The sequence below is a fragment of the Cnephaeus nilssonii genome (genome assembly GCF_951640355.1).
Source record: "Cnephaeus nilssonii genome assembly, chromosome: 12".
In the NCBI taxonomy this organism is placed as follows: Eukaryota; Metazoa; Chordata; class Mammalia; order Chiroptera; family Vespertilionidae; genus Cnephaeus; species Cnephaeus nilssonii.
In genome coordinates this window covers 50,948,642-51,088,178 of record NC_137083.1, presented here as the reverse complement: position 1 = coordinate 51,088,178, position 139,537 = coordinate 50,948,642, and the positions used below count along the sequence as shown (strand labels likewise).

At 47.9% G+C, this 139,537-nt stretch overlaps 7 protein-coding genes across 13 annotated transcripts; 5 read left to right on the top strand and 2 right to left on the bottom strand.

Moving 5' to 3' along the window:
• The first annotated feature begins 8,612 nt into the window (after window positions 1-8,612).
• GSTK1 (glutathione S-transferase kappa 1) lies at window positions 8,613-13,588 on the top strand. The gene is made up of 8 exons (XM_079786615.1): window positions 8,613-8,772; window positions 9,296-9,377; window positions 9,526-9,654; window positions 9,971-10,071; window positions 10,242-10,277; window positions 12,063-12,179; window positions 12,963-13,056; window positions 13,323-13,588. Exons 1-8 carry the CDS (start codon window positions 8,701-8,703, stop codon window positions 13,370-13,372), a joined length of 681 nt encoding a protein of 226 aa, XP_079642741.1. The 5' UTR covers window positions 8,613-8,700; the 3' UTR covers window positions 13,373-13,588.
• A 6,838-nt stretch (window positions 13,589-20,426) lies between these two features.
• TMEM139 (transmembrane protein 139) lies at window positions 20,427-23,755 on the top strand. Of its 2 annotated transcripts, XM_079786617.1 has the most exons (3): window positions 20,427-20,836; window positions 21,368-21,617; window positions 22,099-23,755. In XM_079786617.1, exons 2-3 carry the CDS (start codon window positions 21,385-21,387, stop codon window positions 22,511-22,513), a joined length of 648 nt encoding a protein of 215 aa, XP_079642743.1. In that variant the 5' UTR covers window positions 20,427-20,836; window positions 21,368-21,384; the 3' UTR covers window positions 22,514-23,755. The 2 variants fall into 2 exon arrangements, with proteins under 2 accessions (XP_079642743.1, XP_079642742.1); XM_079786616.1 differs by having other exon boundaries at window positions 20,731-21,617.
• Window positions 23,756-24,061: 306 nt separating this feature from the next.
• On the top strand, window positions 24,062-40,842 carry CASP2 (caspase 2). Of its 2 annotated transcripts, none has more exons than XM_079786602.1 (11): window positions 24,062-24,220; window positions 27,341-27,491; window positions 27,790-27,978; window positions 28,106-28,187; window positions 28,746-28,840; window positions 29,110-29,286; window positions 34,222-34,350; window positions 34,485-34,575; window positions 37,948-38,097; window positions 38,275-38,384; window positions 38,534-40,842. In XM_079786602.1, the coding sequence occupies exons 1-11, from the start codon at window positions 24,147-24,149 to the stop codon at window positions 38,663-38,665; spliced, it is 1,380 nt and encodes a 459-aa protein (XP_079642728.1). In that variant the 5' UTR covers window positions 24,062-24,146; the 3' UTR covers window positions 38,666-40,842. The 2 variants fall into 2 exon arrangements, with proteins under 2 accessions (XP_079642728.1, XP_079642729.1); XM_079786603.1 differs by having other exon boundaries at window positions 27,790-27,957; window positions 38,534-40,839.
• A 4,711-nt stretch (window positions 40,843-45,553) lies between these two features.
• On the top strand, window positions 45,554-72,742 carry CLCN1 (chloride voltage-gated channel 1). Its single transcript, XM_079786599.1, has 23 exons — window positions 45,554-45,748; window positions 47,286-47,406; window positions 47,811-47,942; window positions 48,538-48,666; window positions 49,071-49,204; window positions 50,365-50,442; window positions 51,488-51,566; window positions 56,645-56,770; window positions 57,076-57,160; window positions 57,378-57,479; window positions 57,793-57,877; window positions 58,144-58,293; window positions 62,888-62,957; window positions 63,132-63,242; window positions 64,696-64,909; window positions 65,149-65,282; window positions 67,195-67,439; window positions 67,744-67,855; window positions 68,133-68,212; window positions 68,429-68,467; window positions 71,128-71,232; window positions 71,322-71,408; window positions 72,031-72,742. Exons 1-23 carry the CDS (start codon window positions 45,569-45,571, stop codon window positions 72,400-72,402), a joined length of 2,970 nt encoding a protein of 989 aa, XP_079642725.1. The 5' UTR covers window positions 45,554-45,568; the 3' UTR covers window positions 72,403-72,742.
• A 760-nt stretch (window positions 72,743-73,502) lies between these two features.
• Window positions 73,503-82,697, bottom strand: FAM131B (family with sequence similarity 131 member B). 3 transcript variants are annotated; one of them, XM_079786604.1, is made up of 8 exons: window positions 82,483-82,697; window positions 79,956-80,065; window positions 79,575-79,610; window positions 79,197-79,290; window positions 78,722-78,919; window positions 77,083-77,226; window positions 76,414-76,869; window positions 73,503-76,320 (listed from the first exon to the last, which is right to left on the bottom strand). In XM_079786604.1, exons 1-8 carry the CDS (start codon window positions 82,508-82,510, stop codon window positions 76,166-76,168), a joined length of 1,221 nt encoding a protein of 406 aa, XP_079642730.1. In that variant the 5' UTR covers window positions 82,511-82,697; the 3' UTR covers window positions 73,503-76,165. The 3 variants fall into 3 exon arrangements, with proteins under 3 accessions (XP_079642730.1, XP_079642731.1, XP_079642732.1); XM_079786605.1 differs by having other exon boundaries at window positions 73,503-76,317; window positions 76,441-76,869; XM_079786606.1 differs by having other exon boundaries at window positions 76,177-76,869.
• Window positions 82,698-96,577: 13,880 nt separating this feature from the next.
• ZYX (zyxin) lies at window positions 96,578-105,024 on the top strand. The gene is made up of 10 exons (XM_079786600.1): window positions 96,578-96,877; window positions 97,008-97,227; window positions 97,659-97,858; window positions 97,998-98,090; window positions 98,188-98,724; window positions 102,199-102,319; window positions 102,450-102,619; window positions 102,752-102,930; window positions 103,782-103,902; window positions 104,437-105,024. Exons 2-10 carry the CDS (start codon window positions 97,020-97,022, stop codon window positions 104,539-104,541), a joined length of 1,734 nt encoding a protein of 577 aa, XP_079642726.1. The 5' UTR covers window positions 96,578-96,877; window positions 97,008-97,019; the 3' UTR covers window positions 104,542-105,024.
• On the bottom strand, window positions 104,927-119,977 carry EPHA1 (EPH receptor A1). 3 transcript variants are annotated; one of them, XM_079786597.1, is made up of 20 exons: window positions 119,847-119,977; window positions 118,850-118,914; window positions 114,439-114,720; window positions 113,134-113,524; window positions 112,754-112,909; window positions 112,129-112,473; window positions 111,869-111,996; window positions 111,268-111,418; window positions 110,695-110,791; window positions 110,417-110,475; window positions 109,688-109,732; window positions 109,467-109,604; window positions 108,448-108,633; window positions 108,213-108,274; window positions 107,885-108,091; window positions 107,561-107,710; window positions 107,090-107,283; window positions 105,513-105,668; window positions 105,322-105,431; window positions 104,927-105,046 (listed from the first exon to the last, which is right to left on the bottom strand). In XM_079786597.1, the coding sequence occupies exons 1-19, from the start codon at window positions 119,935-119,937 to the stop codon at window positions 105,353-105,355; spliced, it is 2,982 nt and encodes a 993-aa protein (XP_079642723.1). In that variant the 5' UTR covers window positions 119,938-119,977; the 3' UTR covers window positions 104,927-105,046; window positions 105,322-105,352. The 3 variants fall into 3 exon arrangements, with proteins under 3 accessions (XP_079642723.1, XP_079642722.1, XP_079642724.1); XM_079786596.1 differs by lacking the exon at window positions 104,927-105,046 and having other exon boundaries at window positions 105,066-105,431; XM_079786598.1 differs by lacking the exons at window positions 104,927-105,046; window positions 109,688-109,732 and having other exon boundaries at window positions 105,068-105,431.
• Window positions 119,978-139,537: the final 19,560 nt, after the last annotated feature.

Sequence of the window (139,537 nt, the reverse complement as noted above, 5' to 3'; positions counted from 1 at the left end):
GGCTGACATGTCAGCAGTGCTAAGGTTGAGAAATCCTGCATAGTGGGTGAAAGTATGAATTAATGCATAAATGAATCAGTTTGGACCTGAATTTAAGGATTTTTCTGTCTTTTCAAATTCTTAAAAATAAAAACTCAAAATATTTCTTTTTCCTTTCCACAATTTGAAATTTGTTTCTCTAATGATATTATTTTCAAAGAACTCCCCAGGTTGGGAGAACTACAAGAATTATTAAAGCGGGGGCACCGTGAGGTCTGCACAGATCCCCCTCCAGACATAACTACCAGCTCCTGGGGTGCTGCCCCCAGACAGCCCCGCCTGCAGCTGAAAAGTCACCTCAGCCAAGGCAGCTCATCCTATGACTGGCACATGAAGGGGTGTAAAGGCCCAGCCAACTCACCCAACTTATTATCCATAATAAAGCTCCTCCTCTCTAACCCCCAGGACTTGGGTCTCCTAACTGCGACACCAGGAAACAATGGCTCTGACTTCTAACATTCATTATGGGACATGAGGATTTTTATTCTATTAAAAATCTAATCTAATAGTGACAAAAGATGGCTGCAAAGTAACCTCTAGTGATAGAAAAGAGATCACTGGTTGTTAATGGATGGAGGGCTGGGAGGGAGGGATTGTCAAGGAACACTAGGAAAGTTTGGGGGACGATGGATATGTTCATGGTCTGGATGGTGGTGATGGTTTCACAGGTGTATATATATATATGTCAAAACTTACTGAAGTGTACACTTTAAATATGTGCAGTGTGGCTCCATAGTTGAGCGTCGACCTATGAACCAGAAGGTCAGAGTTCGATTCTCAGTCAGAGCACATACCTGGGGTGCGGGTTCGATCCCCAGTGTACAGGAGGCAGCCGGTCAGTGATTCTCTCTGATCATTGATGTTTCTATCTTTCCCTCTCTAAAATCAATAAAAAATTTTTTAAAAAAATTAAAAAGAGAAATGGAACAAAATAAATTATCAAAGCCTGAAAGGGAGTCTGAGAAATTAAGAAAACATGTATATAGTCCCTAATACAGCTATTTTCCTTTTTTTGGCCCACATGTCCAATATGTTTTGTACATACAAGGGTATAGTGACAGAATATATCAGCTGCTCCCAGCTGCGATGATGTCACATTGACATGTCCTGATGAACTGTAAGATGGTCCAACTAAATTTATTAATTACATTTAGAGTGCCCTGGTTTGTCAAGGCTTACCTCCACTAATAAAGCATAGCTTACCCAATAATAATGTCAACTGCACACTCTCACATTTTAGTCTGGTTTCTTAAATGTGAAAGCTAGCACACAGAATTTCACATAACCCTTGGTAAATCCCTAGGAAAATGTTGGGCCTTTAGAACCAGTGATGTAAATACTCAGTTGCATCTTGGCAAATATTATATCTTAAAACTGCATCACATGTGTTCCTACATGGCCTTCATCACTGACATTTTCCTTAAATCTAAGTAAAATATGCAAATGGAAATGAATCATATAAGTCTCCTTGCAACCCCCTCCCTGTTCTGCCAGAACAAGTTCCTAAAGGCAACTTCCTTCCTGTCTTAGTTTTTTTTCGTATCACCCTCCCTCTATCCTTCCTTCCTGCCTGTCTTTCTTTCTAGGTAGATAATATATTCACATGAGTCAAAAAATCAAAAAGTGTTAAACATTATATACAATAAAACTCTTTTTCCTGGCTCACCCCCAGTCACCTAACTTCTCTCCTCCAAAGCAACCAATTTCTATCAGCTTTTTGTTACTCTGTTCAGCATATCAGCAAGCATATATGTCATGTGTATACCCACACACTGAGAGAGTATTCCAATCCCTAAAAGAGATAGCAAAAAAAATATGCACTCCTTTACACTTGATTTTTCGCTTAATATATAGGATATCATTCAATATACAAAGAGCTTCCAAATTCTTTTTAAAGTTGAAAATACTATAAATATTGGTGCATTGAATTAGTACCACGTTAATGAACATTTGGGTAGTTTCTAATTTTGCCATTATAAACAGCGCTGTTACAAATAACCTCATAGCACACCATACTGAATGTAGGCAAACGTGGTTAGAGTATAAATCCTTAAAAATGGAATTGCTAGGTCAAAGGGTGGGTGCATTTGTAAACCAGAAAGATATTGTTAAACTGCCCTCCTTAGAGGTTGTACCGACTTATACTCACACCCATTGTCATATATAAGACAATGACTTTACAACACTCTGAGTCATCAAACTTTTTGACCTCTGACAACTTAACAGATGAAAATATATTATAGGGTAATTTTAACTTGAAATATCAATAAACATGTTCAAGTAACTTTTTTATGTTTAAGAACATCTCTATGTCCATTTCTGAGAATGTCCTGTTCATTTCATTTACCCATTTGCCCACTCGGCTTCTGTTCTTTTACTTTGTTGATTTTTTTGTTGTTGTTGTATTTAGCTCTTTCTACCCTAGGATAATTAGCTTTTTGACTTAAATGAACCTAAATATTTTTCCCAGTTTCTTTTTACTTATTGGATTTGGCCAAACAGATTTGTTTTTTAATTTCATATAATTAAATATATAAATCTTTTCTTTTTAGGTTTCTGCATTTAGCATTATAGTTAGCAAAAGTGCCTCTACTCCAAGATTATTTTTTTTATTTATTAATTTTAGAAAGAGAGAGAGAATTTATGCATTCATTGATTGATTTTTGTATGTGCCCTGACCGGGTATCAAACCCCCAATTTAGAGCGTGTTGGGAAGACGCTCTAAATCAACTGAGTTACCTGACCAGGTCACAAGATTTTTTTTTTTTAGTTTTCCCATAGTTTCCCAGGTACTTTATTGGTTTCTCTCTTTAACATTTAAATATTTGATCCAAAAATAAATAAATAAATAAATATTTGATCCATACAAATATGTTCCTGGTGTAAGGTGTGAGTTATGGGTCCTACTACATTTTGTCTAAACCTCCCACTTGTTCCAGTACCTTTTGCTGAATAATCAATCCATCTTTTACTGATTTGAAAAGGCAACTTATTTAAAGCATTTCTGGTTTCAGATATCTCATTCTCAATTACATGACTAAAGCTCCAGTGATGTTTCAACTGTAGACAACATCATTGACTTGTCCACGAAAGATGAAATTTGGTTTACATACCCTCTTCTCCCTCCTCCAAAGTTTATAATTATATCACCTTTAATTCCTCTAGCGTTACTTTTCCTATCTTAAATATTGACTTACATACTCTTTCTTGTTCCAACAACTCTAACCAGTATTAGACACTCCCCTCAGCAATCCTACCTAATAAAATGGTAATATGTAAATTACCATCACTCCGCTACACCCACGATTGGGCCAGAGGGAGGCGCAGGAGGCGGGACTCGGGGTGGCAGGGGTAGCTGATTGGGCAGGCAGGACGCTGAGCTCGCGTCTGCGCCATGGCTGTGCTGCAGCACAGAAGGGGCCTCTGGGGCAGCGAGCTCACGTCCCGCCGTGGACCATCCAAAGCGGGGGAGCTGGGTGCCTGTCTGCTCCGGCACCAGGCCTTTCAGAAGCTCCGGCTGGGCAGACAGGCACCCACCTCCACCGCGATCGAAAGCGAAAGCGTGTAGGGGACCCTACACGTGCATGATTCAATCATGCACTGGGCCTCTAGTCCTATATAATAAAAGCCTAATATGCTAATATGGTCTGACCATTTGACCATTCGACCAGTTGCTATGAAGCGCACTGACCACCAGGGGGAAGATGCTCCAACTGGTAGGTTAGCTTGCTGCTGGGGTCTGGCTGATAGGGGACTGAGCGAGATGGGCTAGTCATGCCCTGGAGCCCTCCCAAGGTCCCTCCCTGCCCCAATCATGCACCAGTGGGGTCCCTTGGCCTAGCCTGTGCCCTCTCACAATCCAGGACCCCTTGGAGGATGTTGGAGAGCCAATTTCAGCCTGATCCCCGCAGGTTAGGCTGAGTGACCCCATTGGTGCACAAATCCGTGCACCGGGCCTCTAGTATGAAGATAATTGTGCACTTATTCTCTACTAGGGGCCCAATGCACAAAATTCATGCACTGGCAGGTGCGGGGGGTCCCTCAGCCCAGCCTGCCCTCTCTCACATACTGGGAGCCCTCAGGGGATGTCCTACTGACGGCTTAGGCCCACTCCCCTTTGTGGGAGGTGGCCGGGCTGATCAGGGGAAGCACCAGCCCCATCACCCTGCTGCTGCAGCCACTGCCAGTCACCACAGCCACCAAGGTGTTTTCATCAACACAGACTCCAGTCCCTTCACCATGAAAAAATGACAACTTTCTTTAGGCATTTTTAAGATGTGTCTTTCATAGGATAGGACATTTCTTCCTTTCTTTCTTTCTTTCTTTTATCCTCACCTGAGGATATGTTTCCATTGATTTTTAGAGAATGTGGAAGAGAAAGGGAAAGACAGAGAGAAACATCAAACTGAGAGGAACATTTTGATTGGTTGCCTCCAGCATGAGCCCTAACCTGGGCCCCAGCCAGGGAGGAGCGTGCAACCTAGGTACATGCCCTTGATCAGAATTGAACCCGGACCCTGTGGTCAGCAGGCCTAGGCATTATCCACTGAGCCAAACCGGCTAGGGCAGGATATGACATTTCTTAGCCTTCCAGCAGCGGACCTTCATTTTTTTCTCCAGGAGTGTGGTGGAAAAACCCTAGATCACCTTTTTGGATTCTTATACCCAAGTTACTAAGAATATTACCAGTGGCATACAGGGAACTTAGCCAATGAACTGTCAGAAAAGGTGTTTCCTCTGTAGTTCACACCAATCACCGATCGCCTCTGATCGCCAGCTCCGCCCCCTGCCAAGGCCTAAAGCCTCGGGAACTGGACAGGGGCCCTCCAGCTCCCTCTGATCTCCTGCTCCGCCCCTGCCCAGGAGCCCCCTAGCTCAGGCCCTTCCAGGTTGCTCAGGACCCACAGGGGGCCTACCTCAGAGTGACCTGGGTGCCAAGAATGTTCCCGGGACCCAGGCTGCTGGGCACTTATGTATGCAAATAACCTCCATTTTTGTTGGGTTAATTTGCATACTCACTCTGATTGGCTGTGGGCGTAGTGGAGGTACAGTCAATTTACATGTTTGTCTATTATTAGGTATGATGGTTTTCCCACTCCATATTATCCACAACAAGGCCCAACCCAATAACAATCCTATATAATAAAGAGGTAATATGCAAATAGACCATCACTCCAACACACAAGATGGCCGCCCCCATGTGGTCAAAGATGGATGCCCCCATGTGGACACAAGATGGCCTGCAGGGGAGGACAGTTGGGGGCGACCAGGCCTGCAGGGGAGGGCAGTTGGGGGGAACCAGCCCTGCAGGGGAAGGCAGTTGAAGGGAACCAGGCATGCAGGGGAGGGCAGTTGGGGACAACCAAGCCTGCAGAGGAGGGCAGTTAGGAGTGACCAGGACAGCAGGGGAGGGCAGTTAGGGGCAACCAGGCCTGCAGGGGAGGGCAGTTGGGAGGGACAAGGCCTGCAGGGGAGGGCAGTTGCGGGGGACCAGGCCTGCAGTGGAGGGCAGTTAGGGGCAATCGGGATGGCAAGGGAGCAGTTAGGTGTCGATCAGGCTGGCAGGGGAGTGGTTAGGGGGTGATCAAGCTGGCAGGCAGAAGCAGTTAGGGGCAATCAGGCAGGTGAGAGGTTGGGAGCCTGCAGTCCTGGATTGTGAGAGGGATGTCCGACTGCCCATTTAGGCCTAATCCCACAGGTCCCAGATTGAAGAGGATGCAGGCTGGGCTGAGGGACATCCCCCCACACACACCCCCGTGCATGAATTTCGTGAACCAGGCCTCTAGTCCTATATAATAAAAGCCTAGCCCTAACCAGTTTGGCTCACTAGATAGAGCGTCAGCCTGCGGACTGAAAGGTCCCAGGTTCAATTCCGGGCACATCCCCAGTAGTGGGTGTGCAGGAGGCAGCTGATCGATGTTTCTTTCTCATTGATGTTTCTAACTTTCTATCCCTCTCCCTTCCTTTCTGTAAAAAATCAATAAAATATATTAAATAAATAAATAAATAAAAGCCTAGATGATGTCATGCCCTTGTGTGACATCATCACAAGTTGGCCACCATAAGATGGACAGCAGGGGAGGACAGTTGTGGGCAATCAGGCCAGCAGGGGAGGGCAGTTGGCGGGGGCGAGATTAGGCCAGCAGGGGAGGGTAGTTGGGGGCAATTGGGCCAGCAGGGGAGGACAATTGGGGGCGATCAGGCTGGCAGGGAGGGCAGTTGGGGGCAATCAGGCTGGCAGGGGAGGGCAGATGGGTGCAATTGGACCAGCAGGGGAGCAGTTAGGCCTCAATCAGGCTGGCAGGGGAATGGTTAGGGGGTGATCAGGCTGGCGGGCAGGCGAGCAGTTAGGAGCCAGCAGTCCCGGATTGTGAGAGGGATGTCCAACTGCTAGGTTAGGCCCAATTTCACAGGGATCAGGCCTAAACCGGCAGTCGGACATCCCCCAAGTGGTCCCAGATTGGAGAGGGTGCAGGCCAGGCTGAGGGACACCCCCCCTCCGTGCACAAATTTCATGCACCAGGCCTCTAGTAATGATAATAATAATAATAATAATAATAATAATAATAATAATGTATAGAAGCAGGAGATAGACACTTGCAAATTAATAGCTTTTACCATTCTATGATTCTTAAGTATCATCCATGAGTCCATACTGATATAAACGATAGAGTGAATAAATAAATAAATGAGACAATTTTCTTTCAAAAAATTCCAATTAATGAATGTAGAAAAAATGAGGGAAATAGAAAAGTACCATCAGAAGAACACCACAGTTGTAATTGCTGCAGGCAAGATTCACTGGTGAATGATAAAATTGGTTGGTGAAAGTTTAAAGAGGAACAGGACATTTGCACAGCCTCAAAGTATCTCCCCTACAATATGTCTTAACTACTGTGGTGATTTTAATACGTGTCCACAATTCTTTACTGTTCTTCTCAAGGAGGTGGGTTTAATCTTCCCAACCCTTCCTCCAACCCCAAGAGTGGGCTACATTTAGTGACTCTCTTCCAAAGAATGGAGTATGGAAAGGTGAAAGTAGCAATTTTTATAGTAGAGAATCTTGATAGTTGGTCCACCTTAACCTAGTGATTGGGTTAACATCACCAGTAATAAGTGATGTTGATATCAGGAACCCCTAATACAATTTGAGGAGAAGGGCACTTTATCTGTGTGGTATACAGTACTTCCCCAAAAATCCATAACCCCAGCCTAGTGTTAAGAAAACATCAAACTTAAATTGAGGCACATTGACCAATACTTTTCAAAAGTGTCAAGGTCATGAAACATATGAAACAGTTGAGAAACTTCCAGATGGGAGGAGACTGAAAAGACATGACAACTAAACTCTGTGTGGTATCCTGGGCTGAATCCTGAAACAGAATAAGGCATTAGTGGAAAAACTGGTGAAATCAGAACAAAGTCCGTAATCTAGTTAATAGTAATGTTAGCCAATGTTAACTTCTTAGATTAACCATTATACCATGGTAACATAAGATGCTCAATTGAGAGAAACTGGATGAGGGGCAGGTAGAAACTCTTTGTACTATCTTTACAACTCTTCTGTAAGTCTAAAATTATTTCCATATATAAAGGTTTAAAAAATAAGTCATGATCTATTTTTAAAATAAAATCTTATTATCACCAGGCTAAATTAACTCTTGGATACCTTTAAATTAATATTTTAGAGAAAAACAAAGTATAATTTTTCAGCTTCAGGAATCAACAAGCAATTAATTTGCAAGTGCACAGTGATAGCATCATTTCTCATTCCACTTTATATGTTCTACTCTATGTAAATGTTTATAATGTGTCTTTGCGTTCTGATGGCCTAGGTTTTTCCTTATAAATACAAATGAGAAGTGGAATATTTATTGTTATGTATTTTCCAATTCATAAAAGCAGTAATGTTAAAAGTAATTTTAAATTAAATGAAACTTTAAAAAAGTCTGAGTCTTTGCGGTAAGTGTAATCCCATTATAAAACAATATGATATTCATAAATACAAATAAGACAGACCATTCCGCATTATCACTCCAATTATTGCGGCAGGGAGGCCTCCTCCTCTCCTTCTCTCACTCACAAAATATGTATTGATGGTCAAATACGTTCTAGGCATTGTGCTAAGCTCTGAGAAATACAGATAATCATATATCGATATCCATCTATCTATATGTTTAGCCACTTCTTACTCTGCTCCAGTCCCGGGAAGTCCCTGCAACTGCCAATCTGAGTCCTTTTGAGTCTATAAGAGGTAGGGGTTATCATATAAGAATGAATCCTCATTTGTAAGATGGCTGAGGAAACTGAGGTTCAGAGAGGGTGAGCAGCTTGCTCTGGGAGCACAGCTAAGTGGGAGGTGCAGCATGCATCTCAAACCACCGCCTTTTGCCCCAGACTCCACCCCAAGGCAGGGCGAGTCGCGCAGGTCACCAGGCTTGCGAGCTCCTCTGGGGACACCGCACCAGCCCCCGCTCCCGGCGGCGCAGCCCCGCCCGCCCCGCCCCCTGACTCCGCCCGGGCGGCTCTCCTCCGGGAGGCTGCGCGGTGCGGGCGGGAGGCGGTCCTCCGGCCAGGCCGGGAACGGGGCGGTGTCACCCCACTCCAGAAAAAGGAAACGTGCGCCACCTCTTCTGGAGCGGCGCTCGCTTCTCTTGTGCGATGGGGCCCCTGCCGCGGACCCTGGAGCTATTCTACGATGTGCTGTCCCCCTACTCCTGGCTGGGCTTCGAGGTGACGCCGGGGCTGGGGCGCCGAGGGCAGAGGGAAGGGCGAGCGCAGGAAGCAGGGCCCGTGGTCTCCTGCAATTCCTGGCGCTGCCTAAAGAGTTCAGGACAAGCAGATAGAGAACCAGGGCTGAAGGTCACTTCGTGTTCGTAAAACAGATACAGTCGCTGGCTCCAGGTCGAGTCCTTATGTCCTAAGACAGTGGTTTCCCACAGCGGTTTGGAAAGGGGGCAACTCAGAAAAGTCAAGGAGAAAGCCTTGTCACCCCACCTCTTAGCCCTCTGGTGTCAATTTGGCGGGCTGGGAGGATGGAAACCGTCCGTAGGAGCTAAGGTTCTGGGATAGATTCCTAGGAGTGAGAGAGTTCTGCCATTTCAAACCAAACAATTTAAGGTGTCCACCTAATCCCTACTTTTCGCTTAGAGCCTTTGGCTAACCAGTTGCCATACAACACCCTTGCCTTTCCCTCTGCCATGCGCATGCCTTCCATCTTGCACACGGGCTCGGACCTTCACCTCTGCTCCTGCAGATCCTGTGCCGATATAAGAACATCTGGAACGTCCACCTGCATTTGCGCCCGACCTTCATTGCAGGGATCATGAAAACAAGTGGTATAAAGGAAGCAGCACTTGGGGCTGGGATTTGAGGGAGGACTGATTTCCAAGGCCCAGGAGGGGGTGCTGCCCAAAACCCTGGAGGGGTCCCCCAAGTCTGGGATTCTTAGATCTCTCACCAGCGGGTCCAAATTTCCACTTTTAGGGAACAAACCACCGGCTCTGCTTCCTTCCAAGGCCAAATACCTGACAAATGACATAAAGCTCCTCGGACAGCACTTCCAGGTTCCCATCCAGATGCCCAAGGACTTCTTCTCTGTGATCCTTGAAAAAGGTAAAGAGTGGGATACAGGTGGGGACAGCAAGTAGAAGGCAGCAAAGCTGGAGATTGTAGGCCCAAGAAGGAAGGGCTGGGCGACTAACTTCAATGAAACAAACACTGGAAAAACTCAGGCTCAGAGTTGAACAAAAAGAATGTTAAGGGGACATAAGAGGAAAAAGAGCAGGAAAATCAGTTATGAGAAACCTGGGTGGGAGGCCGAGGGCGATTAAGCTCTGGGGATGTCAGAAGCAGGAAAGCAGGCCCACCATGGGGGCGGGGGGTGGAATAAGCTAGGGGAGCTCTACCTCTGAGTGCCTCTGCCCCACAGGAAGTTTGTCAGCCATGCGCTTCCTCACTGCTGTGAACTTGGAGCACCCTGAGATGCTGGAGAAAGTGTCCAGGGAACTGTGGATGCGGGTCTGGTCACGGGTGAGGGCAGGGCTCTAGGAACCCACATGGGAGACCCTGGAGGACTTGGTGACCCTCCCCTAGGCCCATTTCCAGACACCTGCTCCTGCCCTGCCCTATTGTTCACTGTCCTACTGTCCATCCCACCCCTCACCCGGCCACCCCTTCCTGCTGAGTGTTCTCCTTCCCAGGATGAAGACATCACGGAGCCCCAGAGTATCCTGGCAGTGAGTGTCCTGGCCCTGCACCCCTCCATAGGGGATCTGAGAACAGTTGGGGGTGGAGAGGACATAGTTTTCTTACGACATGGAAGAGGTCGTTGTTATTTAGGATGAAAGGACATCTGTGTTTGAGAGGCCAGATTACTGAAAGTTTGGTGAAACTAAGAGAACTCTCAAAAGTATATCTCAAGGTTGAAAGAGGAAGTGAAAATTCTACATTTGAATTTTGATGGAAGAAGTCAGTGGGAGAGAGAGGATAACTGTTAGCTCCCCGCCCGCCCCCCTCCCCCCATAGGAAGGGATGAAGTATTTGGCAATTCTTGACTCCAGAACACTCCCAACAGAAATCTCACCAACACATCCAGAGTAGAAATCGGGATACTTTAAAAACAGGCTTTAAAAAGACAAAAAGATAAGAGATCAACCAAAGAACTTGTAGGCATATAAGCATAACCAATGGACACAGACAATAGAGGGGGTGAAGGCCGGGGCTGGGGGGTGGGGACAGGCTGGGAGAAGGCAATAGAGGCAAAAGGGGACATATGTACTTTCAACAATAAAGAATTAATAAAATTCTTAAAACGACAAAAAGAGGTAACTGAGTCAAGCCAGAATTATAAAAAAGCCTGAGGAAGAACAAATGGGAATAGCTCAAAACATTGAAATGTGTGCCACACAGTACGTTTTTCTTTGGGATTAAATCAGGAAATTCAAAACAGAATTTTCCGTTTAGCTTACAAAAGATAGTTAAGGCATATTCAAATTTAGTATCTAAAATGGCAAATTACAAAAGTTAAACACACACAAAACTGGCCAACATATCCTCCAGTGTTTTTATTCCTGCAAACTGTATGCATAGGCTTGCCTTTTCACTTAATATTTACAGTGTAATGCTTAGCTCCTACATAGCATTCCATTCAGCGGACTTGTTTTTGTTTACTGAACCATTCCCCTAACATTGGGCATTTGGTCTGGGATCTAGTTTTCTCATACAGTGAGTCAAAGACAGTGTCACATCAGAATGCACTGCACGATTTCCTGTTCCACTCCGGGGGACGATGAGGTCAGGTTTCAGTGGTCCTCGAATTTGGCTGTATATTAAAATTACCTGGAACACCTGGGCAACACCATCCAGGAATTCCAATGTAATTGCTCAAGGGGATGGTCTGTGAATTGGGATTTTTAAAAGCTCCCCCAGGAGATTCTAATGTGCAGCCAAACCACTGATCCCAAACTATAATAAACCCCAAAGTGAAGCCTTTATCATCCTCTGAAAGTCAAGCAGGTGGCTACCGTCACGTGCGCTGCTCAGAAGTCCTCAGGAAATTCCATGGAAATTAGAGCACAGTCTTTAATTTAACAAAACAACAACAAAAACCATGAGCTATTCTGAAAAGTAGGAAGGCAAGAGCCCCAGATTCTAGTGTTGGTTCTGCTACTAACAAGCTCTTTAAAGTTGCCCTGGCCCCTGACCTGCTACCACCTGGACTTGTCTTATTGGTTACTGAAGAGGTCAGGAGCTGCCTCTAAGACACCCTCTGGTGTTCAGTTGATACAATTATAACTGCCATCTGCTTTTTCCACCAAACTCAGATTTTTTATTTATTTATTTATTTTTTTTTTGATGGAAGAAAATAGCCCCTCTTGGCAAGAATAGACCTCCACTCGTGGGTGGGTAAAGGCCTTGCCAGGAAAACTTGGGGGCAGAAAGTAGAAAGACCTGAGTTTTCTCCTGAGATCCCCACTCCCACTGATGCAGACACAGTTGTGCTCCCTGTCACATCCTCTCAGGCTGCAGAGAAGGCAGGCATGTCGACAGAAGGAGCCCGGGCACTTCTGGAAAAGATCTCAACGCCACAGGTGAAGAACCAGCTCAAGGAGACCACCGAGGCCGCCTGCAAATACGGGGTGAGCCACTCTTGATGTGTGCCCCTAACCCCAATGCTGAACAGAGCCTGCAAGTCTCTGCTGGGTCCCTACGCTTCTGTTCAAAGCTGCTCCCTACATGAGTCCTCAGTAGCTCTCACAGATGACGCTCCTCTCCCTTCCTGTCCCTGAGCCCAAGGAAAGGGAGAGATAGATGGTGATAGAAGATACAGCATCTGAGAGTTAGGAAACTCCTTAGAGCCGTAGAGCCTCTTATCATAGAGCAAGCATGTCAAACTCGCAGTCAGCGGGCCGCATGCGGCCCACTGCAAATATTTTTGTGGCCCAGCCAATATAATGGTGTGAGCAGTTATTTACAATTATGACAGGAAATAAATCTCTTGTCAGATCCAGAATTACTGACATTCACCTTGGGTCAGTTTTGAAAGTAATCACTGTGAACAAGATTTCCCCCAAAGTAGGAAAGATAACAGAAAAGAAATGTCAAGTGTCAGGAAGAAAACATTAATTTTATCATTGCTCTTGTTCATATATATATATATATATATATATATATATATATATATATATATATATATATACACACACCATACTTTTTGAAATAAACCCACATTTCTATGAAAATTGAAGCTTTTGTTTTTTGTGGCCCACACAAGCTTAAACCTTGTTTATTTGGCCCATGTTAGCCTTTGAGTTTGACATGCTTGTCATACATAGAGGCTTTTTGCTTCTATGTCCTCAGACAAGTTCTGGCTCGTAGCCTAACAACCACCCTCCTCCATGCACTGTTACTGCTTTCTCTAGGCCTTTGGGCTGCCTGTCACTGTGGCCCACGTGGATGGCCAAACCCACATGCTGTTTGGCTCTGATAGGATGGAGTTGCTGGCCCACCTGCTGGGTAAGTGACAAGTTCACACTGAGCTGCCCTTGACCCTTGCCCCCCGCCATTATGTCAGTTGAGCAGAAGGACAGATTCAAAGCAAAAAATGTTCCAGGTATGTCCAACAATGAAGCCTTCTGTAGACACAGTTGCTTAAGGTTGAATGGGGAGGGGCCACCTTCACCCTCATAGGAGAGAAGGAAGCCTCTGTGCCTTGAAGCCAAGCACAGCTCTTCCTGGGGCTGTGGAGTCAGCCTCTGACATGCGTGAGTTTCTCCACCCAGGAGAGAAGTGGATGGGCCCTGTGCCTCCAGCCGTGAGTGCCAGACTATAAGGATGCCCAGAGGAAGCAGAACCATTGGTATAAGAAGCAGACCATCTGCTCACCCCTCCTGCACCGAGGGGCACTAGGACCCTGGTTTCCCCATGGGGTGGAGGCTGTGGTGCCTTATTTGCTTCACTCTCAGGGCTGCTCTGTGCCTCACAGGTGCCGTTTGAGAGCCCCATACTCTACCTTCCCACAGAATAAACCTAATGCCATTGGATATACTATCTCCGAGTGTTTGTGTGTCCTTGCTGCTGCCATCACATCCTGTCTACTCAGGTGTTTGAGAAGAGCAGCTCTTCCTGCATCCCCAGCTCCCTGCCCCCTCGGGCCGGTTGTGTGGAAGGGGCAGAAAACAGTCCCTCTTTTTCTGCTGCAGAAACTCCCTAGGTCTCTCTGTCAGGGACAGCAAACTAAGCCACATGGATTTTGCAACTATCCAGGTTGGCACTTACTGCCTTGTGACCAGCCACAGTGTCAGATGTGGCTAGAACCTGAGGCCCAGTGGGAGAAGACTAGAGGGACCAGAGCTTGGCTGAGCTTGTGCCCAGATATTTAAACCAGGTCCAGCTACACTGACCAGCAGAACCAGGGCAAGGCAGTGCAGGCAGACAGGCTGGAGCTGCCTTGGCCTGAGAGAGTTGCTCATCCCCTCATAGCTCCTTCCTCTCACCCACAGTACAGATCCTGAGAAAACTCCAGGACTCTCTCCCTGCCTACTGCAAGCCCTGCTGCTCCCACACAAACCTATAGCTTTGCCACTCCCCCAGTTATTTATCCAAAGTCCCTGCTCTACCTGTGCCCACTGTGCAACAATCAGAATACCTTGTGTTCCAACAGTATTTGAACTTCTTTGAGAATACCCTTTATTCGGCAGTTGAAACCACATTTGGAGGCCTGGTGGGAACCAAGTGTGCTATGATGGCTCAGCTCAAGGGGTTTTAGGAGCAAAAGCCATCTTCCAATCTCCCCTCCCTCTGGCTATTTCTCATCTCACATCTATTTTCTCCATTTTCCCCCCATCACGTTTTGGCTTCCTCCCCTCTCCCCCTTTTCCATTATTCCAGCATATTCCAGGATTTCAGGATATCCTTCCCAGGCTTATTTGTGAGGTGATGCCCAAAGTACATGACTAAATAAGCACTCTCTCCTTCAAAGCTGATTTCATGAGATGCTTATCTCAGCATTATTTGTGATACCAAATAACTTAGATAATGAATAGTAGGAGGATGCTTGAATAAATTATGGTATATCTAAGATGTAATGTCTCATAGCCATCAAAAACTGTATGTCTGAAGAATTATGAAGAACATTGCAAATCTTAGGCTATGATTTTGATTGGGAAAAAAAGATTGTATAGTATATCTCAATTATGTCTTGATATATTAAAATATATTACACTATAGGTCAGGTGCATAAAATTCGTGCACTCCGGGGGGGGGGGTCCCTCAGCCAGGCCTGCACCCTCTCATAGTCCAGGACCCCTCACATTCCTGGTCCCCACTCTTCTCAGCACAATGTCTCACCTCTGACCCCAGCAGCACTTTGTACCTTGTTTGCAGCATTTGTCACTTTGTACCTTGTCTTATAGTTAGTATATACATGTCTTTCCTCTTCTGGACAGTAAGCCCCTTGAGAGTGAGACTCCTATGGGATCTATTGTATACACCTCACAGTGTCACACCCAGCAAATGAACAATAAAAAATGTGTTGGTCATCGGGTAAGTTCAGCCTGAACAACATTTAGCAACTGCTGCCTCTGCAAAGCAGTCACCACACTCAAGGCCGGGATTTTGCACTCACTAGTTCAGAGGCCCCAGGCAGACTACAAACCATGACAAAGGGTTTCGTTTGTATAAAATTGATTCATCACAAATCTACCAAGTCAAAAATTTCAGATAACGCGTTTCAGCCTTCACCTGCAGATCATGAAAAATATGGTGGGGATCTGCAGCACCCCCATAAACTGCACATTGTTACTAGAATAAAAAGTTCAAGAAGATGTCCACATTGGGAGAAAGATGTAATAAAGATGCTTGGATTAGAAAATGTGCATACCCCTCAAGTTCACAAGAGAACCCCTTCAGCGAATAGAAAATTGAAAGTGGTTAAACATTTGAGAAGAATAAAGCCCTTGCCCTAGCTGGTTTGGCTCAGTGGATAGAGTGTCAGCCCATCGACTGAAGGGTCCCAGGTTCAATTCCAACCAAGGGCAGGTACCTCATACCTTGGTTACAGGCTTGATCCCTGGCCCTGGTTGGCAACCAATCAATGTTTCTCTCTGTCTCTCCCTCTCCCTTCCACTCTCTCTAAAAATCAATGGAAAAATATCCTTGAGTGAGGATTAACAACATAAAAGAATGAAGCCCCTGAGGTGGCCACAAGACAAGGACTTCCAATAGAGGAGGACATGCTCACCTATGCAGTGACATCTAAGCCCTGTCAACTAGGAGACAAATAAGTCCTAATGCCAGAGCCATTTCAGATTTAAAAGTTCTAATCATATGTTTAAAATGATATGATATATAACAAGTGTTCTCATTAACATAATTTTAAATGCATATATATACAGTATATATATAATCCAAGTTTACAAGATGGTAGAACTGAGATCTGAAACCCCTTTGGCCATCTCTAAAAAATATGTGACTAATCACAATCACAATACCTCCTTGTTTTCTCATATATAGGGACATATTCATGTGGGAACCTGTTACCACTACCTGTAGACATCTCTAATACACACATGCATTTTTGTCAATTGGTAATAACAAATGCTCAATTTCTCAAATTCCGTAGTCACTTATTGTGGCTTAGTGCTAAATATCTGAGTGAGAGGGACAGCCTGAACCCCAATGTTCACTTAGTTCATTCCCAGAGACCTTTATATAATACTAGAGGCCCGGTGCACGAAATTCTGCAAGGGGCTCAGCCCTCGAAGCCCCTCGAAGCCTCGCCTTCATCTGGAAGGTTATCTGGACAGTCGTTCTGCTGTTTGGTCTAATTAGCATATTAGCTCTTTATTATATAGGATGACAACTAGTTGGTGAGAGTAACGACATACTTGAAGCTTTATGGGTGATGACATACTTGAAGATTTATGATTCTTTGGAAGCGTTTCCAACCCAGACATATCAATGTTCTGACCTGCTTCATATTAAATCATTTATCCACCTTCCCTACACATTTGAGGAGCTGTAAGGCAACTAACAGAGAAAAACACTCTCAACCGAGTTAAGAGGTAAAGATTCTACGTTTGATTCTAATGAAACAAGTCATGTACTTTCTCTGAGCTGTAACATGAAAATGAGCATCAGACTGCCCCCACGTGGTTGTTATTAAGGAGCAAATGAAAATCATGGATGTGGGCCAAATTGTTTGTTCACACACATATATATTACCACCAACACCCTTTTAGAAGAAGTCACCCGCACATTGGGCTTCTAGAGCCATTCAGTTAAAAGTGTTACCTTTCACAATCAGTCTTAATGAGCTCATAAATGATAAGCATCCTGATACAGAGCCAGTGATTTTAATTTCCCAATCTTGCCTTACAGTCAATATCTTATGTCATTTTCTGACATTCTGTTTTGCTGCCTTTGCAAAAGACAATAGCATCTAACCACTTCTCCAGGGAAGATCAGAATAAAGATCTTAGAATATCACAGGTGTTTTGTTAAATTATCATTTTGAGGACAGCCAAAAAGAATGTTTAGAGTGGGCATACTAAGTGGTTAAGAGCCAGGTTTCTGGTCTGGGACTGAGGGTTCAAGTCTTGACCCCACCCTTGATTAGCTATACATTTTCCTCAAGTGTCTGACTTCACCCATAAAATGGACATAATAACAGTACCTCTTATTACATTATACATATTTTAAATTACTTAATTTGCATAAGAATTTAGCACAGTGAGCAGTACACAAAATAATGCACACATGCTGGCCACAAGTATAAAGCAGACCCATATTCAGAAACACAAAATCACAGAAATATAGTCTTAGAGAAGCATTCAGTGGTAGACTCACTGGAAGTCTGTCAATGATCTCCGATTCTCCCTTTTCCCCTGTACCTGCACTTCCCTTTTAAAAAAAAAAAATATTTTTATATTGATTTCAGAGCGGAAGGGAGATGTTGGGGAGCACAAGAGACTTGGTTGGAAAGTTGTAAGGAGGATATTCCGAGAAAAGGAAAGTGTGTGGAAGGCCGCCTTCCCTGTTTATTGGAATTCCAACTTAGGGGAGACAGGGGGGTGTCGAAGGTGGCACTTCTAATTATTCCTTGACCTTTCCAAACAAGTCTATGCATGTGCAGACCCTCGGGTGTTTACTGGAATCCCTATGCTTAATCCCTGGATGTCCTTGCCTAGAGGACAATGTAAACACATGTGTCCTCCCAATATTACTTACCTGCTGATTGTATCTAAAAGATAAACTTTATCTCAACCTGCTGTACAATAAAAGGCTAACGAGGCAGGCAATCGTGGCTGCCTGGCTCCTTCAGCTGGGCCATCCCTTAGCCTTCTCCACCATAGTGAAACTGTGTCGGAGTAATCTGTTCATCCATCATTCAGGGGCTGCTGGTCAGCCCCAGCAGGGAGATATATATCTATATCTATCGATCTATCTATCTATCGATCTATCTATCTATCTATCTATCTATCGATAGATCAATAGATATAGATATATAAACATCAATGATGAGAGAGAATTATTGATTGGCTGCCTCCTGCATGCCCCCTACTGGGGATCAAGCCCACAACCCTGGCATAGACCCTGACTGGGAATCGAAACGTGACCTCCTGGTTCATAGGTCGATGCTCAACCATTGAACCATGCCGGCTGGGCCCCTCACTTCCCTTTGCTATTATCCCCACAAATAAGGTGGGCACAGTGGCCAGCTGAGACGGGTCAACCAACTTCTTAGGAAGGTGGTTTGTAGAAGGTAGGCAAGTAGAAAATGGATGGGCAATTTAATTGATACATTGCTAAGGATGCGTAATTGATAAAGAAAAGAATAAGAACTTTGGGAAGCAATTTGGCCATGAGTATTCTGGGCAATAAACACTTTGACATTGCTTATCTCAGTAATGACACTTCTTAGAATTCAACTGGAGGAAACAATAAAAAAGGAGGGAAATTACATGTTACCAGATGTTGTGGATGAAAAGGGAAAGTAACCTCACAGGGGGGTCTAATCATAAATTCCTAATTGGGAAGGTCACAGTGGGTAGTTGCGCCCTAGGCCTTTCACTTCTCTAGTGAAAGCTTTTTAAGCCTGCCCTGGGTGCATCTAGGTTAAACACAACTTTGAAATACCAGAAGTAATGCCCCTTGAAGACATAATCACCCTCAACAGAGCACATAAACTTATCCTGTAATGCCATCCCTGCCCACCTTGCTCTCTCCCACCTTCCTTATGTTCTCTCCTTAATTTCCAATGCATAAAAGAAACTACAACCTTGTCATCCTTCAGAGCATTTTAGATCTTGCTTCCCAGCAATTTTCAGTTTTGGCTCAAATAAACTGATAAAAATTCTCTACAGGTTTAGACATTCTTACATCTACACTTATTATAAATAAACTGATAAAAATTCTCTACAGGTTTAGACATTCTTACATCTACACTTATTATAAATAAACTGATAAAAATTCTCTACAGGTTTAGACATTCTTACATCTACACTTATTGTTGGCCAATTTCCTTCTATTAGTATATTAACTGCAGACTGACATACTTCTGATCCCAGCCACACTTTTCCCGTATGAAAGCTGAACAGTAAGGAAAATGGTGGAAGCAAAATAACAATCAGCTCTCCTCCCACTCTGCATTCCCAGTGTCGACAGAGACACACTTGATTTACACAACAGCCTTCCTGTTATGTCTCTTCCCTCTCCTCTCCGTCGGTCTGGGATAGAGACTCATCATCATGGGCATTCCACCACTATACACACAGGCATACCACTCCAGGCCCCCCTGCATCCCCCCCCCACACACACCCGACACACACACATAGGCTAACACATGGTCTACTGCAACAGCCAGGCTATGCCCCATGACTGTCCTTGGGATTAGACTTGTGCCCGTTACCTGCTACTCCCCTCCGTTTGTCCAGTGGTAACTCTCTGAAGGCATGGCACCCAGCCTTGTCTATCCTTCTCTGAGTCTCCAGGACAAGGCGTGCTTCCAGCCACTCTGCACCTCCCAGCGTCTGCCTCACCCAGATTTACTGCCTGACCACAACTGAAAGAGTGGGTCCTGGGCCTCCATCGTGGTTAGTAAGCACCTGCTATATGTCAGGACCTGAGTTAGTTGCTGGCATTTAGAGATGATTGAAAACTAATCACTCTCCAAAAGAAGCTCGCAGTGGAAAAGTGTGTAAACAGAAAACTACTATATAAACAGGTAAAGGCTGAGACAGGAGTAGGATGGAGAGCTGTGGTCACACAGAGGAGACAGCCTCCACAGCAGGCATCACCTTGGAGGTGGCTTTTGAAGAATCAAGAGTTAACCATGCCAAGAAGCATTCACACAAACTCGTCTTACAGGTCTGCAGAAAACAAGCAGTTCATAGAAAAGGTACTGTGGCAGTGAAAGCAGGACACACCATTCCAGGCCCACAGCAGTACTTACAGTCTGCAGGGCACGGTATGATCTACAGAGATTAAAACAAACTGTGATCTCTGTTCCCAGGCACAACATATAGTCCCTAAACATAAGGCAAACTGCTCTGAATACACTGCGCATTGAGACGGGATAAGAACAGGTGAATTTAACTCTGGTCCTAAGTACAAAGTTCACTGGGGTGGGGAGGAGAAGCACTCTCATTAAGGCACTGAAGGGGGTGGATGGAGTGAGAAAAAAATCAAGGCGGGGCCCCAAGCGGTCAGCCTGATGGAGAAAGGGGGGAAAATGAAGCCTGGGCTGGAACTCTGAGACTGGGGCAGAAAAGAGGGTGGGGCCAGCGGGCTCCACCTCCTCCCCGCCTCCCACTTCCCCCACAACCTACTTTCTTTGGAGTCTGTTCCGGACTGGTGAGGTAGGAACTCCTAAGGCCGGTGACAGGTGACGGGAGGGTCATGGGATTGAGGCAGGGGTGTAAGGAGGGGGCCTGGCCCCTTTGTAGAGTCTGTGAGTCCTTGCTGTGCAGAGTTCAGGGAACTCCTGACATGGTTGCCTGCGAGTTGCTGCTGTGCTGCAAAGGAAAGAAGTGTCCTCTTCCCACCAACCTCCCAGCCCTGTTAACTGCAGGCAGGAAACTAGAAATGTGAGCTTACTGAGTTAGAGCCAGGAGAGGGTGGAGGACCCGGGTGGATGTGAAGTGTAGAGAGGTCGAGGTTATCTGGCTTCTGCCCATGGCCCTAGGCCTTTGTAAGATTCTCTCAGCTGTGGCCCTGTGGCTATGTTGTGTCATTTTCTACCTCCAACCGAGCATGGACTGACTGGAGGAAATGTGAAGGTGGGGTCAGACACGAGGTAAGTGGCGCCCCCTACTCCCTACTCACCCCAACAGGGTCTTACTGAGGGCCCTGACTGGGCAGCTGGGGAATGGAGGTCCAGTGCAAACAGTAATAGAAAAAGGGCAGGGCCTGCCCCATCACCTGGATTCCAGAGATGCCAGTAAACCCCAAGGCCCCAGGGCCCACCCAGGACTGGATCCTGATGTGGAATGATAGAACTGGGAGAATCCAGGGAAGAAGGAAAAAGGAAGGGAGCCAGGGCCATGACACAGTAAACTGGCTTGATGGCTGAGAATCGGAACTCTTGGGCAGGTGTCCTGGCTTATTCCACACATCCTGATACCCTGGGACCCTGATCCAGTGTGAACCTACAGAGAATTACAGAACTGGAGAGGATACTGATGATCATTTATTTTGGCCATTTATTTGATTTGAGATTGAAGAGCCTGAAACCCCCAAAAGGTGTCTGATATGGTTACTTTGGAATCTGTCCCAGCCATGATGCCAGTTGCTGGTTGAGACACAACAGCTGTGTATCTTTTTGCAGGAGCCTGGGGAGGGGCCATGTTGCCGAGCCAGTGGTGGGGGAGACTGGAGAAGCCACTTCTCTACCTGTGCTGTGCCTCCTTCTTCCTGGGGCTGGCTTTGCTGGGCATACGGCCGGACATCGTCCCTGTTGCTTATTTCTTTCTGGCCTTGGGTAGCTTCTTCATGTTTGCCTGCCTGCTGGCCTGTTTTCTGGAATGGGCGTTCCAATCAGTGCAGCCGGACAGCCCAGGGGCCTCGGGCAATGCTCGGTGAGTCGAGGGGTGGGCAGGATTGAAGGAATATACCGTGCCAATGATTTTCAACTTTTTCCATCTCGTGGCACACAAACTAATTACTAAAATTCTGCAGCACACCAAAAAAAAACATGTTTTTTTTTGCCGACCTGACAAATATAATAGGTATAATCTTGATTCATTCACACCATACAGCTATTGTGATGGCTACTGTCATTCTTTTAGGCAGCCTAAGGGGAAGGTCAGTGCCCTTGACTAAGCAGTCAGGTATTGCCTGTTATAAATTCTTGGAGCACACCGGTTGAAAAATCGCTGCACTGTGCCCATTCTCCCTGTGTCTCTCTAGTCTCTCAGACATACGGGCTCTGCTTTCCACCTCTATCACTGGTATCAGTGAGAGGAGGGGTCAGAGGCTATGGAGGGGTCTTTTGTTGGCAGAAGATAGAAAAGGGCTCCTTTCAGTAAGCCACCAATGACCTTATTTCTCCTTCGTCAGGGACAATGAAGCCTTTGAGGTACCACCCTATGAAGAGGCCGTGGTGTTGGAATCACAGCGCCGCCCCCAAGAGTTGGATCAACCACCTCCCTACAGCAGTGTGGTAATCTCCCCAGGACTTGTGGAGGGACAGCCTGGCCATCCAGAGGGGCCCAGGAGAGCCAGAGTGGAAAGGCGAGTGGGCTCAGAGGGGTCTATGACCCCAGGAAGTGCTGGAAGAGCTCCTATCAGCCTTCGGCTTCGGGGACCACGAGTTGTGTCCACTGCTCCTGATCTGCAGAGCTTGGGCATGCTCCCCAAATTGGAGTCGCTCCCCAGATTGGAGCCTCTTACTCCACCGCCTGACTATGATGTCAGCTTCAGTCACCCTGATGATGACAACGTTTTTTATGAAGACAACTGGACACCCCCCTAACAGACTTTCCCAGGATATATCATATCTCTGCACCAGACCCACTCATTCATTTGACCACTTTTCCCAGTGCCTGCTGGGAACTGGATATCACCAATGGGGATTTTAACCCAGAGGGGAGTTAGGCTACGGTAAGCCCTTCTCAGTTGAGATGCAGGTGGTACAATTTGAATTTTCAGGCGACATTCAGAAACCTAACCCATAATCGTTATTTTCAGAGTTAGATTGAGGGTGAGATGAGACAGTGATCCAGAGAATCTGGAGAAGAAAGAAAAGAAGCAACATCTGAGTGACAGTTACGTTGCCTCTGCTCTGGGTGCTTTGCCTCTATTAGATCACGTAGACTTCCCAGCCTCGTAAGGTAAAATCACCCTCATTTGAAAAATGAGGATTCCAAGGGTCAGAGAAGTTTGATTATTTGCACAAGAGCACAGTGCTAGTAAACAGCATAAAAATAGCTTGAACTCTGATCTTCTGATCTGAAAGCCTATGATGTTCTCAAAACAAGGTAGCCAGGCCATCCGCACATCTCTCAGTCTGTCTCAGACAACTGCTGGTGAGGGATGGTAGACAGAGTGGGGGACCAGTTGTGTCTGCAGACAGGGTGGGCTGAGAGTGATCAGGAATGTGCCCAGTCTCCTGGAGGCACAAGACCAGTCAAAGCTGTGATAACCCCTGCTCCACGTGGGAAGCAGTTCTGGCCCAAGGGCTAGAGAGCAGTGCCCAGTGAGGGGGTCCCCATCCTATTGGGAAGCAGTGGAGTAACACTGCCCTATGGTTAGGGTCTTCCCATTCTGAGAATGGGTGGAGAGGTGGATCAGCAAGGATAAAGCGTGAGCTTCTTGGCAGAGGTGGCAGAGTATCTAAGGATAGATACTCTTGCGTTGTCCAATGGGAAGGCTGGAATCAATTGCACTGACTCTCATCGCTTCAGCCTCACCCCTGCACTCTCACTGCTAGGGTTTTACATCAGCCCCGGCCCTGCTTCCTCACATCCCAACTAAACACTAGATTGTCTGGAACAGGCATGTCAAACTCGCGGCCCACGCGGGCCGCATGCCTGGTTTATTTGGCCCGTGTTTGACTCTGGAATCCTGCGCTGGGAGTTGCTCAACCACCGATGACCTACCCTCCTCTTCAGTGCGCTCCCACACAGGCCTCCAGTCATTGAGCCGGTACCCGTCTGGCGCCTCCTAGTGTTCCCCGCTTCCTTACCTCTCCCCACCATTTCAATAAAGCACAAAGTCCGGCCACACCCGTCTCTGTAAAGTTCTTGCAATAGGCCAGGCAGGCGGAGTGGGCGGTGCGGGGGAAGGAGCCATGATTTCCGCGGGAACCCACGACCAATCGCATTCCCACGTACGGCGGGGCGGCTCCCCGCTCTATGCCCACCCCTTCCTTTTCCGCCGAGAGCGCGCTCTCACTCCATTGGACAGCGCGTCCACCGGAGGCTCTGCGCCTGCGCGCGCAACGAGTGACAGGCGGGGCGGGGCGGCCTCGCCGAGGGGTGGGGCCAAGAGAGGTAGGGCGCAGGCGCGTTGTGGGCCGCCTGTCGGGAGAGGCATGCAAAGGACTCGGAGGCTTTCAGTTTGTTTGGATCGTGGGCGGTGCGTGCACAGCCCGGGAAAAGCGAGAAATGGCGACGCCGATCGCGGGCTCCCGGCCCGCCCTCCCCCTAAACGGGCTAATGACCGCTGACAGGGGACGCAGGTGAGTGAGGGAAGATCCCACGGGTCCTTAGTGGGGCCCAGAGAAGGGGATCGCGCGGCTCAAGCGCGTGGCCCTGGCGCCTCTCCCCACCTTGGACCCCCTAAGGAGCCTTGTCCGAGCTTCCTGCCAGGAGTGGGAAGCCGGGCTGCGCCCCCCAGGAGCGCGCGGGCCTCCTCTCGGCCACGTCCCTCCCTGCCCAGCCTGGATTCGTCCAACCCAGGGGGTGGGGAGGGGGGCTTTGAACAAGGGAGCTCTTTCCATCCCTGCCAAATCTCGGCTTCTCTTAAAGACTCTCCATCTTTAAATCGTTCCGAGTCTTTCGCCTGCATCGCTTCTGAGGAACTCTATCCCCTTAACCGATGAGACCCGCAGACCTCCTGATACTGCCTCATGTGCATTTGGTTTGGATTGACTATATCATGACCCGTATTGCGTTGGGTATAATGACCAGATTTTCGAAGCAGTCAGCACAGGCTTTGAAAGGGTGAGAGCACTTTGAAAGGACAAGGAGGTTCCCGAGGCTCCCCGTGTGTCTCCATCTCTGTCTGCCCCAGTTACAGCATTTAATGGCAGACATCACACAGGATAACGTGTAAGTGCCTCCTGGTCCAGACCCAGGAGATTAATTGAAGACTTCGGAACTGAAACTTGATGGAGGACACTGGATCAAGACTGAGGAACTCTCTTTGTGTCCTTTTGTCCATCCCTTCCTCCCCTTCCAGATGTGTCCTAAAGTTCTAAGATGGTGGTTACCTTTGGAAAGTCCACCTTTGAGATTCACGGCATGATATGGAATACAGAAAGGAGCAGGTGTGTGGAAAACAGAGGATGCTTTCTCAGTGGTTAGAGCGTCGGCCCTCAGACCAAAGGGTGTGTTGTTTCTGGTCAAGGGCACTCACCTGGGTTGCTAGCTGGATCCCGGCCCCCATCCGGGCACGTGTGGGAAGCTACCAATGATGTGTGTCTCTCACCTCTATGTTTCTCTCTCTCTTTCTCTTTCTCTCTATCCCTCCTTTCCACTCTCTCTAAAAATCAGTGGGAAAATATCCTCGAGTGAGGGTTAAAAAAAAAAGAAAGAAAGAAAAGAAAGCAGATGATGCTTCAGATTAAACCCAAGGAAGTTTTTTATTGAAAATCCTAGTATGGAACTTGAAAGGGTTAAGGACTGGGAGTCGATTATTGAATTATGAGTATGGATGAGACAGACTAGGGACAGCTTCTTTCAGAGGTTCTTAATATCATCATTTAAGGGTAGGCCAAAGGTCCTCTGGAGGAATATGGTGGGCATAGAGAGGACCTGGAGAGAATGGTGTCATGGGATCCAAGGGAGGAAAATTTTATTTTGTTTGTTTTAGTTTGTTATTATTATTGTTGTTGTTGTTATTATTATTTTAGAGAGAGGAAAAGAAAGAGAGAGAATCATTGACATGAGAAGGAAACATCAATAGAGAAAAACATCGATGTGAGAGGGAAACATCAATAGGCTGCCTCCTGCATGTCTCCCACCGAGGATGAGCCCAAAATCTAGGCATGTGCCCTGACAGGGAATTGAACCAGCAACCTTTCAATGTGCAATGCCTGGGACAACGCCCAACCTACTGAGCCACACTGGCCAGGGCTGCTTTAGTTTTATGTTCATCAAAAGTTAACAGCAACAGGCACATATTAAAACGAGTATGGCAAAGTCTTTTACAAATGGCTTTACTTTGAGGTTGGCCTCATTACACTTATTTTTACCTGAGTTTTATCATTGTTATTGCTTTGGTATGTTCGAAAGTGATTATTAAATAGTTTTGATTTCTGTAGATTGTGTTGTAGCAGGTTTTTACTGAAAGTTTGCGGTAATAGGAGTCTTTCAAGAAACAAGAAGTTTAAGTGGAATTTAAAACATCACTACTGTTCTAAACCCAAATTGTAACGTAGGTTGGCTGCTTCCAACCCTGGGAATGTGTTCCTGACCACTTCCTCTGCCTTCGGATCCCACATGCTATCTTCTTGGATCTCTCTCAGTTCTTCCAAGACCATGCTTTTTTCTTCTGTAACTACAAATCTCTCACCTAGACTTAAGCCAAGTACATTCTACAAATGCATGGTATTTCCCTGATTCTAAGAAGCACATTGTAGCATCTTTGAGATCAAATGGATCTTTAAATAGGGTTTTAAGTTATAAACTGAAGCTATTACCATATCCCTTTCTCACTGCCATCAGGCTCTTACTACTATCATATATTTGGAAACTGACTAAGCAGGCTGGCGAGCTCTAGATTTACATAAACTAGGCACATAGATAATATACAGTTAAATGGGATTCTTTTAGTTCATAAACAGAAACTGATCTCTTTCCAAACCAGTAGCAAAACTAAGGAATCCTTGAAATAAAGATATCCCTAGTAAACTAAATTACGAAAATAATTTAGCCTTTATGTGCTGTAACTCTTTAAGTGATTTCAAATTATGGTGATTGTGTCCATCATTGGTATTTATCTACTATGACTTCCTGTCATACTTTCTACTTACCCAGTTTTTACAGGATTCTGATAATTTCTAGTCACATTTTGTCACAGGAACTTAAAGTTTGAAAAGCCATAGTTATAATTTGTATAATTAGACTAAATAGTGTGTGTTTGTGTGTTGTCTCATTTACTTTCCATTAGAGCTGGCCGCTGGTTTGAGTTTTTGCCATTGTATCAAATTATTTTATTCTTCACCCAGAATCATTTAAAACTTACATCACTTTCAGCAGCCTAGATAAATAATGTGAAGTGTTTTTTGAAATAATTCTTTTAATTGAAATTGGTCTGTCTGAGGAATATTCCTTCCCATGAATACATGTGTGCTTGTGTGTATTTTTGATAAGATAGCTTTTTCCCTTCCCTAAAGAGACCATTTATCTCAGACAATGCTCTCAGTTGAACATACTCCATAAAGAATTACATCATTTCCTTATGCTTAACATGTTATCGCTCAGTACTTCTTTGATTTTAATGAGATTCGGTAAAATTAACCTTGGTTATTGTAAATTCTGTTCTTTTTGTTCTTCCTGCCCACACCTCTTCCACTCCACTCTTCTGGGCCACATCTTCTGTACTGACAGCCTTTCTCTCTGCCTTTTATCTGTAGGGTATTGGGAGTGTGTGGCATGCATCCGGACCATCAGGAAGCTCTGAAAAAGAACCGAGTGCTGCTGGCCAAACAGCTGTTGCTGAGTGAACTGTTAGAACATCTCCTGGAACAAGACATCATCACCTTCGAAATGAGGGAGCACATTCAGGTATCTGGAGGCGAAAGAGAAAAGCCAAGTAAATTGGTTGTAGAAGTAGGAACAGAGCATGATAAGTGTAAAAAGGGTGCGGTGCCCTATTAAGGAATTGAAAATGCCCTTCTACCCTAAAGCATTGAACAGAAAAGGTATATAATTCAGGAATAATGGGAAGGGCTTCAACCATGTTGTTTTTCCTGTGAAAGGAATTCTTGAAATGGATGATGACATTTTTAGGAAGCTCATCTGGAGAAATGGAATTATAGCTAGATATGTAAATATGATTTCATGTTTTATTCTTGTATTATAGGCCAAAGTGGGCAGTTTCAGCCAGAATGTGGAACTCCTCAACTTGCTTCCCAAGAGAGGTCCCCATGCTTTTGATGCCTTCTGTGTGGCCCTGAGGGAAACCAAGCAGGGTCACCTGGAGGACCTGTTACTCTCAACCCTCTCTGGTCTTCAGCATGTACTCTCACCGGTATGGAGCCCTAGACACGTGGTGTGTTGAGAAGGGTTAGTTTGGTGGGTAAGGAATTTATGACACAGGGTGGGGAGACTAGATCTTTGTTTTATTGGGACTAGACCATCTCCCTGAGACCTTGCACGGGGCTCCTGATTTCTTACAGTTGAGCCGTGACCACGACTTGAGTCTGTCTTTCCCGATGTGTGAGTCCTGTCCTCCTCACAAGCAGCTCCGCCTGTCTGCAGGTGAGAATTGATGGGGTAAAATGGGTCCCACAAATTGACTTCCCTTTTCTTAACTGGTATCTGACTTTGCCCTGGAGTGATAACTTTTCATTCATATTGGGAACAGTTTCCTCAGTGAATTTGTTCAGGACTAGCAGGGCAGTTTAGATGGGTATTGGTTATCCTATTTCCCTTCCATCACAGATGATGTTTTTATGGTAATTGGCCCTTGGAGCAACTTGTATAGGTAGGAAATTCCTGCATATAGTTGGCCTGTCTCCTCTATGAAGCTGAGTTATTGTAGAATGAGGAAAGACATCATCAGCCACTAGCCTGCTGATTGAGATGCTTTGTGATTAAACAAGGCTTTTATATATCCAGTTCAGTTATTCGGAGACTTGAGTACCTAATTATATTTAGGCTAAGTAAACAGGTCTCTGACCTCATGGATCTTACAAATTTAGGGGAATGGGCAAGACAATTACCCATTAAATCCCCAGTTCAGAGGGTGCCTGAAGTTATGAAGTGCTAGGATTGATGCATAGATTGTGTGCTAGCTTTTGGCTTTCTGTGCCACAGATACTGTGGAACACTCCCTAGACAACAGAGATGGCCCACCCTGCCTTCAGGTGAAGCCTTGTACTCCCGAATTCTATCGAACACACCACCAGCTGGTGAGTCCGGCAAAATGGCACGAGGAAAGAGTTGGGAAATGAGATGTCCTTTCTGGGCATGTGAACTTAGTTTGTGTACACATTCTGTCCCTGTTTATTAGTCAGAAAGTCTTTGCTGGTGGAAGTCTTCTATGGGCATATTTCTGTCTTGACCTGGTGGGGTTCAGAAGAGTATGATGTCTGTGTTTTCCTGAAATGTGTCACCTAGTTGGGGAGGCGCAGTTTCTGTCTTCAGGAAGCTCTGGGTCTAATTGGCGTCCCCTCCCCAGGCCTATAGGTTGCAGTCTCGGCCGCGTGGCCTGGCACTGGTCCTGAGCAACGTGCACTTCACTGGAGAGAAGGACCTGGACTTCCGCTCCGGAGGGGATGTGGACCACAGCAATCTAGTCACCCTCTTCAAGCTCTTGGGCTATAATGTCCATGTTCTACTTGACCAGACTGCACAGGTACCCGATGCAGCATTTGGAGCCAGAAACCACTGCTGCTTATCTGCTTGCTGGGCTGTGTCTTACTAGTTACTTTACTCCTTACCTTTTTGCTCACTCTTTTCTGCCTCTCACCTTGCAATCTAGTTTTTATTTTTTAAAAAAGAACTAGGGTCAGCCAGCTACTTCAGTGTTGATTTCTCAGAAGGCTGTGCTCTCCCTGCTGAGTAATAAAAGTCCACGGTTGGGTTCTCATTTTTTCATGCTCAGCAAATTAACCTTTTGCACTCGGATGTCGAGTGTGACTTGACACGGTTAGCATAGGTAGCAGGAATCGAGAAAAAAGCAAGCGAGTGCAAAGGGTTAATTCCCCATCACTCAGGGAGTGAGGAGACACTGAGAGTCACCCAACCAGCTTAGAAGGATATTTCTAAGCCAAGGCTACACAGGACATTTATTTCTTGGTTAATCATAACAGGAGTCTAGTTATTATTGTAAAGATTACTTTGACAGATAAAATTGTTGCAAATGAGAGTTCGCTGGCATTGCCCTTGTAAATATTGTTTTGTGGCAGTTTAATGAATTCACATATAGGAAAATTCCTTGTTTTTAAGAGTTGGGTGGCCACAAGGCAGATCTTAGGGTAAATTACTTCTGGACTAGATGCCTGCAGATCATAAGCATCATTATGAGTTATTCCTCATTAACCTCAGTTAACCAGCTACACTTCCAACTTTATTACCTTTGGCTATTTCTGTTTTGAAATTGTAATAGCCAATTGGTGAATTAATATTCTTCAGAATAGTAGTACTTTCCTGCACTTGCCTTTTGGAATGTCAGTGGTAAAATTAAAGTTTCTGGGAGATTCACTTTGATCTTTTGAGGTACGGGTCTCTGTTTTGTCTTCAACATGGTCTGCGGTCTCTGTTTCTCTCTCTCAGCTGTCTTGCTTCTGTGAGGAAAATGATGTATTTGCTATACTTTGGTAAGGCCAGTTTCACCAGTAGGTTCTCAGGTGTTCTCCTTTGCATGCTGTTCTTGCCAGCTTTCCAGTAACAGCTCTTGCAGAGAAGTAAGGCCACCCTTGCTCCAAGCCATGGCTGAGCAGCTGCTTCAGTCATCTAGTATTCAAGTAGGTCATCTGCTTTCCTGAGAGGTCTGTTGGGAATCAGCCATGATTCCTACAGAGGGAATCCTGTTAGAAAGTCTTAACAAGAGGAATGCTTTCTATGCTTCCTTACAGGTTCTGCTCTGGGAATTTATGCTGTCCTGGTTTTCCATATTGTGTGTAGTCAGTGGGAATCTTACATGCATGATAGTGAAAGATACAATCGTGAGTCACCAAGTCAGCTGTATACTGTTGTTTTCAGAGACAGTCATCAGAACAATGTGTGGATCTATGAGCCCATTTCATAAACACCATTCCTGTTTATGTTAAACCTGATGCAGACTCAATCAAAGACCTACTGGATTCTCATTATCTGGTTACATTGTTCTGTAACTGCAATTGTGGTAACATCAAATTTTGAGTACCTTATAATGGGCAGACTGTTAGTACCAGAGATTTAAAAATGCGGACCTTGAGTTCTAGGGACCTCAGTTAGATGAGAAAGTCTTGACAGCAGCAAAAAAGGAAGCACGTCTTATATATTCCCAAGGACCAAGCAAAATTTGAGACAGTTTCTTCTACAATAGTTAAGAGGAAGAAACAATTGCCTGGGTAGATATCATCTGAAGGATAAGTGGAGACTTGAACTGGCCTTGAAGGACAGAAGTTACTAAGGTGAGAGAAGTGGTGAAGGGATTCTAGGCAGGGAGAATAGCGTATGGACAGGAAATGTATGTGTGATGTTAGGGACCTAGTAGGTGAACCAAATGCCTAGGGCAAAAGAGTGCCAGAAATAAGATTGAAGATAAAGGGACCAGAATGCCCGGGGCCTTGGATGTCTTCACAAAGGAATTAGACATCCTTGTTTTGACATTAGAACATCATTAGTAATTCTTTAGCAGAAAGTAATGCATTATTCACGTGATGATTCAGAAAGATTAATATGACACCATTGTAAAGAATGGAGTAGAGGCTAATGGCAGGAAACCCACTTTGGAGTTAAAATCATAATGTCTAGTGCAGCAGTCACCAACCTTTCGGACCACACGGACCACCAGTTGGTGATCGCTGGTCTAGTGGACCAAAAGGGAAAGAATATATGTGAAAACAGTATAATGGCATGGTTGTACTTTCATTGCTTGGTGACTGAATGACTGCATATAAAGGGAGATGGAAAAATTAAGTGAGGAATTGAGGGCCTCAGAGGAAGTCAGGACCAAAGATGTAAATTTGGGAATTACTTGTGTAGGAAAAATAATAAGAATATGAGATCTTTGAAAAAGAGTAACAAGAGCAAAAGGCTTAGGGCTGAACCCTGGGAGATAGCCCTCCATGTAGCCTAATCCTCAGCTCTAGAGATTCAGAGACGCGAGGAGGACATTGCAGAACCGGTTTCTGGCAGTGGCCAAATGCTCAGATGCAGTACGATCAGGTCGGCACAGTGGGGGTGAGAATTTGGTGCACTGCACATCTGCACTGAATACTTTCTTCCTGGAAGGACCTCGCAAGAAACTCAACTCTTGTTATATAATTATTTGGCGAGCAAAGAAACAGAATCCAAAAAATTAAGATCCCCTCTTTTTGCCTTCTATTACAACTTTTTTACTTTCCGTTTAAAAATTGGAAATAGTAAGTAGTCTTAGGGAATCCTCTTTTCTTGACAGTGTGAGAGCACTCACTGGTCTTTCACTGCTTGTGTTGGTTTTCATTTCTTCTCTTTGGCATCAAAGTCTATTCTCATTGCATCTCCCTCATGAGGCTGCTAGTTCTAGAATTACAAATTCATCATATATAAAGAAATAACCTGTTTTAAGTGGCAAATTTTCTTTTGCTATATGGTATTGGTTGGGTCGCAGACTGCTTTGTGAGTGTAGGGACAAGCAGTGGGTCATTCCAGGAAAATGAAGCTATCCACAAAATTTTTGCATATAATTTCAGATGGTTTGCAGGTTATTCTCTTCTCCTGTATCCCCCACCCTCAGCCAAAAATAAAGGCAAGACTGCTCTTTAGAGAAGTACTGTAATTTTATCTGAAATAAAGCTGCAGATCCCATTTTAAGCTATGCTACCTTGGAAAAATTTCCCCAAATGACTAATCTCCATTTATTTAAAGATTTAGTCGTATCAATTCAGTTACAAAGTATGTGTTCTTACTTTGGACTTTCTTGTCGTCTATTTACTGACCTAATAATTTCGCTGAAGTTCAAAATGTTCGTCTTTTTATTCCCTTCCACAAAGAAACTTAACTTCAACTACTACTTGCTAAATTGTTATGGTCATCTCCAGAGGAGCCTTTATACTTACGTATTCTCTTGGGGTTATACTTAAAACAAGTCAATTTTGTCTATCTTTTATTACCTTAAGATTTCCAATATTACGGTCAGCTTCTACTTGCCCAGAAAATATACATACTTTTTCAACAGAGCCAATTTCTCCATTTCCAGTTATGTTGCAGACTTACAAGTCTTATATAATGAAGTCTCAATTATGTGCAACAGAAGTACAGTTGGCCCTTGAACAACACAGGTTTAAACTGCACAGGTCCACTTACATGCAGACTATATATCCCCAGGTTTCTCATTCGCAGATTCAACCAACCTCAGATGGAAAATAGTATTTTCAGCCCGCTGTTGGAAATCTAAAGATGGGGAGGGCTGACTGTATGCCTTGTTCAATTAGTATCAGGTTTTATATTATGGTATACTTTCGATTGATGGGCCAAATGCCTAAAGTAGAGAGGTACTTGTGTATGGCAACATAGTGCTAGATAAACAAAATTCTTTTAAAACATTTTATTTTAACATTGATTTCAGAGAGGAAGGGAGAGGGAGGGAGAGATAGAAACATTAATGATGAGAAAGAATCATTGATCAGCTGCCTCCTGCACACCCCCTACTGGGGATCAAGCCCACAGCCTGGGCATGTGCCCTGACCAGGAATAGAACCATGACCTCTGGTTCATAGGTCAACATTCAACCACTGAGCCACAGCGGCCAGGCAATAAAGCAAGATTCTTAAATTGGAATACAAGGTTGATTAGTAATAGGGGTTTTTTGGGGGGGTGGGAAGGAGATAATATTGTTACCCTTAATTAGACATACACATAATAATAATGGCAGGTCTTTGCAGGATGTGCCAGACATAGCTATAAGCCCTTTTTTTCCTTACAGAATGGGCTTAGAGTCTTGAGGGACTTAATAACTTGTACCAATTTTGAACCCAGGGGTCAAACTTCGGTCTGTCTGTCTGATCCCGTGGCCTATGCATTTAGTCATGGCCCTGACAGAATTTTCCAGACAGCATGCTCCTTCCTGAACAAGATGTTTTATACAGACATCATCACTGTCTCTGGGCACTTCAGATCTCAGACAGAAAACAGCATAGAAGGTCTGCTGTTCTCTAGATCATGGTCCTGTTAAGCCCTTTGTCGAGGAGCAGTTTATTTCCTTGTGGCCCCATAGGTGATACTCATTCACCGCTCAGCAGGTGGTCCCCTGTGACACTAATGTACAACAGTATTTGCTCAAAAGAAATCTGGTTGGTAATAGGGGGGTGGATAAAGTTAACTAGCTCTTGATTAGCTTCATTAGTGATGTGCTTTAATCCAGGAGTTCTTAGCATATCTCAGTCTGTGAATTTTGTGCCATTATATTCAGAATTCTGTGTCTGAAGTCATGCATTTTCTAGTGAATCCATGCTTTTTCTAGCCTCTCAACGCGTCTCTGACTTTACTTATCATTGACCACAGAAATCACTTTTCCTTCTAATAATTTAAGGTTTCAGACACCACAGAAAAGCTTATATTGGTGCTGACTATAGTGAACAACACTAAAAGGTGTTTCTTTTAGGAAATGCAAGAGAAACTCCAGAATTTTGCCCAGTTGTCTGCTCACCGAGTCACTGACTCCTGCATTGTGGCCCTCCTCTCTCACGGCGTGGAGGGCGGCGTCTATGGTGTGGACGGCAAGGTGCTTCAGGTGTGTACAGTCTTGTGGATGGTGCTGGATCACGGCTGTCACCTTCGGCCTGTGCTGGCTGCTGCCGTGTGTATAAGACTCAGAAGGTCCTACTGTCCACTTACCCTCCCTTCTCCCTTATTCCTTTCCACCAGCTACAAGAGGTGTTTCGGCTCTTTGACAATGCCAACTGCCCGAGCTTACAGAACAAGCCGAAAATGTTCTTCATCCAGGCCTGCCGTGGAGGTGAGTGCCCTGCAGGACGAGCACCGGGGTGGCGGCTCCTGGGCAGCCTCCCCCCAGCTCTCACTTTCCTGTTTGCTCCTCTCAGGTGCTATTGGATCCCTTGGGCACCTCCTTCTGTTCACTGCTGCCACCGCCTCTCTTGCTCTGTAAGTGTCCCCGATGCATGGGGTGTGCTGGGACCTGGGCAGCCCATGGCTCTCAGGTCGGTCAGCTCTCTGCATCGCCGTGCCTGTTCTCAAGACTCTTTTCTGAGGACTCGGACTTTTTTCTGTGCTTACCAGTAACCTGATGTGCTTTTTTTGTTACTTCTTCCGGTTAAAGATTTCCTGTCCCTCTCACTTTATCCCTTCCTCTTTTTCTTCCTCTATCTCTTGTCCCCTTTTCCACTTTCTCCTTTTTCTCGACTCTTCACCTACCCTGCCATCCTTGCCTCCCTGCTTCATCATCCCTGTGCCATGCAGGACAGCAGGTACCAGTTCAGCCCTGGCTTCCTTCTCCTGAGCTGCTTCCCTCCCTCTTCTTTCTTGAATGCAGTTCTACCCCAGGACTCGGACTAGGCTCAGCAGACATGCGGGCTTACTTACTGGGAGGAAACCAGTGATAACAAAAAACTAACTGCAATCAAATTCTGCCTCTACCACTGATGTCCCTCTGTCTTCGTTTCCTTGATATAAAATGTGGAGAATCATCAGGCCTATTTCATAGAGCTTTTGTGAAGATTAAATGAAATAGTGCATAGGAAGGGCCTGCTTAGCCCAGTGCCTGGCTCCTAGTAAATCCACCAAAACTGCCAGCTGTGGCTGTTATAACATGGTCAGTGTTTTCGAAGGGCTTATAGGTTGGTTTAAAGGTCACTTCGTCTAAATATTCAAATAATTATTTTTATCTGTTGTATGTTCAACACATGTAAATGACTAATAATGTTTTTATTCTCCTAATATCACCAAAGAATATCATTTATTAAGGTCCTACAACATGACTAGGACTACACTAGGTAGTGTCACAAAAGCAAAGGAAAATGTGGTCTCTCCAAAGTGCCTACAAATTACTTGGAAAATACAGCAGTATACCTGAAGTAGTTTTGAGTAGTTAAAGGCCTGAAGTAAGTAAGGGTGAAATTAGTGAGATACCAAACATATGAAGACGCAAGTTGTAAGGAGTAGGTCATTTTAGGTCAGCTTAGTTTGAAGAGATTTGGGGGATATGATGAGGCTTAATTTGGACCCAGAATGATAAGATTTACATAGATATGGAGTAGCAGATAGAGTCTTTCAGGAGAAAGGGTAGGGGGGTGGTGTTGATAATAATATGACAAGCACAGCACAGCAAGATTAAAATCATGACCCCCTCCCGTCTCCCCCGAAAGAAATGATGTGCTGAGTCAGATGTATGCCCGGATGTAATTTAAAAACCGAGCGTCTGTAAGTATATAGTGAGATGTGGCCACAGGAGGTAGAGCCAGCTGGTTATAAACCTTTAGTCACGACTGAGATTTGGGGCTTCAGCAGATAATAGTATGAAGCTTTGGGAGCTTAAATAAGAAATTATGTGATGATTTTTTCCCAGGACGATCACCATGGCAGGAAGCTGCACTAAGAAAAGAGTATGTGAGGCAGGAACTTAGGTTTTTATTCACTTGCTGTTTTCCTAGGCCCAGAGCATTGCCTGATAGATGTATGGTAGCACTTAATAAATAGTGAATGAATGGATAGAGACTTTAGCGATAATGTGGAAAACAAATATGGGGATATTGGAAAGAAAGAACTAGTAACGTTTATTAACAGATCTGAGGCCTGAAGGTAGGAAAGGAGTTTCCTTTCTCTTGAGGGACACATTCAGCTTGGCCTAGTTCCTTCAGGAGGTGTCAACAGCAAAATAAAATGAAAGACATTCATGATCATTTTCTCCTATATTCAGAGATATACACACACTGTAGATCTGGATAGGGAGAAATGGCTCTGAATCTGAATCTTCTCTAAAATTAAGTACTTAAAACTTGAGCTCACCTGTCTTCTGTATTTAGTTAATATGGTCAATGTCTATAACAAATATCACCCTCACCTGGCCAGTGTGGCTCAGTGGTTGAGCATATGAACCTAGAGGTCAGGGTTCGATTCCTGGGTAGGGCACATGCCTTGGTTGCAGGCTCAATCTCCAGTAGGGGGTGTGCAGGAGACAGCTGATCAGTGATTCTCTCTCATCATTGATGTTTCTGTCTCTCTCCCCATCCCTTCCTCTGAAATCAATAAAAATATAAGTTTTTTTAAAAAAAAATACCACCTTCTCCGTATTCTATGAGGGCAGAGACTTTTTCTTCACTGTCTCTCTAGAGCTTAAAACAAAAACAGTGACTGGCACATGGCAGTTGCACAATAAATCTTTATTGGATCAATGAATCTTGGTTGTTCCCCCCCCCCCCCCCCCCCCCATTTCTTCAAGCTTCTCTTTCCTTCTAGGCTCTCTTGAATGTTGCGTGGAGCAGGCAATGTTGTGAAAAAGCATACTTTTATCTTTTGTGTGATGAGTTGTGTGTCTTCTCTGTCTCTCTTTCCTACCGACACACCCCCTCACATTCCCCAAATGAAACAACATCAAATAAGACTGTGTCTGGGAATAGGTAAGGCCTCAGTCAAGAGGTGGGGCATTGCTCAGGGTAGGTTGAGAAACTACTGCGAAAACTTTTGAATATACAGTAGGTCCTCGGGTTATGTCGGAGATCCGTTCCTACGGTGCGAGGTAACACGATTTTCGCCGTTAGTTGGAACCCACCTGCATAAGCACGTACATCACTCACATGGAGCACATACACAGCAGTAATGAAGTGAAACAATAAAAAAAATTTAAAAGAAAGATAACATTTCCTTACCTTTACTTGTGGTAAATAAATAACAAAAACATAAAGCACATATGTACATACGTCAAAATGACGGAACTTTTTTTTTTAATATAAATGGGAGATGGTGACATAACCACAAAAGGACGTACGTCAAGTTATCAATATTCTATTGTGTTTTGCAATAAAAAGCACCATGACTCGGGTGCATTGTTCAGTGAGCAAGTGAATCATGGACAGAGGCGGTTTTTAGTTCTGTTTACCAGGGTATGTGACTCAGCACTTTCCCCGTCTTGCACAGAATAGACAGCTCAGACCATGTGTTTGGGTACCCCCCGGGGTAATGGATGCATGCAGGGAGAGGAACGGGAGCAATTTTTTTTTTTTTTTGCATTTAATTCATCAGCCCTAGGTTGGAGGCAGCAGCTGGAAATGGCTCTTCCCGGTCAAGGTTGTAGGGAACTTGGGCTTGTCTATGACGGGCCCAAGAAAGATGAGAGGAAATAACATCCTTGTCCACTCTGTCTGCCTTCCTACAGATGAAACGGATCGTGGGGTCGACCAGCAGGATGGAAAGGGTCACGCCCTGTCCCCTGAGTGTGAGGAGGGTGATCCTGGTAGACAGGAATTGCTGAAGATGCGGCTGCCCACTCGCTCAGACATGATATGTGGCTATGCCTGCCTCAGAGGTATTGTGAATTCTAGAACAGTCCAAACGATTACACTCTCCTATAGACTTGCACTTTTTCATGTACAGCTCTGATGGGGGCGGGTACAACGTGCCACGGACAGCTAGTTTGGGATGTCCAGCTGTGCAAGGGTGTCCCATGACCATCACACTGTGGTGACTTTTGTCCTGGTTGTAGGGACTGCCGCCATGCGTAACACCAAACGGGGTTCCTGGTACATCGAGGCCCTCACTCAAATCTTCTCAGAGAGGGCTTGTGACATGCACGTGGCCGACATGCTTGTCAAAGTAAGTCGCTCAGTCTGGCTCTGAACCTTTTGCTCTCCAGGGTGTTGTGCCTTCCTCCTCCCTTGCCCAGTCACCGCCGCAGTCTCTCCACCCTTCCTGTGAAAACACCAGATTCTCAGACTTTGGACCCTTGGTTTTTGCCTTTCCAGGTGAACGGACTTATCAAGGAGCGCGAAGGCTATGCCCCCGGCACAGAGTTCCACCGGTGCAAGGAGATGTCGGAGTACTGTAGCACCCTGTGCCGGCACCTCTATCTGTTCCCCGGACACCCTCCCACGTGACGCCACCGCCCGGCACCAGGGCCACAGATGGTGTGCTGGAGCTTCTGCAGGATCGCGGTTTCTGTCCTTCCCTCTCAGGGACTGGGAGTTGCAGGCTGGTTTCACAGCCTGCCGTCCTTGACATTGAGTCCCGCCCACAGGCTGGTCCCCCCTGTGTGAGGCTCTCTCCCTGGGCTGGCCCTGGCTGGACTGGTTGCCAGCAACGTTTGGCTGCCGTAGAGGAGCCTGGTGAAAGGTGTGTGAGCACGGGGGCTTTATGGAGAGAGGCATGCAGGTCCCCTCCACGTGTGTGCTCACTCCTGCCCCGCGCTTTTGTAGGTAGCATTGTGGTCATTGCTTTTGTTATGTTGGTTAAGATGTCTCGGAGGTCACCTCCCGTCTTTCATATCCCAGCCCCTTTTGTCCCAGAGTGAGAGTCCATTTAATGTAGGCATTTCCCATGTGGCTTTGGAAGGACAAACAGGACTAGAGACACACGCTGCTGCTGTGCGTGTGGAACAGCCTGTGCGTTCCTCCCGTGCAGCAAGGCCACTGCAGGAAGGACAGTGCCACCTGTGGCTCCTCTGGACTCAAGGAACCCGAGCTTTCAGCAGAGGCTAGGGGTCGGATGCCTTGTATCTGGAACTCACTTTATGCAGGGACGTCCCCAAGGTCTTTTCTCTGAACTTTCACTGGAATGAGCCTGGCAGTGCCAGCAGGGGCAGGTGAGGGTGGGATGCTTCCTCATCCTCTAATCTGTCACCTTACCTTCTCCCTTTCTAGTTGTTCTCTCCCTGCTTCCTGCTTCTCCCCTCGTTCATGATATCCTGGTTACTGCTGCCTCCAAATCCGTCTAAAATACTACTTAATTGGCTGCTCAAGGATGTGATGTAGTTCCTTGTTCCTGCTTTCTGTTTCAGTGTTAAATCCCCTTGGATAGTATATGGCCTATTTCCTTGTCCCCTATGTCTCTCTGTTTCAGGGAGGCCTTTGCTAGATGGCTATCCATGTTTGTTTACCCTAGGAGCCGTCCTTATCAGTGCTTACAGGAGACTTTCCTGTTCCTGAAGGCCTCTCTGACTTCCATTCTTAGTACACAATCTAATATCAATATAACAGATTTGGTTTTTAAATATAAATCTTGATCATGTCACTCACCTGCTTGGAACCCTTTGGTTTCTTATTACATCTCAAAATCCAAACTCCTTACCTTGGCCTACAGGCCCCACCTTCCCCTTGAACCTTATTAAGTACTGCTTTTTCTCTAAGCAGCAACCCAGTGGCTTCCTCAGTTTCAAACATTCTGAGCTCTTTCCTGTCATGAACCGTCGCAGACACTCTCTGGGGGTCTACTGAGTGCCATTCCTCATCACTTGATTGGGTGGTTTATTCTTCAAGTGTCAGCTTAAATTCCACTTTCTTGTGGAGGCCTTCTCAGGCCATTCTGTCTCTAAATGATCTTCTATGTGTATTCCTGTGCCTGTTTAATTCCTTCATTGCACTTTTCATAACCTATGATAATATTTACTTGCTTCCCTTGTTCATTCTGTCTCCTCTACTAGAAACTCCATGAGGGCAAAAACTTTTTTGTTCATCAATATGTACCCAGTGCCTGGCACATGCTAGGGCTTCAGTAAATGTTAAAAGAAGCAACCCTAGCTAGAATCCTACTTTTTGACAATATACACAGTTTGGTGTTTTTTCGTGTGTTTTGTTTTATTCACTGGTATTATCCCCTGAAGATATGTCACATTGAGACAACTTCCTCTACATCTCCCATGGGGCCTGGCACAGTGCTCGGCCTGTATCATAGTTCAGGTGCTCAATAAATGCTCATTCTGTGAGCCAGGTGGTTCGGAGACTTGTAGCCAAGTCCTCCCTACCCCTGGATCAGTATTGTATGGAAATATTTGGGTGATAAACCTTTCACTTCCCACTGCCAGATGTTGCATTGCCATCAGGTGCCAAATAAATGCTTATATTTATTACTGATATGTGTCTTATGTCTCTGTGTCTGCAGACAACCTTACAATTCCCGCATATTTTTCTTAGCCCCTTATAGCATCCCTCACCACCTCACAAGGCATACCCCTTCTTATTTTGCTGCCAATTTTTTAAAATTTTTTAAGTTTTTCAATATATTTTTTAAATTGATTTCAGAGAGAAAGGGAGAAGAAAGAGAGGTAGAAACATTAATGAGAATCATTGCTCGGCTGCCCTCTGCACGCCCCCTACTGGGAATCAAGCCTGCAACCCAGGCATATGCCCTGACCAGGAATCAAACTGACCTGGTTCTTAGGTCAGTGCTCAACCACTGAGCCAAACTGGCCGGGCCCTGCCAATTTTTTTTTTTTTTTTTTTTTAGATGTCCAGGTTCACACCTGAGATAAGCCCATCTTAGTTGTCATGACCACCAGCAGCTGCCCATAATATGGCCAGCACTGGCATTTCACACAGAAGAGATGGAAGAGTCATTAGCAAGCAGTGTTGCTTCTGAATTATTTCAAGTGTGGGGTGAAGGCTGGAGAAACAGACTGGGCTGGAACTGGAGGATGAGGCGTGTAGAATTCCATAGCTCATGGTTCAATTTGGATTTCGGGTTTCCTAGGGTGAGCATAGGTTGTAAGAATTCCGGAGCAGCCAGGGTCAGATCTAAGCAGTGGGCTGTGTGTAATTGGATTCTCAGGGTGCAATGTGTATGAAGCAGACCTGGAGAGGCAAATGTGCCAGTGCAGGCGGGCTCTGGAGGCTCAGCAGGAGGGGACATTCTGCAGGAGCATGTGGTGGGAAGCAGCTGGGGCTGAATGTAGAGGAAGAGCAGAAAGGGACTGAGTGGAGTGGAAGCATATCAGGTGGAGGGAGGGGAAGTGGCTGAGAAGACCACTGGGGCAAAGGGCATGGGGAGTGGACTGAAGCTGGTTGGCTGTACTGTAAGACACAACAGTGGGATATCCTCAAGGGAGGGAAGGATACAAAGTCTAGGAGAGGTTAAGAAAGTACTGGAAGAGTGGGGCTAACATTAGTCCCTGTTCTCTGGATAGGAAGGCTTTTAGGAGGAGTGACACATTGGGATTACAGAGGAGCATCTGTCTCAGCCCGATTCCAGGTCCTCCCCAGCCCCGCCCTTGAATAAGGGTATCAGGTTGAAGTTCAGTCTATTCCCTTCCCCATGCTAACCTCTGCCAGGGGATTCTCTTCTAAAATTATCTCCGAGCTGGGGCTGCCCTCCAGCCTGTTTCCTCCAATGGGAAGAGAACAGGAAGAAATGAAACATGGGGGAAGGCCTCTCATCTGGGGAAGTCATTAATAATCACTACAACTGACAGTATGTCGCAGGCACTGCTTGGAGCCTTCCCATTCTCCACAGTCCCATGAGGTAGTCACTTCCCATTTTACAGAAGAGGAAGTGAGGCTCAGAGACTTCAAATATACAAAAAAGCAAGTAACGGAACCTGAAGGGCATGGGCTTGGAACCAAGTAGATTTGAAGGCTGGCTCAGTCTTTTAAGATGCTAGAGACCTTGGCTAAGGTACCTAATCTCACAGAACATCAGTCTCCCATATCTAAAAATGAGAAAAATTATTTCTACCTTCGAAGGTCTCTATGAGGATTAAATGTGATGATGTAGGGAAAATCACATGGTGTTAACGCATTAACTCTCACAAAATAAAGCTTCAGTTTAATGAGAGTTCACATTCAGTGCTTACCAGGGAGCAAACACTATGGTAACTTTTTTTAAAAAATCCTCACCCATGGATATGTTTTTATTGATTTTAGAGAGAGAGAGAAACATTGATATGAGAGAGAAACATCGATTGGTTGCCTCCCATATGCACCCTGACCAGGGATCAAACCTGGAACATAGGTATGTGCCCTGACCAGGAATTGAACCCCCAACCTTTTGGTGCATGGGACAAGGCTCCAACCAACTGAGCCACCACAGCAGGGCTACAATGGTAACTTTGCATGCATTCTTTTATCTCCGTAACCCTCTAAGTCACTGCCTTTCTGAGGACACTGAAGCTAGCATGTGAAATAAGGTCACCTTGTGTGTGCACCTTTAACTAACAATATTGCATCTGTGACTGTTTTCCTAGCATGAGATTTTCTCCCTCCTCACTTTAAGGGGCTCTAGATTTTTTCCCACCTGAGACTAATGACGACGTTATTATTCCATCTCAGCCCTAGTTAGGTAGAGAATAGGGGGAAAGTGTATCGTACTTGAAAAACCAGAAGAGGGAGGAAGAGACCTGTCTGTCCAGTGCTATCGGGAGGGCCTCGTGGAGCGCAAGGGAAGGAACCAAGGATTTTTAAAGGGTCTGGGAGGCAAGGTCAAATGAGTACAGGAGAAATTACTGCTATTTGGTCACTTCTGACAATCTTCCTTCAAATAGCAATTCCATAAACCTATACTAGGTTTTAATCTTTTAGTATCATGGACCTTAAGAAAATCTATTTAAAACCTCAGAAGAATATATATCTTACACAGTATACATATCTTTTTTAAATAAAATTTTTAAATGTTTTTATTTATTTTAGAGGGAGAAGAAAGGAGAGGGAGAGAGATAGGAACACTGATGAGAGAAAAACATCAACACACCCCTGTACGCCCCATTGGGGATGGAGTCTCAAACTGGGCATGTGCCCTGACCGGCAATCAAACCAGCGACCTCCTAGTGCCGTGGCCGGCAAACTGTGGCTCACGAGCCACATGCGGCTCTTTGGCCCCTTGAGTGTGGCTCTTCCACAAAATACCACGGCCTGGGCAAGTCTATTTTCAAGAAGTGGCATTAGAAGTTTAAGTTTAAAAAATTTGGCTCCCAAAAGAAATTTCAATCGTTGTACTGTTGATATTTGGCTCTGTTGACTAATGAGTTTGCCAACCACTGTCCTAGTACATGGGCTGATGCTCAACCACTGAGGCAATACCGGCCGGGCCAGTATGCATATACTAGAGAATACATGCATGCCTATGAATTTGTTTCCAAATTAAGAGCTTTTCACAGAACTCCCCAGAAGTCCATCTTTAGCCGTCCAAATAAGAACCTAAGCACTGTACCCATGAGGAGGTGGGGTGGGGGATGGGCACAGTCTACATTTTATTCTCTTGCAGATGATAACCCATGAGACCTGAACGATTTATAACCTCAAACTCCAGGGATTCCGCTCACATTCTGCTCTAGCAGCTGTAGGTTTCCTTGGCCCTCCTCATTTCAGAATCTGGGTTCCAGAATTGCAGCAGGTGCTTCTTTTGGCTTGGTCAAGTGTGAGGGCTTCCCCAGTCCCACCAATCTCTGCCTCCAAATCTCAGAATCCATAACCATACCCTGACTTTCTCCAGAACAGCGAAGAAATAGGAATTGTCTTAGATATTTGTTTGTTGGGATTATCAAGATCCTACAGAACTGGCTACCTTCAGGAGAGCCATACTCCACAATGTTTTTTTACTTGGGCACTGTATTTTCTTTAAGACAGTATTCCTTTCATCTCACACCAACCCCTTAGAACGCCTTCCTTATCTTCTGCCTGCAGAGATTCAGTCCCTCAAATGGGCACATGTTTATCTTTGTGGGTGGGTAAGATTATTCGCCTTTGAGCTCGGAAAATTTGTTAGAAAAGGTACGTTTGATGGTATCCATCATCCCACATGGCTTGGACAGATCCATTTAGCCTAGATCCAAATTTACTTGTAGACCAGATGTTTAGTGTCCCTCCCTATCATGCCTGAACTTGGACTGTCCTGGGACAGGCCTCACTTGGTGATGGATCTTAAACTACACAGTGGCTCATGTTTACAACTTTTCTTCTATAGTAAGGAGTTCACAGGAGAAAGAATGTCCTAGGAAAATTGGCAAAAAAAAAAAAAAAGTGATGCCAGATAGAATAGTTTGTCCTTGGCCAAAAATGATTTATTGACCTGAAAAGGGGAAGAATAGTAGAGTACTTCCCCATCATCATTTATGTTCGTGGGTTCTCATGAGAAATACTCCCTTCTCTCCTCTGCATCCCCCTGCCCCTGGCCCACTTCCCCCTGTTATCTAACCCACTGGATAGACAGGTGGGCACCCCTCAGTCCACACGGAAGCTGAGTGCCTCCCCATAAATCCATGATGCTTGTGCACTGACACTTCTCAGTCTGGGAAGTGGTAGAAATGCCAGAAGCCAAGGCTATCAATCTGCTTCCCACAGCGCCCCACACCCAGTGGGTGACAGATAAGGTGGGGTCAAGGGATGGCACCAAAGCATTATTAGCAGCCCCTGGCAGACAGAAAGGCAAACCTGGAGGAGAAAACTGAACACTGATGGGTTGGGAGAGGTGGTCTGACAGACGAGGACTAAACCTTGGGAAGATACAGAACAGGGAACAACTCAGCAGGGAAAGATGGGAGAGCAGCATCAGTTACTCCCCCAGGTGAGTTACTCTCCAGTGTTTCCAGACCTTGAAATCACTCCGTCCGTGTCCAGCACCACAGCCTGGTGTTCCACATGCTGGAGAAGAGAGGTGCGACCCTGGATGGTGTAGTTTTAACACGCTCTGGACGCACACAGGTTGGAGAGCACGCTGAGCAGTTTTCCATCCTGGTCTGGGCGATATTTATAGAGGACCAGTGGCTGGGGGCTGGCAGCCTCCTAGTGACTAAGGAGGGGGACAGTGCTGCTGCCCTGCTGAGGGAATTCCCTGCGGGGCTGTCCCTCAGGTTCTCACCCCAGCCCCTCCCCCGCACTGCTCTCACACCTGCTTCGACCCCAAGCAGATCAGATGTGGCAGTGGGGGGGTCATGTGATGGAGAGATGGCTATAAATAGCTGGGGGTGGGCATGCTGCCCCAGACGCCTTGGGGACAGGCAAGAGGACAGGCTTAAGGAGCTGTACTGGGGGTTGGACGGGGGCAAGCAGGCCAAGGCCTGGCGGGGGGGAGGGAGCATGAAGCCATCTGAGTCCCAGCGGCGTGGGCGCGAACAAAGCTGGTGGGGTAGTGCCCCCCAGTACCAGTACATGCCCTTCGAACACTGCACCAGCTACGGACTGCCCTCGGAGAATGGGGGCCTCCAGCACAGGCCCCGAAGGGATGCAGGCTTCCGTCCCAACGCCCACCCCACACAGGTAAAAGGGAGGGGCGGTGGGTTGGAGGAGCTGGTGGTGTGATGGACTGAGGGAAATTAGGGACTGGGTGAAAAGGAGGAGCAGTGTTACTTTTTTTTAACTTAAAGAGTACATGGCAGTGTATTCAAAATATGACGATCCTGCCGAGGGCTCGACCTAGCTCAGTAGACACAAGTCCTTCTATGTGACCTTTCCCAGCAATCTCATGAATCCTATGGGGACGGCAAAGCCACACATGCATGAGGAGAGCATGCTTACATAAGCTACACGAGTGACTGGCCGAGGAGTCCACGCCACTGCGTATGTGAGCTCCCTCATACCCTCACCCACATGCAGTATCCTCCCCTGCCCCCCCCCAAACACACACACACACACACACACACACACACACACACAGCGGCATTCTTGCTAACCAAGCCTAGATGCCACCCCCGCCTTTCAGATTGGATGCCTCCCTTCCCTCCCCAGCCCTCTCTGCTATGGTACTTAGCCATGAACCAGCCAGCACTGACCTGGCTCCTTCAGTGTTCCCCAGTTCTGGTATAGAGCACCCCTCTTCCTCATCTCCACCAGCCTGGGACCCAAGGGAGTGAGACAGCCTGTGGGAGGGCGTGTACTGAGCGCCATTGGTAGGTAGTATCTTCTTGCTGTGTCCTGCATGGGGCGTGGACATAAACACTACCTCCCTCATCACTAACCTCATTCCAGAAGACGGAACAGCCATGAGCAGGGGAAGCAGTGTGTGCCTGCCCACTACTCCAGCTCCGACTCCACTGCTCATATTGTGAAATCAGATCTCTTCCACTCAGGCTCTCCCAGAACCAGCAACATGGCCTGGCCTGACCCTGGCCCCAGAGGAGGGAGTTAGTGCAGTGGGGCCGGCCAGGCTACCTGGGGATGAGAGTGGAGGGCTACCAGATCTGAGGGGTGCTCCTCTGTCTTCTTCACGTTTTGGGGGAGCATCTAATTACCCTGCTCTGACAAGAAGTGAACTGACTTGCCTTCTCAGGACTCGTTCCTGTTGGTGCACACAGTCCAGGGAGTGAGGGATGGGCTTTCTCTAAGCTTGGCCAGGCATCTCAGAGGCCTCCAGTATGGCTAGACACACCAAGGCACAGTGCACCAAGAGTCACCTGCTGGTCTGTCCTCATCCATGTCAGGATTCCAGGAGAGAAGTTAGGGTAGGGGGGGTCTGGGGACATTAGAGAGACAAGCTAAGATACAGTAACCAGAGTGACACAGAAAACTTTTAATGGACACAGATGCACAGTTCTAACTCTACTTAGAGTAGAAATTGGCCTCCTTGATGAAGGTTGCCATGGACCAAGATGAGTACAGATGGAAAGAGGGACAAGTATGAATGGAGAGTGGGGAGCTGAGGGCTGGAGGGCCACAAAATGGCACTACCTGAGGCCCTCAACACCCAGGATTTTAAAAGGTTGTCTGTCTGTGTATTTCTGTGGGTCTATGTGCTTCCCTCTGTCTATTCCTTTAGACTTTTCTGCATGACAGACATTCCCATTCTCCCTCTGTCCAGATTTATGGCCATCAAAAGGAGCAATTCTCAGACAAGGAGCAGGGCATGGGGATGCCCAGGAAGATGGGCTCCAGTGCCACCGTGGACAGCACAGATGAGGACCACTATTCTAAATGTCAAGGTGATGGGGACTGCAGAATAAAGTGATCTGGGATAGAGGAGGGGCAGGGCTTAGGAGAATAACTTGGACTTCCTATTTCATATATCCCACCCTCCCACTCCCCGCATACACCCCCCAGCCCTCCTCCCAGTATTAAGGAGAGGCAGCTCTTGCCACTTCCTTCTCACTTACCTTGTTCTCCACTTTCCCTCCTGCTCAGCCCCAAGAAATGAGTTTTAGAAAGAAATTCAAGAATCCAGTAGGGAACTGAACTTTAGTGCCTTTGGAAGGGGCAGGGCAGCACCTGGCAGAAAAGTGAAGAGAAATTCGGCGAATGAGACGTGAGACGAGACATCCCCTCCAGCCCTCAGTCATAGGTCTGAGCAGTGACTGGTTACCGCTCTTCTTTACCCTTTCTCTTATAGATTGTATCTACCGCCTGGGACGTGTGGTGAGAAGGAAGTTAGGGGAAGACTGGATCTTTCTGGTGCTTCTGGGACTGCTTATGGCTCTGGTTAGCTGGAGCATGGATTATGTTAGTGCCAAAACCCTCCAGGGTAGGTTTCACCTGGTCCTGTCCCCTCGGCCTCTCCCCATACCTGACTGTGTCTAGAGTTTCTACGGAGGATAAGCTGGGTGTGTTTTGGGAGGGGGACATAGCACAGAGGAGATCAGGCCCAGGACAAGACCAGACCAGACCCAGATCCATTCCTCCTGTCCCTGCCCCCTGCCACCAGCCAAGCTGTGGATGTCCCTCTAATAGTCTCCCCAGTTTTCCCAGGACTTTCCCTGGTTTGAGCACCAAACATTCTAGGACCCAGGAGCACCCCTGTTCCTGGCAAGCCGGGCTGGCTGGTCAACCCAGTGCCTCTAACATCGTGGCCGCAGTCCAGCTCCAGCGTGGTTTGCAGCAAGGGCTCCACCTCCTACTAGTGGTGGGAACTGCAAGGGACAGGGCACTCCAGCAACTCAGGTCTCCCACTCACACGTCCAATTAGAATAGTACCATCTCGCGAGATTCAGCGGGATAGTCCCGGTGAGATGATGCTCCTAGCACGCTGACCTGTGCAGCAGAGGGTGTGCTGGAGCGGAGGGGCGGGGGGAGCGGTGACCTCCCGTCCACAGGGGACTGAGCCCAGCGTGTCTCCGCAGTCTACAAGTGGACCTACTCCCAGGTGAAGCCCAGCCTGCCTCTGCAGTTCCTGGTGTGGGTGTCCTTCCCACTTATCCTCATCCTCTTCAGCGCCCACTTCTGCCACCTCATCTCTCCCCAGGCTGTTGGTGAGAACTTCCCCGTGGACCTTCTCACGTCGGGTCATCAGTATAATTGCATTGTCCTGCTGACCCTTCCACCCCTCTCCCTCCTTCACCCGGCACTATTGACAGCCCTTGCCCCTGCTTTGTCACTGTCCTCCCCAGCACAGCCCTCTCCCTTCCCCACCCCCCATCTCCATGTCCACTATCTGAGAGTGGGCATCCCTGTCTTGTTCCTGTTCTTAGGGGAAATGTTTTTAGTTTTTGTCCATTGAGTATGATGTTTGCTGTGGGTTTATCATATATAGCTTTTATTATGTTGAAGTATGAGCCTTCTATTCCCACCTTGTTCCATGTCCACTATCTGGATGTTCATCTCGCTTTGAACCTCCAGCTTGAACCTGCACACAATCATTTTGCAACCCTTTTAGGCTCTGGGATCCCTGAGATGAAAACAATACTTCGTGGGGTTATCCTGAAGGAATATCTCACCCTCAAGGCCTTCGTGGCCAAGGTTGTGGCCCTGACTGCAGGACTGGGCAGTGGCATTCCTGTGGGGAAGGAGGTAGGTGGCAGGCCCTGAGGAGTGAGCTGGGCAGATGGTGGCTCTGGGAACAGACATGGGCATGGGCATGGGCATGGGGACAAGAGTCAGAGCCAAGGGAACAAGGGGAACGGGGGGGAGGTGGAGGGAATTATGGGAAGGTCCTCCTCCTGGGGCAGAATAACAGAAGTGTCAGAGCTGGGAGGGCCTCAGAGCAGTCTCCCCAACCTGGGCTCTGTTGACATTTGGAGCTGGGTAATACTGGTTCTGGGGATCGTCCTGGGCATGATAGGATGTTTAACAGCATCCATGGCCTCTACCCCCTCAGTGCCAATAGCACCCCCAGTTGTGACAACCAGAATGTCTCCAGACATTGTCAAGTGTCTCCTTGTGGGGGGTCTTCCCCAGTTGCAGACCACTGCCTTAGAGCCACTCCAGACCAATGCCCTTGTTTTAATATGTGAAAACGGAGACCTAGAGAGAGGCTGTGCTTTCTTCAAGGTTATGCTCATGGCATGCTTGTCCTGCTACAGTCCATAACCTACACCACAGCCAGAGTCATCTTTTCAAAGTGGAATCAGGATTGTCTGACCTCTGCTCAAGAACTTCTAGTGCCTTTCCATTCTTAAAATAAAACCCAAAGCTCTCACTGGGCCTCGAAAGCCCGTGGTGACCCGGCTCCTTGCTGTCCCTCTTCGGTCCTCCCAGGCTGCTCCTCACGTGCTGTTTTGGGGTAACAATGCCGTCTTCCTGTCCTTCAACCTTGTAAGCTTGTTCCCCTCTCAGGGCTCCTGCGCTTGCTGTGCCCTCGGCCTGGAACACGCTTCCTCCTGGCGCCCACGTGACGCACAGCCTCATTTCAATAAGGCACTACTCATTGGTGACCATCCCTGAGCACCTTCTCCGGACACCCCCGATCCCACCTCATCGGTCCTGTCTATCTCTGTCCCCTTGCCCTCCCTCAATTTCTTCCTGGACCTTAGAAGTTTCTGAAATGATAAAATGCGGTGTGTCACCTCCCTTCCTCTCTGGGATGAAGCTCCATGAGGGCAGAACTCCTGTGTTACGTCTGTTTCCAGCATATAGCACGGGCCTGGAGCAATAAATGTTAGTGCATGGAATGCCACAAAGCCTCCCTCCTGGACCCCTGCTCCTGACCTCTCCCCTCGTCTCTCTCCCAGGGCCCTTTTGTCCACATTGCCAGCATCTGTGCCGCTGTCCTCAGCAAGTTTATGTCTGTGTTCTCTGGGGTGTATGAGGTAAGGTGGAGCAAGTCCGGTGAAGTGGGGCTGTGTGTGTTCAGGGTGTCAGGAGGGCTGCCTTCGCTCCGGGCTGGGCTGGATGCTAAAACGGGGCATGGCGCTAATCCATGCTCCCCTGTTCTCCACACACACATACACCGCCTGTCCTCGCCACCTGACACCTCTGTTCAGCCTGTGTCTGTCCAGTAATGTCCCCTCCTTCTTGCTCTGCACCCCTGCATTGGAGCCTGCACACGGCTCGTTCCTCTGTTAACCTGCCAGTCCACACCTCTGCCCCGTGTCAGTTCCCCTCCCTGATTCCCTCCTGTGCTACCCTGTCCCTTCCTCATTCCTGGTGCCCCACCCCATCTCTCTTACACTGCCGCCTTACCTCAGCCCTCTGCCCTCCTTGTCCCGCGCGCTTCTCTGTTGCAGACCGTGCCTGGGCAGCTTGACCTCGTGGTGTCGGCCTGCGCAGTGGGCGTGGGATGCTGCTTTGCAGCCCCTGTCGGAGGCAAGTCCCACTTCCTCCCCACCCGTTTCCTGAGCATGACTTGGAAGGGGGGTCTGGGTGGCTGCCACAGCTTTGGGGTGGAAGGGGGTGCTCACTGAAGGGACTGGTGGGTGGGCCTTCAGCCCCTGGTCTTCAGACACCCACACGTTTCTACCAAAGAACTGCATGTTCTTTTGAGGCTGACAGCTATTTCATGCAGGCTTGATTGGTAGTGCAGTTTGTCTGAAGTCCTTTCCTCTCTCTCTTGCTACTGACACTCCTCTCCCTGATTGTCCCCACCTCCTGCCTCACTCTGGTGACCATTTATTGGCTTGCCTGCCCACCATATATTTACCTAACTTTTATTTCATTTTCTATGTTTGGCCTTGCACTATGAGGTCACTTCCTGTCTTGGCTTGGGAATTGCGGGGGCAATGGGACCACTATGATTCCCTGTGACTTAAGCCTTTCCTTTTGCCTTATTCCCCACCCTTGCTTGTTCTCCATTCCTCTCTCTGCCCCTCTTCCTCACCCCTCCCTTTTCTCTCTTGGTCTGTCTCTCCCTAGTAGCAGCCATACTATTATACTGATATGCTGACGGTGGGCTGTGCTGTGGGAGTCGGCTGTTGCTTTGGGACCCCACTTGGAGGCAAGTGATTTACCCCTCCTACACCAGTCCACTTGTCTGACCTTGTCCCCCAAGCAGTTGTCAGCATCCCCAAGTATGAGTATTACCAGTTAAAACCAGGGTATGACAAAAACAGCTAACTTTCAGTGAGCATTCACTCGTACTGCGTGCAGGCAACATTCTAAGCCCTTTAGATGTATTCCTGCCAAAAGCTGCACGAGACTGAGATTAGAGAGGAGAGAACATGTTACTTTCCTTGTCCTGGATGACTAACAAGCAGGCATGGTCAGAGAAAGCAGTTGTATGTGTTTATTTACTCTTCAATGTTCGTTGTAACCAGACCCACAGAACAGGGATTATTTCGACCAGTCATTGGATTCATCGAATGACAGAAAGGACACCAAGTTGACAATTGGAAAAACAAAATTATAGGAATAGCATCTGCTTCCTAAATGCACCAGCTGTTAGAGGTATCTTTTCAATTATGAGAATGTGATCAGTCCTTTTGTGGAGGAGGTAGCTAAAGTGGCTTGGCCTGAGGATGATATATGGATAAGCGCTCAGAGTTAATGAAAATGTATCATGTTCCCTTGTCCTGACACTGTGCCAGTGTGCGCTGCGTAAGGAGGTGAGGTCAACAAATGCTTCAGCTGGCATCCCACTTGCCCTTCTGTTGTCAGCCCTTGACCTTAGAGTCACTGGCCCCTATCCATGAAGGGTAGTGTGCTGGAATTTCTACGCATGCTAAATTTCACACTTAATGTTTATACCCACTTTCACTTTTATTTACTCTTTCACCTCACAAATCCAAAAGATCTAAGGAACCTTTTTAGACAGGTAAACCCATTTTTTAAATTAGATTCTTGTAAAGTGAAAAGAACCTGAATTTTCTGCATAAAATTGGAATTTCTGAGATGACGGAGGAAGGTGTGTCTTGGCCTTGTGTAGAGTATGGGAAAGACCATAGGAAAGTTACAGATAAAACATGGCCCTGAAGCCCGCAAAAACAAACAAAATGTGGCTCTTGACACAAGAAAATGTTAAGCATTGAAAAGTGAAGATGCCTTTTTTATTTTATTTTTTTTTAGTTAAATTGATTGAGATGACATTGGTCAACATGAATATATAGGTTTCAGGTGTGGGTTTGTATGTTATAAGATCTGTATATTGCACTGTCTGCCCACCATCCAAAGTCAAATCTTCTTCTGTCACCATATATTGAGAGCTCCTTCACCCCTTACCCCCTTCCCTCTGGCAACTACCCCAATGCTGTTTGTGTTAATGAGTTTCAGTTTAATATCCCACCTAGGAGTGAAATCATGTGGTTCTTAGCCTTTTCTGACTGACTTATTTCACTTAGCATAATGTTCTCAAGATCTATATATGTCGTTGCAAATGGCAATATTTCATCCTTTCTTATGGCTGAGTAGTATTCCATTGTGTATATGTACCACATCACCTTTACCCAGTCCTCTGTTGTGGGACACTTTGGTTGTTTCCATGTCTTGGCCACTGTGAATAATGCTGCAATGAACATAGGGGTGCATCTATCTTTATGAATACATCATTTTGAGGTTTTGGATATATACATAGGAGAGGAATTGCTGGGTCGTATGGTAGCTCTATTCTCAATTTTTTGAGGAATCGCCAGACTGCTTTTCATAATGGTTGTACCAGTCTACATTCCCACCAGCAGTGGATGAGGGTTCCCTTTTTTCCACAATCTCTCCAACACTTGTTATTTCTTGTTTTGTTGATAATGGCCACTCTAACAGGTATGAGGTGGTATCTCATTGTAGTTTTGATTTGCATTTTCCTAATTGCCAGTGAGGTTGAACATCTTTTCATATATCTATTGGCTGTTCATATGTCTTCTTGGAAGAGGTGTATTTTCAGGTTCTCTGCCCACCACTTTTTGATTGGGTTGTTTCTTTGTTTGAGTTGGGTTGTTATGAGTTCTTTATATATTTTGGAAATTAAACCTTTGCAAATATCATCTCCCATCTGGTTGGCTGCCGTTTTGTTTTGTTGTCAGTTTCTTTTGCTGTGTAGAGCTTTTTAGTTTGATATAGTCCCATGCATTTATTTTTGACTTTACTTGCCTTTGGGGTCAAGTTCATAAAATATTCTCTATGACCAAGGTCTATAAGTTTGGTACCTATACTTTCTTCTATGTAACTTATTGTTTCGGGTCTTATATTTAGGTCTTTGATCCACTTTGAATTTTTTTTTTTTTGTACATGGGGACAAACTGTAACCCAGTTTCATTTGTTTGCATGTGGCTTTCCAGTTTTCCCAGCACCATGAAGATGTCATTTATAGAATGTTTGTACTAAGTGGCAAATATTACATGGACTTGCAGGTAACATTACTTGACTGGTTTCATTTTATGAACATAGACTAACTCTGAAAGAAAAAGTTACTATTAAGATCACTTATTCACTATCTAGTCAACTGTTAATTCCTTGCAGACTTACACTGATGAAAGAAATAGTCTTCAGCATTCTACCAAAATGACAAACATCTCTTTGCTTCCATTATGCATGCTCTGTGCTGCCCCCTGGGCACTATGTTAGACCCTGTGCTCTCAAGGAGCTCACCTTGAAAGGGTAGACAGGCAGGCAAGGAGACCATCACTCACAGAGGTGTCTCCATGGTAGCCTGGGCAAGTGCAATGGGAACCTTCTGCTAAGCTGCCTGGGTGGGAGTAGGGAGGTGGGGGCTTGTCAATAGAGCTTTATAAGAGATGGTGTTTGATCTGACACTTAGGGAAGACAGCCAGAACAGGATATTCTGGGCAGAAGAAACAACATTCAAACTCTGGGGGCTATAATGATAGCCGAAGAGTATTGCTAGAAGATACAGGGGAGGAATAACAGGAAATGAATCTGGGCAGGTAAATGGGGGCCAACTCATGAAGGTCCTTGTAGGCCTTGCACAAGAAAGTAGATTTTATTTATTCTCTAGGCTAGAATTTGTATATTCACTGTCTGCCCACCACCCAAAGTCAAATCTTCTTCTGTCACCAATGTGTTTTTACAGAACACAGTATTCATGGTGTTAATAGATGGAATGTGCAAAAGGGATTCTGCGGTCAAATAAGTTGGAAAATCTTGTGTTTTTTCAACTGGAAAGGTTACCAGAATGTTTGATATGCTGACTGCAAAATGTGGCTCAAGTTCAGCATTTCCCACAGAATCCTTTTTAAAAAAATTTATTTTTAAAACTTTTTTCTTTTTCTTTTTTAAAATATTTTTTATTGATGTCAGAAAGGAAGAGAGAGATAGAAACATCAATGATGAGAGAGAACCATTGATCAGCTGCCTCCTGCATGCCCCCATTGGGGATCAAGCCCACAACCCAGGCATGCATGTGCCCTGACCAGGAATCAAACTTTAACCTCCTGGTTCATAGGTCGACACTCAACCACTGAGCCACACCGGCCGGGCAGTACATTCTTGTTGAATAAAATAACATATGACTTCATTGTTACTAACCCCCACTCCCACCTGGCAACCCCACAGAATCCGTTTTGCAAGGACCTTCTCAAGGGCCTCATAGCATCTCATGGACCTGACTTTGGGAAATGCTGTCACAGTGAAGGGGAGCCCTTGAAGAACTTTGAATAAGGAAGTGCTATGGCCAGCTTTGCAGGGTGATCCCATCCCGTTGGCAGGTGTGTGTAGGATAGAACTGGCTTGTGGATTAACAGATTTAATCCAAGATGAACAAGAAGACTACTGTCATTGTCATGATGCCAGATGACAAGAGACTGAACTAGGCAGAGGCAGAAGAGACAGAGATGAGGATGATATATATGGGCGATAGAAAGTAAAATTGATGCAACCTAGTGATTGATTTTATGTGAGGATATGAAGGATAAGAAAGAAGGAGGAATCTAGGCTAACTCTCAAGTTCATAGTAAGGAAATTTGGGTGGCTAGTGGTAGTAACCAAGCTAGGGAATATAGGAAGTAAACAGGTGTGGGGAGTTGATAATTTTCACTTTGCATATGTGGAATTTAAAGTTCCTGTGGCATATCCAAGTGATGTCAAATAGGCAGCTGGGTTGGTAAGTCTGAAGTTCACGAACTGGGCTAAAACAATAGTTTTGTTAATCAGTAGCCTATAAGTACTGGTTGAATCTATGGGCATGAATGAACTTAAGAGACAAAGTGTATCTGTGAGTAACAAGAATAGGAGACCAAGACCAAGCAAGGCCTTGGATTGTACAGAAGCAAGGGAGGCAGAGGAGAAACAAGAAGAGCATCCAGGATGGGAGAAGAGAGCGATGTTACAGAACTTAAGAGATCAGAGCACTTCCAGAGGCTGTTTATGTTTTTACTGCCTTGTTTCCTAGCACATTTTCTGTTTGGCTCAGGCTAATATTAAAATTAGTTCTCATTCCTGAGTATAAAGTGACAGACGGTTAGGGGAAGTGTCCCAGAACTTCATCGTGGGAAAGAAAATCTAGCCTAGGATTTCAAGAAATGGTTGTAAAATATTCATAAGTTGTATAGTTTATACGCAGGCAAATCAAAGCTGACTGTGGTTCTGTTACTGGTAAAGGAGAGAGACTTTCTCCACCTGATTCTCTACTGTGTTGAATCCTCCTTTTAGGGAAAGAAGGCAGCTGCCTTGCCTGGTGTGATTTGAGGAGCAGGGGCAGAAGGGGGGTTGGCAAAGCTCTGTCTGCCCCAGATTCCCCATTCCCTCACTCAGTTTTCTGAAATTCCACCCATCCTATTCTCTTCTGTTCTCTTTCTTCCTTCCTTCTCTCTCATGACTTTTCTGCAGAAAAAATTTTAGTGACTCTTAAATCCTTATGGATATCTGGCTTTGTGAATCTCACCCAACCCTACTTTCTAAGGGATGGAGAGAGCATGACCACCTAATCCTCATATGTTGTCCTCTCTATATCTTGTTGAACCACATCCCTGGCCTACACAATGATGCTACCATGACTAGGTATATGGTTTAGAGCATGGACTCCAAGAGAAAAGGATTAAGCACAGACTCCCAACAGGTCCACAGGGTGGGAGTGAGGGAGAGAGTCTTTCACACTTGCCTGCACCTGACCCTACATTCGTGCCCCTACAGGAGTATTGTTCAGCATCGAGGTCACTTCTACCTACTTTGCTGTGCACAACTACTGGCGAGGGTTCTTTGCAGCCACGTTCAGTGCCTTTGTTTTCCGTGTGCTGGCCGTGTGGAACAAGGATGCTGGTATGGGGCCCTGGGGTGGAGGCACCTGAATAGGGAGGTTTGTAATGGGGTGTGGAGGGAAGCTCAGTGAGGCAGTGCAGAAAAGAAATGAATGGCTTTGTTTGGGAAGTGGGACCAAGACCCAAGGATATAGGACAAGGAATAGGGAAATACTGGTTGTGCATAGAAAAAAGAAATTAAATAGAAGAGTAGATGTTGGGCTTGGAGGAAGAAGGACTTGATCCTTAAACCTGATGACTTCTGGTTCCCTCTCAGTGGGTTTTTGTGACACTCCCACCATAATGCTTGGCCTTTCCATCCTTTAGATACCATCACTGCTCTCTTCAGAACCAATTTCCGAATGGATTTCCCCTTTGACCTGCAGGAACTGCCAGCTTTTGCCGTCATTGGGTCAGTGGGGTCACCTCCTCAGGGAGTGGTGAGATGGGGGTGGGTGTATCTTAGGATTAGAAGGGACCCAAGCTGGGAAGAAGGTGGGGCACACATGGGAGAAGCATAAATTGTTGGGGAGAGGTGGGTAGAAAGGGAAGGCAGATGCCTGGTATTTGTTCCCCATGGGTAGGTCTGAGGGATGGGGGCTTCATTTCTGTATAATTTACACCCTCAGGATTTGCTGTGGGTTCCTGGGAGCTGTATTTGTGTATCTGCATCGCCAAGTCATGCTCGGTGTCCGAAAGTACAAGGCCCTCAGCCAGCTTCTTGCTAAGCAGTGAGTCACTGCCCTTACTCAGTCCTTCCCACTTACTTTCTGGTTTCTCCATGAGTTCCTCTTTTTAAATCTATGTGGAAGGTGTTAAATGCCTTTCAGTGGCTTGTGATAAAATACAGAAGCCCTGATACTATATATAGGATGTGAGTGGTGTGGTTTCCCCTTTAAAGATGGTATTTTGGTGGAAAGATACTCTGTTTAAAGAACTGAGACTACAGGAGACCACAGGAAACTTCAGCTTCCCAGAATTCAGTGTGGCATCCACTATGGATTGAATAAATTCAGGGGACCATTCATTCTGTTTATTTTTCAGCCGCCTGCTGTATCCTGGAATTGTCACCTTTGTCATCGCCTCGTGCACCTTTCCACCAGGAATGGGTCAATTCATGGCTGGAGAGGTCAGCTGCAAGGGAGTCTGAGGGTGGAGTCAGGTCACTGAGCTTATGATAGGGACTAAGCCAGGACTGGGCCACGTGGAAAAAGGGAAACAACACAGATGTTCCTCAGGCTTCTGAGCATATGGACTTTTGGCCAAGCATAAAATCTATCCATGAGAGAAGAGCAGAAGGGACCTTTGAAAAGTACGACTGGAAGTCAGTTCCCTAAAAAGAGGAAGGCCCGAACATCCCTGGAGAACTACCCCCTTTTGCTTCTCCTCTTACAGTTGATGCCTCGTGAAGCAATCAGTACCCTGTTTGACAACAATACGTGGGTAAAACACGTGGGTGACCCTGAAAGCCTGGGCCGGTCAGCTGTGTGGATCCACCCACAGGTCAACGTTGTCATCATTGTTTTCCTCTTCTTTATCATGAAGGTACCTCTCCCTACACTCCTGACTCCCTAAGCTTCGTTGGTTTTCAGCCTAGGAATCCAGGGTTTGCATAGGGTAAGAAAGGGTGAAGCTGCATCTGGTGTTCATCCAACTTAAAAAGAATTAGCTTGGAAACCATAGCACAAATGGCCCATTTTTGTAGGTGAACCTAGAACAATGATCTAGGTCCATGGTCGGCAAACGGCGGCTCACGAGCCACATGCGGCTCTTTGGCCCCTTGAGTGTGGCTCTTTCACAAAATACCTCGGCCTAGGTGAGTCTATTTTGAAGAAGTGGTGTTAGAAGAAGTTTAAGTTTAAAAAATTTGGCTCTCAAAAGAAATTTCAACGGTTGTACTGTTGATATTTGGCTCTGTTGACTAATGAGTTTGCCGATCACAGATTCTAGGTTAATTGTTCCATTCATGTCAACTTAGTGATGTTGCCAAAATTATTATAACCTTTCCAAAGGTTCCACTCACTAAATTATTAAGACATCACAGCAGCCAAATAAACAAGGCAAGATAGATTTCAGCAAAATAGATAATTGTGTAAAAAGCTCATGTAAATTAACCAAGGCCCCCCACATATTAGATAATTAGGCACTTCATTCTCCATGTATCCGATTATCTATTTCTAGCTGATTTACATATCCATTTCCCCCCAGTCTAGTGGGTAATCTGTTTTCTAGACTTGCAAAAGAGATAAAATATTTCAATCAATTTTATTAGTGACTATAAACAATTTTTATAAATTTTATTATTCTCGGTTAGGTAGTGAGGCTGTGAGGGTTTTGCCATTCTCAAACCACTTTCTTCTAACTCCAGTTAGGAAACAAAAGCTGATCTCTTTTTACATCAATTCTTTTTCACATCTGCCTGTCAAGGATGATGTATTTATAGACTTCTCAATTATTATCTTATACAGAGATATTTTAATTTCCACCCCTGGTTGTGACATCTGTTACCATTGCCAATTGCATATGCTTTCTTTTTTGATGATTGCCTTATTACTAATAGTATGTCTTGCCTGAATAATCCAGACAAGATATATATATATATATATATATTAGGGCTCCGTATATTAGGGCTCTCATTTAAAAGTCTGTCCACACTGAACTTTCATGTTTTTGAATATTCTGCTATTAACTTATTTATGATACTTTTATGAATCTGCATTTCATCAGAATATGAGTCACTAAATAATTTTTATATTGTAATAGCTATAGTGGGTTCACTTAATCATTTATTCAATAAACGTTATATACCTTCTATGTGCCAAGTACTTGATTGGTGATCTTTGGCAAATCTTATACTTATGATTGAAAAAAATTTTTTTTAGTTTTTTCTTTGTTTGTTGCTCCTCATTTGATGTACTTGTCAATGATTTAGAGATACCAGGCACTTTGACACACCAGGTTCCAACTTTGTAACTTACATTCTCAGGATTTGCTGTGGGTTTCTAGAAGCTGTGATTGTGTATGTTTTTCCCTATTTCACTCCACTTGGGTTAATTGGGTCTATAGCTTCCACATTTTCCATACCTGCTTTATTAAATTTTTGTCTCTTCCTTCAAAATATTTTATATTTTCATCATAAAGCAGCTCACAGTGTCTTGTTAAGGATTTTTTTCTTGGGGGAAGGGCTTTCTTTATAGACTTCATCTTCTCTATAAATCTCAACTTCCTGTAATTGTTGTTGAGTATACAAACCCATCTGCTATAACCAAGTCCAAGTTTTGATGGCATTTCAGAATTTATCATTCAATGATGATAATTGTGTTTTTCTGGTATTCCTATAGACTGGACTATATGGTAAAGTTGGGGACATGTGTACTTTTAAAGTGTCAAGCTTTTGAAATATTTTAGAGAAACAAAATAATGTATATTTTTCAGCATTTCCCCACAGCTCACCTCACCTCTCAGGATTCCCAAGTATATTTCTGGAAACCTACCACTTCACCGATTAAAATTTATTCTGAGAAATTTCCTGGATGATATACAAAAACTCAACTGTATGTCACTACTATTAATTTTTCACTGAATTACATCCTTGAAAATGTTTATATCATTAGTATATCAGGAAAAGGAATTCACACACTTTCTGGGCTATATTTCAAACCCAACAGTTTGCATTAGACCTATTATTTTCTATCTATTTATAAACATAAAATCATCATAGCTATAAATCCATATTACTTAGCTATCACTGTATTTTTCACTGTCCTGTCATTGGACACATAAACATACCTTTATTTTTTTTCAGCGTGTGGGCAATTGGCTACATAGCAGAATCAAAATATAACAGTGACTAGAACTGTTTTCCCACCGTCTGATTTAAAATTCATGTGGTCTTCTGGCTGCCTAAGTACAGGCTGATAAAAGTCTCCGTTCAGATCTTTTATAATGTTGAGGAAGGGAACCTCCATCTTCCTCAATCTTAAGACATGGAAAATATCATTATGTTGTAAGTCAGGAGGTTTCACAATGAGTGTGAAATATAATTACAACTTCTCATTTCCCTTTCAATAAGTCTAACATGATTATGGAGTGTCACGGAGTTCTCAGCACAGCCTGAGGCTCCGCAGAATTCTTTTTTGACTGATCTTCAGATTGATCCTTCTTGTGAAGGGCCTAAATAAAGTAGAATCTGTGATCTTGGCTCTCTAGTTTCCCATCTCCCTAGAATTTAAAATCTTGGGAGTTAATTGTGTTCCAATCACTTGCATTGCATCCTGATCTTCCCTTTCATGTGCTAATAGCTCAAAATTTTGGCTAGTCTCATGTGCTATTCTTCATGCTATAGGAGTTGGTAATCCTGTGTCCTCTATGTTCTTCCTCATATCTTGGAGGCTAATCTGAAGTTCATCCTCTGAAATCAGACCTGCCGGCCACCTGTTATTTGTAGTAATGAAGCTTTCAGAATGCCCTGAGCCTACAAATCCCTATGGCTTTGCAAAATCCCTTATGTAGTTATTCCAAAGATATGGTACAGAATAGTTCAAGGGGTCTCAAACTAGCATAGGTCAGAGGCACTTAAGAAGCTTAAACTGCAAGTTGCCTAGAACTCTGTCTCCAGAAAGTCAGAAATGGTAACCTCCATTATATCTGATCACCTGTAGTTTAACCTCACATTCCCCGTGAATATTACTGTTGGGTATTGTAGCAAATATTAGCTGTCAGAAGTGTTTTCTGTTTTGCATGAATACTATTTGACCAAGATCTCTTATTTCTTTCTTTCTTTCCTTCCTTCCTACTGACCTACTCACCTACCTATCTACATCCTACCTACATTTCCTGAGCACTATGCCAATACAGAGAGAAAGCAAAGATAACGATACACGCCAGGACTTCTCAGTCTATATTCTCTTTGTGTATTCAACTTTTCCGTTTCAGCTGTTTAAAAACAGATATTCTGACGTGAAGAACAATGTGTTTTGCCTCATTCCAGAGTTTCTGGGATGAAACCTTCTCAGAGCCTTTGTCCCGTCCTCTTGAGGTCAACTCTGGCTCAAGGGAATTCTTTCTAAGGTTCAGGAAATTGAGAAATTTACTTCTCATTAGTATACAATGCAATTGGTGCAGTTTTTTAATTGTAAATATTTTGATCCTGGCAATTTGTTCTGATCTTTGGCTGCTACCATCTTTCACCAAGTTAGTTTGAGATCCTTTTTCCAAGATTGGCTTGCTTATTTTGAAGTAATATGTAAATCTATTAATTAATTGATATACTATGTCTCATTAAAGTTCAAGCACTTCTCCTTTCCCACTCTATTTCTCAATTCTTTGTATTCTTTGCCACAAAATGCACATATTGCTTTTTCTAAAATTTTCCCAGTTTCAACTGGCATACTACCTGACAAAGTGGGCCTTGACGATCCTTTCTATTACACTGGCTGACTCACCTGGCTTTCTCAAGGTGCCCTTCCTGTATGGCTAGGGCGGGATCAGATTTTTTGATCCTTTGTTTAAAGTCATTTGATGTCATAGGAAATGGCTCAGACAGGACAGTTGCTCGTTTCCCCTGTGAGGTTCACCATATAAATGGCTTTGTAAATAACTACATTAAAGCTCAATTAGTCACACAGTAAGTCACTAAGACTTTAAGGTGTCTGCCACTTCCAACTAGGGATCTTTTTCAGAAACATAATCTGACTCAGAAAAACTTATCTTTCAGCTTCAAGAGTTCCAAGCTCTTCTATTGAGGTGACTGTTCAAATCAAAGAGGCTGCAGTGGGCTAGGGCCCTTTGGGGGCCGTGACAGAGAACCTGTGAGGTCTCACTTCTTTTCTAGATTGCATAAAGGCAAACATAGTCACTCCAAGTAGGAGGGTTTGGGGTTCACCATCTGGAGGAACTTTCTTATAGTGTTGTGATCTCTTAGCCTGAGAACTCCATGTTTCTTGATTCTGGAGGAAGGGAGGCAGACATGATAGCTTTCAGAAGGATGAGCCATCCCAGCATTTCTGTGGCTCTTAAAGCAGGAAGGAGGGGGATAGCGGGAAAGGGGGTGAGTGTGAGTGTGTGTGTGTGTGTGTGTGTGTGTGTGTGTGTGTTGGGCGGAGTTGAGAGGGTGTCCTGATGCCTCTTTTTACCCCAGTTCTGGATGTCCATCGTGGCCACCACTATGCCCATTCCCTGCGGAGGCTTCATGCCTGTGTTTGTGCTAGGTGAGTTCTGATGGGGAGCCTGGGATTATACTGATAGCTACCATCTAGGGTACTGGGAAAATAAGGAAAGGCCTGGAATTCTGGGGGCCTGTATTTGGTCTTAGTGCCCGAGGAGGGAATACAGAGGATAAGCAACTTGGATCTCTCAGCACTTTCCTTTTGTCTCTGGTCTAGGAGCTGCATTTGGAAGGCTGGTAGGAGAGATCATGGCCATGATATTTCCTGATGGTATCTTATTTGATGGCATCATCTACAAGATCCTACCTGGGGGCTATGCAGTAATTGGTGAGACACATTTCACCCTCTTGAAACCAAATATTTGAGTCTCTCAACTGCCCACACTCCAACTCTCCCATGACATCTTCATTCCAGGCTATACAATATGGTTTTAATTTAATGCTATTAATTCAACTTGTATTCAAATAATCAACCCTTGATTCTGACTCTCATTAACATTTATTGAATGTCTATGAGACTTAGTTTCTTCATGTAAAAGAGGGATTATGGGGATTAAATAAAACAATAGGGATAAAAGCACCTAGGATTGTGTCTGAATGTTTGGTAAGGGCTTTATTCCCCCCCCCCCCCCCCCCCCCCCCCCGCCAAAGAATCAGGGAAACAAGAATGCAGGTGACTGGCTCAATTACTTTCACCTTGCAGATAGGCCAGTATTGATGGGATTTAAAAGCACATGACTAAGAGCTAAGGAACATGGGCTCTGGACCCATCCCTGGCCTGTGTCACCTGGATGGTCATGGACAAGTTAGCTTCCTTTCTGAGCCTTAGTTTCTTCAGAAGTGATTTCTGAGATATTTTATAGCCCTAACACTCTATGAATCTCTTATGTTTTTCATTAAACCTATTAGCCCATCCAACCAAAACCTATGTCTAACACAGTGACCAATACAAATATCCAGAATTACTACACCTCCTCCCTCCTTTTTCTTTTTACCTAAATCCCATAACAAATAAGGCCATGCTCCCCTAGATATAGGAGCACTAATCAGCTTTATTGCCATATGGTGACCTTACTCTCCCATAAATTGTTGACGCAAAACCTGAGGTCCAAAGTAGAATGCCATAACTGGGTTTTAAAATGGTCAGTTAAGAATGATACAAACTTTTGCCTGGCCGGTTTGACTAGTGGTTGAGCATCGACCCATGAACCAGGAAATCATGGTTTAATTCCTGGTCAGAGCACATGCCTGGGTTGTGGGCTGGTGGGGAGCATGCAGGAGGCAGCCAATCAATGTTTCTTTCTCATCATTGATGTTTCTGTCTCTACCCCTTCCTCTCTCTGAAATTAATAATTTAAAAAATATATTGAAAAGAATGATACAAACTTTCAAAAACCAGGAATGGATAGGATATCACTATCTTCATTTTAGGAATGACAATGTGGGCACACAAAATTATTTCATAACTTGTCAAAGTTCATGGAATGAGATCAAAATGATGATTTTCTAACAGTCCAGCATTTTAGCCCCTACACTCTTTTCCCCCACTTATTTGTTGAGTGAGTGGCAATGTGTCCAGCAGTGTTCTAGGCACTAGCAAACATATCAGAGAAGAGATTAGACAAAATTTCTACCTTTGTGAAGCTCCTACTATTGACAAATGGTTATATTAGAGTGTTGGCACTGACCCACTCTGTGTCACTCTCGTCACATCCCCATGTGCCCTGCATGCCAAGAACTACAGCTCTAATCCACCAGTACATTCCTGTGTCTCATTCTAGGAGCAGCAGCACTGACGGGTGCAGTGTCCCACACAGTCTCCACAGCTGTGATTTGCTTCGAATTAACGGGTCAGATTGCCCACATCCTTCCCATGATGGTGGCTGTTATCTTGGCCAACATGGTGGCTCAGAGCCTGCAGCCCTCCCTCTATGACAGCATCATCCAGGTCAAGAAGCTACCCTACTTGCCTGACCTTGGTTGGAACCAGCTCAGGTCAGGGGCACCAGCTGGAATTAGTTCAGCCTTGATGCGGTGGGGGTGGGAGATGCTGAGGTTGAGATTGCAGATAGGGTCAATGTTTGCAAGCACTGCTTTTTACTTATTTTTATATCCCCATGTACTTAATAAATATTGTGAATGATGAAATGGCAAACCTCAGAGGAGGAGCGGAAAGGCCCGCAAAGGGATGGGCATATGGTGGGGCTAACCCCCCATGCTTTCTCCTTCTATAGCAAATTTACTATCTTTGTTGAAGACATCATGGTACGTGACGTGAAGTTTGTTTCAGCTTCTTGCACGTATGGGGAGTTGCAAACCCTGCTTCAGACCACCACAATCAAGACTTTACCACTGGTTGATTCAAAAGGTCAGTGGGAAGGAAGGAAGACACCCCCTGAATTAGTGACCTGAACTCGGGCTCCATAGAGGTCAGGGAGGAGACATTGTGGGGTGGGGTTTGTCTGTAGAGGCCACTCAGTCTGCTACAGGAGACCCAGCCTATGCTCCTTAGGGAACATCATCCTGAGGAAGGTAAATACACCCGTAGCACAGGCACGACAACACAGTTAAAAACCAACTAAAGAAATACAGTCAATTATCTTATTCATTGCAGTTTTGTTCTATAAAGTCACCATGAACACTGAATTAGGGATACTACACTGAGCCATTGCTCCTAGAAGACATATAGGGTTAGGTTCCTGCAAGCCCCTGGTCACACCACTCTCTTCCACTAATCAATGCATAAACTTGTTTTGTGAATGTTCCCCTTTAAAGACACCTTATTGAGTACTAGTATATATTGTTGATTCATTCAGATTGAATTTACAGCCAGCAGAATGATAGCTCATGCCTCAACAAAGCTTACATAACTCACTTATTTTCTCCATAAGGCACATCATAGCCTTTATGCTTGAGGGCAATTTGAAACAGCAAAAGAAAAACACAAAATATGTGAAAAACGTGGCAGTAAATGGACCACGAAAAGAACACTTGTTTGCAATATAAGGGCTGGGAGGGGAAAAGGTATAGCATCACTTTGTTCAACCTCAGCTAAGAATGTGTGCATGGGGCAACCCATATTTTTTGCTGCTCTGTGCACATCTGTGGATGACAGGAAGCATCATGAGTATTGATTTTGTGTTACAAATGGGTGAATTCACAAATAGGGAATCCATGAATAATGAGGCCCAGTTGTAAGTCTTACAGCCCCTTATGTAGTTCTCTTTGCTACTTAGCTAAATAATCACTGTTCTTTAATGTCCAACTGGAAGAGGAGATAAAACTTTCATATGAAGGAGTGAACGATTTTAGTAAGCTGGGTCTTCAAACTTCCCTTCCTTCCTTCACCATCCTTTCTGCCCACCATTGGCACTTAATCCTGCTTTGTGTTATTTCTTACTGTGGTTTATATGTCTATATCTGATCTTCCTCACTAGATTGGGTATTCATTGAGGGTGGAGACTATAACTTCCATCTTCGTCAGACTTCCTCCTTGTAGATATTTACTAAATATTGAATAAATACTTGCCTGATGTTTGAATTACTGTAACAGAAGAATTGTGGCAGGCCATTTGGAGCCATTACAATAGTTCTTATTTCAGATAATCAGAGTATTCAAATTGCTCGAGTTAGGTCAGTTTTAATATTTTCCCAAACCCCAATACCTCTAAGTGGCTTGTACACTGGGGGCTCGTCATTGGAGCAGTAGTTCAGCCACTATGATAATGACTAAGACTTAATGGTAAGATTTATCTCAATAACACTGCTGCAATTTTATGGCCTTAAAACTTAATGAAAATGTAATTACAGTCGCAGAATTTCGACATTCCCAGAAAAAGTAGGCTTGTTGTTTATATCCTAGAAGGACCCAGACTCTAAAGAATTAAATAACCTTGTAGACTTCTTTCAAAGTATATTCACATCTCAGCCTACATGGATGCCCTTTAATGTTTCTTTTTTGGAGACTGGGTTGATTAGCCTATTTTAATACCAAGTTCACCTATTTGCAAACACGCTATATCAAAATAAGCACAAATTAGCACCAATTAGTGTACTATCAGTTGGGTCTCTAAGTACTAGATGATGAAATCAAAAGGATTGAGTCAGGTCAACCATGCAAGATTTGTGAAATGAGTGTTTAGGGAGAGAAGGTAAAAACTGAAGAAAAGAAAAATGGAAGCATGGGCGCTGGTTTTCTGTCCCTGCTGAGCGGGGTGGAGGTGCGGGGTAAGGGGCTGGTAATGAGCAGGTCCTCGGGCTAAGCTTGGATCGCCCCCCAGAGTCAATGATCCTGCTGGGCTCCGTGGAGCGGTCCGAGCTACAGGCCCTCCTGCAGCGCCACCTGTGTCCTGAGCGGAGGCTGCGGGAAGCCCGGGACCTGGCCAAGAAGCTGTCAGAGCTGCCTTTTGACGGGAAGGCACGGCTGGCTGGGGAGGGGCAACAGGGCTCCTCGCCCCAGGGCCGACCAGAGTCCTTCGCCTTTGTGGATGAGGATGAAGATGAAGATCTCTCTGGGAAATCCGAGGTGACCAGGCTGGGAAGGGCCCGGGGAGCAGGAGAGATTGAGACAAAGGGAAAGTAGGAAGAGGGAATGGAGATGCTGGTCATTTAGAAAGTCAAAGAGAGCAGTGCCCCTCGGTCTGTCCGAAGGACTGAAGGAGATAAGGTTGTGGATGATGGTACGGATGAGAATTCAGAGGGATATAGGACTTCTGAAATGGGGAGGAAGAATGGAATTAGATGGATTTCCCAGGACACCTGCCGGTAAAGGCAGGAAAGCACCAGGCAGCCTCTTCTCTGGGACTGAGAATTTTTACTGCTCCTTACAGCTGCCTCCACTTCCTCCTCCTCACCCCATTCCTACTGTTCCACTGCCCCCTGAAGAGCCCAATGGGCCCCTGCCAGGCCTCAAACAGCAGCCAGAAGCACCGGAGCCTGCAGGTGAAGATTCTCCCATCATGCACGGTCACTCAGCCCAAGGGCTGCTACTCTGAGGAGGGGGAGGCTAGGGTGATGGGAGAGGGTTCCTATTCATTGAGTCTCCGTATGCTACCCCAAGGAGAGGGGCAAGGGCTTACCAGTATTTAGGAGGGTAGAAGAGAGGGTGTCTATGGTGGCAGCATAGTGTCAGGGGACCACTTGGGAGCCCCTGGCTATTTCCTCCCAGGTCGGGTAGGAATTGCTTTGTTTCTATTTCCATCTGCTCCCCACTCCTCAGGTCAAAGGCGCTCCATCTTTCAGTCTCTGCTGTGCTGCTTGCTGGGCAAAACTCGCCCCACAAAGAAGGAAACAAGCCAGGTGAGAGATGGATGGGGGTGGGGATGGAGATGGGGGTGGGGCATGACAGGGAAAAGGGAATTTGCCTGGTCCTTAGAGGGAAGCGGTCCCGCCAAGGAGAACCTTTATTGTATGGAAGGGATGATGAGTTGAAAGCAGGCATCTGTGGCCCTGGCCAGGGAGTCATGGCTATAATTCCATTAGGAAAGAACCTGGACCTATATCTTTCTTCTCTAGGATTCAACCGATTTAGTGGATAACATGTCACCTGAAGAGGTAAGTAAGGGAAACAGCAACCTGGGGTGGACTGTTCTGTCAAATGAAGATATTGCTCATCTTTTTCCGTCTTCTTCTTTGTGTTGTTGTAAGAATAAAATGTGAGTCTAGGCGGGAAAGCATTTTGAGAGGTTGGAAAGGAGGCATGACTATGGAGACGGTGATGGGCACATGGCGCAGAGGTGGGTAGACCTGATAGTATTCTCAGAAGGACCACCGTCATTTGAAAAGAGGGATGTTTTGAGTCTCCGTGCATCGATGCGCCCATGCTGCTGAGATGAACCTCAGATCTTGTAGGCAGTAGGGACATTCTGGACAGGCAGAGGCTCTGCAGGAAGGCTGAGCACCGGGCACCAGCACTTACACATCCCCATGTGGAGAAACAGCATTGAGGCTATAAAGGTGAGATAAGCACTTGGTAGAGGTTACTCTGCTGATCCACCAGGGCCCTGAGACAGTGGACAACTAGGGAATGCCAGGTAGCAGGACTGGGAAGAACCACAACCTGAGGACAAGTATTCATAGTGCTGCCTCTTGGGACAAATGCCTATTTCCCAAGAAAGCTAGTTATCAAGTCCATGAGCAAGAAAGTCGAGCACACTGAATGGCCTTGACCTGTCTCCATGGTTATGCCTCCTTTCCAACCACTGAGCAATAAAAGAACGTAGAGCAGTGATTGGGAGCAGTACTAATGGGGACACACCCTAGAGGGTGTGCAGACAAAACAAAGTCCAGCAGCGGCCATTCCATTTAGTAAGTGAGAATGCAGACTCATGCTTTGTAGCTGACAAAACCATAATGCATATTATTTTAGAATAAATATCTTATTGGACATCTGGAATAAATAAGTGCTGAAAATGAAAAGTACTCCAGGGTTGAAGGAAGGGGTGGGGAGTGACAAGAGAGAAAGGAAACCTCCTACTCCCCTTGCCACGCCTCAAAACACAGACACTTCTGATAAATGACTTATGGAAAAGTCAAACAGATGATCACAAAGGAAAAAGAAAAATCATTCCTCGGTCCATAAGCAGGAATGAGATGTGTCATATCTGCAATTAAAAAGTAGGGTGCTAAACCCAATAATAATGCTTTTTGTTGTTGTTAACACACCAAAGAGAGAATGCCAGCTATTTGATCAATGAGGCTACTTAATAACTGCTGAAAATAAAGTGCTGCCAGGGACAAAAAGATGACAGGTATACCTTTTTAGTTTATATCTTTCCCAAGGGAGACTTTAAGCAGCTCCCAGCTCCCATGTGACTCGTTGACATTTTGGAGGAATAAGATCCAATTGGAGTCAGAATTCAGATTATTTTGAACATGGTTTTCAGACTAGATCAAGGTGACACCCTTGGCAATATCAAGATGATACCTATGGGAATATTGAAAGAATTCAATTATAGGTCTCCAGAAGCCCATGCTATGACTTAATTCTGCTACACTGTTAGTACACACAGTTAGAGCTCCTGTTTGTAACTGGGGCTTAGCTTTTTCCAGTTCAGACTCAAGAACAGACATACCCCTCCCCTTGGACAAGAGCTGGGGGTACCTGGAACACTACCAGCAGTCAAGGTCAGAAGCCCAGCTTCACCTCTGGGCAGTTGGAATAATGTCCAGCACAGAGAACGTGCTTGATTCAGGTTCTGTTATTGTTGTTCCTTAAGGGAAGGAAGAAATGGAACTAGGGAAAGCCAGAAATGATCATGGAAAGGTCCAGGGTTGACAAGGTGGCTGCCTGTCATGAGTAAATCATCTCTATGACATACCTGCTAAGTGGTCACCATCTTGTGCTGTGAGAGCCGGTCAGTCCCCATGTGAACCTTCAGTAAGACAAGAGGAGAGTTTCAGAAAATTTTAGATTTGCTTATGAAAGCCAGCGCCATCCTGGATTCTTTAGAAGCTTGAGGATTTGAGCATCGTGTCTAAATCAAGAGAGTTGGCCTTCCTGTTTTAAGGCTTCTGTCATAAACAAAACAAACAAAAAAGATGGCTTTGCTCAAGTCCACTAAGCACCATGTGACCCAGCACAGCTTTTCAAACCCAACAAATATTTGGCACACTACACTGTGTAAAAGGAAAAGGTTCTAGTGTCTTCACAACAGGCACCCATCCATACCAGTAACATTCTCCAGGAGTTCGTGTCCAGTGGGCAGAGGTGAGACAAATGCCAATACAAGAGTGAGCACAGTCCATGCCTTTTCCGAAAAGGAGAGAACAGTAGAGTGCTGCAGGAATTGAAAAAGGGGCAAAACACATTGGCCTGAGAGTGGCAGGAGTACAGAGTGAGTGCCGGGTAGGCAGGTAAGGGAAATGCAGCTTTGACCAGCGCAGAAGCCAGAAGACCTGTGTGAGGAATGACAAGCAGTCAGGTTTCATGTGAGCATGGGGTATGGCAGGAGGAGGGGAAAGACTGAAAAGAGAGCTTGAAAATAACAGGCGTTTGGGGCATTTGGGTGGTGGTGGTGAAGGAGAGAATGGGGTGCTAGTGCCTGAGGCTGAAGGTTGATTTGGAGCCTGGTGTTGTACCCTGGGGAAAAGGGAGGTGTTTAGTGATATGGAAGGTCTGTGCTCATTAGTTGCATATTTCAGTTGCATATTTCAGGATTCCCAGCTAGAAGGGATGCTGAGATATGGGGTGACTACTCTGCTCTACCCCACAGATTGAGGCCTGGGAGCAGGAGCAGTTGAGCCAGCCTGTCTGCTTTGATTGCTGCTGTATTGACCAGTCCCCTTTCCAGCTGGTGGAACAGACGTCCCTGCACAAGGCTAGTCCTTGCCCACCACTCAGGGCTGCTGGGAGGGCAGGGGAGGTGTGGAGCTCACTGTGCACTGACCTGCTGCTTTTTCTATGCAGATTCACACACTGTTCTCGCTCCTTGGTCTCCACCTTGCCTATGTGACCAGTATGGGGAAGCTCCGGGGTGTGCTGGCATTGGAAGAGGTAATAGCAATGCGTCCTATTTGAGCAGCAGGAGGAATGGGTGGGCGCAGGATGTGGAGGTGGGGGAGGAATGATTTTAACCCCCCATTTCCCTCTCTATTTCTCATGCAGAGATTGGAGGAGGGAGAGAGGGTTCAGCAATCAAAGGGTACAGGTGGAGACGACTATGAAGATCTGAAGGGGACATAGTTCTTGACCTTAGATATAGATAGCCCTTGTGATCTTCCATAGCTGGCATGGGTTTGGGATTGGGGTTCAGGGCACAAGACATGGTTTCATAGGGGTGCTCTATGAGGAGGGCCAGGGAAAGGAGGAGATAGGATGTGGCTGAAGGGGGCCTGAAGGTCACTAGGAAGGAGCCAAAGGACATCTGGGTTAGGGGGCTTGAGACTCACTGCTCCACAGGGGTCTGCTGTCTGCTGGCCATACCCCTTTCTCTTCCTTTTTTTTTGTCTTCTTTGATCTTTCCATGTGGTCTATCTTTCTTGCCACTCTACCGCTTTCCCATTCCTTCTTCCTTTTATCATATCTATTCTTCTCTTGTGTCTGTTCCACTCACACTGCCCCATCTTCTTTCTCTTCCCAATTCTGTACCCTCTTCCCCTTTCCCTCTGCTTCCCAGCTGCAGAAGGCCATTGAGGGGCACACCAAGTCGGGGGTGCATCTCCGCCCTCCCCTGGCCAGCTTCCGGAGCACAACTTCTACTCGAATGACTCCTGGGGGCCCGCTTCCTCCCTTGGAGGCCTGGAACCTGCCTGAGGATGGAACTGGGGTCACTGAGCCCAAGGATGTGGTCCCTACCTCCCCAGACACCCCTGAGCTGCCTCCCTCCCCAGAACCCCCACTTTCTCTGGCTCCGGCCAAGGCGGAAGGTGAGCTGGAGGAGCTGGAGCTGGTGGACAGTCCGGGGCTGGAAGAGGAGCTGGCTGACATCTTGCAGGGCCCCAGCCTGCGATCCACCGATGAGGAGGATGAGGATGAACTGATCCTTTGACCACACCCCAGGACTGCCTCATCAGTCTGTCCGTCAGGAGGCCCAGGCCTGAGGGTGGATTTGTGTGGGAGACCGTATGTCCTTAAGTTGTGGAGATCAGGCCAATATCCTGACCCTCCTGGGATTTTAAAATGTGACAATGATAGTCTTAGAGGAGGAGTAAGAATTTGGACAGTGACTAGCATTCAGACCATCCACAGCTCCTTCTCTCAAGTTCCCCACCCCATGGTCTCCCCACTCCTTGAGATTTGCCTCCAGACTCCATCTGACTCCCACTCTCTGTCCCCAAGCGAGGCCATTATTGGGGCAGTGAAAGGCCAATCCCATTCCCCCTTCTTTGTCCCGGATTTACACAGTGAAATGTGGATAAAAAGACTATCAGGGGGAGAAGCCTGGAAGAGAAAATGTCACAAAAGGCTCTATGTGGGAGGGCAGGCACCTTGAGCCAAATAGTCATGCTGCCCCATCAAACACCCTCCATCAGAAATCCTCCCTATCTCACATCACAGCTTCCTTACCTCATCTCCAGGTCACTTCCTAGAAAAGTCCATCCCCTTTCTTCCCACTGTGGTCATTGATCTGTCCTTCCCAAAGGTTAGCTCTGCCCTCGAACTGCTCTGGCCGGGACCTCTCCTGCCAAGAACCCTTCAGTTGGCCACTCAGACACCAGCCCTTAGATGAGTTCTCTGTGTTCTTCTTGAGGTGGAGAGCTGGGGTTTCAATGTCAAGATGGCAGACCTCTTCAGTGCTTCCACACTTGGGAGGTCAGAACCATATCCTCCCCAAATCGGCAACAGGGAGCCTGCCATGAGCCTGCCTTTTCTGCCAGTGGTCCCAGGGGCTCTGAGCATCCAAAAGCCCTTGCACCCACACTCCAAGCTTTTCCCCTCCCCCCTTTATGCCCTTTAGTTGTGTCCCCTCTCCAATGTGACATTCTCCTCCTTCACCTCCCCTGGGCCCAGTCTCCTTCATCCCCCAAATAAGACACTCATAGTCAGAAGATGCCACCACATTCTGTTTAGTGCCATTGAACACAGCCTGGATCCCTCTCCAGCGTTACATCCCTGCCCCCTCCCCAGGCCAAGAGAGAGAGTCTGTAGTGTAGCCTGGGGAGGGGGCTGGCAGTGGGCATTGGAGCCCAATGCCCATGTGTATATAATCTATAATATTTATATATATTTATATATAATTCTCTCTGTAATATATGTCATAGAATCTCTCTTAGGCCTGGGGGGGAGGGGTGTCACATTAAGAAAACATGCCAAGACTGACCACAAAAATGGATACTCCCCAGACCTGGAAGACGAGCATGGGCTGTATAGGTGGGGACAGGGAAAAGATCATAAACACATTCACCAAGATCCCCTCCTTAACACAAGGATAAGAAGGAAGGGGAGGAGGGGGGAGGCAGAAGGGGAGGAATGGAAGATTTGGGTTTCCCTTTAATAAAATGAAACTGAAAATAAAAGTGCACCCCCACCAAAAGAAAATCATTTAGCAAGAGCAGTTTCATTCACAATAATATAAAAACAGCCCTGTTCTGGAACTGTTGTAAATCGTGCTGCACAGCCTTGAACCGCGGAGGAAAAGCAACCCTCCCTCACCCCCAATAGCCTCTTCCAGCACATGCCCCTCCCCTCCCCCCAAATAGGCTATAAGCAAACCCCATGCACCCGGCCCCCAGCACCAAAGAGGCAGTTCCTCCTTCCAGAAGAGTCCTAAGAGGGTCCAAGGCCAGCTCCCTGGGTCTTCTCCCTCTTCAAAGTGGTAGGGAAGCTCCTTGCAAATGCAAATCCCCAGCTGACCCCTGGTCTGCCTGTGCATGTGCCAGCTGCCAGCACCAGGGATGTGGAGCCCTGCTGGAGTCAAATGGGCTAGATTTCTCCACCATTCAGTCATCTTTCAGCAGGGACCAAAAGAAGGCTTCCTACGGTAGGAAGGGAGGAAAGAACACTGCTTTCCTCTACCTTCTCTAACTCCCCAGGGCCCTGAGCAAAAAGGAACTGTAATAAATGACCCCACTCACTGGAGTGGATGTCCACTGCGGTATGGGGGCAGAACAGGGGGCAGGAAGAGGATGAGACTAAGAGGAAAAGATGATTCATCCAGAGAGCAGGTTGCACAAGGTGAGGTAACAAGGACCCCCTGAAAGGAGGGAGCCTCGAGCATGCAAACCCCAAGACCTGTGACGAGTGCACGGTGAGGCCATAATATTACTGCCCAAAGCTCCCAGACAAGAGGTCCTGGTGCCCCCGGAGTCAGGTCACATGATCAAACACAAGCCACAGCTTTAGATGAGGTAAATAACTCTTCACTCATCTGTGCTCACCAGGCCTACTCATGTTTCCTCCAACAATTGACCTCCCCTCCCCTGAAGACATGGGACCCCGGCCTTGGTTGCATTGCAGGACCACATGCCTATGAAAGTGTGAACTTGATGGGGGTCGGGGTCATAGATGGACACAAACTCATAACCTCCTCATTCCAAAGAAATAGACATCTGGGGATGGGGGGTGGGCTCGTTTGTGCCCAGGGTCTGTGAGAGTGACAGTGCCCCCTTCCTAGTAGAGGACAGAAGCAATAGGACCTCTGACAAAGTAGGACACAAGGCCTTGGAGCTGGAGTCTTAGAAGAGGAGACAAAAGGTAGGCAATGGCCATCTTAGCTTTTCCCTCTGCCAGGGGCTAGGGAATGGGGTCCCATGGTGTGTTCCTCAGCTGCCATGCCTTTGCTCCAGCCTGGCCCTGCTGTCAGGATCGCATACAGAAGTGTGGGGCTTTGTGTGCTATGGACAGAAGTCCCCACCGGAATGGGAACTGGATGTGGAAGGACTAGCCGGTTCAGGGGCTTCTGCCTCACTATAAACCCCTCCTAAAAGGAAGAAGACTCTGATTCCACTCTCCGCAGGAGGCCTGGGAAGGGAGGCCGCCTGGGAGGAGCTGAAGAAGGAGAAAAAGAAGCCGAGTGCCCACACTGATTCTCAGCCAACAACACACTGGGCAGGGGCCTGACAGCACCAGACTCCTCCCTCCACCCCACTCAACCTGAGTCCCCAAGAAGTTATAAAAATGTAGAAAAGGCAAAGAGAAAAGTGTAAACAGCTCCAGAGAATTTGGGGGTGGAGGGAAGGAGGCACAGCCCTCATGCTTCCCCACCTGGCAGGACACCTGCATTCTGTCACCCCCTCTGGGCAGAGCTCCTGGAGCAAGGGATGGAAGAAGGCAGACAAAGGAAGCAAGAGCTGGAGCAGCCAGCCCACTGGGTCCTTTCCCAGACCCTTAGGACCCACCTTGCAGTCACAGGATATTCAAAATCCCAGAACAGGTGGCCATGTTTGTTGTTGGTCCCATCAATGACTCTCTGGTCTCTGGGTGGGCCTTATATAAAGAATCCTGTTTGTGCCTTGTGCACCCCGGCTGCCATGTCCACCTCCCCCATGACTCCTGATCTCAGAAGCCAAACTACCCACTGAGGGCAGCCTCTCCATTCTCTAAGGAGACATGGCTTCCCCTACACTCATTGAGTCACATCCAGCAGGTCTGTTCTTCACAGTAGGGTCAAGCTGGGACCACAGCCAGAGAAAACACAGAGTCGGAAAAAGCAAAAGTGACATGAGAAAGGAGGCATTCAGACAGCCACTGTCAAGGCTCCTGAAAGATGAAGTCAGGAGTGAAAAACAGAGATCTAGTTGATGGCTCCTGTCCCCAGGATACAAACTGGGGCTTCATCATCACAGACCCAGAAGCCCGCAGGCAAGCCAAGTTCACAGCCATCTAGTTGCCTGGGGCTCAGTCCCCGGACCTGTGGTTTCTACAGCACAAGCCTGGATGGAATCCCATCCTGGCCCTCCATTTTCCTGGCGAGAACTGGCAGCTCCTGGGTTCCTCGTGGTCTTCTGCCCGGGTTTCAGCTGTACTGCTGGGGGAAGGGAGGGTATTGTTGCAGCCAGGCCCCTCAGGTGGGAGTGGAAGATAGGGTGTAGAGTGGGTAGAAGCTAGTTGTTGGCCTCACCCTCCTCCTCATCAAAGGACTGCACACCTGAGGATGTGACGTCAGATACCTTTCGGCTGAGAGCAGTGGCCATCTCGGGGTCTTCTCGTGGGGAAAGTGATTCCAGGTCCCTACATCCCGCATCTTCTTCCTCCTCGGGGGCCAAGGGCCTCTTCTCCTCCTCTGCAGAGCCCCTTGCCAGGTCCACCCCACCCATCCCTGGAGCCCAGTCAGTGTCTCCCCCCAGCAAAGGTGGAGGCTCCTGAGCAGAGTATCCAGAAGCAGGTTGGGAAGGCCCCATTTCATGTAAGCTTGGCTGTGAGTCATCAAATGCAGGGCCAAGATAAGATCCTGTGGCTGGAGAGGCAATGAGGGACTGGTCGCTTGCTTCCCAGGCATCTGATGATCCCAGACAGTACATGCCCTGGGAGACATAGGAGTGAGGCCATCCATCCATGGGGGCTTGAGTGAGGGCATCTGTAAAGAGAATCATAGAGGTTGGTGGGGGCATAGACTATCAAAGGCAGTAACAACAGCACAGACAATTGAGGGTGAGACATTGGGCAAGGAGGGGAATAGAAAGCTAGGATGAACAGAACGTCTTAGAAACACAGAGATGTACAGAAGTAGCATAGATAGCTGGGGAGGCCCCTTAAGCCTCAGGAGTTGGATTCTGGAACCATCCCTCACCTTGACTCTCCATCAACTCCTGGTAGTTGTCACTGTAGTTGCAGCCCAATGGCTCCTGGGCAGAGTTGACACTCATGTCCTCACCATCCATGGAAGACCAGGCCATGAGTGTGGCCTCAGAAATGGCAAACTGTTCCATGACGCCTGGGAGAAGAAATGTGGTTACCACAAGGTATTTCTGAGAACCCTTAGACACATGCATGGGGAAGGGGACATTAGAGCAGCACTGTTCAATAGAAATACAATGCAAGCCACTTGCATGATTTGAAATTTTCTAGTAGCCATATTAAAGTAAAAGAAACAGGTGAAATTAATTTTACTACTATATCTTACTTAACCTAATATGTATAAAAGATGATCATTTCAATATCTAACCCATATAAAAATTAGTGAGATATTTTACATTCTTTTATTCATAGAAAGTCTTTGAAATCCAGTTGATATTTTACACGTCCAGCATTGTCCACTCAAACTAGCCACATTTCAAGTTCTCAATAGCCACATTCGGCCAGTGGCTACTATATTGGACAGCACAGCCTTTGTACATGCCCTGAAACAAAGCAATATCATGGGGGATTTCCCAAAAGGTCAGATTTAAGATTCCTAAGGGAAAGAGTTGAGGGTCTTCTGGTGAGATATCCTAAGGGATTGAAATTTGGGATTTCCAGAAGTTTATTTTGTGGATGTTTTTAGGAGTGGTAGCTGGTATTAGGCAGTCAAGGACAGAGCAATCTAGTTATCTAGGAAGGGGCGGGGCGGGGAGCGGGGAATGGTGCCTCAAGATTAACAGAAAATCCCCAAGAGAGCACCATGGGATTATAGGACCACCAAGTTGATAGTTAAAGGAATTGGAAGGAGAAGGGAGGGAGGATAAAATAGTGAAGATGGATAGACTTGGGGGTCCCCATTCTAGCCAAAGCCATGCGTAAATTGAAGCCTACATTGCTAGCTGCTCTACACCATGACCTGCCCCTTACATGTTTGCCTTCCCCCTCACTGGTATTTCTTCCACCACACCCACACCAATACAAAGATACCTCCCTTCTCTTCCAGATCTGTCCTTCTCCCTAGGGATCTTATTGAGACCTGCCACTAGGGCTCGGCCACCATTGTAGGTGCACTATAGGCTTGTCTCATACCTGCACTACTTTCCTGGAAGGAAACTTCTTCTGTAAACCACTCTCTCCTTGCCCAGGTCCCCTTGACCGTCTAGTGGTTGTCACAAGAAATGAGCCACTTATGTGACTCGATGACTGCAATGTGCTGATGGGCTAAGGCTAGTAAAGATCTCCAAGGCTTTCTTTCTTTTTCTTCAAGAAACAGGAGAACAGAGTTTTTTTGAAGCCAACAGCCCCTGCCTCTTTTTGCCCTGTACTGAGGAAGTCCAGGGGTTGGATAGTCCCACCATGTAGGAGAGATGGCATCAGAACCCACAACCCCACATTAATTCTCCTCAACTTCTGAGATGATAATAAAAATAAGTTTGAGGGCACTTATCAGAATTAACAAGTCAAAGTACTTGAAATTAAGTCTAATGGTCATCCTATGGATAGAATCAATCTTGTCACAGGGTGGGGTTGAAGGGTCAGTCTCTGGCCATCCTAAGATGTGCCTCTTGAGGGTTTGGGGGAACAAGTACCTGCAAGGAAACGTGCCTCCTTCTCGCCATCGCTGAGGTCGGAGTAGGCATCGGTATCTCTGCGCACCGCCTCGTGGCTGTGTTGTGGCTGAATGGCTGGTGCCTTCCCCCAGCCCTGCCATTCAATCATGTGGGCCACCCGGCCTTGCCCCATGGCTGTGGGCTTCGTCACATGGTCCTTCATGCTTCTTGAAATCCCTAAGGGGCCAGACATTCCCCCCATCCTCCAGAATATCACACAATACCCATAACAGGTCCTCCTCATTATCCCCACCCCACTCTCAGGGGGCTCCATCCCATGGGGGATGACTCCCATATATGAGGGCAGCCTCAAGGATAGGAGAGGTTTGACAGAAAGGACAAATAGGTCAGGGGTAGGAAGATGAAGGTCCCCATCAGGCTAGAAGGAACAGGGAGACTGAGACCAGGAGCCTGTATCTCCTGTCTGGATGCATCCCTAGATAGGGAATCTTACCTGAGAATGATGACTTGGCCAGGGCTCCAATGCCATAGGCGTTAGAGTTTCGCTTAAGCTTCGGAAGAATGGAAGTGGTGTCCTCCATGGAGAGCTGGAATGGAGAATGTGGGAGGAGGGACAGAGGAATGAGAGGGCCTGGGGGTGCTCTATGTGTGGGGGAAAGCTCATGGTTTCCTAGATGAAGGATCTGAGCCAGAGCAGGTGATTGGGAAAACCATTAGACCCAGGAGTCCCAAGGAGGCATATCCTCCAACCACCCTTGAAAATTTGGGGTGTAGGTAGAGCATGGGAGGGCTTGCTGGAGTGAGGGAGCACTGTGTTATGGGAGAATAGAAGGAAGACCAGTTAGGTTGGGCTGGGGAGAGCTGCACTCACATTGATGCCATCCCAGGAGAAATCAGTTCGGGTTTGCTGTGAGGAGAGAGAAAAGGGAATGGGTATCCCAAGCACTTCCAGGAATGCAAGGAACCCCACCCCTTTCCTCCCAGGAACTTCCCGAAGTGTGTGAAGAAGGGAGGGCTTTCCTGAGATTAGCATAGGAAATCAGGGTGTTGGTGGTGTGGAACATTTCGCTTGTATTTTGAGGAATGTAGGAGAAATGTTCTCTTCAAGTGTCAGTTTGAAGGAGTGTTTGGAATGTTCGCTTGGACTTTAAGAGTGGATTTCAAGGGTCAGGCAACTGGGAGGCTTTGTTAGGGAGGGTTCTGGAGTCTTTTAGAGGTCCTTCGGTGAGGGGCAGCTGGGCACGGGCCTCACCTCTGTAGATGGCCGGTGGAGGCTGCTTCCGTGCAGCGAGCTGGTGCTGTCCATGTTGATTTGGTCCACATCCTTCAGACCCTTCCAGTCCACTGCAATCACCTCATTCCCTGAAGTGGCCAGAGCGTTAGTTGCTCCATCTCACTCCCCTGCGCCCAACCCAAAAGCCCCTCCTGGTCTCAGATGCTGAGGCCACACATTGAGGCACTTCTTCCCATTGCCCATCCCTTTTACATCCCTACTCTGCCCACATTTTTGATAGAAGAAATCATAATACTGAGCCAAAATATTCAGTTTAAACTCAACCAAGAATACCAAACTCAGAAAAACTGGTGAATGACCTCACTTATTGTTGTTGTTTAAATGGAAGGGTCAGTGGTTGGGTTTTAGCAGGAAAACTGGCGTCCATCCTGTCCTGAGGGATCCTTGAGGGTTTCTGTGCAGGAGTACACTGGGAGCTGCGCTTTTCACCTATTATGTTTCTACAAGTAACGGTGGGGCTTTTCTAAGGATTAGCTTCTCTATGTGCGGGCTTTATTATTTGTGAGGTGTTAGGAATGTAGGGGACCCTCCATAGGAGTTGGTGAACTTGTCCCCCAGGAAGGATTTGGAGAGGATAGAGGAGGGAGCTGGGTGTGTTCACCCAGAAACAGTGAGAGCAAAGAAAGCAAAGTGTGGGATGGAATAATTTTACCTGACTGTTGGGAGATAAGTGATGGATTAAAGAGGAGTGGAGGGGACCACCAGAGGAGTGAAGGGGACTTTTAAAAATAGGAACTAAAAGAACACGAATTCAAGTCAAAGAGAAGACAGAAGATGCTGGGAGATGTTTGAGGGTTTGGGGAGAGAAGAATGGTAATGGCTAAAATGAGGCCAGAGCTCATAGCGAAGGGAGGTTGAGATTGAGGGCAGGGTGGTGCCTCCTGGAAGGCTTGGGGAAGAACCACTTGAATAGTTGTAGACTAAAGTCTGATGGCTGTGAACCATCTGACCTTATAGATCCTTGCTATACATGAAGTTTTATGATTCTGAATTTCGGGTTAGGGGTCCACTCTTGAGAAGGGGTAAATTGAATGGGGTCTTGGGGCTGAGGAGGCATTTAGCATGCAACAACATAGCTGATGCAAAAGGTAAGGCTCCTGGTTAAGGGGTCCAAGGGAGGTAGGACCCTTCCAAAGTGTGCCGCTGTTCCTTGGGGCTGCAGGGGAGTGGTGAGATGGGTCAGACCAGAGGCAAAGATGGACTTCTGAGTGGAGACAGCCAGAATGGGGCAGACAGAGAACAATCTCCCAGGAGGGAGGTGGGGCAGGCAAAGTGGGAGAGAGAGGAGGGGAGAGGTGGCCTTTGTAAAAGGGAGAGCTGAGTCAGAGCGTGGGGGGCAAGAAGGGGGAGGGAGAGAACCCGAAGAGGTGAAAGCAGAGGAGGAGGGGGGTATCCATGGAAATAAACCAGGTCTCAGAGAAATCAGGCTTCCGGAGGGTGAGTTTGTTTGTAATAATAATACAAATTATTCTCTCAGCCTGAGGTCACTGGGGCGTGTAGGCGGGAGAAATGGGGAGCTGAAATGTGAAAAATTGGAGGGTTAGGGAGAGGTAAGTGGAGTGTGCAGGGGGTGGGGGCCCAGGGGGTGGTAGCAGGGCAAAGGTTGAGGGGGGTAAACAAATTAGGAGGCGCCTCCCCCAGTCAAAGGTAAATAAAGCGCCGGCCCCGCCCCCACCCCACCCCCAGCTGACAGGTGCTGTCCAGTCCCGGGGATCCTCCCAGGGCCGGCCCCACCCAGCTGGGAGCTGGCTCCGGACCCCTCTCGATCCCTTTAGACCTCCACCTCCTCCCCGCGTCCACCGGCTCTAACGCCCCACCCTTCAAGAGCCGACCCGTCCCCATTCCCTCCAGGCGAGGAACCCATTCCCTCCCCGAGGCGCATCCCGCCCCCGCCCCAGAGGGAAAATGCACGTGAACAAAGCAAACCGTGGGAGGCACGAATGACAGAAAAAGGCAACGGAGAGGCAAAGAGATGGGTGCAAAACACCCAAGCCAGATGGAGGCGGGGGTGGTGGTAGGGGGGGGGGTGTGCGTGCGGAGAAAGACTGGGGGCTGAGGCTACTGAGGATTCTTAGAAGAGGGCTGCTCCACAAATGGAGACAGGGGCGCGGGGGCGCAGAAGAAGGCAGAGTGAGGCGGATGGCCTGGAGGTGGCGGGTGAGGGACTGGAGAGGAGGGGAGAGCGACGGAGGAGAGAGAAGAGGCTGATGGAGAGATGATGGAGAGGGACCGCGCCTGGGGAGGTTATGGAAGGAAGCCGGAGGGAGCCGGAGAGAAGAACGCCGAGAGCCCAGAGGGATGCTAGCCCTGGGGGCGCGCGAGAGGAGCGGGGAGGAGAGGAGCGGAGGGAAAGTAAGGTAGCCAGGCCGGGCTGGGCAGCATGGAGCGAGGTACCCGGAGGGGCGCGGAGAGGGTGGGGGAGGGGCCGGAGGACCGGACCGGAGAGCCCAACCTACGCCCGCGCTCGCCCCGCCGCGGTACCCACCCACGGTCCGGGAGCCGATGCAGCCCATGGCGCGGGGCCTCCGGGGCCGGACCCTCGCCGACGCGGGGCGGGCGCGGGGGGAGTACCGGGAGCCGCGCCGCCGCCCCAGCCTCTCTGCAGCGCCGCGGCTGTCTCCGCTCGGCTCCGCTCCCCCCGCCCCTCTCCATCCCTCCCCGCGGCAGCCGCCGTCGCCGCCGCCGCCGCCGCCGCCTGGCTCCCCCGCCCCGGCTCCGCTGGCGGCCGCGGAGGGGGTGGCCCCGGGATTGGCTGCGCCGGGCGCCTCCCCCAGCCCCGAACCCGCCGCTGCGCTCCCCGAGCTCCTCGCAGCGCTCCCTCGGGGGCCGGGCTGTCGGCGGGCCTCGCGCCGCCCCCCCTTCCTGCCCTCACTCGGCCCCACCTGGGGCTCCCACGGGTCCCGGCTGAGCTCACTCCCGGGGACCGGTGGAGTCCCGGAGAATGCCCGCTCGGGGTCCCAGGAACCGGGTAAAGCGCCCCGGTCCCACCGTTAGGTTCTGGTGGATTAATTTTCAGGGTCCGGGTTGGGGATGCTCAGAGAGAAAGTGGGGTGGGGGTGAGAATAAAGCCTGCATGAAGGGCCTTGGACGCCAAATTCAGCAAACACTTGCTTTCTTCCTGGGGTGGCGTGATTGGATACAGTTTAGGATGCTCTCTGCGTTCCCTGTGCATGGTTTGCCCATCCAAACAGATCGCGAAATATTTGCAGGTGGATCGTGTATTAGACTTCCCTGGGCTCGGTGCTCGCCAGAAATTCGGGGATGGGTGTGGGGATGTTTGTAAGGTGCAAATAATCTAACTCCAGGCCTGCTGGGGATGGGGGAACGGAATGAAGCTAATTCAATCCCACCCGGAGTGAAATAAAAATGCCAGGACCGGAGGCTGGCTAGAAAACATAGTTGGAAATCCAGTTTAACTTTTCTGAGCCTTGGTCTTCTCTGACAAATGGATGTCAGGAAGCAGTCAAAATCAAGAGAGGAAGGATTACCCTCTGGCTAGTGGGGAGGGTCGGGTAGGAACAAGAGATTGAAATCTAAGTGGCAAGGGTCAAGTGGGCAGATATTTATTTACAGCAGGCAAGAAGTGGAGTCCAGAAAAATCACTTGAGAAAGGGCAACGAGACTTGTCTAAGCAGTGCCCAGAAAACCCAAAGTGCGAAAAGGCAGAGTTTTAGCACCAATGACCTAACCTGGAGTCTATTTGCTCCCCACCTTCTTTCATGTCCCTCCTCAGGTTGAAAAGGGACTAGGGCAGTGGGCTAGGGGTCCCTGGTGTGGGCATGTAACAGGGTGAGAGACCAGGTCTTATGAATGTTAACTTTTAACCTTTAGATTACTGATGGAGAGCTAAGCTTAGGGTGATAACTATTAGTGGAACCCGCATATGAGAGATATGGGAGATGATGTTAATAATCTAATCTCAGATCTGGGAGATGGGATTATGGAGAGAAAACTAATCTTTGATCTTTGTGCATGAAGAAATTAGCCAAATCTGCCTTAGCTGGTTTGACACAGTGGATAGAGCATTGCCTGTGGGTTTGATTTTGGTCAAGGGCACATGCCCAGGTTGTGGGCTCAATCCCTAGTAAGGGGCATTCAGGAGGCAGCCAATTGTTGATTCTCTCTCATCATTGATGTTTCTATGTCTCTCACCCTCTCCCTTCCTCTCTGATATATATATATATATATATATATATATATATATATATATATATATATATATATATATATATAAAGTTAGCCAAATCTACATTTATAAAACCATGAGAGAGAAGACAGAACAATCCGTTGTAGATCTGCTTAGATGTTAGTTGTCTAGTATAATTTGTGGCAGGATCTGATACCCTCTTTTGACAGTGGAGAGAATTAGAAAGTATTTCCCCACATGTACTATTGTTGGTTATACATAAGAAGTATCAGGATTCTGCCTTCCTGGAATATATTGTCTAGCTGCAAAGGAAAGATGGTAAAAAAAAGAAAAGAAAAGAAACAGCCTCTGTTACTACAACAGCACCACCCAAACCCTTATGGTTGGAGCAGAGAAAGCACTGCCTGGGAGTTTCCAGGTCTGGGGTAATGGCCCAAATGGCCAGTGCTGCTCAAGCCTTCCCACCTAACATTGCTCCCCCCTTTCGGGGCTCTGATTCCACTGTTACTCTGGTCCAAACTTCCGATGTGAACCCCTCCCACAATCCCCTTAGCACAACTAAATGAGGCTGGGTTTATCCAAATGATTTAAATTAAGGTCAACACAAGGGACTCAGGTCTGAGGCCTCAGTCCCACCCCACATTCTGTCTTACGGTATATTTTTGCACCATAGAAAAGTAGAATATCATAGGCACAACCTTGGCCAGCTTCCTTCCTGCTTCTTGTGTAGGATCCCCTTACTTCTCACCATTTGGAGGCATTCTTCCAGTCTCCTTGCCATCTTCTGAGTCAAGGTCAAAGATTCCAGTTCTGACATGAACAGGAATAACCTTTCCGGAGGACAATTTGACAGTAGTGATGAAAAAAATCTTTAAAATATGCATCATTGTTGTTGTTGTGACTAAGTTGTGACACAGCTGTTCCATTTATAGAAATATTCTAAGGGAATAAAAATAATGTGGGCAAAGATTTCATCTACAGCATCCATCAGAGCACTAATTGCATAATAAGGAAAGATTGTATACAAGCCACATTAAACCTGGGGATTAATTAAATAAATTATGGTACAGGTCTATAATAGAATTCTGTGGGGCCATTAATAGTATTTTATAACTGTATTTGTTGACGGAAAATTATTCATGGTATACTGTGACATATTTATTTTAAAAGCATGTTATAATATAAGAATTATAGTATATCAATTTTTTGTTTAAAAATCACTCACACACACACACACGTTCTTCTAGCAGAAAGAAGGATGAAGCAGATGCCAGTAGGTTGCACATTTGGTGTCAAGAAGATGGGATTCCTGTCTGATGGTATCTATTTTCTTTGAGAAGTAGGAGGTGAGATCATCTAAGAGTCTGGGACTAGGGAACATAGAGAATAAAATAATAGTAAATAATATGCCAATATCACTTTACAGTTGGCAAAGAGTTCTCAGTCTCTTCTTACAACAACCCAATAAGGAAGTCATTATCTTTGCATTACAGTTCATAAAACCTGGGTTTGAGGCCAGTTAACTTTCCTCCCCCCAAATTACCCAGCTGGAGACAGAAGAAGCTAGAACTTCAATGCAGCCCCTCAAATGGAAAGTTCATCCTGCTGTAGGAAGAAGCAGTATTTATGTGTTTGTTCATTTGTTTTTAAATATTAGGGTGATTTGGTTTAGGAAATTTTATTTGATACACATTCTTTTACTCTTGCCTTTCTTTTAGGGTGGGGCCATAAGCTGAAGAGAGGGATGACTCTATCTACATTCTTAAATTTTGAAATGGAAAAGTGATGACTTTTCCTCAGGGTGACTTCTAGCCCCGCTATAGGTCGTTGGTGCTGTCAGAAAGTACTGATGACAGAAGTGTCTCAGTTCCTGCTTGTCAAAGTCTAGGCATTGCACCAGAATCTATGTGTCTGGGGTGACAGGGAGATGGCTCAGGCTGCTCCCAAGTTCAGTCAGCTTGGGGGCAGCTCTTCGGAGTTCAAGGAGGCACTATTTGTGTAAGCAGCCAGAAATCGGTATGCTGATACTGGAGAACCTTGGGAAAGGTTTGGAGGCATACTAGTACATGGAATATAGCATGGAGTCTGGGCAGAAATCAGAAGAGTCTGAAAACAAGCAGTGATGGAAGTCTGTATTCCTTTAGTGGGATACTTTCCTTAACAGTCAGTAAACAAGAAGACCAAGAATGGAGCTTGGGGGACTGGGTTGTTAACACGTGGGGGGCAGACCGAGAGCTAAGTCATGGATGGGCGGGGTGTTGGTAGTGTAAATTGCATTTCCACAGAGGAAGTACCACAGAATCTGTGCAGGTCTATGGAGTTCGCTTCCTCATTCTGTCCCCCACCCCCACCTTCAGCTGGATTCCCGTAATCAATAGATGAGGGTCCTAGCCAATGTGCTGAGGCAGGGCCTTTCCTGGGCACAGCAAGTTTGCCGAGGAAGGAAGGACGTCTCAGGACAGCTAGTTGTAAAGGGAGGCACGTTCCATAGCAGAAGTTCTCTGGTCCCAGGGTTGGTGGCGAGGACAAAAAGGCCTTATTTGACCAATCTCTGATCTGTTGGGCTCTGTGGAAGATAACAATTTTTAGACCAACATAGGTCAATGCTCATTTGACTTTTAGATGAAGTTTGAAACCTTTGCAAAATATTAGGGATCTAAGGTGAGCTCATTGCAATGCGTAGTGAGATAAAGAAGCTTGGCAGCATGGGCAATAGTGGCGACCCCTCTCCTCCACCCAACCCCTGTGGTGCAGTCCCCAGAGACACACAGGCAGGTCAGCATCACTGAATGCATACTTCCCAGGATCCTGTGGCTCCATTCAGCAGAGGAGAGTGCCCAAATAAATGTTTGCCGGTGACTCTGATAGAGTCTATTGTTTAGATTATGAAGGGAATGCATTTGTCTTTTCTTTGAAAAGCAGGTCTGTGGGCAAGCCTGGAAGAGAGTCACTTTAGATTTGGGGGTTCCACCCAAACATCTGATGCAGAAGTCCAGGCCAGGGGTTCTGGGCTAATGGGATCCCACATCCTTCTCAGAGAAGGGGAGAGTTGGGTCCAGAGGGCCTGGAACAATGTCCTTGTCAGGCCCCAAAGCATAGTCAGGGCCTTGAGGTGCCATCATCAGGTCACAGGCAGCAGCAGACCAGGCAGGATGCCAGGACCAAGGAAGCAGGTCCTGGCAACCATGAGTCGGAGGCCAGGTAAGCAATAAAAACGGAGTTCATCAATCCCAGAGAGCAGGAGCAGATGGGATCATCAGAGGTCAAGCGAGTGCTCAGCGCTCACAAATCCCAGAGCCACTGATGGAGAAAGGGAAGAATCAAATATGTAATATCAGGCAATTGCTTCTTCCAGACTCAATGACCCTGTCAATTTTATACTCGCCAGGAGGACCAGTGACAACATGGACTTGGGAGGCTTGTCCCTGAGCATCCAGATAGCTGCCTGGCTCGTGTTTATGAACTCAGGGTTGAGGAGCCGCTGATGTCACATCATGGTTCTGGAGTCTTCTTTTTTTAAAAAATAATATATTTTTTTATTGATTTCAGAGAGGAAGAAAGTGATGGAAACATCAATGGTGAGAAAGAATCATTGATCGGCTGCTCTCAGCATGCCCCCCACTGGGGATTGAGCCCGCAACCTGGGCGGGCGTGTGCTCCTGACCAGAATCAAACCCGGGACCCTTCATTCTGCAGGCTGACACTCTATCCACTGAGCCAAACCGGCTAGGGCTCTGGAGTCTTCTTACCACCCGTGCTGGAACCCCTATACCCCACCTTTATGCCCAGTTCCTCCGAGAGAGAGACCCTGCCTCATGCTTATAAGGCATCCTCCCCTGGTCCTGCTTCGGCATCACAGCCTGGTGGCTGATGCTCTGTTACTACCTGCCAGACTTTCCTGTCACCAGGTGCTACCTGCCAGCCTACCTCTCAAATTCTTGAATATACCTCAATGTTGGGGTCCCCATCCCCGTGTCTTTCCTCGCTAGGATTCCTCTTACAAATGCCTTCTTGGATGAGGATCTGTTTTTGCTGCAAAGTCTTTTCTGCTTTCCTGCAACTGGTCCTCATCCGAAGTAGTGTTCAATGCATACTGGGTCGGTGGAGCTCCAGGTTTCAGCCCTTGCCAGTCTGCTATCATTTAACAAGCCAACCAAGTCCAGCGAGGGCAGCAGAGGCATTTTCCTGACAATGAAAGGGAAAGGGTATACAGGGCACTAAGTATAGATCACCGAGTATTAGAACTGGAGGAAAACTTAGAAGTTGAGACTATTGCTGTGCCTTCACAGACAAGGAACATTATTCTTCTCTCAGATTTTTACAGTCACACAGCTAGTAAATGGCTTTACTGCAACCCAAATTCAGGTCTTCTCTTTTCTAGCATTCTTTCCCCTACCCTAGGAGGCTTCCTTAAATCTATGTTGGATTATTTTTCTGAGTTTTTTTATAATACTAAATACTGTTGAAATATGCTCATCACCAAGCATGTCAAACTCTCGGGCCGCATGCCTCATTTAAATAAATAAGGCATGCAGTGTTTGACAAGCTTGAGATGAATCAGTTCCTTTTGGATAAAATGAGGCAAAAAGAACTTTGTTCTAAGTGGTACATTGCATGCTAGGTGTTGTCACAGCAATAAAATGAACAAGAAAGGACCATTATTCAATGTAGGCATTCTAGAGGTAACTGTTCATTTGCTCTTTGTGTTTAAGGATGGGTGAATGTGTAATGCTAATCATCATGTATATGTTCAGGTCATTCTTTGGTGAAGGTATTTTCACGGTGATAAGCTGGCAAGGACAAAGCTTTTATGCTCCTGGGTGCTGGTCAGCCAACCACTTGAGGGCTGTTGGCTCACTGAGTCAATCATGATTGTTCTGCCAGTGGGCAGCAGACCCACCCAGGTGGCAAAGCCCAAAAGAAACTGGAAATTTTGACCTTCAGGTGGTGTGTATGTGCTGCTCTCCAGTAATAAAACCCATTTTAGCTCTGCTGGTGTGGTTCAGCGGTTGAGCGTTGATCCAGGAAACGAGGTCACAGGTTCGATTCCCTGTCAGGGCACATGCCTGAGTTGCAGGCTCAATCCCCAGTAGGGGGTGTGCCGGAGGCAGCTGATCCATGATTCTCTTTCATCATTGATGGTTCTATCTCTCATCATTGATGGTTTATCAGTCACCTTAAGAAGCCTGACAAATGCCCTAACTGGTTTGGCTCAGTGGATAGAGCGTCGGCCTGCGGACTCAAGGGTCCCAGGTTCGATTCCGGTCAGGGGCATGTGCGTTGGTTGCAGGCACATCCCCAGTGGGGGGTGTGCAGGAGGCAGCTGATCAATGTTTCTCTCATCAGTGTTTCTAATCTCTAGCCCTCTCCCTTCCTCTCTGTAAAAAATCAATAAAAAAAAAGAAGCCTGACAAATTTAAAAATGCAGACAATCAGAAATTCAGATATATATAATGTGATGGCTACAGGTAGCAGAGTTGAATTTTATTACTGATGGGGGAAAGCTGTGTTGAGGGAGGGGGTGCAAGCAATTTCTGCGTTCTCCGATGGGGGCTAGAATTTAACATTTGATCTTTCAAAATACTGATTGCATGTTGCAATGATAATATTTTGGATATGGTGGGTTAACGTATATTATCAAAATTAATGTCACCTATTTCTTTTTTAGTTTATTTTAAAATTACATAAGTGGCTTACATCATATCTCCTTTGTCAATGTGGGTTTAGGGCATCATCGTGGGGATAGTGGTTGAAGTCGAGCAAAATCATGGGAAGTGAGAAGTTCAAGGAACAGAGAGGTGGGGGGTGGCGAGGAAAGATCATCTATATGGTATTGATGATCTAGGACATACAATGTTCTGGAAATGAGGGTGGATGACCCAGGGCAATAGATGGTGATCCATAGACAGGCAGCAGCTGGTATGGTTTGATGACAGGATGCTCAAAGCTGGAGACTTTAGGGAGGAGAGGAGACTATCATGGAAGTAGTAACACAGATTAAAAAGGCTATCTGTTCCACCTCTAGGGCTGTGGGAGGAAAATGTACTGCCACTTGAGAAGACTATGAGGGAGGTGTGTCTTCAGAGGTAATCCAGGTGAGAGCAGCAGAAGAGAGACGCTGGAGGAAGAGGAACGTTTGCTGACAGTGTTCTGTGAGCTCCGGAGAACACCCTGCACTGGTTTCAGGAGTTGCACAAGATGTGGCGGGAGCTGGGAATCTGAGGCTTCTTAAGGTGACTGACATATGGGGTTAGAGGGCTTCATGCAATCAGTGCTGGTGGTCTGCAGGCAGAACAAATGGAGGCAAGATGGTGAGTGTAGGAGGTTTGCAGGGAGGAGGTGTCCTTGCTTCACTCCTGTTGGGAGGAGACATGGGGGCCTGGGGTCTCCTTATTCCGAGAGTCCCGCCTCCCTCTTCCACCTGTCCATCAAATGCTGTAAACCATTAAAGCCCATCTTGGCTCTTTTAACTTCCCATGCAATACTGGATAGGTGATTTTTTTCAGCCAATAACAGATTCAAATTCATACTCCAAGGCAGATAACTCACACATGCAGATCTTCAGCAGTTCTTCTCCGCTCCAAACCCAGATATCTCACTATCTACCATATACTCTCCCATTCTTGGCATGTTCAAAACAAAGCACCGTCTTACTCCCAAACCTGCAACCTCTCAGCCTAGAGCACTGTACTCCAGGTAGGTACCAGCTGGGAGCTGGGCTGAGTGCATGCTGTCTCCCCTACAGCCCCAACTCCCACTCCAAATTCAACCCATCACTAGATTCTGTTGATGATTTCATGTCCTAAACAGCCCTCAAATCTATCCACTTTTGTCCATGTCCATCACCTTCCCCTTCTTCCCCCTTGCATCTAAAGCTCTACAATAGCCTCTTAATAGGTCTGTCTGCATCAGAACTGAACCCTACCGTTATTCTCCATATTGCCCCTGTTGTGAGACTTTTCAAAATTCCCAAGTATTTTCATGCCACCCTTTTCAACCTAAAACTCTGCTGTGGCTCCCCACTGCTCTCAGGACAAAGTCAAGACTTTTACACATGGTCGGCATCTCTGCACAGCCCCCTCCCCAGCTCTCTGGCAGCCTGGGCTTGCACCTCCCTCTCAGTCACCCAGGCCATGCTTGCCTTCCTTTTTGCTTACATGTGATTATGGCTGCGCTCACAGCCATCACACGGCTTTGCACATGCTGTTCTCTCTGCATGGAATGCTTTCCCCTCCTACTTTGCCCAGTTAATGCCTATGTATCTTTCGGATCCCTTCCTTGAGCTCCACAACCAGGTCCCATCCCAATATGCACTTCATCACATGCATTGTGTACCTTCTCCTGAGGTGCCTGTAACAGAGGCAGTTTTACATTTGTTTATGATTGATTAATATTCATGTCCCTTTGTAGGCTCCCCAAGGTCATAGACCCTCCCTGAGGGCTGGGATCATGTCTGTTTTTGCTCAATATTATATGCCTAGCACCAGAGAAAATATCCTGCACATAGTAGGAACTCAATAAATGCTTAGTGAATAAACAAATGATGCAAGCTGACTCAAAAGCCATTTAACTTTACAGAACACAGGGCCTCCCTTGATCTAGTATGAGAGTTCAATGGTTCTGGGATTCAGCTGCACTCAGTAAATGTGTACAGGCCCTGGCTGTGTGGCAGGCGCTGTGCTAGGCCTCCTTCGCTATGCTACTACTGAGCACACAATGGTAACTCTGTTGGAACCAGGTAGGTTGCTCTGTGGCATTAATGTCCTCTGGTAGCATCCCACTTGGGTATAAAGGCCTGTCTCCCAGCTGCTCAAACATGTTGAGAAGTTAAGTAGAAAGACATGTGGTCTTCTGGGTAGATCCTCACCCCTCTTTCTGAGACCCGGTGCCCATTTGCCACATCCATCACACCTCTGGGTGGCAGGAAGGGGTGCCTGAGTTCTGAGGTTTGCCCAGGAGCACCCACTTCCTGCGTTAGGTGATTCTCATTAAAAGGAGTGGAAGTGGCAGGAGCCACTAGAGAAACATACTTCTAATCTCAAGCAGCTAGGTTATCTAAAGATCTTTACCACCACCACCCTCCCTCCTTGAAATGTTTACTTCCCCTAGTGACTTGGCTATTTTCAGTGACAAACACCAAGGCTTTTAGGCCAGGAGCTCTCTAATTTTGGCTTCCCCTGGGTTCAGGAGAAGGAAGGCAAAAGGTAGCAGATGCTTTGCGAGTGGCTGCCTCGGTGCCAGCAACCTGCCTGTGCTGCTGCTGGTGCCCCGGGTCTCTGTTCCTGTCTGCCCTTCCCCACTCCCTCGGCTGCTGACTCTCCGCCATGTGACCATCTGCCTTGCTCTGCCCCCCGCAGCCACCACACATTGCTACCTTGCTGACACTTGCAGTGCCTTTGGGTGCCCATCTGGCTCAGACCTTGGGAGGTATGGACCCCCTCCCTTCTACTGCTCCTCTGATGCCCCGTGCAGGCTCTGCTCACTGCTGCCTGGACCTGGTGGGACAATAATAATGATTTCTAAATGGCGAGAAGGCCACGAGCTATTGTCATTGGTGTAGCCACACCGAGCCAGCACTATTGGGTGGGTGGAAGTCTTTGTCTAATCTTAACATCTTATTATATTAAAATATCTATGTAAGTGTTTTTTTACTCTAGATGGAGGTTTCTCGAAGGCATATTGATTATACCCAGAGTGCCTAAAATATGAAGTGATTGGTAAATCCTGGTTGAACTGAGGCTGGGGAGTGGAGTGGGAAAAGGCACAGAAGATGATGTGCTGATGTCAGCCCACCTGGAAGAAAGGAGGAAAAAGGGGCCATTTGTGGTTGTCAGTCCATCCCTTTCCTCGGGGCTGGGGCTGGGGCTGGGGTGGGGTGGCCCAGGGGCAGAGCAGGAAGCTGTTCTTCCTCAGCTTTGCCACAAAGATTCCTAGGTCTCTCGCTGGATGGTTCACCCTCCCTCATTCCCTTCCTACCCACCCCTCCACTGTGTCTGTAGCCCCACCCGTGACAGCCTTTTGTCCTGACAAGCAATGCACAGTGGGGCTAGGAGAGGAGTCAATTTGGGAGAAAGTGGAAAAGAAAACACCCTGATATTAGGAAAAAGAGATGATGGCTCTGTCATTTTTCTTTCTTTTCCCTTTTTTAAATTGTAAAAGTTCACATGTTCATAGGGAAAAGTAACAGTTATAAATAAAAGCTTTCTGCCTTCTCCAATTCTATACCTTAACACCAATCACTTTTATTTATTTATTATTTTTAAAAAATACATTTTTATTGATTTCAGAGAGGAAGAGGGAGAGAGAGACAGAAACATCAACGGTGAGAGAGAATCATTGATTGGCTGCCTCCTGCACACCCCACACTGGGGATCGAGCCCACAACCTGATCATGTGCCCTTGACTGGAATCGAACCTGTGAACCTTCAGTCCACAGGCTGACGCTCTATCCACTGAGCCAAACAAGCTAGAGCCACTTTTATTTATTTTTTATTTATATGTGTTAATCCTCACCTGAGGATATTTTTTTCCATTGCTTTTCAGAGAGAGTGGGGGGTGGGGAGAGAGAAACATCTACCTGAGAGAGACATATCTATTGGTTGCCTCCTACACATGCCCCTACCAGGGTGGTGTATCCAACCTGCAGCCCAGGTACATGCCCTTGACCAGGAATTGAACCCTTGACCCTTCGGTGTGCGGGCTGATGCTCTAAGCATTGAACACACTAGCCATGGCACCAACTACTTTTAACAATACTTGGAGAAGCCTTCTGGGAAAGTTCTATTATACAAAACTCTCTCCCCCCCTCCCCCTATCTTTTCTATATATATAAACAGACAGACAGACAGAATTTGATGTTGCCATGTGATGGAAAAAGAAAATGGTGGTTGAAGGACTTAAAGTGGGAAATGGACTTCTTTTTTTTTCCCACCGCCCTTGTTCCTTCCTTTTTTTTTTTTTTTTTTTTTTTTTCTTGGCTGCTTCTAACTGCTTACTTTATGTTGTATGACCTTGAAGAAAACTTTCTGGTACCTGGTGGACATAAATTCTCAGAGGTGTGTAGAGATGTTTTAGGTAGCAAAGGTTCCTGCACATTTTTTTACTTCCTCTTCTTGCCGGCCCAAGCTGTTGGAAATGATTAGGTGGGAACATCTGTGTACTTGCTATCTTTTACACATTCTACCTGAGATCAATTAGAATTGTTTACTTAAGAAAAATACCTAAGAATCATTAGGGCCACTCCCTGATTACCAGGTGCCTTTTAACAGCATTGACCCTGCAGCTCTGCTAGAGACATCCTGGCCTAGCAAACCTGTTCTGGGATACTCGGTGTGTTTCTACTTGTATTTAGAATGGCTGGCTGGAAACTCCGCTTTAATATTCTGCATCCCAAATTCTTTTAATTGTCAGTACAACTAAGCCTGCCCACTCACTCTTCTATTCTTGATTTATAAATAGGTTCAGCTGCCTAACAAACATACTATGTTTTTGCACATGCACATTCCTTAAGGAGACATTTAGACTGTAAATGGCTTTTCCTCTTGTGACACTATCTGGAAACCATCTTCCTAACTTTTCCCCAACAAGTGGGTATATTTTGAAGGATTGGCAAGGAGACTTTTGGTCTGGAAAGCCCAAGACACCATTTCCAATCTGCACAGAAATCCAGCATCAAATCTCTAGCCTATTTTCATAAGGACAAGCCCAGGACCAGCTGATACCTGCACGACGGGCTTTATATCATACGTGGCCACACATGCTTACGGCAGTGTGAAACACCCGTGACCAAGACAGTGAGACACCAGAGAAAAGACAGATCAGTGGGTTCTGAGAAGGAGATGAAGATGTAGTGTTGGGCATAATTAAGTATTTGATAAGGTTGAAGGAAGAAGCAGGCATTGCATACCCTAAGGCCCAGGAGAGATTGGCTTGTCAACTCAGAAGGGAACATACGGAATAACGCTCTTAGGTTAACCTGTCAGAATTTCCATTCTGGGCAGAACTGGGACTTGAATAATAATATCAAGTATTATATAACACTTCAGATATTGAATTTCATTTACTTCCCCATTTAATGCAATCAAGTAAGTAGATTAAATATCACCACTCTTTTACGCACGGAGAAAATGAAGCGGAGAGAATGAAGAGACTTGCCTCTTAGTTTGGACACTCAAGCTGGTCGCTGCACCCTGACCTCACTCTGCATTCCTGTCTCCAGTGATGCTTCATCTGACACCAGGGTGTAGGGGAGTGAGCTCTGCAGACATTAGAGCCCTCAAGACAACAGTTCTAGCCTAGACTTCCCTGGGGGCTGACGGGGTGTGACCCCGGGCCCCTCTCTGAAGCTCCCAGCCTGATTTCTCCTGGTGAATGTCAGGGGTGGGTCTGGATGATCTCTCCAGCAGAGCCCAGATGCTCCTTGACAGTAGGCTGTAGCCGATTTGAAGGGCCAAGGAGCTGGAAACAGAGTAGGGCATGCACAAGGGAACTGCCTTAGAAGGCAGAGAAAAGGCAGCGCCCGAGGGTGATATATTGGATTTACAGGCTGAGAGGCCAAATGACTCCATAGTTTGTAAGTAGTGAGTGTGCAAGAATTCAAGCGGCGGTTTGGTTAATTTCAGTGTTCAATGAACCCAGGTCTATCCGTTTTTCGTAGCCTGGGGCTCAGTCCAAGGCAGAGGAATCCGGTCGGACCAGTGGGGGGCTCCAGCGAGCGCAGTCTCCGAATCTCCCGAGGGCCACCCGGCTGCCCAAAGGCTCCTGGAGGGGTCACTGCGGGCGCTGAAACACTGTCGAAGACGTTTCGCCCGCGTCCACGCTCTTCCTCCCTAGCCGGTTGCCCCCCCCCCCACACCCCGCCTCCGCTTACCCCCACCCCCATTCCCGGGGTCCTTGGTCCCCGCCTCTCCCTCCCGCAAATCTTAAGAGAGATCTGCAGGCGGGGACATGGGTGATGCAAATTCCTAGAAGCCTCAAGGGGCTGCCCCATAAGGTGCATGTACACACACACACACACACACACACACACACACAAACACCCGCGCGCGCGCACGCCCACCCACCCAGGTCACGGAAGGGCGTGGGAAGGGAGAACGCCCACTCACCCTCTCCGTCCACCCTGGAGCCCAGTTTTATCTTAGTCTTGCCAATCCGGGCGACCCGAGGGGGACTTAGGGTGCGGGGCTGGCAGCTGTGTGGGGAGGTGGCGGGCGCAGGTAGCGGGGGCCGGGAGAGGAGGGGGCTGGGTCGGGGTGGAGCGCAAAGGGGCTGCTTCGGCACCTCGGAGACACCCGACTGACCTCGCCGGCACATCCCGGAGTGGGGACGGTGAGTCAGATCTCGGGCACCGCGGGTCTGGCCTGGAGGGGGGCAAGTCAGGAAATGACATCAGAGACTTGTGCACGGGGAAGGGTGGTCCTCGGCGGGCCGAGCGGCGGGGGCGGGGGCGGGGGCCGGGGCGGGAGGACCTTGACGGAGGCTGTGGCCCAGGGGCAAGACCTGGGCCCCTTCCTGGGGGAGTTTCCTGCCGCGTCGGCCCTCCCGCTCTCCCCGCCCCCCTCTCGGGGCCGCTCCTTGTATGGTCTGGGCGCCGCGCTCTCCCCGCCCCTCTCTCCACCCCCTGCTCCGCGTCCCTCCCCCGCCGGGATAGAGGCGGCTCGGGACCGGGGCGCAGAGTCCGCGGACCCGGCGCCCAGGCGGCCACTGAGACGCGGCGCGCACGCTCCGGCCCGCGGTGAGGAGCCGGGAGCCGCTCGCGGGGAGGGCACGCGGGGACGCCGCGGGGACGCCGCGGGGAGCCCGCCCGCCGGGGGCGTCCTCCGCCAGGCTTGGCGCCGCATAACCCGGCCCCCCACGCCCCGCAGCCCGGCCTGGCCATGGCGGCCCCCCGCCCGTCTCCCGCGATCTCGGTCTCGGTCTCGGCGCCGGCTTTTTACGCCCCGCAGAAGAAGTTCGCCCCGGTGGTGGCTCCGAAGCCCAAAGTGAATCCTTTCCGGCCCGGGGACAGCGAGCCTCTGCCGGCCGCCGGGGCCCAGCGCGCACAGATGGGCCGGGTGGGCGAGATCCCGCCGCCGCCCCCGGAAGGTATGCGGCCGGGCTGGGGGCTGGACCGGGGCGGGCGCCGCGCTGGGGGCAGTGGCGTAGGGGTTGGGGGTGTTTGGAAAGGTTGCCGCGGAGGGGGCTGGGCGCAGCCACCCTGTCTCGAGCAGATGTTCTTACCTCATCGCGGAGCTCATGGCTGGGAGCCAGGGCTCCTGGGACAGGTCCAAGTCCCCGCCTGGGGGTGGGAGGTGGGAATGTGGGGCACGAATCTTGCCTCCGGGTCCGTTTTCCGAAGTGTAACGGGAGCTGCACCACTCCTGCGCGGAGCCCCCATGCTCCCCCGTTTCCTTCCCGCACGCCCCGGGACCCTTGAGAGTTCTTGGGTGAGGGGTTAGGGCTGTGGAAGGAGGGGAACTTAGAGAATGGGGAAGAGGGGCGCCTGCTGACTGCTCTCTTTCTCCTTCCTATCCCAGACCTTCCCTTACCACCTCCTCCCCTCCTTGGGGATGGCGAGGACACGGAGGACACCCTGGGAGGTGCCTTCCCGCCTCCCCCTCCCCCGATTGAGGAGTCTTTTCCCCCTGCACCTCTGGAGGAGGAGATCTTCCCCTCCCCACCGCCTCCACTGGCGGAGGAGGGGGGCCCTGAAGCTCCCATCCCGCTCCCACCACAGGTACGGGGCCTGGGAGGGGCAGCTAAGCCGGGACACCCTGCAGGGAAGGAGAGGAGGGTCCTTTCTGACCTCCCCCGCACCTCTGCCCGGATGGGGGAATGGAGGACTGGGATGGGTGTTCTGACCCTTGACCTTCTAGCCCAGGGAGAAGGTGAGCAGTATTGATCTGGAGATAGACTCTTTGTCCTCACTGCTGGATGACATGACCAGGAATGATCCCTTCAAAGCCCGGGTAAGGAACTGGAGAGGAGGAAAGGAGTGGGGACAGAACTGGGGAGGGCTGCACCCTCCTTCAACCACACTTCTCTCCCCCTGCCCTCCCCTTGCAGGTATCATCTGGATATGTACCCCCACCTGTCTCCACTCCATTCATTTCCAAGACCAGTACTAAGCCTGCAGCTGCGGGCACAGCACCCCTGCCTCCTTGGAAGGCCCCTTCTAGCTCCCAGCCTGTGCCCCAGGCTCAGGCTCAGCCTCAGCCTCTGAGCCAGGCACAGTTCCACGTGCAGCCTCAACCCCAGCCCCAGGCCAAGCCTCAGGTCCAGCTCCATGTCCAGTCCCAGCCCCAGCCCCAGACTGTGCCTTTGGCTAACAGTCAGCCTCGAGGTCCCCCAGCCCCACCTCCAGCCCCTAAGTTTTCTCCAGTGACTCCCAAGTTTACTCCTGTGGCTTCCAAGTTCAGCCCTAGAGCCCCAGGTGGACCCGGGCCACAGCCGAATCAAAAGTTGGGGCCCCCTCAAGCTCCCTCTTCCACTGGCACAGGCTCCCCTCAGCCCCCCAGCTTCACCTATGCTCAGCAGCGGGAGAAGCCCCGAGTGCAGGAGAAGCAGCACCCAGTGCCCGCACCGGCTCAAAACCAAAACCAGGTGAGGCGGGGTGGGGGGACCAGGCTGAGTGAGACCTGGGTGCTGGGGACAGGGGATAAGTCAGGAGCCAGAGAAGGAGGGCAAAGATGAGTGGGTGGGGATGGTGGGATAGGAGTTTCCAGCCTCTAGGGTTGGACTGGTGGGACATGGTAAAGACAGCTCATCTGGAGCCGGGGCTGGCAGGGTCTGGGGCTTGGTGTGGCCTGGTTGGGAGTGGGAGCAGCACAGGCTCTGAATTGGGCGGAGGGTTTGGTGGACCATCCCTTCCCTAGTATGTTAGAGGGGAGGATGACCTCATCACCAGTCCAACCCTGGTCCTTCCCCCTTCTTGGATTCTTGAGTTAATCTCTCTTTCTCTGAGCACTCTCACTGCCTGAGGGTGATAAGAGTGGCTGCACTGGCTGAGCCAGCATCTGCTGAGTGCCAGGCACTGTGCTCTGTGCTCAGGATGGAAGAGATCTCTCAACGAGGTTAAGCCTGAGGGAGTCAGCTGGACCTGGGATAGAATTCCCAGCTCCCATCTCACAGGATCCTAGGCAAGTGAGGTGAACTTGGAGCCTGTTTCCGCCCTTGAAATAACATGATCCACCTCATACAATGGTTGTGAAGCTCAAGGGAGCTAACACATAGAGAGTGCTGAGGGTCTTTACCTAGCACATGAGTGCCCCAAATTGAAAAACTCTCATTCCCACCTTTTAGTTCAGGAGCCGAGAGCTTCTGAGTTGAAGGGACCCCGATGGTTATCTAGTCCAACCAGCGACAGAGTAAACCGACAGCAGGAGCGTCTGTCTCTGTATGTGCAGGCACGGATGGGGCAGGAGGAGACGCCAAGTACCCATGAGCTGTGCAGAATTCTGTGTTACAGAAGCTCCAAACAGGGAGTCAGCATGGGGCTGGCCAGTTAGGAAAGGCGTCCTGGTGCTGGTGTGCTCTGAGGGATGGCCGGACTTAAGAATCCAGAGAGGAGAGTGAAGGGCTCTGGGATTGGAATAGCATGAGCAAAACCCAAGGGCACAAATACACCAGTGTTGGGAGACTAGAAAGTAGAAGGTTCCTCTGGGAAGTTATAGAGCCACCGAGAGGTAGGTGCGAGCTCGAGGGAGCCAGTCAGTTCTGGCACATCCTTCATCGCTTCCAAGTAGGTGTGTGAGTGGGTGGGAGGACCTGTGGCAGCCATGCTTTTGGAAGCTTTTGGGATAGTGTTTGCAGCAGAGGTGTGTACTAGAGGTTGGAGATTAGTGACAGATGAGGGGATAAGAGCTGTCAAAGCAAATGCCTCTAGGACCTGGTAACTGATAAGCAGTTGGGAGAGGAAGAGGAGGGGTAAAAAATGCCTGGGTGTGTGGGGGGAATGAGTGACAGAAATGCTGACAAAATAGAGAAGTCCAGAAGGGGAAATGCTTTGGACGGGAAGAGGAGGGGTCCAGCTGTCGGCGTATTGAGCAACAGGTTCCAGGAGGACTTTCCTTCAGCTGGAACTGTCACTCAGTTAGAAATGGAGGGCCAGGGTTTAGGAGAGGCCCAGGATTCAAGGTTGTCATCAGTGGTACTGAAGCAGCCCAGAGTGCTTGCACAGCAGGAGCTGTGGGCCTGGGAGGAACCTGGGTGATGCTCCCGCTGGTCAGGTGGGAGGGGGGACAATGGCAGAAGGAGGAGGAGCGTCATGTCAGGATGGAATCTTGGGGGACAGATGTGATGGCTGAGGAGCCCTTCGGTGGGGGTTTGAGGAGGATGAGGACTACAGGAAGGTCACAGATTTGACTATTTGGAAGTCACCTAAGGCTGTGGGATAGTCCATTTGTGCCCTTTGATGGGGACAGTGAAGGGAGTTGCGGACTGCATGGGTGGTGAGGAAACGGAGTTTCCAGAGTGGCCTGCTCTGGAGGGTTGGCAGAGATGGACGAGGGCAGGGCCTGTGTGTGTGTGGTTTTTCAAGTTAGGGGACGGGGGCTCAGGTATGTGTGTGAACCAAGAGGAAGAAGCTGGTGCAGGGGGGTTAGAGGTGCCTGAGAGTAGGGGCTGCTGCTCCATGGAGTCTGGAGGAGAAGAGGTGACGGCCCCCCTGCCGTGGCGTTCCCAGAGAGCAAGGACAGAATCATCCCAGTGTTTCTGTGGAGAGGAGGAACACTGAGGGAGCTCAAGCTGGCCAGCTTCCATCTTCTCAGTCATGTAGGAGGTGAGGTAATTGGTGAGAGCGAGGGGCTCGAGGGGATGGAAATGTTTGAAACAACTGCTGTGGGGAAGGAAGGCCACTGGGAAGCCACAGGAGCCGAAAGCCAGACAGCCGAGCTGCGGATGACAGGCTGAGGTCACCGAGGGCCCTGCTGTGTTTTGTGTTTTGTGAACTCACTCTGCAGCCTCTATGCTTACTTCTGTAGCCTGAAGGCAGAAACAGGAAGCGGGTGGTGTGGCCTGGGCCGAGATTGGGCCAGATAAGGGATGGTGGCCCAGGGTGGCTAGAGTGGCTGGGAAAGCCTTGTAAAAATGATGATCATGGGCCTTCTGTGTGTCTGCATTCCAGGCAGGCACAGCTCTGGATGCAGAGGGGGTGAGGGTGGGGCCCAGGCTGAGGCGGGGAGGGGAGGTGGTGAAGGTGGCTGTGGGAGAAGGTAGGTAGCTGGGAGACTGAGGCTCCAGATGTTATGGGAATGAAGGCATGGGCAGGGAGAACCTTCAGTGACCACAGTCCTGCGTGGACTTTTCCAGTAACGCAAGACCAACCAGCGTTCCTATCGGAGCGTCTCATGGTAACGCTGGTGGAGTCAGACAGTGCCTGTGGTGCTTCCTCCTGGTACTTGTCAGGGTCCTGCAGTGCCCCCTAACCTCATCCCACCCCCACCCCCAAGCTCTCTCAGGATCCCCTAAATAGTGGGATCCCCAGTTGTGGGCTGGCCTAAGATAGGCCCTTCTCTGAGGCTTCCAGGGGAGGAAGTGAGGTCAGGAGGGACCCTGGACCTCTGTGTGGAGGGCTGGGGGCTGGGCTGCCGCAGACAGCCCTGGGGGTTTAACCTGTGATTCCTGCCTGTGTTGTATCCTCACGCTGACAGAGCAGCTCAGCAGCAGGCGGGACGGGTAGGTGTGTGCGCACCTGGGTGCGCAGCCCATCGCGCCGACCTCTTCTGTGGGGGGCCATGTCCGAGCATGCTCTGTGGAGTTGATGCGTGGCCTGGTGTGTTCGGTGCTTCAGTGACATGAGCTGCTGTGTGCGTGGCCTCCGTCCGCTCAGTCATTCTGGCCTGTCTGTGGCTGCCCAGGGGTGTTTGAGCAAAGCGGGTGGAAGGTCATCCCCTCCCCCTTATTCGTGTGGTGCTGGGGTCTGGGAGGGGTAGAGAGGAACTTTCAGGGTCAAATCTGAGCATCTGGGAAATGGGAGGAGAGTTAGTCCTTCCTGGAAGAAAGTGGGTAAGCTGGTTGGGGAATGTTCTTGGAGGGGGTGACCCTTTAGAGGGTATAAAGAGAGTGTTGGGGTTTCAGGTGCGCTCCCCTGGGGCCCCAGGACCTCTGACTCTGAAGGAGGTGGAGGAGCTGGAGCAGCTGACCCAGCAGCTCATGCAGGACATGGAGCATCCTCAGAGGCAGAACATGGCCGTCAGTGGTGAGCCCACCGCCCCCTTGCTGGGATGTCTGTCCCCCCCTTCATTACTGTGCTGGCCATTCCTGTGACTCCACTCCCTCTTCGAGGGATCAGCTGACTCCTATTTATTTATCTTCTTTGGCCTACGCAGAATCCTGTGGCCGGTGTCACCAGCCCCTGGCGCGTGCGCAGCCCGCAGTTCGCGCTCTGGGACAGCTGTTCCACATCACCTGCTTTACCTGCCACCAGTGTGAGCAGCAGCTGCAAGGACAGCAGTTCTACAGCGTGGAGGGGGCACCGTATTGTGAGGGCTGCTACACTGTGAGTCAGGTTTGGGGCTGAGGGCCACTGTGGGGCTCAGCCAGGGGTTGGGGTGCGGACATGTGGAGACCTGCCTTGGCAGCTGGCTGTTGGGTACAGTTCCCTGCCAATCTCCTACTGCTCCCTCCTCAGGACACCCTGGAGAAGTGCAACACCTGTGGGCAGCCCATCACTGACCGCATGCTGAGGGCCACGGGCAAAGCCTACCACCCTCAGTGCTTCACCTGCGTGGTCTGCGCCTGCCCCCTGGAGGGCACCTCCTTCATTGTGGACCAGGCCAACCGGCCCCACTGCGTCCCTGACTACCACAAGTGAGGACCCACCACTACTTCTGGGCTCTTCTCTGGGGCCAACCATGGTTTGTCTGGGAGCCAGGCTGCCCCTCTGATCCCAAGACAGCGCCAAACCCCTGGTCTGGTTTTCTGGCCGCACGTCCTATTAGATGGCAGGGACGAGTTCATGTGGACTAAGTTGTCCAGGAGCCTTAGATCTGGGTAGCAAGTCTTGCTCCTGGCCAGTCCCCTGGCCCTTGGCTCACTGAAGCTTCTGGTTGTGGTCTGGGGTTTGGCGACATGTGCTGGAGTGACTTCATTTCACACAGGCCAGGTTGTCGATGTGCCTTTGGAGGTCAGTTGTTAGGAACTCTGGTTCCCCCTAGAAAGTATTTATAAGGTGGCTACTTTCTCAGGCCAGCAGCAAAATCCTGTAAGGTATCTAGAGGGTGGGACAGGGACCCCACAGAATCTGGCTCCCACCTCTGTGTTTGAGGGGTGCGTTTTTAGGATTCCACCTTGGGTGGCCAGGGCTGCCTGTCCCTCTGTACCTCCCAGCAGTCGGGCAGAGACACCTGTGTGGTGGGGGGTGGACTAGGGTCAGGGGTCCAGGGATGGGACCATCAGGGCTCCTCTGGGTGTGCTTTCTGCAGGATGGATGTGATGGGTGAGGACCTGGTGGTAGTGGATTTGGGATGGGTGGGGTTTTGGGAGAGCCGGGTGGCTGGTCTTAGGCCTTTCTGTTGGGCTTCCTCTACCTTGAGATGTGGGAAAGATGGGCAGAGAAGTCTGCCTGTTGCCATGCCACCACCGTCTGCTCTCCCTGTGCTCTGGTGAAAGCACGGTGCCTCTCCCCACATCCCGACTTGTACCGCCTTGCTGCCCTCCAGGCAGTACGCGCCCAGGTGCTCTGTCTGTGCAGAGCCCATCATGCCTGAGCCTGGCCGGGAGGAGACGGTGCGAGTGGTTGCTCTGGACAAGAACTTCCACATGAAGTGCTACAAGTGTGAGGTCAGTGTCCCTGGGGCCGGAGGGCCGGGAGGTGTGGGGACATTATTCACTGGCCAGGTGGTGAGCAATGCCAGCCTGCAGTTTTGAGGGTGGTCAGTGGCAGTGTCCAGGCCCACCCAGCCCGGATGCTTTGGTCACTCCATGACGCGGGTAGTGGGGTTTCTGTGGGGTCACTTAGTTGCAGATAAACCAAGATAGGAGACTGAGCAGTGGTAGGGAAGGGTGTTATGCTTTGTGGTGACCAGGCTGCAGTCTCACTGAGACTCAGAAGAAAGGAGAGTGAGAATGGAGTTGAGACATGTGGGAATGGCCCCATATTCTTTATTGGGATGGGTGCAGCTCTATCCACTGCCCATCCTCGTACTGGATGCCTAGGGGACAAAAGTGAAAGTGGGGGATGAGTAGGGTTGTGGGGGCACCGTGAGGATATCAACTCTGAGCTATTAAGCACTTGGCCTTGCTAATGTAAAAGTGGGGGTGGGGTGGGGTGCACAGGGGCCCTTCCCATCAGGGAGTTCTTCCACTTTCTCCTAGGACTGCGGGAAGGCTCTGTCCATTGAGGCGGACGACAACGGCTGCTTCCCCCTGGATGGCCACGTGCTCTGCCGCAAGTGCCACACTGCCAGAACCCAGACCTGAGAGGACCGGCCCTTCTTCACTGGGAGTTCATTCTCCATCAGTGGACCACCCACACTGAGACCACCCTGCTCCTCCACTGGCCCCGCCCCGGGTTCTTTTTTGTCTAGCCCCTCCCTCCATTCCAAACGCCACCCAGTATCCCAACGTCCCTGATCCAGGGTCCCAACAGAACCCAGGATGCAGAGTCCCGGTTCTGGGTTTCTAGTCCCCTCTCCCATCCTGCAGGGACCTCTCACCACCCTTCAGGTACCCCACCTGAGGGTCGCCAGGTTGAGCGCTGCTGCTTTCACTGCTGCACAAATGCCCTCAGCTGCGCGCCCCCTTCCCCCTCCCCCCCCACAAGCCTCTATTCTGGTTGCTGAGGGCCGAGTCCCCTGAGCCCCCGGGAGGCTGGGCTGGGCTCACTGGCCTGGACGTTCCTACCTGCCCCCATGCTGCCAGGTTGTGGCTACAGCTACAAATAAAAAACCTTGTTTTCCAGAATTCTTAGCAGTTGACTCTTGTGCTACAGATGGAGGAGACGGAGGGATAAAAAAAAAACAGGGGTCCAGGTGAAAACTCAGCTCCTGTTTACTTATAAAAATATATATGTGTATAACTATATATATATTAAACCCTCCTCCCAGCACGGTGATTTTACTTATACCCCAACCTCCCTTTTGAAAACAAAGAGGCTCCCAGGCTCCAAAGGCAAGTTTCCCAGGGAAGGGTGGGCCAGAACAGCACCAAGGCCTGGTAGGCTGAGGGAAAGGACTTGAGTGACCCTGGCCCCATCCTTACTTCCTGAGGACAGGATGGGGGAGGGGAGGGCTCAGTCCTTGAATCCCTGAATACTGCAAAGAATGCGCTTCTGGTGTCCTGGCAGCGTGATCCCCATCTGCACCAGGTCCCTGTGGTCAAGGAAAGGGGTTCGTGAATGTGCGGGCTCAAACCCCAGCAACCCTCCCCTGCCGGGTCCCCAGGGTCCTCACTCGGCCGTCAGGTCCAGTACACACTCCATGGTGTCCAGCCCAGCTGAGCGGAAGTTCAGAATGTAGCGTTTCATGCGAATGGACTCCAGCCACTCCGGGACGCTTCGATAGGGGATCCCGTCTGAGCCGCTCAAGCTGGGCAGGCGAAGGGTTACCCTGTGGGATGGGACGGGGACTCTCTCAGTCATGTGAGGAGGGGGAAGGGCTGTCCTCTGCTCTCCTGAAACCTGGGCCTAGCCTGTGAGCATCTGGGGCCAGCATTCAAATTGGTGTCTGGGCACAGAGATTATCTAGACTTTGCGGATTAGCCAGGCCATTGTCTGTGAACCCATTTCCTGGCCTGTTTCCTGGTGCACTCACAGCAGAGGGCAGGCTGACGGTGCTGGGGGAGGTGGCAGCCCTGAAAAGTCCCCGACACAAGGTTACCATCAGCCCATCTCCGCCGGAGTGGCCAGTTCTGGGAACGTATCAACTATCCCAGCTGAGAAGAAGCGGAGGCAGGAGAGCAGAGGCCTGGACCTGGGTGTGGTCCTGCCTCCAGGGTGGCCCCTGGAGTTCTGGGAGCAGCCCTGATTGCCACCTCCAACCTTGGCTGTGACTCTTGCACTCTGACACCCACAATACAATGAGTGTTCCTGTACGAAAGCCAGCCAGAGCCAAGAACCATTAGCAAAGTAAATCTACTGGGGGAAACATATCCAGCATTCCAGAAAGATTAGCACATGCGGTCTCCAGTGTACGAGGGAGTTGTGCTCCAAAAGATAGTTGCAAAAGTTGGAACTTGGAGCACATTTTCTCCCAGAAACAAGGTTATATATGGTGGTTTGATACAGAGGCCAGTACGCCAGGGCTGGCTTACCCGATAAAGCATGTGAAGTCCAGCCTTGCCAGTCTCCCCCCACCTTCCCTGGCCCCACCAGTTCCTTTTCTACATCCTGCCAATGTTTTTAGTAAAATGCAATTCTGACCATGTTCCTCTCATGGGCAGTTTTTTAAAAAACTGGTCAATAGTTCTCTGTGCTCAGGATAAAGTCCAAACTTCTCAGCAGAGCTTGTACTGACCCTCCTTGTATTGACCCTCCTACCTCTCCAGCTTCATCTCTGAACACTATTCCTGAACTGGGTGCTGATGTCACCCTGCATTATTTGCCATCAGCCCACCCACAGCTCCCCACACCCATGCTGGGCACGTGATCTGGGAGCCTTTCCAGACCCCACAAGGCTGCCCTTCGCAGTCAGGAAACTCAGTCTACTGTCCATCACTTACCAGATTCTGTCTTCCCCACCCCAATCTAAGTGACCAAGCTCCCTGGAGCAGGTGTCAGGTGTAAGCCCTGCTTATATTTGCTTCCCATCTCACTGTTTGCTTCCTGTCTTCTATCAAACTACAGCTGTCTAGGGTGGGGCCAAATCTTCATCAAGGTGGCCACTCCCCCAGGTTGCACACTGCAGTTATGCCTCCTATGCTGGACTCTGTCCGGAGGTTTGCAGGCCCAGCACTTGGTGGGTGTGGCTGAATGCCCAGTTTCATTCTAGATCTGCCCTCCGGATCCCATTGTCCTCCCCAGCGTAGTTACTTGGGATCAAAGTTGGCCATGGTCCGCAGGGTGTGAGGGGTGTTCAGCAATCGCTCCAACTGTGTCTTTAGCTGGTGGAAGTGGGGCCGATGGTCACGGTTGTAGGCCCAGCAGTTCTTCATTAGTTCATAGAGAGCAGCAGGGCAATCCACAGGAGGGGGCAGCCGGTACCCATCCTCGATGCTCTTCATTACCTGCGGCAAGCGAGAGGCGAGGGAAGCCCGAGGTAGGAATCTAACCTGGCAGCCCATAAGAAATCTCTGTTCATGCAAGATCATTGCAAAGGAGCCTCTAACCTCCCTCATCCTCATCCCTGAGCACTAGTAAGAAGAACAGGGTGTGAGGCAAAGGGGACCAGAGGGAACAGAAGTGCAGAAAACTGTGGGTGAGGAAGAAGAAATAAGGCTATGTGCAGGAAGAGCCATGGGAGGATTTGGAGAGAAGACCACTGTGGGGAGTACCCGGACTCACCTCCTGATTGCTCATCTCCCCATAGGGCTTGTCCCCAAAGCTCAGCACCTCCCACATCACAATCCCAAAGCTCCACACGTCACTGGCCGTGGAGAAGGTCCGATCGGCAATGGCTTCAGGTGCTGTCCAACGGATGGGGATCTTTCCTCCCTAATAGGGCATGTAGGACAGAAAGGTGATGTGTTTCAGGGCATGGAGGATGGCCACCATGAAGTCATTGTGTCCACAGGAGCATGCGCCCTGTGTTTGTTGTAGAGGTGTGCCTGTATGCATGGCATGAAATAGTGTGTGCAAATGTGTACACGGTGAATAAAGGGCTCTCACCTGAGTTTCGTAGGTACCATCCTTGTTGTTCAGGAGACGGGTAAGGCCAAAGTCCGACACCTTGCAGCACAGGTTCTGACTCACTAAGATGTTCCTGGCTGCCAGGTCCCGGTGGACATAACTGTGGTCACTGAGGTAGGTCATACCAGATGCAATGCCCAGCAGCATGGCCACCAACTGCGCAGGGACCAGCTGGTCCTCCCGCTCCTGCAGCAGGGTGAAGGGGAGGGTTAGGGAATGGGCAGGGTTGCCTCTTGCCAGACCAGGAGTCAATACCCAGGGCTTCATGGTGCACCCCCCTTCCCAGCAGGTCCTCTGCCCTCCTCACCCTCAGGAAGGCATCCAGGGCTCCGTTCTCCATAAACTCCGTGATGATCATGATGGGTTTTCCTGAGACACAAAGCAGGTCACCATGGAAGCCTTCATCCCATCTCCACCCCAAACCACCAGAACCAGATTTCCTACCCTTGGCAAAACAGCTTCCCTCCACTTCCTATGGTCTCAGCCTCTCCCCGCCATCCCACCCCCCTGCCCCACCCACTCATGGAGACCAATCCTCATACTCTTTGTCACAACGCCTTCGAGGTGCAGAATGTGCGGGTGGTTAAACTGGCCCATGATTGTTGCCTCTCGAAAGAAGTTCCACCACTGGCCATCTGGAGACGTGTCCTTCAAGGTCTTAATGGCCACAGTCTTGCAGTCCTGGCTGGGGATTCTCAGGGTCCCTTGATACACTTCCCCAAACTCTCCTGGGTGGAAAAAGAAACAGGATCCTGGCCCAGTGCACGATCAGGGGGCTGGATGACATCCTCTAGTCCCCCAGCTCTCTTTTCTCCTCTGGATCAGAAACCTGGTGTGCCCTTTCTGGGACAAGGGCTAGGCTATACTTCCTGGGGAAGGAGGCAGGAGTCCAGGACAGAAGTACATTTCTATAACCTGTTCAGCTAACCCACTGTCTCCTGGGTTAGCACGGTTCTTGGAGAACAGTAGGTGCCCAGTAAATGCTGGGTCAGTGGGCGCTGTGCTGTTGCACTGGGGTGTGTTCATGAAGGGCAGAGCACAAGTGACCAGAGAGGCTGACCATTGCCACTCTCTTCCACGAGTTCCTCTGGACAAGCTTGGCTGGCGTGGCCGCACAATCAGCAAGGACACTGCCAAGCTTTGTTCTCTGCTCAGTTCCATTTCCCCTGGTGACCCAAGGGATCAGGGCAGCCCAAGGACACTGGTGGGGTAGAATGTGGAGTGAGGGAGGCTCTGAACCTCTCCCACGTTTGGGAACCATCTGAGAAGAGCCTGATCCTGGATACAGTGACCCCCCCTATTGACAAGGATGATGTGTCTAATGCTCTTTATCAAAAGCTCCATAACCACAGAGGCAGGCCGTGGTTATGAGGCGGGGGCTATTCCAGGACACTCAAGAAGGGGGCTGTAACGTGACCCCAGCAGTTCAAGGAGACAGGGTCGGGCAGAGAGGAACTCATCTGGGAGCTCTGGGGCCAGAGGAGAGGCCAGCGGGGCTCCGCAGGGAAGGCCAGAAGGAAGTGGCTCTGTGCTGCCACCCAGAGGAAACAGCAGGGCTCACCTTCCCCTATGACAGTGTCCACAATCAGCCAGGCTGGATCCAGCTCCTGGGTGAAGTCCAGGGCCCCCAGGGCAGGGTCCTCGTCCACCACGGGTTCCGCCAGGAGGTCCACGTAAGGCTTCAGCCTCTGCTTGTCCCCTGCGGGGAGAACAGGGAAGGCTCGGCCACAGGAGCGCCAACTGCAGGGCTCAGGAGTCAGGGGGGAGGGGCTGGCAGCAGACCTCGAACTTCTCCTTCTTCTTGTTCCCTGAGGAGTCCTGTTTTGGCTGAAGTGGGAGAAAGTCTCTATCCTCAGCAATGAAGCCTCCACAGCCAGCTTTTCTTCCTCCTGTCTATGCGCAAAGCTCCTGTGTCCTCGCCCTCTGAGGCCCAGAGCAGCGGGCCAGAACCCAGACCCAAGAGTGTTCACGGCCTCAAGTGCCCCAGCCTTCCCCTGGCTCGTTGACCCAGGCTTCACATGCCTTCCCTCCTCCTCGCCCCTGCTTGCCATGCTCCTCCAGTCACTCACGCCTCAGTTCACATTCCCAGGCAGACCTCACTCCCGCCCCATTGCTTGGATGGACTGCTGACTCCCCTATTTGGGGACACTTAATGAGGTGACCAGCAGGAAGCCCATATGTCTTGGAGGACTTCAGGGAGCCTGCCAAGCAATCCCCTTTCCGCCCAGCCTCAGCCCAGACCAGGGTGGGGGAGCTGCCTAGAGCCCGGGTATTGGTACAGTGGCACCAACAGCTAACAGGTAATTGCACAGAGCCTCTGGGGCACCATCAGTACAAAGTTAATTAACCAAAGTTAATTAGGTAGCAAAACACGAGAAGCCTAAAGACAATAGAGCTCACTTGTGCCCTCAGAATTGAGTTCCTTGGTTCTGTCCCAGGGGCACCTCCCAACATATATGCAAGTGCACACACACACATACACACACACACACACAGCTGCTCCTAGCTCACCTCTGTTCACATTGGTGACACGATCAAGCTGCCTCTGCTGCTGTCGCTGTCGACGTTTCCTGTGGGTGGGGGTGGGGGTGCGGACAATTTATTCAGGGTCGCAGTACCACATCAGGGGCCCAATGGCCTTGGCTGAGTTTTCCCCAGGGTGCAGGGTGAAGGTGGGGGCACAGTGAAGCTTTGGTATTAGGGGGTGGGAGGTGGTTGGGGCTGCATTCAGGGCCTTCTGACCAGACAAGGGACCCAGGATGGTAGCTGGGGAGGGGCAGGAGTAGCACCTGGAACGGAAGACCAAGATGCCAAGCAGCAGCCCCACGCCCAGCAGCATCCCGAAGATGATGGCCACGATCTCGCCTCCAGTCAGGCCCCTGGAAACTGTGGCACACAGGTGAGGAAGTCTGGGGGTCAGAGTCCACGGGGATGAAGGAGACCAGAAGGGCAAGCCCGGGGAGACAGGTGTGTGTGTGTGTGTGTGTGTGTGTGTGTGTGTGTGTGTGTGTGTGTGAGAGAGAGAGAGAGAGAGAGAGAGAGAGAGAGAGAGAGAGAGAACACGTGGAAAGGGCTGCCACAGGGGTGGCTTGGGCTGCCTGCGGCTGGGCACTCACTGAGCCTTTAGGAGATCTGAGGGTGCTGTGTCAGAAGTATCCAGTGTTGGAAGGTGTGTGTGAGATCACCATGGGAAGGGGCTGGTGTGAGTCTCCCCTGAAGCAGCTTCTGCGTGAGTGTGGTGCTTGTGTGCATGTGTGCATGTGTAGAGAGAGAGGGTCACTGACTGGAACAGGGTCTCAGAAGCCTCCCTGGGACGACAGGTGCCTGTGTGTTTGGGGAAGAACAAAGGATAAGCCACCCACCTGGTGGGCTGGTCCGAAACTCATGGTCAGGGGAGAATGGGCCGGGGCCCAGCGGGGTCAACATTCGGACCCTGATGATGTACGTGGTGTCTGGCTGCAGTTCAGTCAGCAGGACCCTGGGTTCTAGCACCATCTGGTACCATTCTTCATCCTGTGGGTGGGGGACTCATGTTGAGTGGGCTGGGTGGAGCCAGACCTGGTGGAGGTAAGGGGCGGTCTTGGGAGCACATGGGAAGGGGGAGGGTTGGCAAATAGTCATGGTAGGGCTCTGTGTAGGCCAGTGATGGGCAACCTTTTGAGCTTGGTGTGTCAAACTTCGCCAAAAAACTGACATAACTCGGGTAGTGTGTCACTTTGAGGAAAAAACATTATTTCGCAAATGTTTCATCTTCAGGAGCAGCAAATGTTTCATCCTCGGCATGCGGCCGCCTCAGCGGCCACGTGTCATCAGAAATGGCTACGCGTGTCAGTGCTGACACGCGTGTCATAGGTTCGCCATCACTGGTGTAGGCTTTTGTCCCAAGAGAGCCATCCTGCACCCCAGGCTAGAGGGTTGGGGTGTGCAGGGCATGGACATGGAGACTCTCAGCTGTGTCCTCACCTGGTTCAGCACGTGCAGTTCATAGGTCAGGTTCCCGCCAGGGCTTCGGGGTCGGGACCCCGCCCAGGTCAGCTCCAGCTGCCTCGGCTCCTTCCTCACCAGCCTCAGGGACAGGCCTAATGGTGACTCTGTAAGGCCAGAGGGTGCCAGCGCATTCGGAAGGAAAGAGGAAACAACTTGAGGAGCTGTTCGATGGCTTCCTGCCCCTCCATGTGCTCTTGCGGTTCCCTCCGGGGCCAGCCCCTCCCCAGGCCCCTCACCTGCGTGCCCCATGTGGACGCTGAGCCAGGCGCTGGCGGGCTTGGAACTGCCCAACCCTGACACTCCATTGTGGGCTTCAACGTGAAAGGTGTAGTTGGCGTAGGGTTCAAGGCCCTCGACGCGCACAGCAGGCATGGTGAGCTCGCTGGCCCCGGGGGAGAAGTACACATTTCCCGCACAGGGCTGGCAGGGGGCTTCACCTTGCGCTGCTCCCCGACACTGAGAACACCCCACGCTGTATCTCACATCCTGGCGCCCCCCCATATCTGCTGGGGCTGCCCAATGCAGGGAGAGCTGAGTCCCCGAAACAGAGAAGCTCAGGTTTTGAGGGACTGAGGGGGGACCTGTGGGAGAAGAGGGGCCATCAGTTAGGAGCCCAGGCTGCTGGCTCCCCACCACCCCGATTCTTGAAGTCCCCCAAAGGCCACCAGAAATTTTACTACTGCTGAGGAAATTTTACTATGGCTCTGCTTTCCCCCAGGGGGAGAAGGGGCAGGGGAGAGTCTTGAAGTGACTGGTTCAGTGCCCAATACCTGATCAGCTCTGGGCAATTCCAGCCTAACCCGGGCTGAGCAAGGGTCCCGTACCTCCTCGCAGATGGCCAGGCCCTGCGCCAGGACTCACGTGTGCACGCCGCCTGCGGGCCCTCCCCGGGGGCTCGGTAATGGCCACTCTCACAGGTACAGAAGGTGGCCCCCTCAGACTCGGCCATGCTGTGTTGGGGGCACGTGAGACAATGGGGTGAGTCCACATTTGCCCGGTAGGAGCCGCTTGGGCAGGCTGGAGAGAGAATGAACAGAGCTGCAGTTGTCCCATGTTTTTACAGGTAGAATCGCATCCTCCCCTCATCCCTGTAGTGGAAACATCCCTGTATGTGTCTCTCTGGGGCCCTCAGACACTCACCCAGTTAAATAATCTCTTTCCCTCCCTCCCTCGGCAACTTGGACACTGTCTCCCTCCCCCAAGTCCCTGCAGGTTGTCACCACCTCCTTGAGTCTCCTTACCATGGCATCTCTCTCCGCCTTCCTCATAGCCAGGCTCACAGTGGCACCTCCCCACTGGCACCAACCACTCGCCTTCAGAGCTGCAGTGCATGCGGGGTGCTCCCGAGGGGCTGGCCTGGGCGTGGGGCAAGCAGGTCCCCGCCACTTCCACCAGCCCGTTAGGTCTAGGGAGAGTGTCAGGGAACTGGGCTAAGCCATGCACAGCCTCGGGGCAGCGCAGGTAGAACACCCTTACGGACACCAGGGCCACACAGGCCCCCGGGTTGTGGAAAGCGAGGTAGAGGCCGCGGCGGGTCAGGAGGCCCAGGGAGCAGCGCTCCGTGTTCATTTTCACCAAGCCTGACGCAAGGTCTCGAATGGTGAAGCTCTCGTCTGCAGCCACCGTGGTGACCTGGGAAGAAGGTGGGGGCAGAGGGGCAGCAAGCACACAACAGAAACGATTGCTTGCTTAGTACTTTATAATTACACAACCATAAACCGGGGGCTTGTTACGTGTGAGTTACTGAGCTAAGCATTTTGTGTGCGTATGCTACCGAGTCCATGCAATGATCCTCTGAGGTGGGATGAACAGCCATCCCCGTCTAACCGCTGAGGAGACCAAGGCTAGGCGAGGTTCAAGACCTTGTCTGAGACCACACAGCTGGGTTTGGCACCTAGGCAGTGGGGCTACAGCTCATATAACTTCTGCTATTTGAAGTTGTGGTCCCGCCTCAGTGGCAATGGGGTGATCAGTTATAAAGTGTGTCATGATTAATTTAGTACGAATAACAAACTTTACAGCATCATCTCTTTGGGAAACAAATGTGAGCACATCCTATAATCATATGCTCCTAAGTCTCCAGCACTTCAGCATATTTTTTGAGTAGGAAAGGAAGGGGTGATATGAGAGAGAGCCTACTATCTTCCTACACAACTCTAACAATACTCCTGGGGATGGGGCATGCAAGGACATTGTGGATACTAATGGAAGAAGCTGAAACACCTCTCCCCTGCCTCCACCATGCTGTTATCTCAGTGGATGCCTGCAAAGCCTCTGCAGTCGACGAGGCACTATGATCACTGTGCTAAGACAAGGAAACCAAAGCTCAGAGAAGTTAAGTACTGCACCCCAAACTGGGACACAGCAGAAAGGGCACTCAAATCCAGTTCCTCTGAACTCTAGCCCCACTGTCTTTTCAATATGTGACACCTAGACCCTCTTCCTGCTTCTGGCACCTTCTCTTTTTCTTAGCTGAGTGGGCACATGGAAAGGAGTGAGTCAGGGATCAGGGTTAGGACTGAAATGGGACTGAGGAGTAAAAGTACCTTCTGGAACATGAGCCGTCGGAGCTGAATGCCCACGTCCTGGTCGCTCTCCATGTACAGAAGGTTGAAGGTCTCCTTGCAGCCCAGAGGCCCGGCTCCCCCAGGGAAACTCTTACAGTCCCGCACGGTGAACTGAAGCTCCACGTAGACTTGAGAAGCCTCCTCCCCCCGGTAGATCCAATTGGAACGAAGCCAGTGGTCAGTGTCTCCTCCTCCTTGTACTGCGCAGTCTTGGTACATGTAGAGGGGTGTCCCATTCAGCATCTGCTGCATCCCGCTCCACTGCCAGAGGAAGGTCAAAGTCACATTCCTAGTCACCATCTATCATCTACTCCCCAAACTCCCATTTTCTAGATCTGACGGTGGGGAGGTCGGTGTCAAAGCCCCCCAGGTTCACACTATTTGTCCTGCCTGCTCCCCACCCCTCATCCCCAGGATAGTAGGTTAAGTGTTAGGGTCAGGGATTTATTTGGATATAGGACAGGCAATACAATACCCCACTCACCTCCCTAGCCAGCCATTGTCCCTTCTGTTAGCCCAACCCAGGTGCAAGTGTCTGAGCACCAATGTTGACCTATATCATCAGTAGAGCTGTAAAGTACCGCAAGGACAGACTTTTATAGCAAAAGCTTATTCACAAAGCCTTTCTGCCTACTTGGAGAGCAAGAGGCAGCAAAGAACTCTTCTGTATAAGGGAATCTCTGTCCTCGCTGGTGTGGCTCAGTTGGTTGAGCATCCTCCAATGTACTGAAGAGTCACCGGTTCAATTCCCAGTCAGGGCACATGCCCATGTTGCAGCTCGATCCCAGCTGGGGGACGTGCAGGAGGCAGCTGATCTGTTTCTCTCTCACATCAATGTCTCTCTCTCCCTCTTCCTCTCTCTCTGAAGAAAAAAAAAATCAAAAACATATTTTAAAAAACAATAATAATAAGGGAATTTCACCCTCTCTAACATGTGTTCCAGGAATGGCCACCATTGAAATCAGCAACTCCAAGACATCCTCCCCCCTTAATTTCTTTTACATTAAAAGAATTTTTAAACTTTGTTAATAATGGCTAGTTCTAATATCATGCTTCCCATGGGCTAGTCACCGTTGTAAGCACTTCCAATGAGGAAACTGAGTCACAGCCAAGTTAAATGACTTGCCCAAGGCACTCAGCTATTATGAGGCAGAGCTGGGATGTGGACCCAGGCCCTCTAGGCTCCTGAGTTTATGCTATTAATTATTATGTCTTTATGTGATTATTATAAAAAGTCAAAGGACAAAAATTTGCATATATTAAAAAGTGAAAGTTCTCCCATCCATCCACTCCACGGCCAGAGGAAGCCACTCTTAACAATTTGGAGTAAAACTTTACAGGCAATTTTCAGTACCTCGCAAACATGTCCAACTCTTGGCCGGTGGGTTTGAATGCTTGCGTCTAAATGTTTTACTATGTGTGTATGTGTTCAACATAAATGTGTTTTTTTAAACATACACGTGTTATTCTGTAAGCTACTTTTTGTTTTTTGAAAGATGTCCACATGGGTATATATAAATCTACCTAATTCTTTTCAGCAATCCATAAAATACTTGTCCATTGTATAGATGTACCAGAATTTATTTAATCATTCGCCTATGGTTGCACATTTAAGTAGTTTCTAGGGTTTTTTTTTTTTTTTAGTAACCATGTACAGATTTCTATCAAAACTCTATAGAACTGCTTTATGTCCTCCAAAAAGGCTTTATCAGTTTATACTTCCACCAACAATGCCTTAGAGCTCATTTTCTCCAAAGCTCATCAACACTAGATATTAATAATTTTCTTACTTTTGGCCAGTCTTATGGACAGGACATAGCTTCTTGCCATTTTAATTTACATTTCTTTGAGAGGAGGTTGTACGTTTCTCTTTTATTCACTGGCTATTTGTATTTTTAAGCAATTATCTGTTGTCTGATATTCTACTGTTTTATTTATTTATTTACAATGGAATTCACTGGGGTGATCTATTGTTATCTTTTGATTGTTCATTTGGATGAATTTAAAAAAATATTATAGACATTAATCATTTGCTTCAAATGAATGTTTCAAATATTTTCTCCCTGTCACACCACTTTATTTTGCTAATATCTTTGATGTTGACATTATTTAACATTTTCCTATAATAACATCTATAATCTTTCCCTTTATGATTTTGGAGTTGTGTGTTTTGTTTGGGAAGCTCTTCCATCCCAAACTTATAAAGATATTCTATATTTTCTCCTAATATTTTTGTAGGGTTGGTTTTTAGGTCTAGATTTTAATCTCCCTAGAATCTATTATTTTTTTGTATAGTGTGGATATGTAATTTTGCCTTTTTTTATTTAATTATAGGCATCCAATTGTCAATTTAGTGATGATTTTATACTTTCCACATTGATTTACAATTCCAATGTTATCACATACTAAAATCTCATATATGTGGACTTGTTTTTTGAACTTTCTATTCTGTTCCATTGACCTGAGTATTCTTGTGCAATGACACATGCTTTCATTATAGTTGCTGTATAGTATGTTCTGGTGTCTGGGCAAGTCTCCCATTTTATTATTCTTTCTTTAAAATAAATATTAGCTATTTGTAAGTATTTCCCCTGCTGTATGAACATAAGAAACTCCAAAATTCTATATTTTGGTTGAAACCCCCTTATTTTATAAAGAAGAGACGACGAGGCCCTTACCTGAGAAAGTTCACTTTCCCAAGGGCTTTCACTCCATTATAAAGCAAGGGCATTCATGGCTACTCTGAGCTCTGGGAAAAGGAATTTGGGATGGCGTGGGGCAGGAGCAGAGTTTTGCATTATGCCAGGTAATTCACAGACTGGGCAAGGGGTGTGGAAGCACTGAAGCTGGGAGGATAGAAGGCACCCAGCGCCTGTTTGTAAGAGGCAGCTGTGATGAGGAAGCCAAGTGTAAGGCACGCACGCGGTGGAGGGCAGGTGGGAGGGTGGTGGGTGGTTAATGTGCAGCTCATTAGCTCGCCTGCAGCTGGAGCCAGGAGAAGCAGATGTTCCCAGCTGTAACTCGCCTCTCCTAGCTCCAGCGGTGAGCTGAGCAAGAGGGAGAAACAGCTGCCCAGGATCAGCCACAAGGATCCTTTCACTTATCACTCAGGCGCTGCTGGCTGCTACGTGTGTGCATTCTGGGGAGCCTGGACCTGAGTGTGTGTTTTGAAAACATGATGAGGAGGAGAGAGGACAAGCAAGACAGTGGGAGTGTGTAACTGCTGCTGTCTTCTTGTCCTCCCAGTGCTGTTTAGCCTGAGCTTCGAAAGGCACCTGGCTTCCACTCTGGCCCAATTAGGGAAGAGTTATTTGGGTGGAGGTGGCAGGGGCACAGCGAAGGCCCGTGGGAGCCAGCAGGTGGACCTGTAGCCCTCATTGTGGAGTGATTAGCTGGTTTATGAGATGAGGCGCCTATTAGGGTTGGCCTTATCCAGGATTTTCCAAGCAGCCCCTCCTGTAGGATACATTATGGTTTAGACTATTAATTCTAATTACAGGCTACTCTGTGGGAGAGCTGAGATTGAGCCAGGACCCTAGGACCCAGAGGGAAAGAATGCAAGTCACACCAACCCCAGAAATAGAGGCCGATTCCTGCTGGACTAGAAAAGGGAAAAGGGGGTACCCAGAGAACAGGGTTTAGGACCAGAGGGAAGAGAGACCTAAGGTGAGAGTCCTGGAGGCTGAGGCAACTGGGCTGGCTTCCCATGGTTCCTGGACAGGTTTGCAGAGAGGCCAACGTGTTCTGTGGGACTCACAAGATCCTACCTCTGCTCACTGGGTTTTAGGAACACCCAAGGGACTTGGAGCAGACTTAAACAGCTGGAATGCATGGTGTGCCTGCACTGGGGAGGATGGAGGAAGTACCACGGGCTCTGGGACTTTTACTGAGGCAGCTTCTAATTTTGGGGAGTCACAGACCCATTGAAGAATTTGATGAAAACTCTGGTTCTCCTCTCCAGAAAAAAAACGTCCACACACATACACAATTTTACCACTTGGAACCTATTTGTGCAACTCCATGGGGATGAATGGACCTCAGATTGAGGATACTTCTCTGTTTTGTCTTAAACTTCAGCCATCCCCAGGATGGTCCAGTCTCTCCCCAGATGGTCCTCAGAGGTATTCAGTCCCCTCCTGCCCCGCCTCACTGGGGCAGAAAGGGGAGGAGCCAGGCATTGAAGCATTCTCCATGGGGTGAAGCCTGACCCCCCCCCCCCCACCATGTCCCATTCAAAAGGCTCTCTGAGTCATCTCCCCTCCCCCTCCCAGAGGAGACACTTCCAGTTTTTCCTGCTCTTTTCTCTGTTCCTCCACCCACCTCTCCACCCCATTTCCCACTGGCCCTCAGCCTTGAGCCATCCTAAGACCTTCCCTCCCCTGACACTTACCCCATCCTCCGGATCCAGGAGCCAGCCCAACTCGCCCTGTGCGGTGCTTGTGTCCATCAGAGTGACTGAAGGTGGGGAGGAAAGAGGCCTGTCACCTCGGGGGAGGAGGCCCCACAGGTGCAGCACACATTCCTCATTCTGGGCCCCCAGCCCCCCAGGCTCCCACACCCTGTTTCTAACAGTTTGGACTTCCGGAGGCTTAGGGGAGTGAAGAGCTCCAGGGAGAATAGCCCGTTGTCCTGGAGAGTGTGACCGGAGGAAGGCAAAGCGGGACAAGGGTTGGAGGGCTGGATCTTTGACCCAAGGCAGGAAGCGTTAGGAAGAACTGCTACGGAAGACTTGCACCCTCTCACTCAGCGGGGGAGCCATCCGCTGCAGATGGAAGGGTGCATGGGTGAGACAGTTGCTCAGCCCCTGGGGGTCCTCAGCGGTGGTTCCTGGGTAGGAGGCTCCCACCACTGGCAAAGGGTCTGCTTTGCTTGTAACTGGGGTTGTGGAGTGGGGTACAAGGCACAGCTCTGAGTCTAGGAAGTTGGGGTAGCAGGGCTGGGAGACTTGGCCTCCTACACCCCGAATTCCAACCCTTCCCCCAGAGGCAGGTCTCCCTGTCACCCGGCTTAGGTTGACAATAAGGCGCCTTCCCACCTCGGACTTCAGAGTGTTCCGATCTCTGGGTTGGGCACCTGAGGCTGGGACTATCTGGGCACAACCCCCCCCCCCGCCCCCCGCATTGCTGAGGTGGGGGTCTGGACGCTGCTGCTCGCACCCCACCCCCAGGCGTAAACTGCTGCCCAGCAGGGGCGGGGATGACTGGCCCGTGAAAGCAGCTGTTTGGGGTCAAAGACCAAAGATTGGCCTGGCCAGTCGATGCCCTGGCGACGGATGAAACGGGAGCGCTGGAGAGGGGCGCGCGGAGGGGCCTCCTCAGGAATGCCGGCTCCGGGAGGAGGGTGCCAGCCCGGCCAGGGGAGGGGGGATCCGGAGCGGGGGTCTGTACCTTCCTTGGCGCGCGCCCCCGGGGGCAGCGGGGTGCAGAGCAGCAGCAGCAGCAGCAGCAGCCCGAGCCCCAGGGGCCAGCGCCACTCCATGGCGCGGGGCCGGGACCCGGGACAGTGGCCCGCACGGCTGGCCCAGGTCGCGAGGACTGAGCGAGCCAAACAGGCCCAGTGGGGGCGGGGGGCGGGGTCGGCGCTGGGGGCGGGGCCCCGGCCTCACCTGGATCACCTTCTTAAAGGGACAGTAGGGCAGGAAGGAAACTTGTTAGACAGGTAATAAACTTCAAAAACCGGAGGCGTCTCGACTGGAATGAGACTGCCGGCGCCGCCTAGTGGGTGGGATTAGGATGGACTAACCCATACCTAGTTCTAACCCTACCACCCCAGTCTTGATCCAGCCTTTACACTGATTCTACCTCGAACTTGAACTACACCCCTGTAACCCTCCCTCTCCCTTTCTTCAGGGCCCTGCAGTGCAATAGACACCGAGGAAGGCAGGGAAGGCTTAGGTAACCACAATGCAGAGCGGGATCCGCCCTCAGAGAAGCACCTGGAAGGCTGGAAGAGGGAAACAACTCAGCTGGCAGGCACTTTACCTGAGTCTTCAGGAAGTGGGGGTTGTGACTGGGGTTTTGCGTGGCAGAGATTGGGAAAGGCTTGAGCAAGGGCCCGAAGGCAGGGAGCCTCAAGGTGCGTTCTGGGAGTGGTGAAGGGACCAGTTTGACTGCTGGGGCGCAGGATTTGTCTTGGGAGCCAGGCAGAAAGGCAGGTGTGGGCCAGAGCAGGGAAGGTCTTGGTAAACACGTTCAGGGGTTTGAACTTACCTTGCACTTTACAGAGCAGACAAGAGGAGCGCCTGCTTTGGCCCTACCTAGTGGTGTCAACCCACAGACCTCCCAACTTCCCGGAGAGAGCCTTATATTATATTTAATAGCTGCTTATTCAGTTTCTACTTTCCATGCATTAAGCCTGAAAACATCAAAGAAGAGTAAGATAGTCCTTGCCTTGCCCTAAACAAGTAATTAGTCTGAGGAGTGTTGGGGGCTAGGGCATAAGCAAGCACACTCAGGGATTAAAATGTCATGCAGGAGTGGACCCCAGTGGAGGTGCAAAACAGGGGTGACAGTGGCTCCAAGGTGAGGGATGCATTCACTGAGAATGGGCAGGGCCTCCACTCTCGGGGCCCTTGCTTTCTGCGCCCCTCCCTGGCTCCATCTGTTTGGGTGAATCACTCATAGTTCTTCTATTATTTAAGTTGTTGCACGTTTCGGTCACTGTGGAGGAATGGAGGAGCACTCTAGGTGCTTATTTCATTTTTGAAAGTTAATACTTTTCAGAGGTTCTTTTAAAATCTTATTTTAAATACAGATAAATATAAGAAGAAAAGGTCTCATAATGGCCCAACCCAGACTATCCCCACTGACATAAAAAATTAAATGTAATGCATGTATATTGGTTGGAAAATTTACGTGGAACAGAAAAGAAACAGAAGGGAAAGTCAAATTCTCCCTCTTCCCATCCTCCAATTCCTGTCCCCAAAGTTTCCCCCCATCAACTGTTCCTGTGATTCTCCCGGGACTTCCCCCCCCCCCCCCCCCCCTATATACACACCATCATGTTTCTCCCACACATACACACAGCGAGGCCACGGGATCCAACCGCTCTGCACCAGAGGCCTCCTAACAGAGGACTTTGGGGAGGAGGCGGAGGCCCCTGCAGGCTCACTGGGGTCAGAGCTTTGTGATTTCAGCGGGGAGGAATGGGTGAAGGGTGCACAGCCAACAGAAGGGGGAAATGGAGCAAGCTTTGGACAATTGCTGCTAGGAAAGCAGCCAGACTGTGGTGAGGTAATGCATGTGTGCATTGCTGTAGTTGTTAGTTACAAGACTCTGGGGACCCGAGGGGGTGGGGTGGGGGCTGCTCCTGGCAGGCAGAGGTGGAGTCAGAGGAGCCTAGCTTTTGTTTCAGATTGCTTCTCGGTCCCGGTTGGTCGGGGAGTATTGCTGGAGGGGAGTGAAAGGTGAAAGCCCACCTTCTAGCTGCATTCAGCCAGATCCCAGCTGACAAGTCCTCATTCCGGTTGCTGTGGGAGGAGGCACGCCTTCCATCTGGCCTCTGTCCTTAACTAGCAGCGCAGCTCTTGTCAAGTTATTTACATGCTCTGGACCTGAGTTCCCTTAGACCTGGGTGATCTGTGAGGCCACTTCCAGGAAAGATGGTGGGATTCGGAGTCAGAAGGCTTGGGCCGGCTCTGAAAAGCCAGGTCGTGCCTCTGTTTCCTTAGCTGTAAAATGGGATTCATTGTGCCCACCTCCTCAGGTGGGTGTGATGATTCAAAGAGGAGAAAGTGCTTTGCTAACTGTAAGTACTGGACAGATGTTAATGTGCTGGGAGAATGATGGGGCTGAGGGGGACCAGCGTTTCACCACCCTAAAATATGCCTTTTGGGAATTTGATTTTAAGCTGGTTATTAAGAAACAAAAGACTCAGAAAGTATCTTTGAACCCTAGCCGGTTTGGCTCAGTGGATAGAGCGTTGACCTGTGGACTGAAGAGTCCGGGGTTCGATTCCAGTCAAGGGCATATGCCCAGGTTGCTGGCTTGATCCTCAGTAGGGGGCCTGCAGGAGGCAGCTGATCAATGATTCTTTCTTGGCACTGATGCTACTATCTCTCTCCCTCTCCCTTCCTCTCTGAAATCAATAAAAAAAATATTTTTAAAAAGGGAAGTATCTTTGATCTTCCCTTCTTACCTTCCTCAAGGACTTCAGATAGAAAACCTGCGTAAAGGAAGAGAGCATCACGGTAGCCTCACAATCCGTGTAAACTGACTGGCTGACAGGGGAAGTCTGGCAGAGACTGCTTGCTGAGCCCTCTGTGTCCCTCTGATTTTGGGTGGTCCTGTAAGAATTTCTTATTGTCACATTTGCTCTTTCTCATCTACCTGTGAATTGCCTGCTACCCTTTAAAATTTCTGCCACCCCCCAACCTTTGTCCAAAATTGCGTATAAACCTCAACTGCCCAGTGGGTCTTTGGGTCTCATATCTTATGGCACTCTCCCCCCCCCCCCTCCGTTCCCTCTCCCATCCCCCAATGTGCATCTGTAATAAATTTTGCACATTTTCCCCTGTTAATCTGTTTCATGGTAATTTGATTTTTAGCCCAGCTAGAACTCAGAAGGTGGGAGAAGAGTTATTTTTTGTGCCCCCACAAGACGACAGACGACTTACTGAGTTGCTCCTTACTGAGGCCTCCCTGGTCACTCCCAAAGTGACACAACCTCTGTGACTAAGACATCCATCATTTTTTTTTCTTTTAAAAGCAATTATATTACAGGATAATTTGCATAAAATAAATTGTACCCATTCCAAGTGTACAGTTCAATGGGTTCTGACAAATGCACATGCCCTGATAACCATCACCTCCATCAAGTTAGAGAACACTTTCATCACCCAAAAAGTTCCCTCATACTCTGCAGGCATCCCCACCTCTGGCCCCAGGCTTCCTGTCAGTCTAGATACCTTTCCCTGGTCCAAGACTTGTCTGGCGTTGTCCCTTCAGCATGAGCCCTAAGGCCCGTCCACATTGTGGGCATCAGCAGTTCGCTCCCTCTGCTTGTTGACCAGTATTCCCTCTGGGGGTGCCCTAGACATCCCTGGCTCCTTGCCGACCTGGGCTAAGGTAGATTCCATCCCGCCAGGGTCAAGGCCTTGTATGTCCATAGGCTCTGGTGAAAACCCTGCTTAATCAGGAGGGTAAATCCAGTAAGCTGCCGGCACCCAGGAGGAGAGCATCAGTACAAATTAGTTTATCCGACTAGCGTCATGATAAACTAGAGGGCCTGCATGAATGGGACCAAAACGAGTTTGTTTGGGTTTCATGGGGGCTGGCCTGCGCTTGTAGGCAGCAGTATGCAGGAGACCTTGTGGGCGGTGGGGAGGGGAGAAACAGCCCTCTCCATAGAGCATTCGGTGGACTCTGCATATCTTTGATCATCAGGCTAGCTTGGTCCTCCCGTTTGCTTCTGCCTCACTCTTTCCTTTTTGTTCTCTGACCCTGCTCTGCCATGAGCAGCAGGGGAGGGATGCTCACAACTGCCATTTATTACAGCGCCTACACAGGCTGCTGGGCACTTCACATGCATGTTTCATTGACTTCTCACACCAACACTTTAAGGAAGGTATCATTAGCCTCATTTTATAGATGGAAAAACCCGAGGCACAAGGAGTTGAAGCTACTTGTTCAAAAATCACTCAGTTGAAGAACCAAGGTTTGAACCCAGTTCTGTCTGACTCTGAGGCCTGTGGCCCCATCAGGGTCTCCAGAGTCCAAGAAGGTAGTGAATGCCTCACTGTTGTCTTACTCCCTGTTTCTGCCCCTCCACCCGCCCTACCCAAGGGTAACCAGTATTTTGCTTTAAAACACCACGGAAAGAATTAAAAAAAATAAAAATAAAACACCATGGATTAGGTTTCCCCATTTTTGAACTTTATAAAATGCAATCATCTGATATGTGTCCTTGATGTCTGAGTTCTTTCATTTACTTATGTTTGGGAGATTTATTCATGTGGTTGGTGCTGATTCATTCTCATTGCTATATGCTCTTCCATTGTATAAAGAACACCTTATTTTTTAAAGACCTCTTGCCTTGTGGTTAGGCATTCTCCACTTGAATTGCTGCACTGGGCAACTCCCTTGGTTTATCCGGCTAGTCTGGGTGTCTCTGAAGGAGGCTTAATCTTCCCAGAAGGCACTTCCGTTTTTAAAGGAGACTTTTTGTTAGCCCCATGGCTCCTTAATTGCTTGAATACATGCAGAGATGGCTGTGAGCAATGCCACCGGGTCAATGCGATCCCCCTCCACCTCCCTCCCTTCCTCCACATAGTCCCTTTGCCAAGAGGAAAACAGCTGATATTGTTAGGCAGCTGCAACTCTTCATAGCAGATATAGGACTATTTTGAGATAGAAGCAGTTTGAAATTTTCTCTGGGATGTCAAGAGCAAAGGTTCTAATGTTGTCACTTCATAGCCATGCAATCCTTGGGCAAATCATCTAACTTTTTGAGCTTCAGCCTCATCTACTAAATGGGGGAAATGGTGATAAATACCTACCTCACAGTATATAAGGCAATTATAAATATGAGAAGGTTTCAAGCAAAAATTCCTAGTATTGCCATACAATCTGTGTCCTCCTGAACAGGGTTATTTGCAAACGAGGTCTGAAGAATAAAAGGAAGTGTTTGCTGAAGAAGGAGGCTAAATAGCATCAGCCCCTGAATTAAAAGAGATGTTTGGTTGAAGCTTGGATCTCAAGAAGAGGCAAAAGAAGAATGAAGAAAGAGCTAAGAGAAATCACTCATAGATGATGAGGCATTGTAGGGATAAATGCCACTCCAACACTTTGGGACATATTACAACTCTTCCTGCATTTGCTCTTTAAAAAATATGTCTTTATATTTGCCATATTAAAGTCCTCCAAAAGATTTTGTTTGTTTTAGGGGCAAGAAGGCAGCGGAGAAGCTGTGAGCCTGCATTGCATTCTAGCATGGACTCCAGTGTAGGGGAGACCCAAGTTGAAGAATGGACAGTAGTAGCCACAAAGGAGGAGATGGGATGGTTCCTGGTGCTGACGGGAGGGATTAAGAGGGCGACACGGGAATTCGTTTGGGATTATGCATTACATCCAAGTGTGTATTTAGGTACCTCAACACCTTCTGTACCCCCCATTCTTAACTGATTTTACTCTAAAGTAAAAATAAAACCAATTCACAATCCTATGATTTCATTTGATTTCTGGAGTGGAGACATGAAAACATGGAGGGTGTCAGTTACATGAAGGGGCCAGAACTCAAAATTTCTCATATTAATATTTGTGTGTGTCTCAGCAGAAACCATTGTTTCTTTTTTTTCTCATTTTTTTAAAATTTATTTTTAATTGTTTAAAGTATTACATATAGTAGTACATATATCTCCTTTTTTCCCCCATTGACCTTCCCCCATCCTCCCCTACCCCCTGTCGCATATCCTCATCTCACCCCCCCCCCCCCAGTGTCTTGTGTCCAAACCATTGTGTTTCTACCTTAACTTGTTTTCTTGACTGCCTGAGAAGTGAATGTGGCTAACCTGAGAAATTAAAACGCTGCCTTAAAGCTTGGGCAGGTAGAAGGGAGGCAGAGAAAGGATGAGAACAAATGTGGCTCAGTAAACTGGGCGTGTCAGAAATTTAATGAGAACAAGTTGAGACAAGTGTTAAACACCAGGTCCTCGGGAGAAGAGCATTAGCTTGGTCCTTGTCAAAATGTTTACTGGTTAGACCGAAGGAAGAGAAAAACTGGAAAACCAGCCATGTCTTAAAGTCAATTTCAGTTGGGCTAGTGTGAGAGAGGAGAGGGCTTTGCCTTCCGGATTAGGCTAACTTGGTTTATTTGGAAAATGTACAATTTTATTGCTAGTCTAGGCTGGGAGTTCTGGGAAACTAATCTCTAGAGAGGACTGGGATGTAGATTGGCATAACTCACACTCACAGTTTTAAGTTACTGGTCCCATGGTCTGGAGGTAATATTACATTGTTGTCTTATGAAAGAAGTATTTGATAAGTATGAGCTCTCTTAATTGGGCATACATTTGATTCCTTTTATATTTTGCTTAGAAGAAGTGTTTTTATGAAAGGATTCTATTAGGGCCATCTGTAATTTCCCCTAACAAGTTCTAGTTAGAAAGTTATTGTTATAAATGCAAACACACAGACACATACACATTTGAAGATACCAACCACCTCTTTTAAGAAATTAATGTGTATTTCTCCAAATATATCCTTGAGTTTGGAAGGAATCCAGGCCCTGGGTCATAAATCTTGGCGCCACCTGGTGAGGAAAGTAGGTAACTGCACCTTGTAACTTCAAATTCCAGGTGTGCTTTCCAACAGGTATAATTACTGTTTATAAAATCTTAGAATACCATGAGACTATTTATCCACATGATATGAAAGTGGCAGCCATTATCACATATTCTCATCGTTATGAAAATGGGGAGGCTTTAGGCTAGAAAGAAGCTTTCTTAGTTAGCCATGCGTCCCAGTAATGGTGGCCTCTGACTGGAGAGAAGGGAAGGTCCAGGTGGGAAAGGAAGGGGGAGAGGGGCTTGCAACGGTGTGATGAAGGGCTTCTCCTACTTTCAGTCGTCAGGACCAGACACACACAAAAGAGCAGAAACCAAGTCATGTGGGAAGGGCTGTCTGAGAGGAAAGGGGGAGCATTATTTGTAATGTAACTGTTAGGTAAGAGCTGGAGAGAGATGCTTCCACTCCGAGTAACCCTTCTGCTGAAGTTGCCTTGTCATCTGGGCAGAGCACCGACTAAGAAAGTGGCGGCATTGTTTCTTTTTCTTTATTCCTTGCTCCCAAGCCTCCCTCCCTTCTTTCTTTTAAAATGATTATTGGAAAGTGCTCTTTCTTAGACCAAAATTAAGACACTTGAGGCACCAAGGTTAGTGGAAAGTGTGAGAAATGCTCACCTGTCCGAATTCAAATAACAGACATGAAGACAGAAGTATGGAGATGTTAACGTAAAAACAAACAAACATTGAAACCTGTAAAGAATTTTTGTGAGTTTATTTGAGCCAAACTGTCGACATATGCCAGGAAGCAGAACCTCAACGAATTGAGATAATGCTTCGGAGAATGGTGGGTTACATTTGTATTTATACATTGCAATCAAAGGAGGGACATAGGTGGGTTACATGAAATTCATTGGTGATAGATTAAGAAGGTGGGATAAAGCAAAGCCGGGGAAACTCCTGGGATTGGATAAAAAGTAAAATGATGGACACTTACTTAGGTGGGTGCAGGAACAATTAACATGATAATGAAGGAATTTGTGGCTCCAGAAAAAGGGAAGTTACAAGTTACCCAGACATTTCAAGGGTATGTTACCATAGATGCAAAAAGACAGATAGGCTCAGTTAAGGTAAAGGTTGACCTTGTCAGTGAAGATACCAGCCTAGAACATAACTGCCCATCATAACTGCTTTTAGTTAAAGTTTAATTTTAGAGCATCCTTTGTGGTTACTTTAGGTCTCTGAGTTTGCTAGACTGCTATGCAGGCCTCCCCTGAGCTTGTCAGGTCAGCATGTGGCCCCTTTCGTCCACAGAGAACACAAGACTTTTAATACATCTTTGCAAGAGCAGGTGTCCGGTTGTACAGGCACACATGGAGTAATGAGCACATGCTATTTAGGTGTGAGAGTCCCTCCTCTGGGTTCCTCATTGGCTGAGTACTATGGGGTTAATAGTTTCCTCATATGTCTCCTAGGTCTTACTGTCTTTTATTGGATTATTTAAAAAAAAAAAAAGGGCTGAGGTCTTTTCTAGTTGTTGCCACCTCCCCCAGAGCCGGGTAAGAAATAATAAGGGCTCAAGGAATAGATGAGTAGAGTCATATTTGTGATTAAAACAAAAACACATTTCTCAATGTGAAAGTAAGTGTGCTGGAATGAATGACTGCTCCCTGGGAAATGCTTTAGAGATAAAGATGACAAATCAGCATGATATTGTGATTTACAAGAAGAAATATATATTTGGTCTTAGTACCCTTTTCTGGCTCTGAGCTTCTAAAACCATTGGAATTTCCTGTGATGAGAGTGACTAGTTAGTGTCTTTTGTTGTGTTAATGAAGTGACCTTTGGAGATCCCTAGGGATGGGGGCTGGTTGCCAGGGAACCCAGCCACCTGATTGAAGGGTTGGAACTTTCAGTCCCACCCCCCGACCTTTGGGGAGGGGAGAGATGAGGGGTTGGAGGATGAATTTATCACTCCTTGGTTTAACCAAGTATGACTACCTGATGAAGCTCTGGCAAAACCCAGAAGGGCAAGGCTCGGAGAACATTCAGGTTGGTGAACGCATGGAGATATGGGAGCGTGGCTCCCCTGGAGAGCCTGGGAGCTATGAGCCCTTTCCCTATACCTTGCCCCTTTGCATCTCTTCATCTGGCTGTTTCTGAGTTATATGCTTTAGAATAAACTGATAATCTAGTAAGTAAACTCTTCCTGAGTTCTGTGAGCTGCTTTAGCTAATTGATTGAACCCCAAGGAGGGGGTTTTGGGAACCTCTGATTTGTAGCTAGTTGGCCAGAAGCACAGGTGACCATCTGGACTTGCAACTGGCATCTGAAGTGGAAGAGGGGAGTCATGCAGGGCTGAGCTTTTAACCGGTGGGATCTGATGCTATCTCTGGGTAGGTAACGTCAGAATTGAGTTGTAGGACACCCAGCTGGTGTCACAGAATTGCTTAATGGTATGTGTGTGTGTGTGAAACCCACACACTGGAATTGGGTGCAGAATTGTAGTTTGAACGTAATCATTAATCAGGATTTTGTTTGGCTCAGTGGGATGTGCTGGGGAGACTGATGGGGTTGATGGTGGCAAGTGAGAGGCAGGGAACCAGAGATGTCTGGAAGCTAGTAGTTTGAGAGAGGACAGGAAAGTATGTCAAGATAAGTCAGGTGTGTCCAGCTGGTGTGGCTCAGTGGTTGAGCATCAACCTGTGAACCAGGGGGTCATGGTCAGGGCACATATCTGGGTTGTGGGCTTGATCCCCAGTAGGTGTGGAGGAGGTAGCTGGTCAATGATTCTCTCTCATCATTGATGTTTCTATCTCTCTCTCCCTCTCCTTTCTTCTCTGAAATCAATATATATTTGGCAGATGCCTTTGGGGGAAAAACATGGGTTAAAAATGGTCAGTTTATAAGAGGCCATTTATGAAGATTTGCAGTGAGGTATGACATGGGATGTAGCCTCCTTCTTTTCTCCCCATAGAGCCTCTGTAGAGACTCAGTCATTAGGTGGTCGTTGTGTAGTTAGAGTCTTGGTTTTCCTGGAAGGATAGGCGGCCAAGGACCCATGACCAGGTCAGTCTTTTCGTTTTGCTCTGCTGCTTGGCTCCTGGTAGGAGAATGAAATGAATGGAGATTTTAACTCCACTGATACTTTTCTTTTTCTTTTTTTCTGTTAAATGTGTTCTATTCCTGCTATCTGCTCTTCTAAGCCCTGTTTTTGCCGTGTGCTCCTGCTTCATACGTAGTTGTCCTTTATATCTCCCAACAGTCCAGCTGGATTGAAAATAGAAGTCTCTACCTACCGCTCCTTTGTTTACCAGCGGTCTCCCTCACGGGGGATCTTCAACTGTTCTTCCCATGGCTCTGGCCTGTTGCTCAAAGTGTATTTGTCCAGAAGAGGTGCCCAAGTTTACTCAGTTCTTGACTTGTCTTTAATTTCCCCGATGAGGATTTGACTTTGTTCTCTCTTCCTTTATCACTGTTCCAGCTTGAAAAACATCACTCGCTGTCATTTTGCAATTCACAGAACTGAAAAGAAAACTGATAGGATAACAGCAGAAGGGCATTGATCTTGTCATTACCATAATTGTCCTCTTTCTTTTTTATTGATAAGACTTGAGGAAGCATTAATTATAACTGGCCCATGGGGACAGCATGGTCATTGTCCAGAAACTCTCTTGGCCCTTAGGGGGTGGAGAGTTTGACACCAAGAAATATGAACAATGGAAGTGATCAAATGTCTAATTTTATTGGGTAAATCCTAACTTCCTTTGAGCCCCCATCCTTTACTAGCTATGACCTAGGCAAGTCTTTTGAGCTCTCCTGGCCTTGAGTGGGGATAAGATGTCACCTGAAGCTGGGCAGGATCACATGATCTTCTAAAGTCCCTGCCAGTATTAAGATCTATGATTCTAGGAATACTATTTACTTGAAGTTCCCAGAAACAAAGTCAAAATTAATCCAGCATAATGTCAGAATTTCCTCTCTTGCCTTTTTTCCTGTTGCCTCATTGCATTCGAGAGAGCAACATGGGTCACCAGCATCTCTATGGGATCCATCCGAGAAAATTCAGCCAGGCTTCTCCTTTTGGCTGCATCTGCTCAATCCAGTGGGTCTGATCTGGAAACGTGGCCTCAGTATGTGCCGCCAGTGTTTTCATCTGTATGCGAAGGATATAGGCTTCATCAAGCAGGATCAAAGGAACTTCCTTGAATGGGTCATTCAAGACATCTACCATGCCTGAGAAACAATGCTAGCTCCTCGTACATAAAATAAAAACTTCAGTCATGGGAGTTTTAATATGAATGGAATAGGTATGTAATTTTAGAAATATCCTTTTTAAGATTTACTATTATCTTCTCAATGGATTAATCTTTAAAATTTGCAGCTTATTTTCCCTGATTGTATAAAAGTATCCATGCTGAACTCTGGTTTAAAAAAAAAAAAAAGACTTTCCACTCTCTACAGAAGTATTATAAGAAGGCAATCCTAAGGAAATGAGGCAGAATATAAGTCAGAATACAGGCCTTTAAAACGTACATCTATGTGTAGGAAAGTTGTAAGTGGAGCTTTGTCTGCAGACCCCCACCCCCACCCCCACCCCCAGGTGGCCCTGTGTGAAGCCCATCCATTTCATCTTTATGGCAACCCTGTGGGTATGCTCATTTACAGCTCAAGTTTATCCAGCTAGTGATGGTAGAGGTGACCTTCAAACCCACAGGGTGTAACATCAGAACTCACTCTTGCACTACATTTAATGCTTGTCTTTTTGTATTTATATGAAAAGCTTCTTAGTGATGGCCAGGTTCTGGGGACTCTGGGAACACTGTATAAGAACATAAAGAAGTAGGAAGAAATGTCACCTGACTGGATGCCTGGATGGCAGGGAACTTGCATCTGGGTTTGGAGAGAGTGAAAGTGTGTGAGCCACCACGGGACACTGGTCTTTCATCAAGGAAGCTTTCTCAGGTGTCCTGAGCTACCTGCTCAATGTATCTCCTGAGGGAAAAAAGACTGGTATGATCACTTACAGCAGTGGTTGGCAAACTCATTAGTCAACAGAGCCAAATATCAACAGTACAACGATTGAAATTTCTTTTGAGAGCCAAATTTTTTAAACTTAAACTTCTTCTAACGCCACTTCTTCAAAATAGACTCGCCCAGGCCGTGGTATTTTGTGGAAGAGCCACACTCAAGGGGCCAAAGAGCCGCGTGTGGCTCGTGAGCCACAGTTTGCCGACCACGGACTTACAGGCTTGCCTTTCTATAAGGTTGATGGCAAGAGCATGTTCCTCCGAGGTGGGACCCACCCTCTCAGTCTGGGAGCTGCGGGGTGTGGGTGTGACTCCAGGACATGGGCAGCAGTCAGGACAGACAGCAACAGCAGGAGCCCGACAGCTGTGGGAGCAGAACCCTGCACAGCTGTGTGGGGGCGTGAGGCCCAGGGGTGCTGAGCGAGCGTGGAGATCACAGACCAGGCTGTGAGGTGTTATTTGTCCCCCAGGCCGCTGGACCTGGGAAATAGCCGTGACTTGTGCACACAAACATATCTTTTAGGTTTAGAACATCTTCCTCCAAATTGGGCTGTATAATTGTGCTCATCTACTGCTGCTGTAGCCCCGTGAGACCCAGGAAGGGGCATTTTTGCTGACCATAACCCCTGAGATCGCTATGATTTAGCCACATGGGACCGTGGGGTCAGATGCCCACTTCTTCAGAGTGTACTCAGCCCTCCACCCCACAGTGATGGCCAAAGGCCCAGGAGTTCTCCCTAACTCTCCTCTGATGCCCCTGCCCCTTTCTGTTATGTGTCTGGGGTCTCCGAATGCCTCACAGAGTCTTGGTCTGGACCTGAGTGAAGGAGCTCCGTTTGGCTCAGTCCTATCTTGTTGGCTACATGAAATTGGCCTTACTTTTCTGTATGTAAACCCCAAAAGCTGAGTGAAGGTTTGGCGCCTCTTGTATGGCTCATGGTGACAATGCAAGGCTGTTCCCTAGAGTGGCAAACCTTTGGGTTGGAGTTCCCACTTCCTACTGGTGCACCCACAGTGGAGGACCCCACCTGAACTGGGTTGGGATCCAAGTTGAAGTGCATTCTTTTCCTGTCCCCTATACAGAAGGATGCAGGAATCCAAGCATGGCCGCCCTGAAGTTCAGGCCACCAACACAGGGGTGACAACTGTGAGAACTTGGGCATAGCTTTTTTTCCCCCCTCAGCGATTCTTTTCCAAATGTTTATTTTAAAAATTTTGAATTATGTAATGAATATCTGCATACATTCTCTCATACACATTCAAGCATTACAAAAAAGTAGAAAGCCACCTTGACTACCATTCCTGATTCCGTCCCCTTATTATCAGCTCATTTTGTAAACTTTCAGACATTTCCTCCATGCATTTTCTCTATAGGTATATCATATATAATGTGGTTTTGTGCATATATGTTTAGATAATTGATATCAGCTATATATGCTGTATAAATTTCTCTGAAACATCTTTCTTCACTTAACTATGTATCTTAAAGATTATTCTATAACAGTATATTAGACTTAGCTAATCCCCCAAACTGTTGCAGAGTACTTCATAGTGTAATGTATCATATTTTATTTAATTACAAATACTCTGGACCAATGGCCCCCTTTTATAAAAATATTAGGGAATATCCCCCATACTATTCTGAAATAAAATTCATAAATAAAAGAACTTACTTAAAATATGATTAAAAATCAATATAATGTTCTAACTATAATATGAAGACATAAGAAAAAGCAATTTATAATAAACTAATACATATTTTGATATATAAAAAGCTTGGGCGCACTGAGGCAGATGACATCAAAAGGTAGACAGATGCTTGTCCCTATATGTAGACTGGAGTGCTACAGCGCCAAATGCAGACAGATTTAGCTGTGTTTTGTTGTTGGTTTAAGTACCTTGGGTGATGTTGACATTAATTTCATGATTTTTCTGAGATGATGAACAACTGGTAGATATTCAAATCAAACAGAATTCCACAATGTCTCAATGTATTCTTTGGCCCCATTCTTGGAGAAATCATTGTACTATATTGAAATTGTGCAAAAATTACTTCATGTTTACATATTAGTGGAGTTCAGTTCTTGGCTCAGATGTTTTCACCACATAAGTAATGTCAGTAATATCAAGACACCTGAAGTCCTTGCTGAATGGGGAAAATTCTTCATTGTGTGGGATACATTGTGGCCCCCAACCAATAAATGCCAATAATAACCCCAGAGATGGTGACATAAAAAACAACCACGTAAATTTCCTAAATATCTATTACGGGGTAGGGAGGGGGTGGCACTGTCTTTATGAAGGACTAGTGATTAATGATGGCATTTGTGCTCTGCCCTCCCTCCCCCCTGATTTTTGCTATTATAAAGTAGCAAGACGTATCCTTATATCTGCCTTTTTATGCACATGTCAGAACAACTCCTCAGGGAAAGATAAATCCCCAAGTCATTTAAACGAAGGTGCCCTCACTGGGAAGCTGGGGAACAAAGTGTGACTTCTTCAGAGGAGGGCTCTTTCTATGTTGCTTTTTTCCTCTTGTCCAGTGGCTTTGGTCAGAGCCAGCTCAGGTTCACTTGGAAAACCCAAAGCCTTGTCCTCCCTTTCCCCTGCAGGAATGCAGCCTCTTGTGGGCAGACCACTCTTTACCTGCCCTTCGAGGAGGGGTAGCACCATAATTTCTACTGTGGGGTGTCATCTCTGGTGGGACACTCCCTCCGTGGGGATGCCACTACTGGCCCAAATGTCAGATTAGGAGCTATTATTATTAGATTGAAAGTTTTGATTAATGAGGTATCTTAATTGTGCATATTAAACATTATGAGTGGCTTGGCGAGGTGGTGAAGTTGGACTTTTTCACAGAGACACTGATGAAAAAAGAAAGGGGTAAAAATTCTCAGGCAGCGACTGACTGGGAAAGAGAGAGAAGAGTCAGAAACAGGTCATCTGGGCTGGCAGGGAACTTTGAGGACATTTAGTTCAAGGTCTTGGATGCCCATTGCACAAGAGGAACCAACCGTTAGGAAGCCGTAGGTGAAGCAGGAATGTTCTGAGAGAAAGAGCAAGGATTCAAAACATTACAAAGAAGCTGTTACAAGATTTGAGATTTGTTCATTAGCAAGAAATAGAAAAAGCATTTAAAAAAAAAAAACAAGGAAAGACTTAAGAGCAAGAATGTTATGGGAGATTATAATTCTGTTTACAGAGGACAGCAGTCCAAGAGTAAGTTTCCCTTCAGAAAAGGAAAACAATAGGTAATTTAAGGAATTTGCATTTTGTTTCTTTTGCTTTGTCTACATTCTTTTCTGGGTTGTGCCTGTTTTTACTAAATAACTAACGTATAGGGTTTAGCAATGGGCAAAAATATGTATATATTTCCTTGTCTAACATTCACAAACTTGTCAAGTATTTATGATGACAATTGTACACACGGTGGGTGAGAAAGAGGGAGAGACTTAATCTCAGGTTACATGTTGAGAAAATGACAGAAATAAAACTCAAGCCCACGTCTTCTGAACTTAATTATATGCCCTTGAAAGCAAAGTAGCTTGAAGTTAATTTAAACGTGTAGAATGTTAAGATGAGCATTTTGGTTTTGTAATTCCCTTGGGAATATCGTGATATATTCTGATTCTCTCTAATGTTTGTTTGCATGCTTAGGTGTAGTTACTCATTGCCAGCTGGTGGTAAATAAATATTATGGGAAAGAGGAGAAACAAGGGATGCAAAAGCACTTGTTACTCAGAGCAGCATTCCTGGTTCAGAAATTTGAAATGTAGTCCTGGAAAGTGGCAAGTGGATAAAGCTGGTTTCTTTTGGCCCCACCAGGTGATGGGAAAAACTGAAGCGATGTGGTGTCCTGATCTCCCATTCAGGCCAAAGGCAGAGCTGTAGCAAATTCACTATATTTTCCACTAAAGCATCGAACAGACTATCAAATTACAGCGGAAGACTGGGGAGTGTTGGGGAGTGGGGGAAAGAGATCAACCAAAGGACTTGTATGCATGCATATAAGCACAACCAATGGACACAAGACACTGGGGTGGGGGGGTGGGGGGGGGTAGGATGAGGACATGCCACAGGGGTTAGGGGAGGCTGGGGGAAAGTCAATGGGGAAAAAAAAAGAGATATATGTACTACTATGTGTAATACTTTAAACAATAAAAAAATTAAAAAAAAGAATTTAAAAAATTTCACTATATTTTCCTGATAGGGAAAAAAGAAAAACAAACAAACATCAGAGATATAGACAGTGTATCTACACTAATAAAAGAGTAAGATGCAAATGGCCCGTACCTTCGCGATGCCCACCAGCCAATCAGGAGTGAGTGTGCAAATCAATCCAACAAAGATGGCAGGTTAATTTGCATATGCAGGCGCTGGCGGGGGCAGGGCAGGATGCTTGTGTCATTGCCACGGTGACGACGCAGGCATTCCACACTGCCCCAGCACCTCTGGGCCTCTGGGCAGCGTGGGAAGGCGGAAAGGCGGCTCTGGGTTGGAGTGAAAAGGCGGCTCCGGCCAGAGCAAAGGCGGTGCCAGCAGCCAGGGGAAGGAAGGCCCATTCTTGCATGAATCTTCGTGCATCGGGCCTCTAGTCTAATAATAAAGAGCAAACTCTGAAGCACATATGACATCCTTACATCAGATTAAATGTGAAATTGATGTATGCAAGCATGTTGAGCATGATGCCAGCCACAGATTAGGTTTTCAATGAATGTTGCTTCAATTTGAGAACTCCCTACTTAATACTTTGTGATTAAAAAAGTGTTTTTTTCCTTCTCTTTTATTAACATGGCCTGATGGGGAGATACTAACCAATCCAACTAACCTACCCACCTGGGAACCCAGTGTGTAGTGTTCCTAAAGGCATTCTACAATCCTTAGGTTTGCTCAGTTGGAAACTGCTGTGCAGCCAAACTGAAATATCTGTTTCCCTCTTTTCTGCACATGCAGACATAATTATGGGACTTTTCTGTGGGGATTGTTGGGAGGAGCTGGCTGATTGGAAATGTCTTTCTTTTTTTTTGTTGTTTTTAATCCTCACTGGAGGATATTTTTTTTCCATTGAATTTTAGAGACAGTGGAAGGGAGAGGTAGAGACACACAGAGAGAAGCATTGATTGGTTGCCTCCCACACCGGGGATGAGCCTGCAACAGAGGTACGTGCCCCTGACTGAAATTGAACCCGTGACCCTTCAGTCCACGAGGTCCATGCTCTATCCACTGAGCCCAACCTGCTAGGGCGGGAATGCCTTTTAAACTCCTCCACTGAGTTTATGAGGGAATGTGTGAGTGTCCACATCCTTTTGGGAACAGAGTGGATGCTATACTATGTTCTTTGTTTGCCTCTTTATTTTATCCTGAATTCCAAGCACCATCATACAATTCCTACTATATATGGGTCAGCACATTTTGGCCTCGTGCTAAGAAGTCTCTCATCATTGATGCCATCAATGTTCCCATCATCCCTTATGCCTCCAAGAAGGTGTATGGTGGTGAATGGTAGGTAGGGACTGATCAAGGATCTGAGGAGGGACAAGATGAAGGGGGATGGAGAGGGGAAAAAAATCAAGAAAAAATGGTCATTTAAAAAATTGAAATTTTAGATTATGACTTTTTTTTTTTGGTGGGGGGGGTTTGATTAAGCCATTGTAGAAACATGATTCATACGGCCTTCTACCCTTTCTTCCTTCAAATGGTTATGAAAAGCACATGCTTGTTGGAAGACTTTAATAAAATTATGAGTAATATTAGATCATTATAATTCTGTTTACAGAGGACAGCAGTCCAAGAGTTAATTGCAAGAGGAAAGTGAATCCATGCTTTAGGAGGCACTGCTATATAAAAAAAACAAAAACAAAAAAACCAAAAAACTAAGGAAGAATAATTTGGCTGTTTTTGCTTGTAGCCCTCTCCTTGTTGGCTTTTCTCATTTCTGTCTTAAGATTTCATCAAAGTTATATATGCCTGTAGTGTTTGGTGGTTTTGTTTTGTTTTTAAATGTCTCTTAAGTCATTTTTAATCTACGGGTTCCCCTTGTCCCATTTGTCCTGTGGTTTCTTACAGCCTAGATCCTGCTGCCTGCATCCCGTGGCATCCTTCAACATCCTTCAACTCTCCTCCATCCTCCCTATTCTCTGTAAATTGGTAATTGGATTTAGAGGCCCTGGGCTAGTTTTAGGAGGCTAAAGATATCCATCTCCACTGGCCAGCCCCGCTGGACCCGAAAGGCAAAGCTAAGTCACCAGCCAAGTTGCTTGGAGTGACAAAGACACCCTTTACACGCCTAGGTCCATCACTACTAAGGTGGAGATGGAGGGAAAGAGGCTGGCTGAGACTACGTGGGAAAAGCCCTTTGTCTGCTTTCCACCTAGCAAAATTACCGAAATAAACCTGCGGGGCGGGGCCTTTGGCAGGAAGTCTGCACCTAGTTTAAAGAGCCAGGTATTTGTACTAGTTTGTTTCGGAAAAACACTGGTTCTTGCTTTCATCCTTTTTCCTACCCCTCTTTCCCAATACTAGTTTTACTTCCTTTAGCTGATGTGTTTATGTATATATGTGTACATGCCTTTGTATCTAAATTGTATGCTTGTGTTTTTACATTAAAAATGTTTTTATTGATTATAGAGAGAGGGAGAGAAAGGAAAGGAGAGGGAGGAGAGAGAGATAGAGAGAGATAGCGAGAGAGAGAGAGAGAGAGAGAGAGAGAGAAATATGCATCGATGAGACAGAAACATCAACATCGATTGGCTGCCTCCTGCACGCCCCTCACTGGGGATCGAGTCTGGAAGCCCAGCATGTGTCCTGATCGGGAATTGAACTGGAGACCTCTTGGTGCATGGGTCGACTCTCAACCACTGAGCCACATGGGCTCGACTGTGTGTTTTTATTTTTTATATTTCAGTTTTGGGCACACTTTTTTTCCTCACCCCATTCCCGTGGCAGCCCCTTTTCGTCTCACTTTTCAATATAGTTTTATTGTGATGGCTAAATCAATATTCACAGTTTAAAATATCATGTCTATGATAAAAGATATATGTATTTGGTCTCTGCCTCTGGATCCTGACTCAGAACTCCTAAAACCCTTGTAATTTCTTTGTGAAAGGAGCATCTTTTATTCTATTATAGTTCATGGTTGAACATCACAGGGATTGGCGGGGGTGATCCCACAATAGTTGAAAATTCCCGTATAACTTTTGACTCGCCCAAAATGTAACTATAGCCGGCCCTTAGCATTCGATGATTCAACCAGGCACGGGATTGAAAATTCGGTGGTGGTGGTGGTGGTGGTGGTGGTGTAATTTGCGGTTGGGAATCTGCTGTTGCGAATGCGAACATACTGTTTTCGATCTGCGGTTGGGAGTCCGCAGTTGGGAAACCGCGGTTGGGAATCTGCTGTCGCGAATGCGAAAATACTGTGAATCTACTGGCGGTTGGTTGAGTCCCCGGATGTGAAACCCCTCGGATACGAAGAGCAGACAGCATTTATTGGAAAAAACAACAACAACAAAACCAAACTGTGTACACGGGGACAGAGCAGTTCAAACCCGAGTTGTTCAGGGTTCCAGTTCCTGACAAAGAACTTGAAGTCCGGGGAATCCTCGGAGCGCAGGAGTGTCTTTTTTGTTTGCTACGAAGATGACAGGCTGCTGGGGCCTCGAGTTGCCAGAAGGCCCGAGGCGTGAAGCTTGGAGAGGGGCCTGGAGATTGAGGTTACCCGTGGCCAGTGACTGAACCAATCATACCTACGTAATGGAGCCTCCATGAAACCCCCAAACGAAGGGGTTCAGAGAGCTGCTGGGTGGCTGAACACGTTCATATTCCAGAGAGT

Coding starts and splice junctions, on each gene's coding strand:
- ZYX (XM_079786600.1), top strand. CDS start 97,020: ATGGCGGCCCCCCGCCCGTCTCCCGCGATCTCGGTCTCGGTCTCGGCG. Junction 98,725..102,198: donor CGGCTCAAAACCAAAACCAG/GTGAGGCGGGGT, acceptor TTGGGGTTTCAG/GTGCGCTCCCCTGGGGCCCC. Junction 102,620..102,751: donor ATTGTGAGGGCTGCTACACT/GTGAGTCAGGTT, acceptor CTCCCTCCTCAG/GACACCCTGGAGAAGTGCAA.
- EPHA1 (XM_079786597.1), bottom strand. CDS start 119,937: ATGGAGTGGCGCTGGCCCCTGGGGCTCGGGCTGCTGCTGCTGCTGCTG. Junction 118,915..119,846: donor GGGGGCGCGCGCCAAGGAAG/GTACAGACCCCC, acceptor CCCCACCTTCAG/TCACTCTGATGGACACAAGC. Junction 107,284..107,560: donor GGGAGATGAGCAATCAGGAG/GTGAGTCCGGGT, acceptor CGCTTGCCGCAG/GTAATGAAGAGCATCGAGGA.
- TMEM139 (XM_079786617.1), top strand. CDS start 21,385: ATGTTGCCGAGCCAGTGGTGGGGGAGACTGGAGAAGCCACTTCTCTAC. Junction 21,618..22,098: donor GGGGCCTCGGGCAATGCTCG/GTGAGTCGAGGG, acceptor CTCCTTCGTCAG/GGACAATGAAGCCTTTGAGG.
- CASP2 (XM_079786602.1), top strand. CDS start 24,147: ATGGCGACGCCGATCGCGGGCTCCCGGCCCGCCCTCCCCCTAAACGGG. Junction 28,841..29,109: donor ATCGAACACACCACCAGCTG/GTGAGTCCGGCA, acceptor TCCCCTCCCCAG/GCCTATAGGTTGCAGTCTCG. Junction 29,287..34,221: donor TACTTGACCAGACTGCACAG/GTACCCGATGCA, acceptor TGTTTCTTTTAG/GAAATGCAAGAGAAACTCCA.
- GSTK1 (XM_079786615.1), top strand. CDS start 8,701: ATGGGGCCCCTGCCGCGGACCCTGGAGCTATTCTACGATGTGCTGTCC. Junction 10,072..10,241: donor GGATGCGGGTCTGGTCACGG/GTGAGGGCAGGG, acceptor TCTCCTTCCCAG/GATGAAGACATCACGGAGCC. Junction 12,180..12,962: donor AGGCCGCCTGCAAATACGGG/GTGAGCCACTCT, acceptor TGCTTTCTCTAG/GCCTTTGGGCTGCCTGTCAC.
- FAM131B (XM_079786604.1), bottom strand. CDS start 82,510: ATGGGCTGCATCGGCTCCCGGACCGTGG. Junction 79,611..79,955: donor TCCACCGGCCATCTACAGAG/GTGAGGCCCGTG, acceptor CTCTCCTCACAG/CAAACCCGAACTGATTTCTC. Junction 76,870..77,082: donor GGAGTTGATGGAGAGTCAAG/GTGAGGGATGGT, acceptor TTCTCTTTACAG/ATGCCCTCACTCAAGCCCCC.
- CLCN1 (XM_079786599.1), top strand. CDS start 45,569: ATGAAGCCATCTGAGTCCCAGCGGCGTGGGCGCGAACAAAGCTGGTGG. Junction 57,161..57,377: donor CCAGCTTTTGCCGTCATTGG/GTCAGTGGGGTC, acceptor TTACACCCTCAG/GATTTGCTGTGGGTTCCTGG. Junction 68,213..68,428: donor CAAAGAAGGAAACAAGCCAG/GTGAGAGATGGA, acceptor TTTCTTCTCTAG/GATTCAACCGATTTAGTGGA.